This window comes from Lissotriton helveticus, chromosome 1_1 (assembly GCF_964261635.1).
Source record: "Lissotriton helveticus chromosome 1_1, aLisHel1.1, whole genome shotgun sequence".
In the NCBI taxonomy this organism is placed as follows: Eukaryota; Metazoa; Chordata; class Amphibia; order Caudata; family Salamandridae; genus Lissotriton; species Lissotriton helveticus.
This window is the reverse complement of record NC_136057.1, coordinates 1,795,816,470-1,795,938,365: the sequence shown is the minus strand read 5'-3', so window position 1 is coordinate 1,795,938,365 and position 121,896 is coordinate 1,795,816,470. Positions and strand designations below refer to the sequence as shown.

General features: G+C 45.2%; 1 protein-coding gene and 1 long non-coding RNA gene across 5 annotated transcripts; one reads left to right on the top strand and one right to left on the bottom strand.

Annotated features, from left to right (window-relative positions):
* Positions 1 to 3,546: 3,546 nt before the first annotated feature.
* On the bottom strand, positions 3,547 to 83,797 carry LOC144765468 (lethal(3)malignant brain tumor-like protein 2). The gene is made up of 4 exons (XM_078650326.1): positions 83,764 to 83,797; positions 68,556 to 68,814; positions 5,092 to 5,225; positions 3,547 to 3,705 (listed from the first exon to the last, which is right to left on the bottom strand). The coding sequence occupies exons 2-4, from the start codon at positions 68,794 to 68,796 to the stop codon at positions 3,547 to 3,549; spliced, it is 534 nt and encodes a 177-aa protein (XP_078506452.1). The 5' UTR covers positions 68,797 to 68,814; positions 83,764 to 83,797.
* A 67-nt stretch (positions 83,798 to 83,864) lies between these two features.
* LOC144752884 (uncharacterized) lies at positions 83,865 to 93,585 on the top strand. Of its 4 annotated transcripts, none has more exons than XR_013594138.1 (4): positions 83,865 to 84,016; positions 87,950 to 88,128; positions 88,736 to 90,085; positions 90,143 to 93,585. It is a non-coding gene; the product is annotated as an uncharacterized LOC144752884 (long non-coding RNA). The 4 variants fall into 4 exon arrangements; XR_013594136.1 differs by having other exon boundaries at positions 83,886 to 84,016; positions 87,947 to 88,128; XR_013594137.1 differs by having other exon boundaries at positions 83,895 to 84,016; positions 88,736 to 93,579.
* The last annotated feature ends 28,311 nt before the right edge of the window (positions 93,586 to 121,896 follow it).

Sequence of the window (121,896 nt, the reverse complement as noted above, 5' to 3'; positions counted from 1 at the left end):
AAAGTTAAACAGAGCCACAACATCACAAAATGGATGCTGCTGCCACAGACACGAGTCTGACTTCCGGCTGCTGGACGAAACTCTGGGAGGGGAGGCCTGGACAATAGGTTTCCTGCCCAGGGAGGTGTAACCACCTGCCCAGACAGGTTTTAGTGTATTGGGGCAGGGTGGATGCATTCAGAGCATGCTTTTCAGACAGTGCCTGGGGCACACAAGGTGTCCCTGTGCATACCCCAGTTCAAACCGGTTGCTTGGGCACTCAGCCCCAGCTCTGGCACGAAACTGGACAAAGGTGTAAGGGTGTAACCACCCACTCCCCAGGACCTCCCATAGGTGGGACCTTAGAGTTAGTCCATCCCCTAAACTTAGAATAAGTATAGGACCCCAGCCCCTAGGACTTTAGATTACCCTGGACGAAACTCTGCAACATATATCTTAGACCTTCGACATTCTAGATCGACTAGAAGAAATCTCCCTTGGCGTCAAGGAGTGACTCCCCTTTTCAAACAGGCACCAAAGAAGCATCTTGCCGGTGTGCATTTTCGAGGCTCCCTGCCGGATCCCGAAAAATCTGTGACACAAGACCTCTCTGAGGCCGACACGAGATCTCAGCAGAGCAGAGACCTGTAGCCATCAAGAGAGACGTGGGACCGGATCTCATAGACATCCAGCAAATTTGGTAGTGCAGCAATTTCCTGAGCTTTCCCGAAGTTGTACATTGGGCTACTTGTAGTCCAAGCCCTGAGCACCTTTTGCACTGATTTGTGGGCCTACACTCCACGAGTGTTCCATGGGCCCGTTTCCTGCATTTCTGCTCGAGGCCCCTTCGCGATCCCTGGTCCATCGACTGGTAGGTCCCCACAAAGGAATCTCTTGTGGGCTTCCCTGGTTGCTCCAGACGTGCCCCGACTCCCCCCCAAAGGGTGAGTCCCTCAGTCCTTGCTGGTCTGCTCCGAAGCCAATCTTTGCATCTTGCGTGGGTTGCTGTTGCCAAGGCTTGTTGGGTCCAATCCGGATACCGACGCTGCAGCACTCGACATCTGACGTGGTAAAGCTCAAATCCAGCTCCTGGTTGTTGTCGACGCTTCCTGTCCCTCGGAGCTGAAGAGTCAAGCTTCACCTACATCACCTGAAATCACCCGACATCTGCTGGCATCTTCTTGTCGCCTTCCTGGTCACTGGCTAGTGACCCAGACTCTGTCCCCTCTGCTTTCAGGTTCTTCAGATCTCCGATCCACCCTTGGATCCATCCGGACACTTTTCATCTGGTCGCCTGCAGCACTTCTTTGCAGCTCTCCACAGGAAACGACGACGAAACCAGGCACGAAAAGACACATATGCACCCAGCTTCCCTGGGTGAGGTAACATGAGTCAAGTAAAAAAAAAATTTTTTACTTGACAGTATATTGGTGCTCTATTTCCCCTTGGGTAATAAGGAGCCCCTCTCTTTGGTTTAAGATGAGGTAACATGAGTACTTCGGTGATCCCGTAGGTCTTGACTCTCAAACTGTTCAGTACTGAAGGGGGGTTGTCCTAGTCCACTCCTAAGTGTCCTTATTCTTTAAAAATCTAATCGTGACTTTCTACATAGAAGTCAATGGTGATTAGCGGCTGTGTTTAGACACTGCACGCGTCCCCCGTGGGTCTCCTGCGTCCCTACCTTCGGTGGTTCCTAGTTGCCCCAGCGGTTCTACAGACCCTAGGTCTTATCTCTATATTCACAGCTGTACTTATACCACTTTCTTAGTATATGGTTTGTGAGGCCCCTAGGGCAAAACGTATACTGTGCTAATTTACTGTGTGCTACTTAAGTTTTCTGTAAGTACTTTTGCCTCTAGCCTCAAAAAGAGACTAGAGGGATGTGCTTAGAATAAATACATATATTTTATATATATACACCTGGTGTGGTTCTCTTTTCATTAGGTCATTCATGAGATTATAGACTTTTAAAACAAGCTGCTTTACATTCCTTCAAGACTTAGCCTGAAGGCTGCTCTCCACAGCTACCACTAGGATAACTTTCTATAAAGATGGTCTTAAACATACCATCAATAGGTGTCGTTTGGACAGGAGCAAGGTGCCCACTAGAATAGTGGACAGCATATGCCAGGCCAACTTCTCACAATTAGTATATACCAACTTTCTTTTTCCATTCTGCAGCTTGCATAAACAATCCTTTGTACTGGCGGGGCCTTTCCTGCCAGACCTGTAACAGAATCATATAAACAAACGTTACTTTCTTTACGGACTACTTGGTGCATAACAAGGAGAGGGCAGTCAATCCTTCCCAATCATCTTTTGGAGACCTTGCTCCTCTGAAACGTCAAGGGTTGTGCCCTTTTCCAAAAGGAAATGCATCAAGAACCTGCCAGGACAAGCTGGGGATGTTATTATTTGAGGGCTGTGGAAACAGCTCATAAATTTCAACACACTTTCATCAATCATCATACAAGGAGAAAATGCCAGCAGATTAAGGAGCCATTTCTACCATCCATCCAAGAAGTAAATGAGGGTGTTGTCTTCAGTGATGAAGATTTTGAACAAAGCTAGATCATAGTTATTGATCTTCCACAAGGGGACGCTAGAGACCAATGAAAATTGGACATTCTGCACAGTCCATCAGCTTCCGCGTTCTAGACTCCTAAAAGAGCTTGGAGTCCATACAGCACTCCCAAATGTAAAATGTAGATGAACATCTTTCAGAAACAGCATCATTATTATGTGGTCTGTGTAGAAGTAGTTTAGAGGTGAGCCATCTTCTGTTGGACAATTCTGAATATTACATTCATGGCTCTGAAAAACATTAAGGCTTCAATGCCTAATGTGTAACTTACTAGATTTCTCAGAGACATGCGGAAAGCACCTCCCAAACAACAAGAAAGATATCCTTGCGGTGATTGATACTCCCAGGTCAACAAGAGGTCTCTCTTCAACAAAGGTATCTAAAATTACAGTTTGTAAATAACCCTCACTGGACAGGGCTCCCTATGACCTGGGCCTGAATATTTTCTCTCTCTGAACTATCTTTCACAGATACTAAAAACCTGTATTAAACCTCATACGTCCCGGATTGCAAGGCATTTACACACTGCACCTTTCAAAGGTCCTTTTTCAGGGCTTAGGATTAAATTTACGCCGCAACAAAAGGAATTATTTGCCATCACCAGTTTTAAACAAGCCGTACTAGCATAGCAATATAGGCTAGTGTGATGATCTCAAGTAAATACAAGGACGTGAAATTATAGTTTCTCTTTGGGAGAGCAACCAACTTCTCCAAAGAGAAACCAAGTCTGATTTTCCTACGTGCCACTATGGAACCACCCTGTTGAAAGAAAGGTGATTTGCGTGTTTGGTGTCTATAACGTAGGTAGAAGACTGCAGTGTGACTGGCTTCCACGATTAACAAATGAATCATTGTGGTGAGCCCTCTGCCCTCCCACTGCAAATGCTAGGGTGGGCTCTTGCTGAAAAGAAACAAATATGCCTCCATTTGCAGCCCCACCATGTATCCATACTCAACCGCTACAGCGCTCCTCCAACACAGATCTACTCACCTCCCAGGATCCTGCTCTCACTATCTTGACTTGGCGGGGGAGGCGTGTCACATGTCTGCTGTCCGGGGCTCGAGGTGTTCAGGTAGGCACCAATCTTTGATGACCAGGAAGCCTTCTGTAGCACTGTTGCTTTTTTCGTAGGGGGGATGCCCTGAAACCAAAGAAAACTGGTCATGAAATCGGTCAGACAAACTCCTGTCCAGGAATGGGGAATCTTCCATCCAACTTCACCATCATGTTCCTCTAGGGATTTACACAACGGTCCTTCAATCGGATGGCTCCCCCCACTGCCATTCACGGACATATTTGTGAAGACAGCATTCTCATACGGATGAAAACAAAAGAACACTCAATTCACAAGCCACTGGGGACCAACTACCTGCCTGCCAGACATACTTAAAGTCAAGGGAATAAATGAACTCAACAAGAAAGGGGAATGACAAAAGGGGACAGGGGTAAAGCCTGAGAATATGCATTCAATGTGCATAGTGAACGAGACAAACTGGCATGTCCTCAGTTGCTCATCGGCTGTCACTGAGCAGGTTTCTATAGAACTAGAGAAACCCAATAGAATATTCTCTTCAGATAGTATCTAAATTATGCTTCAGGCTGACATACATCGTATTTGAAATACTGCGGCAGTTAGTTACATGTGTGTCACTAACATCACCAAACATCACCACGTCCGCCCCCTGCTTAAAGACCTCCATTGGCTCCCTGTATCGGAGCGCTGCAAGTTCAAACTAGGCTGCCTGACCCATAAATCTCTGGCCGGCATCGGCCCTTCCTTTATCTCCTCTCTTTAATATCCTTATGTCCCCTCCAGGCACCTCCGATCCTCTAACCATGCGCTTCTTCAGATTCCTAGGTTTAAGCGCAAAAAACATGGAGGTCTCAGATTTTCCTTCCTGGCTTCCTCATTTTGGAACTCACTCCCATTCGAACTCAGACTCTCTCCCTCTTACCCTCACTTTAGGTCTCTTCTCAAAACCCACCTCTTCCGTTGTATTTACACATAGGCATTTTGTCCTTTCCTGTTGTGCCTCTCCCCCCAGCGCCAAGAAACCGTCCGGTGTTAGTTGCGCTCTACAAGAATTTTTTACATTTTACATTACATTAAATGGTCTTCAATAAAATGTAATTGCTTCAACCACAAGTAACATAATACTAAACTCCAAAGATTAGCTTGCCCAAACGATTTGTGCTGGTTTCAGATTTCCTGAGTCATAATTGCATAGCAGTGAGCACTCTCCTCCCTGTAATGGAGTGGACAGGTATATTAATGGGAGTAGTGTGGAATTTACAAACGCAGTGGGCAACCTGCACAAAAGGTAATAACAAGGAGACAAAGGGCCAGTTTAGGAAGGCTGCAGTGCCGACCCAGAGGAATACATGGTCATTGAGTTGGGGGTGTTCATAGACCTCAAGGATGACATGATCAAGAAGGTGAGTTTGGACATCAGCCTTGAGGCAGATATTCATACTGACCAGAAGGGGCTGCACAATAAGGCCCAGGGGGGGCAGTGTAGATACTGACCTTGAGGCGGGCGAGGATACTGGCCTTCTTGGAGTTTGAAGAATAGCTTCTGGAACAGGATACACTGCAGAAACGCTTAGTTTTGGAGAAGAAGGTATCTCTGGTTCCCACAATGCCACACATCTCGCAGATCGCTGTGGAGGGAAAGTGAGGGGGCAAAGTGGAAAGGTCAGCGATGCAGGATTAAGTGTAAAGGAGGCGTAATAGGAACACGATGCCGTGAGAGTGAGGTGGAAGGAGAGAGCATAGTTAAATGGACATGGGTATGAGAGGAAAAAAAAGATGGCTGTAGAAGGTAAAGAATGAAGAAAGCAATGAAGAGAAATCAAGCGTCAATGTAGCAAAAATAGAAATGTGACGAGGGAGAAAGAGGGAGTAAAGGTATTCAAAGAGAAAGAAGGAATAACAAAACACAGCGGAGATGTAAAAAAGCTTTTATTTTTAACTTTAAGGATATTTAAAACATTACATATTTATTGCAAACCTTAACTTTACCATTATTTCGAAGCTGTGGCTAAAAGGAAAAATTCCAGGGTTCACAGAAACACAAACTTGCCCACCCTGAATGATGTTTGCTGCAATACAAGGTGGTGCATCCAGTTTTAGGTACAAAAATTCGCTCCATGAGGATAATTTGGATTACTCATGTCTCCTACGCCAACATGGTTGAGCCAAGGACTACTATTCACTTTTACCATCAACCATCTTGTGTTAATTAAAAGTAGCCCATTTATCAGCTTTGTACCTCACTCGTCATATTTGATATTTAACATGAATCAAACATACCACCCCCATCAACCACCCCATTTCTCAGCCTAAGCCAGAGATCATTACCCATGTTGATTCCTGCCATAATGGGACTACGTCACTCTTTAGCACAGAAGAGAAATGCAACCACAGCTTGCTGGGATGAAACAGATCCCTGCCCAATCACACCATTTATAAATGGCAAACTATAAGAACAGGTATAGGGCAGAGAGGTCGTAAAAAGAACCCTCCAAAGCATTTTAATGCATCTCTGAAGAGCTTGAAGCATTTCTCACTCTGAAGCAGCGCTGGTATAATACAGGGTTTGCCGCCTATGCATTTCTATTGGTGTAACAAACAAAATGAGCACTGGCAAAGCCAATAAGTCGCACCTTTGCGAGAGCTATTGACTTTGCCAATGTCTTTCAGCCATATTGTACAACAGCGTGGTTGCTGTTCAGCATAGCTAAAAATGTGTGGCGTGGCATAGAGTGGCATGGCATAGAGTGGCATGGCATAGAGAGGCATGGCATTGAGTAGAACGGAGTGGGGTGGAATACAGTTGCACGGAGTGGCGCAGAGCAGAATGACAGAGCAGAGAGGCACAGTAGTACAGTTGTGGGTTTAAGTAACTTAAACAAGGAATCAAACTTAAAATCAGTGCATAGGTATGTGGCACGAATGGCTGTAAGGTAACAAAAATAAGCATGTGGCAGCAAGCATTATGAAGGTGTAAATGTGTTCTTGGTGACATCTATACATTATAACAGCGTAATCTATTCCAAGTAAAAAATTATTTTATTTTTAGATGTACAAGTAAGCCAAAAACTGCAGGTGCAGATTAACAATGTCTAAAAACAGAACGAATTAAGAAAGCAGCACGAGAACTGGAAACAGAGGTAGTGCCCTGATATGCGTACCACCTAAGTCACAGCACAATCAATGGAGGCACACTAATTAAGTTGAATCAATCGGTGCTTGGTTCATGTTCTACAGAAAGAAAAGGAAGGGACACAAGGCCCGCGCTGGCCAAATAGGAGGCAGCCAATAAGAGTGACAAAGAAGCCAACGAATGGTAAGCGGGTTCCAAGCTCTTTATTGTAAACAATACCCCTCGTAAGCGAGAGCTCATGCGCTCACCAGCGAGACATAAAAATGTACACAAAAAAGTCAGCTAAATAAATATATTACTTTTTGAAAAACACATACATCAGTCCATTCATAGCATTTTAGCCCTAACGCCACCAGTTGATTATATGCAGTATAAACAAGCTAGAATAGTCATTGTTTTCAAATTGTAGCACATCATGCTTCAGTATAAAATTTTGCAAGGATAGCCGCAAGCAGAGGAGACACTAAGTGACCACAGAGAGACCATGCAAAAGGAAACAGAAGAAGAAAAAAACCAAGTGTAAAACATGCCATGCACTTTCTGAATAAGACTCACATTTTAAATTCCAAAACAAAAAAGGTGGTGCATAATCAATATGTAAACTAAGAGCAGCACCAAGCTGTATTGCATTTTACTGTATGGTAGCCTTTTTATTTCACTTTCCTACCTCTTACCAATGACAAGTCATTTTACATTTGGTCGAGTAGGTGGCTGAGGTGTAAGAATAGGAGATCAGTGTAGGTTGCAGTTTCATCTTCTACTGATTGAGGTTAGGGGCCGTGCGTAGGGCCCAGAGCCTGTGCTCAAGAACTGAGGCAATGGCATTAAACTTTATAAATAAATAAATAAATAAATAAATCTTACATATGGAGTTGCAAGCAAAGTTAACAGCGGATATAGTTGTGCATTCTGCTTACAGAAACCTGTCATTTATAGCTGTGGTGTCACCTAGATCCAGTATGGAAAAAGCTATGTGGATTTGCTTTCAAATTATAGGTGTGCGTATTCTCCTCAGGAACGTATAGTACAACTTGCACGATTGTCCTGAGAAGGAACTTTCACCTATGCAGATTTTATGAAAGTAAGGAATGAAGCCCATCTGAGGTTTCTCTTTTAGCTGTACAATATGAGTTTATATTGCAGGAAAGTTGGTCCCATCTCATGGTGATCAAGGCAAAGGGCTTTGAAAGATATCCTTCTTGAAAATAGTAGCCAATGCAGAGCCTTGAGTGCAGGGGTAATGTGGTCCTATCTACACATGTTTAGTTGTTGTCCTTCTACAATGTTATGGATTTGTTGAAGCTTGCCGACTGGTTTCCTGCAAAAGTCCAAAGTAAAGGCCAGTTGCATAATTAAGATGTCACATCACTAATGCTATTGACGGTAGGCAGATGCCCAAGAACAGAAAGATACGTAAAACTAGAATGCGGTGTAGAAGGAGTCTGTTGTCACTCTGTTAACTTAGAGTTGGAGTGAGGTGCTGGAATACATTATTGCAACTCTGTAGTTCAGGGCGGTGTTGGTCCCATCTTGAGATGATGCAGAGTCAAGGAATTGCGGGAATCTACCAGTATTTTATAAAATTGGATGTGTTAAGTTTATTAAGTTTAAGATTACTCTTTAGCATCCAAGACTTAACTACAGTAGGCAATCACCTACTCCTTTAGTCTTGACTACCGATGGTCTTTCCTGTTTTAGGAAGATCTAAGTGTTGTCATTCTATATGTGACCAGTAAGTTTGAAAGAGTTTACCAGGTTAGGAAGAGGTGGTAGGTCCACAATGAAAAGGAGGGGCTGAATTGTTATGTGTTGTTAGAAGAACCACCTCACAGGAGAAAGGTAAAAAGCTGAACAAAGGTAATGTGACAATCTGGAATCTATCCTTAAGAGCGGCTGTACCCAATTCTGGCCTGTAACAAGGATCCCTATGTCATATAGTCTTCAGTGTGCTACAGTGTCCAACTTTGATGAGAAGTGGCTCCAATAGCATCAAACGATGTCTATGTATCATCCCAGATGGAGTTTAGTGCAGATTCAGTGCTTCTTCCAGGTCCAAATTAAATATATTGTAGTATAGTTACCTGGAGATCTAGAAGAAACTGCTTTTTCCATGAGTTAACCTAAGGGCCTATTTGTTACCTGTCGGTAGGTTGCTGGGTCAGCCTGGTCCAGTCATCGTCTCAAAATAACTGGTTTGACATGGATGTTTTCAGGTTAACTGAGAGCTCCCCAGTTGCTAGGGAGGAATTGATGCTTGCTTTCACAGGTATGGCAGCAGAAGATCCTAGGAAGGCTTTAAAAAGGTTTGGGGGTCAGGGATCTGCTAGAGACCTTGCAATGTTCATACCTTTGATTAAATCACAGTGCTCTTTTATCTTATAGGTTAAAGGAGCAGTTTAAGCGGATCGGCGGTGAAGCCCATTTTGGTATGGCTGGCAATGGAAGCCTTTATTTTGGTAATTTTTGAGAGGAAGTGAGATTTAAGTTTAATGGCTTTTATGATGAAGTGCTTTTTTAAGGCATCACCCAGCACCTAAGATTGATTTACAAATGTTGAGTTACTGGTTGGTTTGAGGAATTTAGCAACTATTTCGAATAGCCTTCTGGTTGGGCATGTAGCATCTGAGATGTGTTCGGATTACTAAGATCTTGGTTTCCTGATGGAAGCTTTTTATATACTATGCGGTCTTCAAAGCAGATTTTTATTATTGACATTTTTACTCAAAAGGTCTTTTGAGACACCAGGCTTCCGTTTTACAAACGCTTTATGTCCTTACAAACCATCTTGCCTTTGTCTGTGCAACTGAAGGAGTGCTTTTTAGAGGGGTAGTACCAGCAGTCAGTGTCATCCATAGATCTGACCATTTAATAAACACTTATGAGCCCAAGAGGAGGGTGTTCATGAGTTTAAGACTAGACTCTTTGAGATCTAGTAGATATGTTTGTGAGGATGTACGCTGATAGCTGACCTGATCTGGCGAGGCATAGGTTGAAACAAATAATATGGTCATTATTTCATGTATTGAGCAGCTTTTCAGCGAAAGACCTATAATGAAGATAGCATTTAGGATGTTGCTAACCAAATGGGTGGAACAAGTGACCATCAGATGGAAATTGAGCACTTCACTTTTAGTGAGTAGGTGCGAGGGTAAGACGTAGTGTTGGTTTCCAACCAGATGTTGAGATCTAAGAATATAGAGATTCAGATGGTCCACTATAATGCCCGAGAGGGAGTCCAGAGTGTGGAATGTAAAAAAAATATCTACTTGCACATGGGACAAGTTGCTTCATAAATCCACTTGTTGTGTAAAAAAATCCACTTGTCCATTTGGTGCACGTAGTGCAGCGATAAGTTATGGCAGCAACCTTGCTCTGTTTATATCAGGGCTCATACTATAGTAGGGTTTGAATTATAGCAAATCTTGCATTTTGACACCTTTCTACAAACCTACATACTGGAGCTGGAGGTAGCGTGAAGTAATAGAGCCAATGCTAGAATGTGCTTTGAAGTCTGTGCAAACCTACTAGCTTGAATGTTTTAGGGGTTTTCACCAGCTTTTCTCCAATCTTTTCCCATACTGAGAAAGGTTGGAAATTTACTCCAAACAAGGGCAGAAATAAATCTTCTTCCACAGATGGGAAAAAAGTTGTTGGAAGAAAAGTGAGCTTGTAAACGCGCAACATATTTTCGCATGAACACATCAAGATGGATATCCGCTTGCGCTAAAAATGCAGTTCACAAACATTTTTCACGAGTACGATTTGCTGGCCTACTTCTGAAAATTATTGTGAATTCAATAAAGCTGTAAATCTGCACTACTACAATGGCATATGTCATGGGTGCACTTTTGTGACTTTATTTAAGAATTTAGGGGCATATATATAAAGCCTTTTTCTCGTTCACAAACGGGCCGATTCTCAGGAATCAGCCCGTTTCAGAATCAGCCCGTTTGCGAATGGGAAAATGCCTTTTGGGTGTATCATCCCAAAAGGCCCTCGCACAATAGGGAATCACAAAATGTGCGATTCCCTATTCTGCAAATGCATTTAAGGAATCGCAAATTGCGATTCCTTAGATGCAATTCTGAAAGCACCCAAGTTGTGTGATTTTGCCTTTAGAAATCTCAAATTACCACCAACTTCATGTTGGTGTAATTTGCTATTTTTGGGAAAAATTCACTTTTTTACATTTTTCAAAGCGCCATGTGGCGCACATAAATGCCCTTAGGGCATGTACGTGCATCACATGTGGAAACTTAGTTCAGGGGTGCAACAGGGTGTCATTTTGACCCCCTGCACCCTTGAAATTGCATTTGCAATTGGCAAGTACCTAATGGATACTCGCAAATTGCGAATATTCTCCCATTCAATCCTATGGGCCTGTAGGCCTATAGGAATGAATGAGAAGGTATTCCTTAATTGCGAAACACAATTTACGAATTGCAAATAAGGAATACGTAGGAATTGCAATTAATATTGCAAATCCTACATACATTGCCTTTTGCGAGTCCTTAATAGCGAATCACTAAAATTCGATATTAAGGACTCGCGAAACGCTTTCTTGATACATATGTCCTCTGGCCCCTAATTCGGTCTGGAGTTACCGGAGACTTTTAGTTTTTATTAATATTCTGTCTCTCTACCTATCTATAGACTGGCTTCACTGTGAGTGACCGCATTCTACTCTTTCACAAGGAGCATATCTGCACACAAAGTTGTTTTCTTCAGTGACAGAGACAACTGTTGCATTGTGTGGATTTTGAGACCAAAACAATATTATTGCATTTTGCCAATGTTTGCTATAATGGTGAGGGCCTGGCAGCTCCCTACTTTGATCGAAAGTAGGTGGAGAAGATGGATCACGCTAAGCAGCAGACAAGCAATGATTTTCACACTGTGGCTGAGTAGTCTTAACGGTCGATGTGTGTAGGGCATATTGGTGTGACCTCGCTAGCCCGCCATTGTTATGGTTCAACTGATTTCTGTAGATCAGCTATCCATCCGAGATTGCCTTATGAAGTATTGAAAAGAATCATCAATTAGCTGGGTTTCAGAAATGAAGAGAATAACCATGATGAGATCAACAGGCAGGAAATGGATGTGTTTTTTGGCTTTATACAGTCATTTGGCCTTTATTAGCATGTTAGATGGTGTCCGTAGTGTCCCCCATCAAGGGCTGTAATCTTGTTTGATCAGTGGTATTAATGATTGCTATCGGCACATAGGAAGTATACAGCCATTAGGACACGCCGCAGTCAACTGCCAATCTATAGACACTGGCGACTGCTCTGTGGTTTCCAACATTTGAAATGGAGGACAAGATAGAATTATTAGTTTTTCTCTTATGATACTTTGTGGCCACTTACATCTGTCATTATCAACAAGTATGACTTTTGCTGGTTCTTCTAGTTCATATTGCTGCTGGGCTCAAATCTTCTGATCCTCTTCTCCGATTGGAAAATCATAATGAGAATGTGCTTTAGATGATGTCCGATGAATTCATATTTGTATTTGTGTCCCAGGTCAGCTGATTTAGTTTGTCTGGGGGTCAGCTGATCCTTGTGTTGGTTGATGAAATGATTTTTCCAAGACATTTGGCAGCCAGGGTGATGCTAAACGAAGGTCCAGCTTTGCAGACTACACATCAAAAGGTAGTGAATGAGTGGACGTACAGGTTTCCTATGCATCGTATGGCAAAGCTCTACTTTTTTTTTCCTGATGAATGATCATGCAATTATTTTAGTTATTGCGCTGGCTAGTGCAGCAACAGAGCTATTGAAACCGCTTTGTCAAGTTAATCCAGATGGTAAAATAGCGACATCACTGGTTGTTACTCAGGTCAGTATAGGACACAGGTGTGATGAGCAAAGTCTTGGTGGAGGTTTATAGAGTTGGTCCAGAAGGCAATAAAGTGACTTCACTTGGTTTGGTGAGATGGGAGAGGCAAGTGCAGTACGAGCACTCAGGATTGGTAGAATAGTTGGTAGGTGATAAGGTAGGATAGCAGGGTTGATAGGTATATGTTGAAGGAGAATGACGTGGTGTGAGAAAGAAAGGAGTGAAGAAAATGGACAAGGCAGTGATCCTGCAGAGGTGAGGGAATATAGTACGTTCTTATGGTATGCCTGTTTACCCACATCTTTTATGACGGACACTACCGTCAGGGAAGTTTGAGAAGGGAAATCACAGGTACATCTGAAGAGGGAAACCAGAACTGAATAACAAAGTGTGAGGGGGCCTGCTGCCACAAAAACCCAGCGTCCTACATATATTCTTTTTAACATGCAGCACTTGATTCACCAAGAGATTTCATGTCCTGTGAATTCATAATGCTGAGCCACCTGGTTATAGGTTCCCATATCTTTAGACCTACCTAGACCACCCAAATGAGGTATGCGTTCTGCAAGGGATGCACTCTAAAATAAAGGTCCTCGGATATTCGCAGCACAGTGCACATTCTGCCCCTTCTGCTTGGCCGCAACTTTTGTGCCTCTGGCGCGTCCACTTACATAAACCGCTTTAAACAAAATGGCGACCATCCACTCTGAAGCACAATTTTAAGATGTTTTTGTCCTCCAGCCGCCCCTGGAACAAACAAGGAGTTAAAAGGAATCAACCTCCCCCACCCCCCACCCCGTCTCCTGCAAGAACAGAGGGGCTTGTGCAAATTGTGTCAGTCCACACTCAACAGCGTCGTTATGTTGTGAATCTATCTAGGACCCTAATTAGATATCCCCGATTCATGCCCTTATGCGGTTATAACAAAACATACCCTTATAAAGGCATAAGAATCATGTCCATATTCAGGCATAGCCCATGCAGTCGCAATACGGCAAGGCTACTCCCATAGACTCCTAGAAAGCACAACGTGTTCTTTAAACAAACCAAGCCTCCAGCAGCCCGGGAATTCCCCCTGCTTTTGTTTTGATTTGCACAAGAACTCCTGGAGTCCAGAAAGAACTGTTAGTTCTTAGTGACGTCTTATGTCCAGCCTTACGTCAAACACGGCACCTTTCAGGTATAAATATACCAACGTTGCCTTAAGCAAACACACAGTGTTTTGGAGCAGAGCGGCTATCTACTTGCCCGACGCCCAGCTGATGCGAGAGCCGAAGGAAGCCGACCCTCCCTTGACGCACTGAGAGTGACGCTGTCTTTTCTCTTGCCGAGAAATCCAGCTCCGGTGTTTCCAGTCACCCTTGCGGGTTGCTGGGAGATCGAGTCCTGAGAGAGAGATACAAGACCTCCTACATTCTAGAACCAAGGTACGGAGCTGACTAAACCCTTAAAGAGAATTCTTGATTCAGATACTTGGCAAAAAAACAACTTAACTTAAACTGCAACTTACTTACTCCATCCCACGTATTAGGCTTAGGTCAGGTACACCGGGGTAGGCGTATCTTAGAAGCACCAGTTGAGTACGTGAGTCAATGTTTTTATGTATGTATATATTTTATCCATTTTAAAGTATCATATGGCTAAGAAACCATATCAATGCTTTTACAGTATTATTTCATAATACTCCTTTTACTGTATGCACTTTACTTCATGATAGGTATTGCAACTGTGGCAATTCATTTCTCTTGCATGAGAAAGAAGACTGCTCAATAAATAACACCTTTTATTGAAAACGCCCGTCTCTCTATTTTCTCTGCACTCTGGTGAAACTAAGTATGCACGATTGACTGAGTGAAATAGTTGTCTATTGTTTTCACACGACTCTAGAGATATACTCTTTATTCTGAGGGAGCAAAGTTGTCACGTTTATGCGGTTGTCAGAAGCTAATCCCTTCTTGTCTATTCAGGGATGTTAACACCTCCTTGTTCATTCGAGAAAGTTTCTAGTGACCTCTGAGATAGCTGGCAAACCTAATTAAGTCTAACATAGTCAGTAGAGACCTAGATGACCTCAGTCCTACGTCTAAACTGCTGTTTATGTTATTCCAATGCGAAGAGCCATTTGGGAATATAGGAACTACACTACATGGCGCCCAACGTTTGGTAAGGTGATAATCTAACGCTAGATACTAGAGTAACTCAGTCGTGCTTTTTCACACAGACCGTTTTTCCCGTAAATACTCCAAAAGACGTCTGGAGTGGGTAAAAGGTTAATATCTGCCGGAACTTAATAGGAAGAGATTCCTATGTATTAGTTTTTGGTTTAGTCAACGTTGAAGGATACAGTGTTCCAAAATATTGTGCACCCAATCTTTGTTTCCCTTGAAACTTTATCTGCAACAAAAACTTTGTCAGTAAAATGGGGGAAAGTGAGGACGAAAGAGAGAGAGCTACAATAGCAGCTCAACTCCTAGCGGATGACACAAGTCTCCAAAATAATGACCCGAATGTTATAATCATTCCGGTAAACGTAAGAAGAACTGTAACTCTTAAACTTACAGAAAATTTACTATCACCAAGAGGTGGTACAGTCATATTTGTGGTAGAGGCCCATGAATATCGGCAGACAGAGGTATTCTATTCATGGATACATTTTCCAGCAGCACACGCTGTGACACAAGACTTCCACTATTACAAAATAGAGGAACCTCCGGATGAGTACGCTCCTTTCGAGGACGTTGAAATCCCACTAACATACCAAGAGCACCTGCTCTGGTTTAATGGCGCCCTAAAACATCAAAATCACATCACCAGGCTCGGTCCACTAGGTAGACCAGGAGCCACGTGGCCGGTTCTAGCCAGCTACACACCACATCCTGACATTGAAAAGATGTCAGACCGAGAGCTCTTAGCTCAACTAAAACTGTTCATTAAAATACACAGACAATTGGTCCAATATGTCATGCGGACTTCAACAGTCCAACCGGCAATAAAAATTCCAGAGACCACCCCTCACCAGGGGAACACAAATAAAATCACACCACAGAATATACAATCAGCCATTGGCAAAATTCCCACAAAACGGGAACAGATTCCATTCTGGTTAGCTCAAAAAATCACTCAGATAGAGGCAGTATTTCCTGATACTACTCCGAATGAGAAACACAGAATTCTGACTATCTGCCTTCCAATGGGGATCGCACCACATGTGGAGGACTGTGACACTTGGGGCACAGTCTTTGCTTCAATTTACACAAAAACACATGGTGTTCCGTCTATGGCGGTTATACCAGACGTACTAAGACAGATTCAAAATGAATACGGTCCAGAACCTGCTTTAACTCTAGGTATGAAATTACTAAAAGACTTTAAGCAGGTCTCAGCTATATTATTAGCCAACATAAAAGGAGAAGCAGCATCTGTGACGATCCGCCAGAAATTGAAGGAAACAGATATAGCAGAACAACCTTTTGAACTTGCCAGAATCATAGAAAAATCCTATGAAGAACTAGGTAGAGATAGTTTGGGTGGGAAACCAGTAAAACCCCAACTACTTGAAAATCCTGAAAAAACATTTATCAAAAATAATCTCAATACTCCAAAAAAGAGATGGGAGGGTAATAAATAATCCACTCCCATGTAAAAACGATTCCAGTCCAGAGGAAGGTCTCCTCAACGGAGAAATAGATCTCCAGAACAAGGAGGCAAGTCTCCCCAGAGGGAGCCCTCTGAGAAAAGATACAACCTTAGAGATGGGGATAAATTGAGGAAACCTGACAGATATCAAGATATTGATACACGTCCCTCTCGATCTTTTCAGACTTCCTCACAGAAATCAGAAAGAAGAGGACGGTCAGAACACAAAGAAGAGCAGGTCAAGTCCAAAGACAAGGAACCTGCTCATCAAAGTAAAAAAATATAATTTCCAAAGAAGAAGGTAGCTAGTATTAAAATAAAACATGCCGAGGATTCTGAGGACACAACTGAAAAACGGAGAGTGGGCCCAGACAATGCTAGACAGCGCAGCAGAAGTAACCATAGCTCGCAAGATCCTGATGAATCCTCTGGAGACAGTGGACACGAATGAATACATTCAAGTGGAAACTGCAGACACCAGAGTTAGTAAACCCCATAAATTATATGAAATAACATTACGTATAGAGGGGGACAAGACTAGGAAAGTAAGGGGTATCTTTTGGGATAACCTTTCGAAAGGCTATGACATCCTGTTAGCTGAGAAAGACTGGCCACCATGAAATGATTATGCCTGCCTTCTCAAATCATATTCCAATTCATAAAAAATACACATTTGCTAGAAAATGGGCAGTGGCCCAAGCTCCTGCATTATATAAAAATCATGTAGGATGGGATGAGGATTCTCCTCACCATAAAATCCAGTTAAAAAAATCAACCCACTGCACAAAGGCAGTACCCAGTTAAGCAAGAAGCTAAAAAGCAAGTCAGGGAGATCTTAGATCAACTTGAATATATGGGGGTGATTGAAACATGCACCTCACAAATGAACAATCCTTTGTTTCCTGTCTCCAAGCCAGACAATTCATATTGTCTAGTTTTGGACTACAGACCCCTAAATTCCTGCTGCAAAACATTTGCAGTACAAAACTCGCACAGTGCAGCACTAATGAATAACATCGTGCGCAAAACATATAAAACAGCATTAGATATCTCAAATGGTTTCTTTTGTCAAAATATTGCACCTGAAAGTAGGTATTTGACCGCTTTCTCAATAATGAGGTCTCAAAAACAATTCTGTCGACTCCCACAGGGATTCAAGAATAGCCCAGGATTATTCTCAGCAAGGGTAACAGAGTTACTACAAATGTATGATGATGATGAGGCATTATCTTATGTCGATGACAACTATCTTACAGACGACGACCTGGAGACACACTTGAAAAGAGTGAACACCATAATACTTGGGTTCGCATCTGAAGGGTATAAATTCAACTTTAAGAAGTCACGAATTGCCCATCTAACTGTCCTGTGTTTAGGATATGAATTATCAAGTGAAGGTAAAAGCCTAGCAGACAATTTCTTAGAGAAATGTGCAGTACTCCAAGCTCCAAAAACGCTGAAGAACTTACAATCAATACTAGGTTTCCTGAATTTCGGAAGAACATACATTCTAAATTATGCAGAGAGGGTTAAGCCTCTCTATGAATTAATAGAACCTGATTTCAAACCAATTAATTGGACTCAGAAACACACAGAAATTTTAAGATTACAAACAGACATGTTAACCAAAACAAAATTGCAAACACGCGCAAATGAACGCAACCTTGTAATCCGAGTCATCCCAGGAAGATGCGCATTCACATACCTGACCTCTAATGAGGGAGAAACGGTACCAATAGCTTACAAATCACACTTGTACACACAAGCTGAAATGAAATTCAGTTCTACTGAAAAAATTCTAACTGCGGTTCAAACTGCTGTAGCAAAAGAAAGAGCCCTAGTCCAAGGGAGAAACATATCTGTTTTAACAGCAGAATCATCCCTTGAGGCATTAACAAGCCCACGCAACCTAAATGCTGTGGCATTAGATCCAAAATGGATACAATGGGAAACTTCTCTTGCTGCAGAAGACGTGAAACACTATTTTGATCCGAAAATGAAAAAACTAGAAAATCTAGAATACGAACATGAATATCCTCTGCCAATCGAGATTCTGCCTCTAGAACAATACACCTGCGTGATTTACACAGACAGATTTGCACAACACTACGTTGTGGGAAAACAAACTTACAATGCAGCGTGCGCGATTGTTAAAGGTCGCTGGCGCTTAGGTAAATTCAGACCGTTAATCACCAAAACTGAATCACTCAGAAACTGTACAGCTCAGCGAGCTGAAATAAGATCTTTAAAGATGGCGCTCGAAAATGCCGATTGCGAATTCCCCACACTAATAGTGTGCAATTTGCATTACTGCGTCAAATCTTACAATAATGATATGCAGACTTGGGTCAAAAATGGTTACAAAGATGGGACAGGTGCCACAATAAAGCATAAAAAGCTTTGGGAACAAGTAGTTCTTTTGCAGAAAGAACTACAAAAGACTCACGTGATACATACACTGAGTCATCAACGTGACGGCGTTCACGTTGCAGGGAATTCATTGGCTCTCAGAGCCACAGCGGCAGCGGTTCAACCGGCTTCCGTAGCCACAAAAAAGCATTCTAAAAAACACAGACGGAGAAACCATGCTGCCAGTAAAAGCCTCATTAAAGGGCGACTATGCAGCATTACCTCTCGGCTATCCACTCAATAATACATACATAATTGATGCAAACTCCGTTCCTTTTGCTCAAATCCCTGGAGTGGGGGAAAGAGTAATTCCAAACACGAACCGGAGGGCTTACTTGATTCAAGAAGCACACATGGGACAGGGTCTAAGGCACCAAGAGATCGTGAGATCTCTAAAAGAATTACAATCAGAATACTGGTGGCCGGGGATGAGCCTGCAAAATTACAAATTTGCAATAAATTGTCCAGACTGCAACAGAGATTGCAGTTGTGAACCGGACCAGACTACTGCCAGGACACCTTTATTAGAAAGCATCAGGCTATCTATACGCAGAAATCCAGCCGGAGAAATGCGTTCCCATAATTATTAAGACTAGATTCACTTAAAATACAGGCCCCAGCGCTCGGCTGACGCCAGAACTGTTATAAAAGATTTGCGAGTCTTTATCGGCACATACGCAATTGGCATGCTACATTCTGACCAGGGTCCTGCGTTTAGGTCTCGAGCTTACAAAGAGGCCATGACCAGCATGGGCATTGCATTGCGGTACTCTTCTCCCTTCCATCCTGAGGGAGATGCGGTAGTGGAAAGAAAAAACTGTGACATAAAGCAATCTATAATGGCGAGGGTATTATGTTCGGGTGATGGGTGGGTCAAACATTTAACAAGTGTCCAACGTAGTCTTAACAATCTGCCTAGAAGTTCTCTAAAAGGTATCACTCCTTACGAACTATTGTTCGGTACTAGAATGCACATCCAGGACTTAGATTGTCAGACTTCAGTGGTAGAAGAAAAAGCCTTTGATATCAAAGATCGTTTGGCTGTTTTACAGGACTTAAATGAAACAAGAAGAAGTCTGAGTAATACAAAGTTAAAGCCAACAGCCACTGAAGAGAAACCACCCGTTCCAGCAAGACCTGTCTGGATTCCACAAATTGGGGATCTAGTCAGAGAAAAGATCGCGGTGAAGAAGGAATTTGGGCCTTCTTACAGAAAAGCAGTACCTGTCTTAGCTGTCAGCGGAACGAGATCAGTAGTACTACCGCCCCTTGCTGGTAAAAAGGAGAACAGAGTTGTATCCATCGACCTGGTAAAACCACAATCATGTGGCCAATAATAAGTAGTAGGCCCAGTGGACTCCCAAGAAATAGCAGAAGACCAAATCTTGCTACAATCCAAGAGGTTCAAACTGAGAGACTAATCACATTTGATAAACCTGCAGTGAATAAAAAAGGACTATGCAACAAAGCCATGGAACTTGTGCCTCTTGAAACCCAAATTGCAACAGTTCGTCAAGAAACACCTGTCTACAACGATGTAGCCTCAGACTATGCAAATGAAACAAAGAAAGATGCAAAGACTAATGAGAACCCGGAAGCAATTCCAACAATTGACAGAACTGCATCTGGCTACTTCATCAATTTCGATGACTTTTCTGATGATCCAAGCGAGCATGAAGAAACGCCAGCAACAAAAACTTTCAAAGACAAAGTAACTGAACTCTTTCATCAACTAAAAGAAACTTATCTGATTTCACCATGGATTGAATTTTGGATTGTGTTAGGTGTACTTTTCCTCCTACTTTGGCTCATCTTGGTTCTATGTTTGGGACAATTCATTGAAGGAAAATATAGTACAATGGACACAGCAAGTCAGAACATCAACTTGGTCCTAAAGCCTCACAGATCCTCGCACATCGAAAAAAGAGAACTGTCATCAGTGAACATCACAGCCAATCCAATACCCGGTGGGGTAGCATGGGACAAAACGGATTATGAAATCTATGGCCCGATTGAGCTCTTGAAATATCCACATCAATTTAAGGTTTCCTTAAGTGACTTTGTGACACCAAGTACTTTCTCTGATGATTGGGACTTTGAAAATATTAATAATATGATGTCAGATTTAGTAATGTCAGCAAAATTTACAGAACATGATTATTTACAGGGTTCATCGAACTATGAAGAAATGTACTGTTTTAACCACTATGGTCATCATTATTTGCATAAATCTGCCCAACCTAGAAATGTTTTAAATTATAATCAATGGGAACATTGTCCAACACTGCCAAAAGGCAGTTCGAAAACATTTTATGAGAAATTGACATACTTCTCAGGGTTTAGCACAAGTGATGCAGAAACGTTTTATTTTAAAATGTTAAATAAGACAGGAATGAAAACAATGTTCACAAATACTAAATTGATTTATTCTGAAAATTTTTATGATAAAATGTCTACATTTGGTTTTGAATTTTGGAAAAACAACATTGAAAAGAAAACCATCTGGGGTTCAAAAGACTGGCAGGTACAAGGTCTAGAAGCATTATTTAGAGCCTGCATGATCCCAGAACAGATAATATTCCTGAATTACACCGTTCAACAGACAACCTGTCTTGGTTTAGCCAAGATAAAAGATTTAAACAAACCGTCTATTCCAAAGCCCATACTTGATAGTAATAGCACTACAGATGCTGAGATAGACGTATCCCATATTTTACACCAAAACAGAACAAATCCTGATTGGAAAAAATGGTTGATCTGGCCCACAGACACAAATAACTGTCAAGATAGATTCCGGAACAAAACACAGGGGTTTAAACAGACCAGGCCAGACCCAAGATATTCCCAGAGACAACATCCAGGGATAGTTACAACATACAGTGTAGGGAAACTATGCCTCGAATGGCTAAAGAAATCCACACTGGCTGAAATTAAGCAACACTTGACTTTACTTAAAGACGGTGCTGACTTGCGTGATTTCATACTGGGACCACGCAAACAGCATAAAAAATGTTTCATATACGCTGGTATATACGCTGCTTACAACGAAGCTTGGAAAGTAACACAAATTGAAACAGCAGAAAAAATACGAGAAATTGATCGTATAAATTTGGAAAAATCACTTTCTGTAGTGGACAATGGGTTAACGACTCTGTCCTCCAGAATATATTCACTGGACAGTATTGTATCATCTCCTATTGATATAATAGAGCAGGACTTACTAATGTTACAACATGGTCAGTCCCAATTACGTTCTATTGTACAGCTAGGCTGGACATTACAAAACCTGCATTCAGGCTAAGTGCCATGGCGTCTAATCAACATAACGTCATTACTTTCTATCTTCAAGCTTACTGATAAACAAATCAGTTTGGCACAAAAAGGAGCAGACTATACGATTCTGAGCATTGAAAAACTTGAGAGATTACCATTGACAATGTCAGAGAGACCTGTCATTGAATGGATAATACATGGAACGATTACAATCCCAATAACAACTTTCCAGTTTAAGTATTGCCAAAAATATATACCAGCAGGTTGTATGAAAGGTTGGGTAAAGGATACATCAAGTCAACATGGAAATTACCTTATACACACAAATGTTATAGTGAAGGGAAAAAAGAGGTATTTCTTAGTGGTAACAATTGTAAAAAAATCACTAAGCGGTACACTCCTGTGTCAAGGCATTAACTTGCATGGAGCCTGCAAAGGGTCGTCAAATAACCTTTCATGTCACCTGCTCGGCACTCCTGCAACACAGATAGAGCCATTTTTCAGACAACTTTCCAACGGCAGTTATGTTCTAATAAGTGACCACAGCTGTTGTGGCATGGTACCAGGAAAAGCCTATCTCGTGAGCGTTATTTCCATGGTCACTTGCTGTACGCAAGTATTGTATCCAAACAGCAATCCAGACATGGAGGCGGCAATATGGCCTTCTTTGAATATCTCTTCTATTCGAATTGATACTTTAAGCAGAATAAAGTCCATTCTTCTACAGACAACTGTGCCTTTAACCTCGTCCAAAGAGACGTATGATCTGCAAGTTGCAAGGACAGCGGCAGAGATACATTCCTATTATCAACAAATTGCCCCGTGCATTTCGTAGAAATGTTAGGTCAAATCTTAAACATGTCTGATACCAGTGGCATCGCACATGTATTTAAGACAATTTTTTCGGGACTGTTAGCACCCTTTGAAACAGTTCTGGGCATTTTCCCGAATTTTGTCCATTCCTTTTTCGGCGGCCTGCCTCTTCTTTTGGGACTCGTAGCAGGAATTTTATTTTTGATCCTTCTGCTCCGATATGGCAAGCCAAGCCACAGACCGAACTCCAGCTACAATGGAAGAAACGATCCTAGCAATACGCTACCGAGACCGCATCACTAAAGTGCTCGGATTGGCCCGGCTAAGATCTTAGTGCAACCTGGTTTCTTTCATTCAGACTAATCTGGCAAGATTGCATCTTACCTGTGCTTCGATGTCTGCTATGCGGAGAAGAAGGCGTGTTAGACATCTGTCTTACACTACCATCAGCAGTACCAATTGATATCGATACTTTGCTAGGTCCAGTAACGACTCATGCAACGTGTTGTCCCCAGCGGCTACCTATTCTGATGACGGCATTCGTTGAGACTTCACCATTACAATTAGGTGACGGTGGAGTACGAGAGGAAAGCAGCACCAAACAGGTACAACCTTCTGTGAGCATTGCTGATCCAGACATCGATGATGACAATGATTCTCACATATGCACAATTTCAGCATTTTCGAACTTGGTCGAACTTTCACGTGATGTTGTAGACCAATTTTTCGCAAGCCTGTCTGATATGATGTTCTCCCCTGAACAAAAAGAATAACTTTTAAAACAACGAGCACACAGCGTTCCCTGAACTCTGAATTCGGCCTTCAGTTTAGATAAACAGAACTACTGAAAAACATTTGGAACTATTTTTTCCCCTGAGAGCGAAACCCCATGGGGGTTCCGCAAGGGTCCTCGCTGAGTCCCACGTTGTTCAATCTCTACGTGAGACCGCTGGCTGATGTCGCTAGGCAGTGGGGCCTAACTTTGGTCTCATATGCCGACGACACACAGCTGGCGGTTACTCTCAGCGGGGACGCGGAAACTGCGGCCCCCAGGTTTCAGTCTGGACTGAAGGCGGTGGCTAGCTGGCTGACAGGCAACTGCCTTCAGCTTAATGCCACAAAGACGGAGGTGATGGTCGTCGGTAAGGGAGTGGAGCTGTGGGGCGACCAATGGTGGCCTTCAGAGCTGGGACCTACTCCGACTCCGGTGTCGGAGGTGAAAAATCTCGGGGTATGGTTGGATGCCGGCCTCTCCTTTGTAGGGCACACACAAAAGACTGCGGCCTGTTGTTTTGGACTTCTAAGGGGCTTGAGACCAGTACTCAAGTTCTTTGATGCCCCAACCAGGCAACTGGTGATCCAGGCTACTGTCATCTCTCGCCTGGATTATGCCAGTTCTCTCCTGGCTGGGGCTAACCAGGCCGAACTAACCCGTTTGCAACGGGTTCAGAATGCCGCGGCGAGAGCGATTGTTGGCCTGCCCAGATTCAGTTCTGTGGCAGGTGTCCTTCGCTCTTTACATTGGCTTCCGGTTAGGAAGCGCATTCTCTTTAAGATCTTGTGTCTTGCTTTTAAGATTCTGAGAGGTATCGGCCCGGAAATTTTGTCGAGCTGCCTTTCCTTTTATGTCCCCACCCGCAGTCTCCGTTCCCAGGGTTTGGCCCTTGCAGTGGTCCCCAGATTCAGGCTCAGCCGTATGGGAGGCCGTTCTTTCAGGGTCATGGCTGCATCAGCCTGGAACTCCCTCCCTGTTGAAATTCGTCTGATGGAGGACCTTTTGACTTTTCGGAGGGCGATAAAAACTTTCCTGTTTTAGTTGTTCTGTTTTTATTTTCTGTTGTGTTATGTTCTGCCTTGTCCTTGCGCCGGGACGCTCCTTGGCTGGAGTATCTGTGCGCACAATAAATCACCCTAACATAACATAACATAACAATTCCAAAATATTTACTTTTTTTTGGCACACGGTAATCTGCTTAAAGTAGAACTATTCTTAGAGAACAGAGCTTCTATTTTTAGAGATACTAGAGACAATATTGTACCTCAGCCTCTAGCACATGTACAGTATTGTATAAATATGTGATGAAATGGTCTCGACCTTCTTTTCTGTATTTAGAGCCATTTCATGTGTAATTTTCGCAATTCATTCAGCCAATATTTATATATGCATTATCTGAATGATACAACTGCTTGAAATACGTACAGTATAATACTCATTTTCGTGTATACGCCATACACCATTTCAAATGCAATTTATGTATTTTGGGGTGGGTTGGAAAACACATGCATCGTTATATGTTTACTATTGCTTTGTATTTAGTAATGATTGACATAATACGTGGAGTGGGTGTTTTGAATCTATCTAGGACCCTAATTAGATATCCCCGATTCATGCGGTTATAACAAAACATACCCTTATAAAGGCATAAGAATCATGTCCATATTCAGGCATAGCCCATGCAGTCCAAATACGGCAAGGCTACTCCCATAGACTCCTAGAAAGCACAACGTGTTCTTTAAACAAACCAAGCCTCCAGCAGCCCGGGAATTCCCCCTGCTTTTGTTTTGATTTGCACAAGAACTCCTGGAGTCCAGAAAGAACTGTTAGTTCTTAGTGACGTCTTATGTCCAACCTTACGTCAAACACGGCACCTTTCAGGTATAAATATACCAACGTTGCCTTAAGCAAACACACGGTGGTTTGGAGCAGAGCGGCTATCTACTTGCCCGACGCCCAGCTGATGCGAGAGCCGAAGGAAGCCGACCCTCCCTTGACGCACAGAGAGACGCTGTCTTTTCTCTTGCCGAGAAATACAGCTCCGGTGTTTCCAGTCACCCTTGTGGGTTGCTGGGAGATCGAGTCCTGAGAGAGAGATACAAGACCTCCTACATTCTAGAACCAAGGTACGGAGCTGACTAAACCCTTAAAGAGAATTCTTGATTCAGATTCTTGGCAAAAAACCAACTTAACTTAAACTGCAACTTACTTACTCCTTCCTATGTATTAGGCTTAGGTCAGGTACACCGGGGTAGGCGTATCTTAGAAGCACCAGTTGAGTACGTTAGTCAATGTTTTTATGTATGTATATATTTTATCCATTTTAAAGTATCATATGGCTAAGAAACCATATCAATGCTTTTACAGTATTATTTCATAATACTCCTTTTACTGTACGCACTTTACTTCATGATAAGTATTGCAACTGTGGCAATTCATTTCTCTTGCATGAGAAAGAAGACTGCTCAATAAATAACACCTTTTATTGAAAACTCCCGTCGCTCTATTTTCTCTGCACTCTGGTGCAACTAAGTACACACGATTGACTGAGTGAAATAGTTGCCTATTGTTTTCACACGGCTCTAGAGATATACTCTTTATTCTGAGGGAGCAAAGTTGTCATGTTTATGCGGTTGCCAGAAACTAATCCCTTCTTGTCTATTCAGGGAAGTTAAAACCTCCTTGTTCATTCGAGAAAGTTTCTAGTGACCTCTGAGCTAGCTGGCAAACCTAATTAAGTCTAACATAGTCAGTAGAGACCTCGATGACCTCAGTCCTACATCTAAACTGCTGTTTATGTTATTCCAATGCGCAGAGCCTATTGGGAATATAGGAACTACACTACAGTTATATGTTTTGAAAATTTAATAACAGTAATTTTCTCTTTGGGCTATTAAGTCATCTCAGCCAGGTCTCCGATACCGATGGTACACTTATCTCGATGTAAAAGAGAGACTTCTGTGCGCGCATTGGCTTTATTTATTGTGCAAGTAAGAACAAATATATATATATATATATATATATATATATATATATACACACACATACATACATATATATATATATATATATATATATATATATATATATATATATATATATATATATACACACACACACACACACACACACACACACACGTTAATGGTCTCTTAATTCGCAAAGATGAAATAAATAAAAACGACCGCAAACAGTAGGGTAAATACATTTCTTGAGCGACTCGTTCCCCTGAATATATATATATATATATATATATATATATATATATTTTCGTACAAAATGTTGATTTAATATAACCAGACGATCACGTAATACTTGGAAGTTCCACACATTCCATAAGTTTTCTATCACTGTTTATTTGTTTATAATTCTTTGCTAATAAACCCAGTTTAAAAAGTGCGTCTGAATTTAAGATTGAAAGAAATCCCTCTGGGACGCAGATACCCTGTTGCATTTTGTCGTGCATTGCACCTCTTTTTTTGTGTCATTTCACTAAACTGCGCAGTTAAAAAACAGTAAGAAAACACATTTTCATCCCAATCATAAAAAAGAAAGTGTTGCAATAGTTAAACGTATATTTTTAGAATACAGTTTTTACATGTAAACAACAATGCACCGCTAAGTTCACGCCTCGTAACGATGTTTATGTGTATTTTGAATATAGCGCCTTTTGCTTTTTCACCTTTTCTTCGGTTGTCCACGCTCTAAGCGAAAAAGTGCTCGTGACACTTTGGCACTCGAGCTGGCTCCCAAGCCGGAATCACACAGTGTCAAATATTACATAATTTTTATTGCTCAGTCCTACACACACACCCACACACAACCACACACACAACCACACCCAACCACACACACACACACACACACACACAACCACAGGCACACACACAACCACAACCTCACGCACAACCACACACACAAAACCACACACACAAAACCACACACACACAACCACACGCACAAGCACACGCACAAGCACACGCACAACCACACATACAACCACACACACATACAACCACACACACATACAACCACACACACATACAACCACACACACACACAACCACACACACACACAACCACACACACACACAACCGCACACACAACCACACCGTCAGTGCACCTTTCACCGGGCACACACCACCAGCCGTCAGTGCACGCTTCCACCAGGCACACACCACCAGACGTCAGTGCACGCTTTCACCAGCCACACACACACCACCAGCTGTCAGTGCACGCTTTCACCAGGCACACACACCACCAGCCGTCAGTGCACGCTTTCACCAGGCACACACACCACCAGCCATCAGTACACGCTTCCACAAGGCACACACACCACCAGCCGGCAGTGCACACTTCCACCAGGCACACACACCACCAGCGATCAGTGAACACATCAATTGTTAACGCATCCACAATTAACTATTGTAGCAATCGCAGTATGGCACACTTTACTTTTAAACATATTAATCTAAAGCGCAGCATGCCACCATTGCTACAAAAATAAATACACATTTTTTGGCCTCCAATTTATAGACTTTTGTTGCAATTGGTGTTGCAAGATTTAGCAATGCCAATAGCTCAAACTTAATTAATGCGAGACCTATTGCATTGCAAATGCTTGTTTAGCACAGATAGCACTCTCCAATTTACAAGTGGCCAACAACCAGGCCCGCCATTTGGCAAATGAGGGAGGACTCGGATCTTTCCAGTGCGAGGCAAAACAAATCCTGAGGATAGTCATTGCAACAAACATTAAAGCTCCCCCAGTCTTCCTATTATTCGTTTCGTAAAACCCCAGCAGGATATTAGTTGTGGTGAGTTGGATGTCTAATAATAAAACTCGACCCAGGAACTGCTGCACTTTGTCCAATAAAGGTTCTAATTTTGGGCATGTAGCGTACATGTGCAACGAGTCTGCAGAAAACTTAGAGCATCTAGGACACATTATTCCACTACCAGTTCCCCATGTAGCGATTTTACTGGGAGTTATATGCAGGAAGAATCCGGTCTTATAAAATTGCGCTTGTAGTTTGGCTGACAGCAGATGGCTTTGTGTAAAGCTTAATGTAAGACAGAAGGCGTTAGGGGGGCACTTGGCTTTTTTAATCAGTAATACCTATTAAAAATCGAGCCATTAATATCTAGCTGAAGTTATGTGAATTGTCTAGCGCCGAGACGCCTACGGGTATTCGTTCGCGCTTTATAAATGGCAAAATTAAATTAAATTAAATTCAGTTTCTGCTGTCACTTTTTGTCTATCTTTCCTAGAACATCGGGCATTTGGTTGTTTAATATTGTGTAGATGTATCCGATCCGGGGTGGTCTTAACCCCTGCAGTTTATCTATAAGATCTATCTTTGAAAAACCTGCTAGTCTTCCCGATTTATGTGTCAGAAAGTCTTTAATGGCATGATACAAGAAGGTCTGATTATTATTCAAATTGTAGCAGGCTTTGAGGTCACTAAAAGGCCGAACACATCTGGAGTCACCAGATCCCCCAATTTTGAGATACCAGCTCTATACCACTTTCGGAGGTATGTTTTAAAAAAAATAAGTGGTAGATTAGTATTGTTATTGGGGTATAGTGGTTTAGTCTGCCCAGTCCAAATAATCTGCGTATATTGGAGAAAACCCTGTATGCGTTCTTCAGAGTCTTAAATCTGACCCACTTGTAGTAGCCAAATTCCAGCTGCCTCCAGAGACAGCCCCTAGCACTCTCCCCTAGTAGTGATATATAAAAATGGAAATTACCACTTCCGCAAAAAGATCTTTAATTTGCTGGGAGAAGATTTTATAGAACTGTACTGGAATGCAATCAATGCCAGGGGCTTTGTCATCCAGCAGGCTTGCAAGTGCAGTTGCGATTTCTTCCCAAGTTGGAGGGAGTTCCATTTGGTCACGACTCTTGGTGTTAGGTTCAACCAGCGGTATTGTCTCAAAGTATTCAGCAATTTCTATTCCTCTAATCTCTGGGGTCCTAGTATACTCTTCTGTATAAAGTTTCATAAAATTCCCGAAAAGCCTCCTGTATTTTATCTGGGTCATTGGTAACCCCTTCTGAGATTATTTGGATTGAAGAAATTGCATTAGTAGTTGCCTGTTGTCTAGTAGAGATGGCAAGTTGATGGCCGATAAGCTCACTGCACTCCTATAGCTTTTCTCGAGCGGAGGCCCATTTCGCCTCTACTCTGTCCGCGAATATAGTCCTGATCTCAGCTTAGGCAGCGGCTACCGCCGTTTGTGCGGCTTCAATTTCTACTCCTGACTGAACGGCCTGTATTAGTTTCTTTTCTGCTTTTATCATTGTGTCTTGCAAACAGATAACCTGAACCTGCGCTTCCTCTCTTTTGTCCTCCTAATGGAGAACTGCAGCGTCTCCCCCCTTATTCCTGCCTTTAATGTATCCCACATAACCATTGTCGGGGCTGACCCGATGTTTATCTTTAAGAACACTCGAATCCAACCATGCATGTGCTCCCGGTAGTTGCGGTGATATAAGAGCGCTTTTTCAAAACTCCAATCCAAGCTTGGTCCTCTATACCCCCATCCCTTTTTAAAATAAGTGGGTTGTGATCTGACAAGCATCGGGGTGCCGTATCAATGAAGCAGACTTGGGACAGAGAAGAAGAAACCAAGAAGTAATCAAGCCTTGCCAGAGAAAGATGAGGAGCTGAGAAACAGGTAAAACCATCTTGTTCGTGTTTTAAATTGGCCCATACATCCTTTAACCCATGGGTATTTATTAAATTGAGCACAGCCTGGAAGACCTTTGGTTTCCTGCCTTTATACTTCCAAAATGCATCGGATTTCCAGGTGCTAGGCAGGTTTAGATTTAAAACGCCACAAAGTATTATAGGGAGTGGCCAATGTACTAATTCCTCATTTAACCAATTGATTATCCCCGGGTCGTCTAGGTTGCTTCAGTAAATAGAGCATGTAGTAAAAGCAAAGTTTGGGGGAAGAGAGCATCCTGCAATCACCCATCTCCCAAGAGAATCAGATTTTACTCTATTGACTTTTAAAGGTAGTTTCTTCGAAGCTATAATCCCAGCTCCCTTGACCGTAGCCCCTTGTGAGGTTGCCCCAACAACTTTGTACCCCAGTGAATTCAACAAATATTTCTGTGCTCCTTCGATATGTGTCTCCTGGAGGCAGACAATGTCGGCACCCAGTGACCTGTGCTACTTTTTGTCGTTTTATGGAGTCATTTAGACTACAGATGTTCACTGATACAATTCTGAGTTTGTTCAACATACTCATTTTCTAGCCTGGATAACTTGACCCTGTGTAATAACCCAAGCTTTTTCGGCAGTAAACTTACAGATTGTAGAGATCGTGCTTCTAGAATCAACTAAGCAATTAATGTTTTCTCTTTTCTTTTCCCCCTCCTTCCCTCTCCCCTCCCCACCCCGCCCCCTCTCTCTCCCTCTGCACCCACTCGTACATTCCTGGTTTTCACCTTACTCCCTGTTATTTTTACATCATTTGTACTAGATTTCCTGTGTCCCATTCCAGAAGGAAAGCCCTCCAAAAATTCGAAAGAAAACATCACCTTTTCCCCAACTGCAATCCTTTTGCGCACCCTTCCCTCCCTGCCCCCCCCCCCCCACAAAAGAGCAGTCAGAGAATCCCTGAATGATGGTAAGCATGTGTGAGTTCCAGTCACCAGGCCACTAGAACCTTAGATGTAAGTCGGCATATTTCTAGAAGTCTAACCCGCCTGTATACAATAATATAGGAAAAGAAAAAAAAGTCTTGTTTTCATGGTTTTGCGAGAAAAAGTAGAGTAACAACACGGAAAAACAAGCATTGGAAATGCAATAGGTCTCGCAGCATTACAGTTTGTGCTTTTAGAATTGTTTATGGGTTTTTTTTTTAAATCTTTAGCATTTTTGTTTCCTGTAGGCAATGCCACATAAATACAAAATGTGTCATTTACAATACCAATAGGTCAAACTTTCCTAATGCGAGACCTATTGCATTCACCCTCAACCCCTCACCCTCACACAGTGCAATAGGTCTCGGAGCATTTGAGTTAGAGCTTTTAGATTTGTTTATGGCTTTTTTTTCTTTGTAATTCTTTAGCATTGCCTACAGGAAACAAAAATGCTAAAGATTTTAAAAAAAAACCCATAAACAATTCTAAAAGCACAAACTCTAATGCTGCGAGACCTATTGCATTTCCCTGAGTGATGCTGTGGTGGTGCGATAGATAGAGTGAGGGCAATAGATAGATAGATAAATAGATAGAGTGAGGGTGATAGATAGATAGATAGAAATATATAGATAGATATAGAGAGAGAGATAGATAACTAGAGTGAGGGCGATAGAGTGAGGCAAATAGATCGATATATTGATAAATAGATACAGAGTGAGGGCGATAGAGTGTGGGCAATAGATAGAGTGAGTGCGATCGATAGAGTGAGTGCGACATATAGATAGATAGAGTGAGGGCGACAGATTGATGTGTGTGGTGTGTGGTGTGTGTGTGTGTGTGTGTGTGGTTGTGTGCGGTTGTGTGTGTGCGGTGTGCGGTTGTGTGTGTGGTTGGTTTTTTGTGTGGTTGTTTTTTTTGTGTGGTTGTGTGCGTGGTGTGGTTGTGTGTGTTTGTGTGGTTATGTGTGTGTGTGCGTGGTTGTATGTGTGTGTGTGCGTGGTTGTATGTATGTGTGTGTGCGGTAGGAGAAGGATACATGTGGAAGAGAGCAGCAGATCTGCACAGAAGAAAAGAACAGGGAGTTGGAGAAGGGGGCGGGGTGGAAGAGAGCAGCAGATCAGCCCCGGGAGAAAAGAACAGGGAGTTAAAGATGGATGCAGGGTGGAAGAGAGCAGCAGATCAGCACAGGACAAGAGAACAGGGAGTTAAATAAGGATGCGGGTGGAAGAGAACAGCAGATCGGCCCAGGAGAAGAGAACTGGGAGTTAAAGAAGGAGGCAGGTGGAAGAGAGCAGCAGATCAGCACAGGAGAAGAGAAAAGGGAGTTAAAGAAGGCGGTGGGGTGGAAGAGAGCAGCAGATCAGCACAGGAGAATAGAACAGGGAGTTAAAGAAGGAGGCGGGTGGAAGATAACAGCAGATCACCACAGGAGAAGAGAACAGGGATTTGAAAAAGGGGCGGGGTAAAAGAGCAGCAGATCAGCAGATCAGCACGGGAGAAAAGAACAGGGAGTTAAAGAAGGATGCAGGGTGAAAGAGAGCAGCAGATCAGCACAGGAGAAGAGAACAGGGAGTTAAAGAGGAGGTGGGATGGAAGAGAGCAGCAGATCAGCACTGAGTGGTATTTGGAGTGTATGTTGCATTGAGTGCAGTGTAATTATGTTGTAAATAATGATGTGGCACTGAGTGGTATTGTGTGGAGTGTATGTTGCATTGAGGAGAGTGTAATTATATGGTGTAGTTATGTGGCACTCAGTGGTATTATATGAATGTCTCTGGTTGGATACATATAAAAACTTATTGTTGATAAAACGTTCTGCAATGACGAACAGCACAGTTTCCCTGTGTTTTATTTGGGGCATGGGAAGGAGACCGGAAATTGTGAGAAGTTTGCAAACCGTGTATGGACGCTTTTTTAACAAAATATAATATAGGAAAGTGAAAGGGCGATGTTTATTTTGACTCAGACCGCGGGCGAGGCTTCTCCAGTCACTGATGCAGTTAAAACTCGCAGAGCGGAGTGGTTGAACACGAGAAAGCTCCTCATTCTTTGGCGTCCCACCTCACACGCTGCAACCCAATCCCCGGGAAGAAAAACAACAAAAGTCTGGTTACTCGAGCCTTGGGTTCCCAAGTAGTGCAAAGCAGGCCTTCTAGCGCTTCAAAGTCTAGTCAACACTAGCCATACAATTATAAAAATAATAGCAAAATTAATAGCTTTGTCATTCACAATGCCAATAGCAAATGTGACACCTATAGTATTTGTAATGCAATATGTGTTGTATTTATGTGAGACTTGGATATATTGATATTACAAATAACAATGGCTTTTTTTAAAATAATAATAATAATACTTAAATAAAAGTTGTGTAGAGAGAGAGAGTGCGAGAGAGGTGTGTAGAGAGAGAGAGAGAGAGATAGTAAGAGTACGCGAGGTGTGTAGAGAGAGAAAGATATGCATATAGAGAGAGAGAGATGCATATAGAGAGAGAGAGAGGTGTGTAGAGAAAGAGAGAGAGAGAGGTGTGTGGAGAGAGAGTTAGAGAGAGCGATGTGTAGAGAGAGAGCTTGTGCTCTCCTGGCTCCTCGGGTCGGTTTAGTGTTAACACGTAATTGACAAACCCATCGTCAAGCAGGATGCCTCTGTCTATGTTGTTGCCCACTGGCGCCTGTTGTCTGTTTCAAGCAGAAGAGCTGGAGAAGGCGGATGCACATGCTGCTAAGGGAGAAGGGAGGGGGTACCCCCATAAGAATGGCTCTGTCTGCCTTGTCCCCAGTGGCGCCAGTTGTCGGTTCCAAAGTAACACTTGCTAATTAATAATTGTAGCAGAGAAAATGAAAAAAAACGACACAGATGTGTACCAACAGAGTGTAGAACCGGTATTTCTGTAACAAAATGCACAACCACGCAAATGTTTTTCCCTTCAGTAAATACTTAATGTAATAAAAGCGCTTGTTTTTTGAAAATTACCTTGCACCTCGCAAACAGAATTCCTTAATGCACGCGCTCTATATATTGTGGAACAAGCATACTAGGCCCTGTTGAGTTTTCAAACCACATGTAATATAATTGGGCATGTATGAAAATGAACTGTGCTTCCCTTGTGTACTTGTACACAAATGTAAAGGAGTAGTGCGAAATAATTCCAGGCTGTATCCTGAAAAGCGATCTTTACAGGTTATAGGTTGAATCCCTTCAATCTTGTACGTTTGTTTCGGTACGTTTGTTTCGCTACCAAGTGAAATGTTGGTGGTTTGCATGTAAGAAGGGATAGATGTTATATTTGTCTCAAAATACGTAGCAAAATAATTAGATGTATTAATTTAGTGTAAACTTTTAAAGCTTGTAGAGATTTCCCTGCATTGGGTTCTTCATTATGCGCCGTTAGTTATTGTCACACCTCTCGGTTTTAGTAAAAAAAAAAAAAATTTCATCCACCCCAGAGACTTAATTGCAATTAAATAAAACTTCTAAATTCACCGATGCACAGAGACATACAAACGCGCAAGCACAGATGAAAAAAAAACGTGCAAACACAGACCAGGCACACCTTTGGAAACCCATCCACTTGCAGCCGTATACACTGATGTATGCAACTACACATGCATGCAGCGACCAGCACATACAAACTTACACACGCACATAAATATACACACAAAAAAAGCATGCACAAACATATAGGGCATTAGCAATTTACACACACATAAACAAGCACACATATGCAGGCACTCCTACATACCTACACATATTCACACTCAAACACACATGCATGGAGGCATGCTCCCGCACATATACACGCACACGCTCTTGTCTGTGAAGCGACTTTAATGAAACATTTATTTTAATCCTTCAAAAAATGCAACATTTTAAAGTGCTAATACGGTGGCAGCATGTGGGAATGCCCTCTGTGTGGGAGTACACATACTAAACGTGGTTAGTGGGCATGTGAAGCGTACGTTGTGTGGGAGGCGGGTTCAAATAAAGGCATGGACACATGCTCCCGCACATATATACAAACACTCTCTTGTCTGTCATGCGACTTTAATTAAAAATTTATTTTAGCCCTTTAATAAATGCAAACTTTTACATTGCTAAGACGGTGGCAGTGGGTGGGCATGTCCTCTGTGGGGGAGTACACAAAGTAAACGGGGCAGTGGGCGGGTGGAAGCGTCAGATGTGTGGGAGGTGGGTGCAACTAAAGGCACTGAGGCATGCTCACGCACATATACACTCACACGCTCTCGTCTAAAATGCGTCTTTAAATAAATGTTTATTTTAAGACTTTAAAATATTTAAACTTTGACAGTGCTAAAACGGTGGCAGCGGGTGTAAATGGCCTCTGTCTGGATGGACGCAGGGGCAGTGGGCGGGTGGAAGCGTCCGCTGTGTGGGAGGCGGGTGCAAGTAAAGACAGGGCAGCTGGTGGAAATAAAACTGCTAAAATGAAATGGAAGAAGGGAGTAGGTGCATGCGAGATGGTAGCGTCCGCTGTGTGGGAGGCGGGTGCAAGTAAAGACAGGGGAGCTGGTGGAAATAAAACTGCTAAAAGGAAATGGAAGAAGGGAGTAGGTGCACGCGAGATGGAAGCGTCCGCGGTGTGGGAGGCGGGTGCGAGTAAAGACGAGAGCTGCTAAAAGGGAAACTGCTGAGAGGGATTGGGATAAAGGAGGGGGTACATGCGAAACAAGACGGAGGGAAGAGAGGGGAGGGGGGAGGAGAAATGCGAGGGGCCAGAGCGGGTAAAATAAACAAGACGGAGGGAAGAGAGGGGAGGGGGGAGGAGAAATGCGACACGGCGGGAAGGGGCAGGCAGGATGACTCAGGGGAGGGGGCGGAGCGGGGCAGAGCGGCATGTGGGTGTGAAGAAGCCGGGCCTTTGAAGTGAAGCTAAGCTTCACTTCAAAGGTGTCGGAGGAATGCGGGCGGCTGTGCACGCGCTTTTAAGCTCAATGCACATGCGCATTGAGCTTAAAAGTCACGGGCACTGCAAGGAATCGCCACGATTCCTTGCAAGTTAGATAAAGAGTCGATGAGCCCCTATAGTCTCGCTTGCTCGATGCGCATGCGCATCGACAGGCGAGACCTAAAAAAAAGGAGAGAAGAAATAACACAGCTCCTGCAAGACTTAATCTATTGGCCAAGGATAGAAGTCTCAGGTTAGTTCAGTCTTTTTCTCCCCGTGATATCTTTTAAATGCTCTCCAGCCTCGATTTCCGACAAGAAGACCCGGGGCGAGCCGTCAAATAGGACTTTCAGTCTAGCTGGATTCATTAGGTACACTTGGGCGCCTTGCTGTTGGAGAGGAGACATCAGTTGGCGAATTCTCCACCTGCGTTCTACAGTTGCGTGGCAAAAATCAGACTTGACAAAGAATTTAAAAACAGACTTGACAAAGAATTTAAATTCATCGGCTTCTTTTTGGGAGTTCTGCCTGGCCTGATCATACACCAATTGCCTCAAAAGAAAGTTCCCAAAAAAAAAAAAAAACTTTAAAAAGCCTGGGTTTCTCGCTGCTAAGGCTACTGCCATCTCGCCTCTGCTTTATATTAAAGGGAAAGGGATGTGCCCTTTAAACCTCTTTGTCCCAGTTCCAATTGGTCTGCGCGGGGAAGGCCAACTATGAACCCTCTGGGGTCGTCCCCTTCGACGCCTTCAGTAATCCCCAATAGCCTTAGGTTATTCCTCCGTTGCCTGTTTTCTTGCTCTTCCATTTTAGCCATTAGATCTGTTAGGCAAGCCGCATGAGAGGCTCCCTGGTCTTTCACATTAGCTACTTCTGACTCCAAGATCTCAGTCCGTGCTTCAACCATTGAGACCCAGTCGCCGATGTCCGAACAGATCTTGTTTAGCTTCCTGATGCCACCTTGGAGTTTTTTGGCGGCCCTCTTGGCGGCGAGGTTGTCTGATCGAGCTTCCTCTTGGAACTGTTTTATAGAGTTCAGTATAGAGGCCAAAGAGGGTTCGGACAGATGTTCGGTAGTGAATTGCGTGCTCTCCTCATGCCGAAGAATGGAGGATCCCTCAATGGAATCGGAGTAGTCCCACTTAAGCTGGTTGCGCCTTTTGCGTCGTGTTTTTATTTCTGCTGGATAGTTCTTGTAGTGGCCGTGGGGTCAGATTCATGATCGTTGGACATGCTGCTTTCACTTGAGCTGATAATATCATTTTTCGTGCTGGATATAGACCCATCGGATACAGAAAAAAAGTTTGCACCGGCAGGATCCGGAGTCTGGGGAGATATGGGACCAGGGTTCTCTACAAGATCACTGTTAGCCTCCTTATCTCTACTGCCCTGGAGATCTTTTCCTATTCCATCAGTAATGGCAGCTAAATCCGAGTGACCGAGTGGGAGACTCTGGGCCCAGCGCTGGAGGCGTTATGCCATCAGTCCCAGTATTGCACAAAGCTGTCTGTAATACAATCACTCTGGTGTGCAACGCCCTGCTCTGGGGCCCCCTGACGCGGTACACACAGGTCATTAAAATCACCCCCTGTGGTGTGTTTGATTCCGTGGTTATGAAGGGCCCCTGGACTACTGAGAAATGTTTACAGATAGAGGGTGATAAACCGCCGCCTCCCACTGCACCTTCTTTCAGTGTGGGAACTCCTCCAGGTTTCCCCATGTGTTTTTCCATGACTCTTTTAATCAAAGCCGCTTTAGTTTTTAGGTTCTTCTGCCCCGGGTGGTCATGCTCCACTCGCTTCGTCTCTGCTTCCATGGCGGCAATCCTGAGACTTTCCCCGATTCTGTTATCAGTCTGAATCCCGCTTGGACCCAATCTGTCAGTGATGTGCGACCCCCGGCCGCAGCTGAAATGCCCACTATGCAGCAGCAGGTCAATCGGACCGTAGTGGAGACTGAGACACGTATTTTTTCTATCCGCTGCATGGAACCAGTTCTGAGGCTCCGGGTGTTTCGCCCACTGACATCTACGCTGGAGGTCAGCGTTGTAGGTCAGCTAATCGACCGCCGACTGTCGATGCTCCAACATGCGACGTACGGCGTGGCGATTGGAAAGGGCGGTGCTCACACTAGCGCCATCTCTGCTCCACCCAAAAAGCTAGATCATGTTTTCCATGGTAGGTTTGTTCATGTGGATTGGATTCATGACGTTTTTTTTCTTTTCATCAACCGCCATTACCTCCCAGAACCTTCCGCTACAGGGCTAGTGGACGGGGAGTTGGCCCCACATTCTTACTCGCATAAAATAAAAAGAAACCAGTCACTTGTTAACATTTCAGTGATCCCAGTCACTGGTGGAATTGTATTGGATAAAGTACCATTCGATATATTCAGTCCTACGGAGACCCTGCAGATACCATATGTGTTCGGGGTTTCCATGGGTGATGGAATAGTGCCTGGGTTGCAATCGGATAATTGGGATGTTGAAACTGTAAATTCAATGATTTCTGAACTGCAATATCACACTGTCTTTGGATCTGAGGATTTATATTTAAATTCTGCTAAGTATGCCGAGTTGTTCTGTTATCAACATTATGGACATCCTTTTCTGCATAGAACAAATAAACAGGGTCCCCAATACAATTCCACTCAATGGGAGCATTGCCCAACTCCGCCTCGGGCAACTCCAACACACAAAAGATGAAGACACATATTTCACAGGTTAAAATGCTTCAGACCCGAAATCATACTATTTTAATATAGGTTCCCACTACCTTGACAAGATATAAGCTTACTCAAACTAAGCTAATATATACAGCCTCCTTTATTGATAACCAAGCCCTGAAAGGATACGATTATTAGAAGGATAACACTGACGATTTGGGGCACTAAAACCTGGCAAGTCTGAGGTACAGAATCTCTATTCCGTGCATGTCTGATACCTACGCAAATTATTTTTCTTAACGGCATGATCCAATAGACTATTCTACTTTCGAGAAGGACAACGACCATCCCATATACAATTCGGCGCCCATAGGATCCAAGTGGCACTGACCACATTTAAATACCTGGGCCTTAACATATATAGGAGTCAGGAGCATCAGATTGAGGGCAATGTACGAAGGGCAATTAACGGTCTCCGGGGTAGTGTGAATTTTTGGATATCCTTACCTCTTTCTGTCATGGGCAGGGTGGCGATCTCGGAGATGGTCCTACTGCCCCGGATGTTGTACTATTTCGTGAATCTACCAGTTCTTCTTCCACAACACGTATTTGCCACACTGAATACGCTGCTGATCACTCTAATATGGGGTACGGGGAGACGTCGAATAAACCTAAAAAAACTACAGCTGAGCACCAGACGGGGTGGCCTGGGTGTACCGGACCTGCGAGGTTATTACTACGCAAGTCAACTACAGTGGCTAACTAGATGGGTGGCGGGTAGGGACCTACACGAAATAGCGTTTACACAGGACCGATTGGCACGCGGGGAACTACATTCCCTTTTGCTACCTCCTGCCAATATTCCCCGGGACTGTCATCCCCTGCTGCGCACTGCTTTGCGATGCTGGCGAAAGGCACTGACGTACACGGTCGGGATCGCCCCTTATGCGGATAACATTCCCCTGTTAGGGCTCCCTACACCACAAGGTACTCTGACGCAGCGTAGGTTACGGCCCTGGACGGACGCAGGGGTGGATAGAGTGGGAGACCTGTTCGGGGACGACACGGTGATGGATCATGCCTCCTTTGCACAGGCCACAGGCGCCCCATTATGTTTATACCTGCTGCACGCCTCAGTAAGCCAGTATGTCAGACGTACATGGGCCCCGCAACGCAATAAACCGACACAACATGCACTGGTACACCTACTCCATTATATGGGGACGTTAGGACACTTGGTGCACTGGCTCTATGGGGGTATCAGGGAACATGCTGCGTTACCCCTTACCACACTCAGGGACACTTGGGTTGAGGATACAGGAGAAGCCATGACAGATGGGGAATGGAAGATTGTCCTAGAGCACCACAGGAGAGTATCCAGAAACGTAAAATTTAAATTCATACAGGCTATGATACTGCACAGAGCGTATCTCACTCCCCATAGGCTCCATAAAATGTACCCTACTTCTCCCCACAACTGTCCCAGATGTCAGCAGGATGAAGCGGATATCCTTCATATGCTATGGACATGCCCGAGACCACACCTTTACTGGGAGAGGGTCAGGCACACACTGCACGATATCACAGGCCAGCAGATCTCGGAGGGGGCATTGCCCTGTCTGATAGGAAAAAGGAGGAGACCCAAGACCCACAGGGCGCAACTGAAATTCTTGGACCTGGCACTCCTGTTGACACTCAGAGGTATTACTATGAGATGGAAATCGGCCAGACCGCCGAGTGTTGACGTATGGCGATCTGAATTGTTAAAATGGGGCAAAGCAGAAGGCGTGACCCTGCGAAGGGAGGAGGTGAATGGGGCCCGCAAACACCCTATAGCGCAAGATTGGGAGCGGATGCTGACAGAATTAGAGAATGTGGACACAGGGTCCTCACAGGGAAATGCCCCATGACCATAACACAAAAGGGGCGGAGCGCAAGAACTGGTGAATGAGACTGTGAACGCCATAAGTACGGGATAGCCAGCTACGGATTGACATTTCCTCTAAATCAGCCTGATCAGGGGACCTTGATAAACAGTGTGTATATGATAGATACGCTAGGAGACGGGAGGGTGGGATAGACTTGGTTGGGACATCGGGTTACAAAAAGTTGTTACTGTAATGTGAATGACAGGTGTAAGATTCTTGAAAAGAGGATATTGCAATGAGACCGCAAACACTTCCCAATGTATTATGTTTGGCGCCCTGAAACGCCTACGGAAAGAGGATTGGACATACCTGTTACATCACAGACAGTATTGGTTACGAAAATAAGAAAAGACTGAAAACTGCTGTAATATGTGCTTGAATATGTATTCTTGGTGCAGTCATGAATAAAAATGTTAAAAAAAAAAAAATGATCCAATAGACTACTTGTCTGGGATTGGCTAAATTTACAGAATTGAATACTCCAATTATTACATCCCTTGCCCCTTTTAATGATTGGCAATCTTATACAAATTATACCGAAGACCAACTAAACAGTATGATACAAAACGGTACATTTAATTCTTCAGTCAAGGCTCCGGATGGGTGGTTCTCATGACCAGTAGACACAAATATTGTCATGCACGTTATTTAAACTCCACATCTGGGTTCAAATCAAATAGAAATGATCCTGATATTCACAATCCAAGCACCCAAACACTGTTACTACTTATTCCGTGGGTAAATTATGCCAACAATGGTTAGAACATTCCACATTGTCTGCAGTGAAACAACATCTTGGTCTCCTATTCGAAGACATGAATTTATCGGACTTCCTTTTGGGTCCAAAATCCCCACGTTTTAAACAATTTGTTTATGCTTCTTATAATGAAATTTGGAAATTGTCACAAGTGGAAGCTGCAGTACGTTTAAGCCAAATTAATCAAGATAATTTGGATAAAGGGATTGCTGTGGTGGACAACAGTATTAATTCATTGCCATCTCATATTTATAGCTTAAACAATATTGTATAATCCGTCATTGATATTGTTCAAAGCGATGTGTCTACATTAGATCATGGTTAAAATCAACTTAGATCAATCACGCAATTTTGTTGGACACTCCAAACACTTAAGAATAGGCGCATTCCTTAGCATTACCTCAACAGCACCGCTTTGTTCTTACCTTTAAATTTGACACAAACAGCAATCAATGGCTATGAAAGACGCTAGTTACACCATGTTACACATACAGTAACTTTAGCAACTTCCCTGCACTATAGCGGAAACACCTTCAGCCGACTGGTTAATACACTGGGTTATCTCGTTGCCCATCTCGACTTCAGTTCACTGCCTGCATGAAACACTTCCCAGTAGGTACATAAGAACCCCTTAGGAGCAGCTACATACATCAATTATGGTCCCTGCCATTTACGTATTGTTGTCAACGGGCTAAAAGAGGTTTTTCTTACAGGAGAGGAGCGTGACTCCACTGCAGGTCAATCCCTCATATGTCAACATGTAAAGATTAATGACGCCTGTAAGGAGCCTGCCACTGATTTGGCTTGTTTTTTTAAAAGGAACTCCTGTTCCCACAATTATTTCCATGCTCACATTGCTTTCGAATGGAAGTTATCTTGTCCTTAATAATCAAGACTGTTGCAGTCTGCGGACGGGAATCCCATATGTGGTGTCCATTTCCCAGTTAGTCACTTGCTGCAACAATGTCCTGTTACACCCTCCACACAGAGGCGTGAGACCTTGACCTTGGTCACAGGCCCGCACTCTCCCCGACAGCTCCTGCGTTCCGTTGCTGCCTCTGGTCCCCTGCCTCGGGTGTTCGAGGCTGCTGTGAGCTACTACTAATTCTTTGTTCTGATCATTGTATTATTACTGGTTTGTGCCTGGTAATTCTTAAATACACGCCTGCCTGCTTTTGTCGCTTTCCTGCTATTCTTTGACCCCATTGTTTTGTGCCCGCTAATTCTTAAATACACGCCTATCTGTTTTGTCTCTTCCTGCTATTCTTTGACCTCAATGTCCCCTGGTCTATGGCCCCTCTCGCCGTCCACACCCCTCGCTTACCACCTCTTCTCACCTGGCCCCTCCCCTCTCCTTGCACCCGCTCTCCTGCCCGTTTTCCCGCCACCCAGCAAAGCGTCGCGCCCCTCCATTACAAATGCAGACCGCTGTGGGGGAGCACTCGTGAGACCTGGACCTCGGTCACAGGTCCGCACTCTCCCCGACAGCTCCTGCGTTCCGTTGCTGCCTCTGGTCTCCTGCCTTGTGTGTTTGAGGCTGCTGTGAGCTACTACTAATTCTTTGTTCTAATCATTGTATTATTACTGTTTTGTGCCCGGTAATTCTTAAAAGCATGCCCGCCTGCTTTGGTTTCTTCCTGCTATTTTTTGACCCCACTGTCCCCTAGTCTCTGGCCCCTCTCGCCGTCCACACCCCTCGCTTCCTGCTTCTGCTCACCCAGCCACTCCCCCCTCCTTGCGCCCGCTCTCTCACCACCCGTTTTCCTGCCTCCCAGCTGAGCGTCCCTCCCTTCCCCTACACATGCAGACCGCTGCGGGGGAGCGCTTGTGAGACCTTGACCGCGGTCACAGGCCTGCAATCTCCCTGACAGCTCCTGCATTCGTTGCTGCCTCTGGTCCCCTGCCTCGGGTGTTCGAGGCTGCTGTGAGCTACTACTAATCCTTTGTTCTGATAATTGTATTATTACTGTTTTGTGCCCGGTAATTCTTAAATACAAGCCTGCCTGCTTTTGTCGCTTTCCGGTTATTTTTTCACCCCATTGTTTTGTGCCCGGTAATTCTTAAATACACGCCTGCCTGCTTTGTCTCTTTCCGGCTATTCTTTGACCCCATTGTTTTGCGCCCGGTAATTCTTAAATACACGCTCGCCTGCTTTGGTCTCTTCCTGCTATTTTTTGACCCCACTGTCCCCTGGTCTCTGGCCCCTCTTGCCGTCCACATCCCTCGCCTCTGCTCACCCGGCCCCTCCCCTCTCCTTGCACCCGCTCTCCTGCACGTTTACGCCCGCCTCCCAGCTGAGCATCCCTCCCCTCCCCTACAAATGCAGACTGGTGCACGGTCGCGCCGCTGGCACGCCAAAGGCAAGCCCGTCTGCGCCTGTCCGCGCCTGGACTGCGCCCAGCGCCAGGACCCCTGGACTCTGCAAAGACCACGACCACGACGCCCGCCTCTGCTATGACTCCAGCACTCTCCACGCACTCAACACCGGACGATCATGCACCTGCTACCCCATGAACCCTTCGCCTGCCGGAATTGCAGCTTCACCAGCACCCGGCCCGCCAAACCGCCTAAACCAACGAACCCAACCACCTCAGATGCATCCTACTCAACACCCGCTCCACCTGTAAACACGCCGTCGAACTCTGAGACCGTCTCGACTCTACCTCCCCAGACGTCGCCTTCCTGACGGAGACCTGGCTGAACCTGACCTCAGCTCCCGACATCGCCATAGCCATCCCGGAAGGCTACAAGATCACACGCAGGGACCGTACCAACGGAGTAGGAGGAGGAATCACCATTGTCCACAGGAACACCCTCAGTCTCAACCAACACCGTTGACACCCTCAGCACCGCCGAACACATGCACTTCCAGATCCACACCGACCCCAACACCACCCTCAGAGGAACCCTCGTCTACAGACCCCCCCCAGCCCCCGACCACAGTGCAGCGACTCCATCGCCGACTTCATCAGCACACATGCCCTCGCCTCCACGGACTACATCCTCCTCGGGGACCTGAACTTCCACCTCGAGAACAACAACAACACCAACTCCACCACCCTGATCGCCAACCTCGGACTCAGACAGCTCGTGACCACACCCACCCACGCAGTCGGCCACACGCTTGACCCCATCTTCACCGCAAGCCCCCACGTCACCTTCAACCACACCACCGAAACCCACTGGACCAACCACCACTGCATCCACTTCACCTTCAGGAAGCCCACCACGCACCACCGCACCCAAAAGATGCCTCGACGCTGCTGGAGCAAAGTTACCGCAGACCAACTAAACACCACCCTCGCCCAGAGCCTACCTGCCGACTCCACCGACCCAGACACCGCCGCCATCAACCTCAGAAACTGGATCGACAACTGCGCCAATACCCTCGCCCCACTCAGGACACCCTCCAAAAGCAACACCAGCAAGAAAGCCACCTGGTTCACCGAAGACCTCCAGGCCTCCAAACGAACATGCCGAAAACTAGAGAAGAACTGGCTCCGCGAACGAACACAGCACAGCCACGCAGCCCATAAGAACGCCACCCGCAGACACCATTAACTCATCAGAGTCGTCAAGAGGGCCTCGTTCAAAGACTGCCTAGATAACAACGCACACAACAGCAAAGAGCTCTTCAACATCGTGAAGGAACTCTCCAACCCCAGCTCCAACACCAATGACATCCCGCCTTCGCAAGACCTGTGCGACTCGCTGGCTACCTTGTTCCACCGTAAGATCGCCGACATCCACGACAGCTTCAACGCCACGACCACCCGGACAGCCACCACCCCCACGACCACCAACCGCCTGCTCTCCTGGACCAGCGTCAACGACGAGGAGACCAGCGAGATAATGAACACCATCCACTCCGGATCACCGTTGAACCCATGCCCTCACCAAATTTTCAACAAAGCCTGCACAGCCATCGCACCTCATCTCCGGAAAGTAATCAACACCTCCTTCGTGACAGCAACCTTCCCGGAGAGCTGGAAGCACGCAGAGATCAACGCCTTACTCAAGAAACCCAAGGCGGACCCCAAGGACCTCAAGAACTTCCGACCCATCTCCCTGCTCCCGTTCCCGGCGAAGGTCACCGAGAAAATCGTCAGCAAACAACTGACCCGCTACCTCGAGGAGAACCGCATCCTGGCCCAGTTCCAGGCCGGGTTCCGCAGCAACCACAGCAACGAAACAGCCCTCATTGCCGCCACCGACAACATCAGAACCCTGCTCGACAACGGAGAAACAGCGGCCCACATCCTCCTGAACCGGTCAGCCGCCTTCGACACGGTCTGTCACTGCACACTGTGAACACGTCTACACGACGCAGGAATACAAAAGAAGGCACTGGACTGGACCACATCCTTCCTCTCCGGCAGAACCCAGAGTGTCCGCCTCCCACTTCCGCTCCAACACCACCGAGATCATCTGCACTGTACCCCAGGGCTCTTCCCTCAGCTCGTCACTGTTTAACATCTACATAGCACCCCTCGCCCACGTCGCCCGACAGCACGACCTCAACATCATTTCATACGCGACGACACTCAGCTGATCCTCTCCCTCACCAAAGACCCTCACACCGCCAAAGCCAACCTCCACGACGGAATGAAGGCTGTCGTCAAATGGATGAGGAACAGCCGACTGAAACTGAACTCGGACAAGGTGGAGGTCCTCATCCTCGGCTCCACTCCTTCAGCCTGGGATGACTCCTGGTGGCCGACAACACTAGGAACAGCCCCTACACCCACCGACCACGCACACAACCTAGGGGTCGTCCTTGACTCCACCCTCTCCATGACTAAGCAGGGCAACACCGCCTCCTCATCCTGCTTCAACACCCTCCGAATGCTCCGCAGGATCTTCAAGTGGATCTCACCGAAACGAGAAAAGCAGTCACCCAGGCCCTCGTCACCAGCAGGCTGGATTAAGGAAACGCCCTCTACGCAGGAATATCGGCCAAACTCCTAAGACGACTGCAACGGATCGAGAACGCCTCGGCACGTCTGATTCTCGACATCCCCCGCGGCTGCAACATCACACCCCACCTCGTAGACCTGCACTGGCTCCCCATCAACAAGAGGGTTACCTTCAAGCTCCTCATCCACGCACACAAAGCTCTCCACAACACCGGCCAAGCATACCTCAACAGACGACTCAGCTGCTACACCCCCACCCGCCAGCAACGCTCCGCCAGCCTCGCCCTCGCCACAGTCCCCCACATCCGAAGAACGACTCCCGGCAGCAGATCCTTCTCCCACCTCGCCGCCAGGACCTGGAACACCCTCCCCACCAACCTACGGCAGACCCAAGACTTACTGGCCTTAAGAGGACTCCTCAAGGCCTGGCTCTTCGATCAGTAGTAGCACCAGGCCCGCCCCCTCCCCCCCCCAGCGCCTTGAGACCCTCACGGGTATGCAGTGTGCGTGCCTTGATTGATTGATTGATTGATTAATTTTGGCCTTCCATTGCAACTTTGAAAACCGATTTTAATAAGCTAAGCAGACAAAGCATATTTGAACAACAAGTGGCGGCTCTCACTTCAACTCACGATACCTTCGAATTGCAGGTGGCGAGAACTTCCAGTGAAATACAGTCATTGTTAAACACAAATCTCACCCTACATTTCGGTAAACTGATACATCAAATATTTATTGCGTCTGATACCACGGGTCTGGCAAACTTTTTTAAACTTGTGGACTCTGGCTTCATGACAACTTTTCAAACTATTGACATCTGGGACCCTTTAACATCTTACCTCCTGCGGCAGCGGGTGAGTGAGGGAGAGGAGGGAGACGAGGTGGGGGGCGAGGGCAGTGGTAACCCTCAACTTGCTGCCTAACAGCGCAACTATAGGATGGAAAATACGCTGCCCTCATCTGAAATGCTTGAATTCCGCGCTCTATATTGAGGATGCCGCTTCCACCGACATGTACAGGTGGAGTTGGACAGAGATTGTGGCCCCGAGGAGAAATGCGAAGGTGATCCATTGCATGGGGGCAGACCATTACACATGTTACATTGAACTGATCTGGATGTTGCACAAGACTTTATCACATGGACTACTATTGTTGATAATTTAAGATCTAGTACCTATTTCGGCGCTTTATGGGAGAAGCACAGTGGGTGGGTGGGGAGGGAGTTAATGTTTCTTTCCCTTTTTTAACTTTCGCTTTATCTGTTCTAATGGATAAAATGTACACTATAAGACACGGGAAGGTGCTAAAGAACTGCAAGAATATTTGTTAGAATGTTGCTCGAAGTTATTGCACTGATGTACCGTACTATATACGAAATTTTTGAAACTTAAAAAAAAACTTTTCAAACTATTTTTGGAGTAGTCCCAGCTTTTATACATTCTATTTGTTCCAGCGTGTTCGGTGGGTTCCTGCTGCTGCTCATCTTAATTTGCGGTATTATATTGCTGTACCGGCTATTCCGCAATGGATGATTCCTATGTGGTCCTCCGAAGGCAGGCATCACTGCAGCTGTACTTTGAGCACAAGCTAAAGCTCTTTGTATTGGTGCCCCTAGACGCTCTGGATGCAGAGTTTTGTTTAACCTTCCGCTATGCTTACTTCACCTATGTGCAACCTGCGTCTCATTTCATTCGGTGACCCTGCCAATGGGCCCTGGATGTCTGCCTGGCTACCTCACCACAAGCTACTCTGGATTTTGAACTGTTGATGAGTCCCTTAGTGGCCAATTACCAGGTCTGTTCCTTGGGCAAGTTAACAAATGCAAAGGTGCACCACAAATTTCTTCAAATAACAATTCTGTTACTGAATTTATACAAAGATGATGTCTTTTCTTGTCTTTTCAAAATTCTTTATTATTCAATGTTAACACCATACAGCCGATGCGTTTCGTCCCAGTGGGACTTCTTCAGGGCTTTTAAATTGAAGGTAATACTTCCAATCTGAATCCTCACGGTTGGAAATCTGTTTGGCGCCTTTCCCATTCATATATCTTCATAAGAATGAATAAGCAGGGCTTGTGCTGTATCTTTTTCTATGTTAAGAATTGGAGTAAGGTGATATAGATGATGCGGGCTTCATATGTTGTCTTATTCTTCTCCACCTTGTAGTAAAGAAGATTTTTCAGTCCATAAAAACAATCTGTGTCGGTTTCAATATTTGTCCGGGAGTTCAATAGGTGAATCACTAGGGCTTATGTGTGGGCACTGGCGTGCCAGCAAGTCGATCGTAGTAAATCGACCTGTCCTCTTCCACAGCGCCTGTCACCTTCTCCGAAAATACGAGGTTCCCGCAGCCCAGAAATTTGGGGTGCACCTTTGCATTTGTTAACTTGAAATCAGTTCCTTAGGGAACAGGCACAGTAATGGTGGGTGCCATACAGTGTGCACACAAACCTCGATTGTACTTTGAGGGTAAAACATATTGAATTAGGGGGGATAGGACAGCAGGTGCGGATAGTAAAATAAGGGCCCATCGTTGTGATCTAGCTCTGTTCCTTGGGCATGCGACTTGCCCATAAAGTGTTATGGGCAGTAGCTGGAGATGATCCCTGTGCAACAGCACAGCGTCTTCTGGATCTTAGTTTCATTGAAATCAACACAGGTTGTCCCTTGATGGTCTTGTCAACAACCGGCACTGAAGAGCATGTACGTTTCTTTGACATGCTCAATTGGACGGCTGATATTTTTACCTCGGAAGGCTCAGATTTCTTACTGGAATCATTTGCTTTTCACTTGGCATCCCCATTGTCTGAGACAATGTCTGAACACATTTTTTAAACGCTTCCAGATTTCTTTCATCACTTTGGTGCTACCATCCTGACCAAGAGGAGGGTGTCATATGTCCCATGCAGGCACATGGTGGTTTTCCCTATGTTAGCCTGAGCACGTTGCAGGCTGCACCCTGCTTTGCACATGTTCATACACAAACGTATTTCGGTTAGTGCCATGCGCAATGGGCGCAGGGTCAAGACTGATTTGCATATGGCTGGGTCCAAACTGTAATGGCACTGTGAGCAAAAAAAAAACGATGGATTTAGGCCCAGATCTCTGGTCTGGGGTGAATGTATGACATTGTTCTGATTTCTGTCCATCAATTGTTCTTTTTGCATTTGTCACCCCGAGTGGGACAGGTATGCCCAGACGTGGGTCCTGTGCTCTCCATGCCTCTGGAGTCAAGCTATCCTGGCTGATGAGGGCTGAAAGCCTGAAACCGGTCCTAGGATGCTTGTTTCCAGTCCAGGGAGGACCTGGCCTGGCAGTTCAGGCTGGACTGTTCCCAATGGGCGCAGGATCAAGACTGATTTGCATATGGCTGGGTCCAAACTGGAATGCATGGTGAGCAAAAAAACTATGGATTTAGTCCCAGATCTCTGTACTGGGGTGAATTTATGACATTGTTCTGCATTCTGTCCATCAATTGTTCTTTTTGCTGTACTTTCACACAGAGCCTGCCGTTGGTTTTGCTTTATGTTCTTTCCTGGGATTTAGTCTGAACACCGTAGATAGGTCGAACAACAATGTCCCTTGATATTCTGTTCTGGTCAGGCCCTAGCACCTAGACAAAACAAACGAATGCAGCTGTTGCTAGGGAACACGTGCGCTTTGTCATATAGGTATGCACAGACATGCAAACACACACTTGGAGAGAGATTTTCAGAGAGGAGATCGCAACTACACCAGATATGTAGAACTTTCATTTGTGCATGCTAAGGTACGGGTACGATGCAAACACCCAAAGATCTTCTGATAAATAATCACTTTGCTTCTGTAGAAGAGAAGGGGGGGTTAGTCTACCCCGTCTAATATCATGACAGCTCTTTTTATGATGAATGGATTACATGCTATGCTGACCGTATTGGTGTTAGGCATTTTCTTACTTATTGAGGCACATGTACTGCATACTAGAGCATGATAGTTAAAATCAAAAATCAATATTTTAAACTTTTCTCTGTCTCTGTCAGACGATATGGAGTGCGTGTGCGAAATGGTGTGTCCCGTCACCGCGACTTCTGAGAGGGTAGGAGTGTTATGTTCTGGAATTTCTAATCACGTTTTCCTCTGTGAGTGAGTTGGAGGGCAAGTGAGACACAATAGCTAGTCAGTCCCAGGCTCTGGGTACTAAGGTGGTAGGATGACTCTGAATCTCCTTTACGGTACTAGCTTCAAAAGATGCCATCCTCACACTTAGTAGAAGGTTCCAGCGTACCGCATGTGGCTACAACAGGCATGGCACTTACCACGGAGAAGCTGGCTTACAAACTGGCAGACAAAATAAATCAGTTTCAGAAATTCAGGAGGGGGGAGTGGCAGTGCTTTGGTTCCTGGCTAGAGAATGCACTAGCATAACATGTCCCAGGAAACTAAAGGTCGTTCAATTTATTGATACTGAAGCGTTCATGACCGACTAGGGGTGTTCGGTATCTTCATCCTACTCTGCGAATGTAGCAAAGCAATTACAATGAGAAATAGATAGACTTTCGGGTTGTGTGGGAGGCGGTGGAGGGGCACAACGGGGAAGGTTTTATACTCTCATAGCAGCAGTGAATTTTTCCTGCACTTTTGCATTTATATATCAAAAAAACATATTCAAATTAAAACTAGTGTTGAGCCACTGGTAACTATACCTCCCCAATTCTTAATTAGCATCACTAGATTATGGTAAGAGAAAGGGGTGTTTCGTAGAGTGGTTCCAATCTATCAGAACCTCTCTGTTCTCAAAGACGATAAGGGGAATCACACCAAAGTCAGACTGAGTCAAATGGAAATCATTAAAAGGAGATTAAGCTTGAAGATCTCTGGATTAACTTGTCTTTTGAGGCGAGCCATTATCATACAGTACATTTGACCGTGAGGCCAACAGACTATAGATGAGCTCATGTGATATGGTCATTTAAAGTTCCACCAATAAGGACATTACTCTCCTGTCTATCACATCAAGGGTCGGTCCAAAGAGGCCACCAATCTTACTTTTAAGGTGCAAGCAAACTAGGACAGTAATCCTTGCCTCTGAAGCACCGGAAAGCTTTCCCATCTTCCCTAGACGCGTGTAACATTTTCCCATTCTAAGATTGCTCTCCTTTTCTATTCAAAGCAGTGGAATTATTCTCCATCCCCACTCTCCTACCTTTGTGAAAAAACAACGCAAGAACATTGTATAATTGCTCTTGGAATTGGAGAGACAAACACAACTCCCTCTGCCCACATTTTGCAGATATCCCTGCTTGCACAAACAAACTCGCCCTGTTTCACTTTTGCTTTGCTGCCATTTTGTGATTGTGCCTCCCAGCCCGTATCTCCACCCCGCTCCCGCCTCCCAGCTGACCCTCCCTCCCACTGATAGTACAGGAAGGACCCGCCTGCCCCAACGCTGTGACCGTCCTGTCTCTGGCAGTAGCGGTCGCTCCCCACGCTCCCTTGGCCAGCTGGTATCGTAGCGCTTTGCTGCCAATTACCTTGATTTGATCTGCTCTCTGCCAATTACCTTGAATTGATTTGCTCTCAGTGCCTGAATATCAGCGTAGCGCTTATTGCATATTGTGCGCGCATTGTAATTTGTGCCTGATTAATATTTGTGCTTGCTTGTGCTTGCGTAATACTGTAGCGCTTTTCTGATAGTCCGCATTGACTGTTAAGATCTTTGCCTGATTGTGCCGGTGCCTCTGCCCACATTTTGCCGATATCCCTGCTTGCACAAACAAACTCGCCCTGTTTCACTTTTGCTTTGCTGCCATTTTGTGATTGTGCCTCCCAGCCCGTATCTCCACCCCGCTCCCGCCTCCCAGCTGACCCTCCCTCGCTCCGCCCCCCTCCACTATCCACATATGACAGACGCATTTGCGCGCAGCGTTCACGCGCACCCTTCTGGACAACCTGGCCAACCTCGGACTTGAACAACTTGTCAATACCCCCACCCACTATGCCGGACACACACTCGACCCAATCTTCACCTCCAGCAAGCACATCTCCTTCAATCATACCACAGCTCTCCACTGAACGGACCACAGCTGCGTTCACTTCAACTACAAAAAGACCACGACCCACAACCTATTCCCCGAAGAAACTGGAACAAAATTACTACCGACCAGCTCTTCACATCGCTTCACCAAAACCCTCCTGCCAAATCATCGGACCCAAATCAAGCAGCCACCAACCTCACACAATGGATCCCCCACAGCGCTGACGAACAAGCACCCTTCAAAAACCATCAAATCAAACAAGGTAGCAAAAAAGCCCCCTGGTTCAACGATGACCTTAAGAAATCCAAGAAGCTCTGTCGTACCCTCGAGAAAGCCTGGAGAAAAAACCCAACCACTGACAACCTGGCCACCTTCAAGAACGCCACCCGCAAACACCACCAACTGATCCGATCCACCAAGAAATCAGCATTCAAGGATCGCCTTGACAACAACGCCCAAAACAGCAAGGAACTATTCAACATCGTCAAAGAATTTACCAACCCCACCGCCGGCACCAACAACATCACTCCCTCCCAAGACCTCTGCGACTCCCTAGCCTCATTCTTCCACAACAAAATCGCCGACATAAATAACAGCTTTGGAAACCAGTCCGAAGACCAGTCCACTCTACCCACCTCCGAACCAAAACCGCCCTCTAACAACCTTTGCGCCTGGAAACCAATCACCACTGAAGACACCATCCGCCTGATGAACTCCATCCACTCGGGATCGCCAACCGACCCATGTCCCCACCACATTTTCAACAAAGCAGACTCCATTATCGCACCCCATCTCCGTGACGTCATCAACTGCTCCTTCAACTCCGCTACCTTCCCGGAAAGCTGGAAACATGCCGAACTCAGCGCCCTTCTGAAGAAACCCACAGCAGACCCCACTGAACTTAAGAACTACCGCCCCATCTTGCTCCTCCCTTTCCCTGCCAAAGTCATTGAGAAAGCCGTCAACAGTCAGCTCGCTGCCTTCCTCGAATCCAACAAATCCCTCGACCCCTCACAGTCCGGCTTCCAAGCCAAACACAGCACCGAAACCGCCCTCATCGCAGCAACAGACGACATCCGAACTCTACTGGACAACGGAGAAACAGCTGCCCTCATCCTACTTGACCTCTCCGCAGCCTTCGACACAGTCTGTCATAGCACCCTCATACAACGCCTCAGCAACGTCGGAATACAAGGAAAAGCATTGGACTGGATCATCTCCTTCCTCGCCAGAAGAACCCAGAGAGTCTGCCTCCCCCCTTTTAGATCAGAGGCCACCGAAGTCATCTGCGGCGTACCACAAGGATCATCACTCAGTCCCACCCTCTTCAACATATACATGAGTCCCCTCGCATCCATCGCACGCCAACACAACCTCAACATCATCTCCTACGCAGACGACACCCAGCTGATCCTCTCCCTCACCAAAGACCCAAACACTGCCAAAACCAACTTACATGAAGGAATGAAAGAAGTAGCCGAGTGGATGAAGAACAGCCATTTAAAACTGAACTCGGACAAAACGGAAGTCCTCATCTTAGGTTCATCCCCCGCTGCCTGGGACGACTCATGGTGGCCACCGGCCCTGGGAACCGCACCCATACCTACGGACCACGCACGTAACCTGGGCTTCATCCTGGACTCCTCCCTCTCGATGACCAGACAAGTCAACGCCGTCTCATCATCATGCTTCAACATCCTGCGCATGCTCAAAAAAATCTTCCTGTGGATCCCCATCGAAACAAGAAAGACGGTCACCCACGCACTGGTCACAAGCCGACTGGACTACGGAAACACCCTTTATGCCGGAACCACAGCCAAACTACAGAAAAAACTCCAATGCATCCAAAACGCCTCAGCCAGACTCATACTAGACATCCCCCGTCAAGCTCATATTTCCGGTCACCTGAAAGACCTCCACTGGCTCCCCGTCAACAAGAGAATAACGTTCCGTCTCCTCACCCACGCACACAAAGCCCTCTACGACCTAGGACCCGAATGCCTCAACACGCGACTGTCCTTCTACACCCCCACCCGCCAACTACGATCGTCCAATCAAGCCCTCGCCGCAATTCCGCGCATCCATAGATCCACCATGGGGGGAAGATCCTTCTCCTACTTAGCGGCCAGGACCTGGAATTCTCTCCCCACCCACCTCCGCCTTACATAGAACCACCTCTCCTTCAGAAAACAACTAAAAACTTGGTTATTCGATAAGTAAAGTACCCCCCCTCCCCCAAGCACCTTGAGACCCTCTGGGTGAGTAGTGCGCTATACAAATTTTTGAACTTGAACTTATATCTATCAGTCTGGTATTAGATGTTAGAGAAAAAAAAACATCCATGACTACAAGGCAAAGCTTCACCCAACCGGGTTATATTTCCTGTGCATGCCCATGGTTGTTTTCCCTATGTTAGCCTGAGCACTGTGCAGGCTGCACTCTGCTTTGCACACGTTCCTACACAAACTTAATTTGCTTTGTGCCATGCTGTACTTTCACAAAGAACCTGCCGTTGTTTTCATGTTCTGTTCTTTCCTGGGTTTAAGTCTGAACACTGTAGACAAGGTCAAACAACAATGTCCATAGTTATGCTGTTCTGGTCAGGCACTAGCACCTAGGCAAAACAAACAAATGTAGCAGTTTGGTAACATGTGCGCTTTGTCATAAGGGTATGCACAGACATGCAAACACACATTTGGAGAGAGAGATTTTCAGAGAGGAGATCACGACTACGCCGGAGATTAAATGAAATGAAACTTTTATAGAGCGCAAACTGTCGCTCCCAAGGGAGCCTCCTGGCACTACCAGATAAAGTGCTACAGCAGATATTAATTCGGTACTAAATAAGTGCAAGACATGATTCATCAGCTGTTCCATACAACCATGTTTTTAGTGCCTCTCTGAACTGTTCTTCTAATTCTACTGATTTTAACATACAAGGCATGAGATTCCAGGCCTTTGCCCCGAACACAGTCGCCGACTTCCCTTCCCTTGTTTTAAGTTTGATGTCAGGTATTTTAAGGGAGGTTAGAGGAGGTAGATCTAAGTGTCCTCCTTGTCATGCAAGGCCTAAATCTTGCAGAAAGGTAAACTGGGCCTAATCGGCGCACAGCTCTGAAGACTGTAAGGAGAAGTTTGAGTAAGAATCTTTTGTGAAGCGGGAGCCAATGAAGACTTTTCAGAGCAGCAGATGCTGACGCCCTCCGAGGGAGTTTCAATACCAGTCTGGCTGCTGCATGTTGAACCACCAACAGTTTATTCAGGGTAGATTTATTGACCCCTACTAGGAGGCTATTGCAGTAGTCTAAACGAGAAAGTATAAAAGGCCACTGCCACCATTTTCCTGGCGTCAAGCGGCAGAAAGGCAAAGAATTTTCTCAAGGGCCTGATTAGGCCGAAACAAGTACCCGCCACCTTTAATGAGTGGGGTTTGAACGAGAGAGAGAGAGGCGCCAAACCATACCGCCAGGTTTTTTGCCACTTCCACGGAAGGTGGAGGGGATGCTGCTTCTGTGGGCCACCAATTTGTAGGTTGGAAGGGGTTATTTTTCCCAATTAATAGAATTTCTGTTTTATCCGTATTACCACGGAGATGGTCGTTTATCATCCATTTGATGACCGCAGTGAGACAGGATTTGAAATTTTACTCCGCCTCCGTAGAGTATTTTTCAAGAGACAGGATCAGCTGAGTGTCGTCAGCATAAGAGGTTGGTTCGATCCCATACGATGAAATAAGATCAATAAGCGGCGTCATATAAATATTGAAGAGAAGGGGGCTAAGTGATGCACCCTGAGGAATACCTGCTGTGATGGTCCGCTCCGAGGAGAGAAAAGTGCCCAGGGAGATAACGTGTCTACGATTGGACACGAGCGATGCAATCCATGCTAAAGCCATATTGGATATGCCGCAAGATTTGAGTCTGGTTAGCAAGATGTTATGTGAGATCGTATCAAACGCGGCAGATAGATCCAGAAGGATCAGTACTGCCTTCTTGCCACTGTCTATGATAAAATTCAAGGTGTCCAATGTTTCCAACAGTGCAGATTCAGTTGAATGCTTTGAGCGGAAGCCAGATTGACGGGGATGCAAAATCTGTGCTGTTTCAGCAAAACTGGAAAGTTCCTTGTGAACCATTCGCTCGGTAATCTTCCCTAGGACTGGCAAAAGGGATATGGGTCTATAATTGGAAAGATTAGTGGAGTCGATATTTTGTTTTTTCTTCAAAGGCTTTACAATGGCAAATTTCCATTCATCCGGCACTATCCCAGAGGATAGGGAGGAGTTCACAATGTCATTAACCATAGGGTTCACTACATTAATGATCTGGTGTAATATAGTTGGAGGGCAAGCATCCAGTGAAGAGCCTAACTGGCAGGCCAGGATGGCATCATGTGTCTGAGCTAGGGTGACAGTTTGAAAGATTTGAAAGACCGGCTTATCCTGTCTGTGATGTTGCTCATGTTCACTGGTAAGTTCAGGAACATTTGAAAGTTCAAAATCCATTTGTATGTTTTTGATTTTTTCTTCAAAAAGGTTGCAATGTCGTCGCAGAGCATCTGCGAGGGCGGGATTTCTGTATGTAGTGCTTTAGTATCAAAAAACAATTTTACAATTTCAAAAATCTCTTTTTGATTTTGTTTAGCATGGCTATTCTGCTTCCGAAGTACTCTTTTTAGCTGTTTTAATAGCCAGATGATATAGTTTCCTATATGTTTTGAAGATTTGTAAATTTGCCGTCTCATAACCCCTTCTCCATTTCCGTTCTAGTTGTTTGCAGAACAGATGTTGCTGCGCTAGCTCATTCGTAAACCAAGGGTCATTATGTACTTTCCTATGGCCCTTTCTGTTGGGAGGCTTTAAGGGACTTAATTCCTCACTTACGGTCGTCATCCAGTTATGGAAGCGGTGAGAGTCTTCTAATGGATCACCTGTTAGAATAGGTGTCTTATTTTGTGCAATTGTTGATAAACTGGGATTGTCGGAAATGTGGTTCTGAAAATCTGGATTCATATAATAGTTCGGGACTCGAGAAATAAAACTTCGTCGAAATATGACGAATTTGGTATCAAAAGACCGAGAATGACGAGTACATCATGTACATGTATTTTCGGCGTGTTCGAGTGACGATTTCACCTCGAAATCGTCACTTACATTCTGAACCCTTGCTCCCATTTATATGTTGCCCTTTACATAGGCCTTAATCCAGTTGAATTTGATTCCACAAGGACACGTACTCCTTAATCGACTTTTCCCTGACCTCAGTACAAGTTAGAACCATTGCCCCAGGCCGGACTCATTAGGTCAGTTCCCTCCCAGTGGCCGAGCAAGATAGCATCTAGGCTCAACCAGCCATAAAACCATTTCAGCGCGCACACCTGCCCTATCTCGCTCACATCTTTCTCCACTCCTTTGCTTCACTTACTTTATGGTGGGGAGGTGCCCGTTTTTATTAGGGGTCCAGTGTTATCTGATGAAATGTTGGGCCTTGCCAAATGATTTGTTGTCGGCAGCACGAAGTGAAATATGGACATGCCATCATGACTCTGCTTTTTCTTTGAACCAAAATATGTTAACTATTTACTTTACAACCAAGAATGTTTTGCCCAAGGCCCAAAACTGTGTATAAGAAGAGAAGCCTGATTTCATGAAAGTGTGCAGTCTCCTGAGAACATACCCGTATTGTACTTCTAGGACACCTGTTACCTTGGTTGCAGCCAATAAACTAAATCTTTGACTTCACCTAGAAGACTCCGAGTTTCTGTAGGTCTGGATCAGGAGAACCAGAGGTCTCTGGGTGTTGATTCCCTGGCACCGCTGGGTTGCCGGTTCTGTGCCGGTTCTTAAAAACCCAGTACCTCAGTTGGGGCCCAACGTTTGGGGCGATTCCAGTGGTACCAGTCAGCCTGAAGATCGTGAGGAGCTTCGTGTGGAAATTCCGGAGGACGGCCAACCACCTCATCGACCCCAGCATGTCGACGTGGTCCGAAGGTCTTTGCTGCGAGGTTCCCCGCTTCCCGACGGCTACAAGGACTGCTGCCCTGGCTATCGCCCTGATTTGGACCCTTGAAGTTTTTGGTAGAGCGAAACACTGAGACGAGTCTTCTGGTGACGTCATCGATATTTCAGTTAAGTATAAGTGGAGCGTCTCCCAGTCCTTAGTTGGACTTACTTTGTGGTATCTTTGGGATACAAAAGGTTTTGTATTGGTACTTGCAAGCACCATAACCGAAGGACTCGTGTATTCACGAGAAATATCGTAATCGATAATCCTTTGAAGTTTGGAACTAGACTAGAGAGCGAGGATGCCTAGTCTTAGACTTGGGAATTTGTTTTGTCTTGGTAATAATAGGGACTCCCGATTGGAGGACTCATGTCCGGTTCCTCCAGTTGGAACTCCGACTTACGAACTGTATGTAAAACATGGGGTAGGCCCCATCACCTACAACGAAGTATGGTTTAAATACTCCAGGAAAGATGGTGTTTTAAAATGGCCCCAATATGGTAGCTTTGATTCTGAAATCTTAGACAACCTTGAAGTTAAACTCTTCAAAAAGAAAGCCCGGCCGGCGATGTTTGACTCTTTCCGCTTATGGCGCAAAGAAGCCAAACAAAAAGAAATTAAATTAGCTAAGAAAAATAAGAGAGAAGGGGGACTTTCAGTAATGCAAGCTGCTGTGCAGTTTAAAGATAATGAAGAAGAGCAGATGAATGAGCAGTTGCACAGGCAACGTAAAATGGCAATAGATAAGTGTTATCCAGTTTTGCCGTCTCTTCAGCAAGAGGCAGCAAAAGAGCGTGAAAAAGACCCATTAATGTCACATTTGCTAAATTCACCACCCCCCTATGCGCAGAATGCCACAGCACCCCCGCAACCTTTAGTTGCACAAGCTGCGCCTCCTGCTCCTCAACAGCACCCACCAGCTGTTCTTCAGCTGGCTACTACTTCTTTGGTGCAGCCTCCTCTAGGCCCACCGACCACTTCTGTTTCACCTGTGTTTTCTACGGTTTTGCCTACTGTACTTTTTACGTCTCCTAGTGCTCCCTCTACGATTTTGCCTAGTGCCCCCTCTATTTTCCCTGATACCTTTTCTGCTATCTCTACCCCTGCCTTATCTCACCCCGTTTTTCCATCTGTTTGTCCATCAGTTTCACCTTCCATTCGGCAGAAAATGGCCAGCACTGTTACTAATCTTCTTTTACCTCTTTTCGGGTCGCCTGCTACGACCCCTAACATAGGAAGAAGACAGATGCGAAGTCAACTGCCTGATTATCAAGAGAGAGATTCCCTGAATAGTTTAGCTCGGAAATGGGTCATGGACACTGCAAAATATGATGTACAGTCTGTCATGGAAGTCTTCCATCAATGGGAAGCAGCGACACAGAGATATGTTTTCGAACAGATGTGTGTTTTTCTTGGTGAGGATTTAGAAGATAATGATCAAGAATGCATCCCACAAGAGATGTGTCGTGTACGGTTTAAGTTCGGAGAGGGTATGATTGTCGGTCCCGATGTGGGAAAAGCAGTTGAAATGTTGTTATCATATCGGAGTAAGGGAAACAGTTCTGGGTCACCATCTGAATCTAATACATCCAGTAGGAAAAAGGCACGACAATACCCTATGAGAGAAGTTCCCCCACAGTGGAGAGAGGGTGACACGAACGCTAACCCACCTATTCAAACACATTTCCAGCGTGTATGGGTACATGTCCCATGGAAGCGAGCTGAAGTTTTAGCACTCAAACAAACATTACCAGATCCGCGTAAAAATCCTGCAGGGTACTATAAAGAATGGTCACAAACTGCTGGGTCATGTATAATGAATTTAGCCGATATCGACATGTTATTTGGGAATGTTGTTCCACAGCCTTTATGGGGTAAAATTTGTCATGTAGATCATGACCAGGAATTAGGTGATACATGGGCTAATATTACTGCTACAGATGCCCGACAAGTTGGTGGTGCCAAGCCTGAGCCTTTGATAGCAGAACTCCCTGGTAAAATAGTAGATTACATGAAAACGATAATGCCTGCAATACGCATAAATTGGGATAAGTTGTCTGCATGCAAGCAGAAGAAAGAAGAAACTGTTTCAGATTTCTTCACCAGATTTGAAGAAACATTTGTTGACCACAGCGGTCAAGATATGACCACAGAAGGTGGTCAGAGATTGTTTGTCGACAAATTCGTGCACAATCTGCTTCCAGAATGGTGTAGAAAATTAAAAGATTCAGAAAGTTCTTGGGCAGTCTCATCTTCAGCCCAGATATTAGCTACTGCGCAATATTACGAGAATATAGACAAAGATGAGAAAGGTAAAGTAGAAAAGAAAACTAGAGAACTCAAAACGAAGGTTTTGCTACAGCAAGCCTATCCGCCACGTGGTGGTGGTAATCAAAATAATAATGGTCAGAATCACTACCAGAATACTTTTCAGCAGCCTCAACAGTATCAGAGAAACTCGCAAAGATTTGATTACGCTCAACCCCGTGTAGGCCCCAACCAGTGTTTATATTGCAAACAAGAGGGTCATTACAAGTATAATTGTCCTGCCCTATCACAACGTGCAAATGGAGTTTCTGGTGTTAGAGGTCGTGGCAGTCAGCAAGCATCTAGAGGTAGAGGGCGCGGAAACGCCCCACAGGACACACGTCCCCTTCCACCACAAAACTCTATGAACAGGTTTGATCAGCAAAATAACGTATCCGACAGGACAGCTCAATACTATGTTGATGAATATTACACAGAAAATGAGCAGTGGGAGAATGATGATTGCTAGGACAGCCATAGACAAAGAGAGGGAGTTGTTTCAGTTCCAGTAGATCAGAGTGGACCTTACATTGAGGTGATTACATCAGGTGTGTCAGAACCTTTTCTGTTGGATACTGGTGCTACAAAGAATTCTATTATGCACTCCAAACTCCCTGGCGCACCTTTGTCTGGCGAAATGAACGTTTCTGTAGGTTTTTCTGGCGCCCCAGTTAGAAATCCGATTTCTGACCCGTTATCTCTTTCTGTTGGTCCTTGTGAATTCGAAGCACCCCTTATTCTGACAACAGGTTGTGGTGAAAATTTGCTAGGATTAGATTTGCTAAAAAGATTGTATGCGACTTTGTATTGTTCTCCTTCAGGAGTGCAACTCACTTTAGGTAAGAAAGTGGTTTCTCCCATGTATTTGTAGAGAGATGCACTTCCAGCAGAATTAGCACTCCTCCCAGATATTCTTTGGGCTACTGGTCCTAATGATGCAGGTCTTTTAGAAATTCCAACATATGTTGTAACATTGAAGTCGAATGTCAAAATGCCACGAATTCCCCAATACAGAATATCTAATGAGAGTGAAAAAGCTTTGCTAGCGATTGTTTACGAATTGATTGAAAAGGATGTGATTGAGGAAACACGAGGCAATGTTTGCAATAGTCCTGTTCTGCCTGTTTTAAAACGAACTGACCCTTCTCAGCCACCTGTGTACAGATTCGTGATTGATCTTCGAGAAGTAAATAAGATAGTTGTGCCACAATTCCCAGTTGTCCCCGACATTACCACATTATTGACTATGATTCCAGCTTCTGCTTCATGGTTTTCAGTGATTGACCTAAAGAATGCTTTCTTCAGCATTCCAATTGCTGAGGAGAGCAGGGACATTTTTTCCTTTAGTTTAGGAGGTCGAAGCTTCCGCTTTAAGCGCGCTCCTCAAGGCTACTGTGAAAGCCCCTCAATATACAGTCAAGCTCTGAAAACTCAGCTTGACACGATCGTTTTGCCAAAAGGTGCCACTCTTGTACAGTATGTGGACGATTTGCTCATTGCTGCAGACACTGAGAAAATTTGTAAAAAGGCCACATTGACATTATTGCGTCATCTGTGTGATCTGCATCACAAAGTGTCACTTTCCAAACTCAGTATTGCCGACAAGAAGTAACCTACTTAGGTCACCTCTTATCGAAGGAGGGAAGGAAACTGACCCCAGAAAGAATTCAGGCAATAGCGAAATTGAATGTGCCAAGAACACAGAGAGAAGTGTGTGCTTTCTTGGGCATTACATCGTACTGTAGACAGTGGATTCCAAATTTTTCGCTATTGGCCAAACCCTTGGTGGCATTAACGTGTAAAAATACACCCAATCCCATTCCTTGGTCTGAGGATTGTCAGAAAAGTTCTCTCGAATTACGCACAGCATTATGTTCGGCTCCTGTGTTAGGTACCCCAACTACAGTAAGCCTTTCACATTGTATGTCCACGAGAAGGAGGGCTGTGCATTGTCTGTGCTGACTCAGTTATTCGGAGATAGACAGCGGCCATGCGCCTATTTTTCGTCAATTTTGGACCCGGTAGCACGAGCATTACCAAGTTGTTTAAGGGCCACAGCAGCAGCAGCTGTTTCTATTCGACAGTCTGCAGGTCTAGTAATGAATAATACACTAATCGTGATGGTCCCGCATGCAGTAGACACATTGTTAAATAGGACCAAGACACAGCACTTAACTAGTGCTCGACTGTCCAGTTATGAATTAACGCTGCTAGCGAGCCATGTGCATATAAAAAGGTGCAGTACTTTGAATTTAGCCACGTTGTTACCAATTGCAGAAGAGTCGGATGCTTTAGAAAAGCACGACTGTTTCCTCACAACAGAGGAAGAGACAAAAGGGAGAGTGGATTTATTTGACACTCCTCTTGCTGAATGTGATGGTACATTATGGGTAGATGGTTCATGCTTTAAGCTCCCAAATGGGAATGTGACTGCAGCATATGCTGTCACAACTTTACACACAGTCGTTGAAACTGCGCGAATACCACATGGTTCAGCTCAAGCCGCAGAACTAGTCGCACTTACGAGAGCATGTGTGTTGTCTAAAGGAATGAGAGTGACTGTCTACACTGATAGTCAGTATGCGTTTGGAGTGGCTCACAGTTTTGGACGATTGTGGAGAGAACGTGGGTTCCTGACTTCGCATGGAACTAAGATTCAGCATGGTCAGTTGGTGAATGAGCTTCTTGAATCACTGACCTTGCCCCTGCAAATGGCGATTGTGAAATGTAGTGCTCACAAGAAGGTGACTGATGATGTTGGTCGTGGAAATGCATTCGCTGATGAGACCGCTAAAGAAACGGCAAAGAATGTGATGAGCCGAATGTATGTTGCAAGCCCTGAAAGATGGACTGGTGAGGTTGGAGTATGTGAGGACACGATAGAAAGTGTGAAGTCCATCCAAGCTGAGGCCACAGAGAAGGAGTTAAGCACGTGGAGAGAGAGTACAGGAAGAATGGATGCAAATGGTTGTTGGGTTGAATTGACAGAACATCAGAGATGGTTGTTACCCGATGCATATGTGCTTGCAGTGGTTACAATGGCTCATGGAATGGCTCATATCGGCGTGAAAGGGATTTGCGAGTTGTTGGCCCCAGTGTGGAAGAATTCAGGGATTCCCAAGTGTGCAGAGAATGTTGTCAAGAATTGCATGGTATGTCTGAAGCACAATCCTGGTAGGGGAACCCCAACTCCAGCTGGTCATTTTGCACCTCCTACGTACCCGTTCGAGGTTTTGCAGCTAGATTTTATACACATGGAGAGGTGCAACAACTTAAAATACGTGCTCGTTGTTGTTTGTGCCTTCTCAAGATGGGTAGAAGCCTATCCCTTAAAAGACAATACTGCCTTGTCCACAGCAAAAGCCCTTGTAAAAGAGTACTTCCCCAGGTTCGGAATGCCTAGAATGGTCTGGTCTGACAACGGAAGTGAATTTGAGGGTCGTGTGATGAAAAGAGTGTGTGAAGGGCTAGGCATTAGGCAGAAGTTCGACGCTGCAAATCACCCCCAATCAGCTGGATTAGTAGAATGTTACAATGGCACGCTAAAACTTAAATTGGCCAAAATCCAAGCGAGCACAGGTCTTAAATGGCCTGACGCTCTACCCTTAGCACTCCTATCCACCAGAATAACTGTGCATTCGCGAGTGAAACTCAGCCCCTACGAAATCGTCTTTGGCCGGCCAGCCAACATATGGGGAGTGCCTAGGCCCACGAAGTTCAGCGAGCTGCAACACCCTATTTTGCTTGATTACTTGTATGAATTGACGGCTAAATTGCGTGTTTTACATCAACAGGTCCACAACACCCTGCCTCCGGTCTCTGAGACTCCGGGTCACGCCATTGACCCCGGTTTGTGGGTCCTCGTCCGCAACTTTCAAAGAACAAGAAACGACCAGCCCAGGTGGACGGGGCCTCACCTCGTCCTTCTGTCCACGAGGTCAGCCGTCCGGGTGGAGGGGAAGGCCAACTGGGTCCACGGGATCCATTGTAAAAAAGTACCCTTCCCTCTGCCCTATGACCAATGGGTCCAGAAAGGTGGCACTAACTCAGAGCTCTCAACTGATGACCTTGTAAAAGAAACTAACCCCGATTATGAAAGCGAGAACATTTTTCAAGAAACTGTACCTCCACCAGAACAATTGAACTTTTTGGAGCCTGAATTGCTGTTTCAGGACCAGACAGTACCAGGAAAAAGACGCTACAATCGAAGACCGAGAAAAACAGACTAATAAAGTGATTCCTTTTATGATTTGAGACCAAGACCTATGGACAAGCGAAAGTATTTTTTTCCTCCCAAGTACTATTTTTGAAAGTGCAGATCTCCCATCTAGGTAACTTGCTTATTTTTGTTTTTCGAACCGCCATCCGGGTTCCGCTGCTAGGGCCGCGATTGGTTCAAGTCTTCTGAAAGTGCAGCCAACGACGTTAGGTCGGTGGTTCTGGTTGGTCCAAGGGAGTTGCCCTAGACTGACAGAAGCACTCCTTAGCAGAAACAACCTCCTCATCGCGGGCAGCACTTTAGAGAGGATGGAGTTTCCTGATGTGGAGAGACCTGCCAAACAAATGAACTTTAAGCAGAGACTATGTAACACGATGACAAAGAAAAGTTTTATAATATTGTGTATTTTTATGCTATCAAGCGTAATGATCTTTTTGATAAATTATGTTTTATTTTCTTTCCATGTAACATTTGCGCCTACTGCATCCCCCATACCTCCTCCTACTGTTCCCTCTCATTCTTTCCACCCTCTGCCTGACCACGAATCCAATAGAAGGTTAGAATTCATTAATAACTCCTTCGTTCAGTTATTACACCAACACCAACTTGTGATGAACACGACTAACTGTTGGGTGTGTGGTCTCATGCCTCACACAACGGATAAAGGTATCCCCTATTTGGTCCTGCCATTTAGTTACAATGGTTCAGTATGGGCATATAGGACAATGTTCATATATGCACGAGAAATCCAACCCCTACGTTCTGTAAAAGACAACCTCAAGACTAGCGCCCTAGTCAAAGGTATAGTTGACATGATCAAGGAAGTAACTTCTTATGAAGATACTCCGGATGATGAGATACTTGCATATGTAGGTTGGAACGTGACCGGATATGGCACTACATTAAGTGAGAAACAGCAAGCCAAAAGATCGTCCCCTATCTGGATCGTACCCCATCAAGGTCACCTGTGTCTGCAAGGTATTGGCAAGAATCCCAGAGCTCAGCTAGGGAAGAGTATCTGTACAGAAACGTATGTTTTTGGATCTCAGACTTCCCCTGCGTTTTTAGCTGCTAAGGGTACTTATTTCATCTGCCATGATAGAGCCTATACATGGTTGCCCCCGACTTCTCGGGCTCATGTTTTGTTTCATTCCTGTTACCTCCCACCTACACAGCAACGGCGGATTACCACCGGACAAGGGTAGTTAGAGGAGTTTTGAGTAAAGAAGACACTGCAGGTCAAGAATTTGGGGACTTTGCAAAGGGTTTTCTGCCGTTCTGGGGATCCATGGCTAACAGCAGAAACATAAGACAATTAACAAGGGTAGTTGAATCCACCGTGATTGAAACTGCTGGTGCCCTTAGTAACCGGACTGCTGAGCTCCAGTCGGATCGACTTATGACCCTTCAGAACCGGGTCGCTTTGGATGTAATACTTGCGGACAGAGGTGGAGTATGCAAATTGATCCAGTCTAGTTGTTGCATTTTCATCCCAGATAATGCTCCAACAGTGTACAGGGCCATCTCCAAACTGCATAAGATTTCCGAATCTATTCTTGTGGAAAAAGGAGATTGGTCGTTAATGGGATGGTTCTGGGAACTGATATCTGCCTGGGGATGGAAAATTCTGATAGTCATTGGGATGGTCTTAGCCATTCTTTTTCTGTTCTGTCTATGCATACAGTGTGCTCCTGCAATATGTGGCCTCTGTGTTACATCATGTGTAAGGAAGCCTGTGTCAAGAGATGAACTAAGTACTAGAATGATGTTACAGCAACATCTCAATGACTTTAGGAATATAGATCTGGACTCAGACTAACATGAGGATAGATTAATTACCTATGTAAGGGCAAAAGGAGGGTTTGTGGTTCTGAAAATCTGGATTCATATAATAGTTCGGGACTCGAGAAATAAAACTTCGTCGAAATATGACGAATTTGGTATCAAAAGACCGAGAATGACGAGTACATCATGTACATGTATTTTCGGCGTGTTCGAGTGACGATTTCACATCGAAATCGTCACTTACATTCTGAACCCTTGCTCCCATTTATATGTTGCCCTTTACATAGGCCTTAATCCAGTTGAATTTGATTCCACAAGGACACGTACTCCTTAATCGACTTTTCCCTGACCTCAGTACAAGTTAGAACCATTGCCCCAGGCCGGACTCGTTAGGTCAGTTCCCTCCCAGTGGCCGAGCAAGATAGCATCTAGGCTCAACCAGCCATAAAACCATTTCAGCGCGCACACCTGCCCTATCTCGCTCACATCTTTCTCCACTCCTTTGCTTCACTTACTTTATGGTGGGGAGGTGCCCGTTTTTATTAGGGGTCCAGTGTTATCTGATGAAATGTTGGGCCTTGCCAAATGATTTGTTGTCGGCAGCACGAAGTGAAATATGGACATGCCATCATGACTCTGCTTTTTCTTTGAACCAAAATATGTTAACTATTTACTTTACAACCAAGAACGTTTTGCCCAAGGCCCAAAACTGTGTATAAGAAGAGAAGCCTGATTTCATGAAAGTGTGCAGTCTCCTGAGAACATACCCGTATTGTACTTCTAGGACACCTGTTACCTTGGTTGCAGCCAATAAACTAAATCTTTGACTTCACCTAGAAGACTCCGAGTTTCTGTAGGTCTGGATCAGGAGAACCCGAGGTCTCTGGGTGTTGATTCCCTGGCACCGCTGGGTTGCCGGTTCTGTGCCGGTTCTTAAAAACCCAGTACCTCAGAAAGCAGATGCCATTTACGTCCTGGTGGCTCGGTGGTCTTACTTCTGGCTACCCGTTCTGACTTAGGCGTTGGGATGGTCAGTTGGATATAATAATGATCTGACCAGGCCTGCGGGATGGGGTCCTCTACCTGAATCGAGGTAAGATTGGAACACACTACATCTATCGTGTGCCCTGCTCTATGTGTCGGCCCTTGAATTAATTGCTTCATGCCCAATGAAGTAGTTGATTCCAGGAAGGTAATTGCACCTGGGTAATTATTACATTCAATAGATATGCTAATTGTACCTTGTTAGGAGATATTAACCTATCTAAGGAGGGCTTGACTAAGAGAGCCCCCTAGTGTGTCCAGAAAGGTGTTGCTATTGCCTGGGGGGACGGTACACTAGTATTCCCGAGAATGAGGAACTTTCATCTGTGCATGCTAAGGTACTGAGTCTGCTGCAAACACCCAGAAATCTTCTGATATAAGAAATCACTTTGCTTTTGTAGCAGGTTGGGGGGGATGGGGAGGGGGGAGGGTGGGAGGGGTTAGTCTACCCTAATCTCATGACAGCTTCTTTTATGATTTATGGATTTCGTACTATGCTAACCGTATTTGTGTTAGGCTTTTTCTTACTTTCTGTGGCAGGTATACTGCATACTAGATCCTGATAGTTAAAATGAATATTTTAAACTTTTCTTGTGTCTCCATCAGATCTTATTGTGGACAAGTAAGAGTGTGAGAGCGAAACGGTGGGTCCTGTCACACGTTGGTTTACTTATTCTCAATTCAGTGCAAAGAGGCCTTAAAGGTGAACAAGCACTCCTTACAAGAATAAATAAATAAAAATAACGAAATATCGTTTGACTATTTTTATGCAATAGATGACTTGGATTCATAGTAACACGTTAAGAGGTCTAATGAGGTGCATCAGGGAGTGACAGACAGACAGTGAGGAATTCTCCCATGCAGACCATTTACACTAACCTGGATCTGAACCGCAGGCCCGAGATTTCCGGGAAGTTGTGGTAGAGGAGGTTTTTGAAAGAGGGTTTAAGACATTATCCCCAGCTTCCTGCCCTGGCATCAAGTCCTCATCACTGGATTCCATCAAGTAGGAGCTGCTGTCACTGACCAGACTACTACCATAATCACGGAAGCTGTCGTAACCTCCCAAGAGATCCATGTCATCCTCGTCCACCTCCATCTGATCAGACATGCTGTCCATAATGGGAGAGGGTGAGAACTGTCAAGAGGAAGATAAGAGTGACAATCAAGGCATATTCTTCAGCACTTTGGAAGCAAAACTGCCAACCAAGAAAGTAAAACTTTAAGAACAAGAACCAAGGTACATCCATAATGAAATACCAAGAGAGGACAGTCAGAATCCCATCTTGTATTTGGGCAAATGGAGCTCAAAAACTGCCAAACGATAACACTGAAAATTAGAAAAAACACCATTCCTAGAGCAACCTGGGGGAAAAAGAACCACCAGTGTGAAAACACAGGCTCACAGATCCCTTCTATTCCTCACTCTCCTGATTCCATCTCCGTGCCAGTTCATAACTTAAAAAACACGTACATGCCCATCACCGCCTGGGCAACCCTCACAACACAGTGGCCAGTGTCATATCTTGCTTGGCTCAAGCTCCCTCCATACCATAGGTGCCCCTAGTAATCTGCACACGCCAATGACTCCATGGCATTTCCCCCAAGAGGGCCAACTGTCTGGTGCTTAAGGTTAGATCTACTGTCTAATGCAAATCAGTACAACTGAAATGTCATTGACCTCTTACATAACTCCCCCTTTTTATCAGAGCTGCGCCTCAAAATGTTGACCTATATAATGCAGTCTGCTAACATGTCCCTTTCAATAGATTCCACCTTTTCCCGCCACCCCAACCCTGTGGCTTCCATCTTAGTCATATCACCTAATAGATGTCACTTTTTTCTCCATCGCAAATGCCTCGTCTAATCCCAAATCACCCATGGCTGCCACCTCACAACATGCACCTACTTACCCCTGCTCTCTTAAGTTTCCATTGTTGTCACCTAAAAGCGTCCACCAGGCACCTTGCATTCAAAATTGCATTCTCCAATGTAGCTTTAAGCAGTGCTCTCACCTCATGCATTAATGTCTCAATGGCTTTTCTTGTGCCCCATATGGCTTTCACTGCTTCCCCTTCGCCTTATGGTTAGTAAGAGTGCCCTTCTTGACTCAAGGTTGCCAATTTCACTCCTGCTTACCCCATGTTTGCCACCCGAGCCCCACAACAACCATGACTACTACTTCTGGAGATTACATCTAACACCCTATTAGCCCAAGGCTGCCACCTCTACCCCATCACCTCATGGTGGCCATCTTCACCCTCCCTTGACCTTGGATGAAACCTATAAGCAACAGCTGTCACATGGTCCCCTTCACCCGCCCCCGCTATCCTCCTCATTTCGTAGCAGCCACCTCCAACTACTTATTTCACAGCAGTCACTTCTAAACCTTCTATCCATGCTAGCCACCTCTAATATACACATTCCATTGCTGCCATCGCTAGTCCCCTCATACCTGGGTTGCCCCTTCTAACCCATATTCCATGGCTCTCATCTCTACCACTCTCATCCCATGGCTGCCACTTATACATGCCTCATCCCATGGCTCCCACATGTACTCACTCATACCATGGCTACCATCACCACATTGCTGTCGCCTCTATCTTCATTCCATGACTTCCACCTCATTCCATGGTTAACACCTCAACCACTACTGCCCTCTACTCCCCTCAACCACAGTTGCCACCTCTACCCACTCATACCACAGCCGACACCTCTACCCACTCATACCACAGCTGCCACCTTTATCGCCTTCATCCAGTGGCGGACTACTTCCTGCTACCCAACCCAAGGATGCCACCTCTAACTCAATCACCTGGTGTCTGCCACCTCTACCACCTCATTCCTAAGCAACCACCACTACCTGCCTCATCCCATGTCTTCAATACATGGCTTGCACATCCACCACATCATTCTACAGCTGCCACAACCACCCCATCCCAACGCTGCCATCTCTACCACCCTGAGTCCAAGGCTGCCACTTCATTCCATGGTTAACACCCCTACCGTCTTATCCAATGTCTGCCACAACCACCCTCTCATCCACAACAGGGACCTCTACCCCTATATAGATCCATAAGTACATGGAAGGTGTATAGATGCATAAAGGAAGGTAGTATATGTAGATTAAAGATGCATTAAATAAACTCTGGCTTTCAAGTGTTGTTGTAATTTAAATTAATTTTATTTATTATATATATATATGTTTGTAATTCAATAATGAAGCAATTGCAGATAAAGTTATGATAAAAGATTTACTTATTTATGCAGTCACTTATATACATGTTAAAAATATAGAATGAGGGGTGTGGCCAATCGGTCCAACATGGCGGACGCACATTAGCCCGGCTCCTGTAGACCCATATTATCCTTCATCATCCTGCCGATAAGTGGCACTTTTACACCCTAGCTGATCAAGACTGGGCTGCCCGGACTCCCAGGTACCTGTGTCTGTGGCAGTCGTGGTCTGGGGACAGCAGAAATGTCGGATCGGAGATCCGGCAGCGGAGGGGCCTGGGCAGTGCGGGCGGCCTCTGGAGGCTTTGCCCGGAGCAGGCATGAGCCACGGATTTGCATCGCCGGGGACTCGGTGCAACCGTGCCTGGCGGCCCTCTGGTCAGGTGAGGCTTTGTTGCCCACTGTCTTGCAATGACTGAGAGGCGATCATCCGCACCGGTTCCTGGATCCGATCGCAGACAGCCTGAAACACCCAAAAGGATTCCTGAGGGGGTGTGCTCCGGGTCGCGGCCCGGTCTGTATCGCGGCATCTGGTGCCTGGGGAAGAAACAGCGAGATCCACAGACCCCCTCCAGGTACTGCCTAAGACACATCAGGGGCAGGTGGTTTGGGAATCAACAAGTAATATGGACTTGGGGTGGAGTAGGGAGCCTACGAACACCGACGCCGACCCCAGCTGGACGATTGACCAGTGCAGCAGCAGTAATCAACGTGCAATGGCCTATCTGACTCCCCTGGGGACTGTAAGACTCGAGGCAGCCCTGGAAAGATACACTGAATAGGTGCCATTGCGTACAACTCAGAGAGCCCTGTACAACCTGCCTGCAGGCCCAATTTACACACAGGGTGTGGAAAGCTGCGGATGTCTTGCCAGTAAAGAACAACTATGCTGCTGGATAAACTTGCAGCAGACACCTGCTAACCCCCCCAGAGGAGGTGCACAGCAAACCATAAGAGACTAAGGGGTGCTCTCATTAGCAGCTCGGGTGGGGGGGGAGGGGGGCGGGGTCACCACGTCTGCGTAGGCGGCCGGGCCTGGTACCGGTGCAGCTTGTGGATGTGGATGACCCCCCTATTGCGCTGGACCCCCCCTCACCCAAGCGCCAGTGTTGAGATATCTACCTACCTCTGGAGGCATAGAGTTCACGTGCTTTATCACATATACAGTTACCCTACCAGGCCCTCAGATTACAAGTTCATCACCATCATCATGTCTAAGGGCCACTCAGCCGGCTCCACTGCGAAACAGAGCACCATGGACAAATATACAAGTGGAGGCACCAGCTCCATTACCTCCGACGATGCTGCCACAACGGCAAACGACAATGCCACGATCCTGGCTGCGATAACACAATCGTGTGACATGCTCGATGCTAAAATAGGCGCAGATGGCATATTGTTGCGCCAGGACCTTCACAGCGCCGTGGAACGTATCAAACAGACAGAAACCATAATTTCAGGGGTTGGAAGATGGTATCATCATTGTAGGAGATTAGGGTCTGCTTCTTATAGTTAACCCCACTTTTTGCTGATGTTTCACTATTTTCGACTTAGACTGACTGAGATCCTGCTATTCAGGACCCCATCAAGCTGCTTTCCCTTCTAAATTGATTGCATGTACTTTAGGTACATTCCGGATGGGATTCTGGGATACCCTTATAAGTCCCTAGTATATTGTATATGGTATACTATGTACCCAGGGCATAGGTACCCCAGAGGCCTCCCAGGTGCTGCAGCATGTATTGTGCCACCCGAGAGACCACTCAAACTAACACCACAGGTCTGCTACTGCAACCTGTGTAAGGTGGTGCATGCACCCCTTACTTATATATAGGTTCACTATATCGACCTTATATCACTGCACATATAAACCTATCAGTCAGCCATATGGCAGGCCTTAAAAATCCTGAAAGCAGGGTGCTGGGTTTTATGCAAGAGGGTGCCCATGCATGAGTAGAGCCCCTCTACAGCTATTGGAACGTATTCTCCAGGGTTGTTCTGTGATAGCCAACCATATATTCTTAAGTGCATTATAACCTCACGGTAAATGCGAACTAAAACGGCTACTTAGAAACATGTTGTGGTTGGTGTCAAACACCTTGGAATCATACCTCCCCGCCGGAGGTATGATTCCATCCTCCTAAAGGGACATATACGACACACCCGGAACCAGCTTTCTCGACTCGGTCATCACAAAATGGATGCTGCCAGCCACAGACACGAGTCTGCCCTCCTGCTGCTGAGCCAAGCTCGAGCAGGGGAAGGCTTGACAATAGGCTTCCTGTCACAGGGAGGTGTAACCAACTCCCAGACAGGCTGTAGTGTATTGGGCTGGGTGGGTGCACTCTCAGAGTACTTTGATGTCTGCACTGGGGGCACATTTGGCGTCCCTGTGCATAGTCCAGCTCAAACCGCTTGCAGGAGCCATTTGCTCCTGCTCTGGTGCGAAACTGGACAAAGGACATGGGCGTAGCCACCGCTCTGTCTTGACCCTCCCATAGGTGGGTCCCCAGAATTTGTCCCACCCTTTCCTTGGGTATAAAGAAGGAACCCCTGACTACAGGACTTTAGATTTTACCTGGACTAAACTCTGCTAAAGAAATCAAGTACTTCAACGATCTGCACGACGCTGGACGACTGAAGAATCTCCCTTGGAGTAAAGGAGTTACTCCCCTGGTAAGCAGGCACCAAAACACATCTGACCGGTTTGCATCTCCTAAGCTCCTGAGGACTCCGAAGATTTCTGCAACACAGGAGGTGGGTTCCCAAGGTCTCTGAGGTTGATCTGCACTTTCAGCAATTCTGAGGACAGTATCCCTCGTGGAGACCGTGCAACCCAAACCCCTGTGCACTGTATACTTTTGCAGCAGCATATGCTTTTCATCGATCCCTGAGGCTGTGTTTTGGGCAACTTGTAGTCCTAACCCCAAGCAGTGTTTCCACCGAAGATTTCCGGCCTACACTCCATGAGTGTTCCGTTGGCTGGTATTTCGTGATTCATCTCGAGGTCCCTTCTCAATGCCTGGCCCGTTGGCCTGTGGGTCACCATGAAAGTAACTAACTTTCCGTGAGCTTTCCTGGTTGCTCCAGACGTGCCCTGACTCTCCATTGCTTGGAGAGTCCCCAGGACCTTGCTGGTTCTCACTGAAGCAGATTTCCTCTGACTGCGTGGGTTGCAGTTGCCAAGGCTTGTTGGTGTTCCATTCGAACACTGCCCCCCTCCCTCCCCCCCAGCACTCAACATCCTTCGTGAGCCAGCTCACCTCCAGACTTTGGTCGACGTCTCCTGGTCCCCATGGCTGCAGAGTCAAGCATTGTGTCAACTCACCTGACATCTGTGGGCATTAGTCTACCGAGCCTCTGGTAACCCTGAAGTAACCCAGACTCTGTCCCCTCTGCTTTCAGGTTCTTCTCACCTTGAATCCAGGCTTGGATTCCACCGGACACTGTTCCTCTTCACGGCAGCTGCAGTTTTCCGCATCACGCCATTGAAAACAATGAAGATTTCCGACATCACTTATGGCCCCGGCTCCCTTGAGTTAGGTAACAAGAGTACTCCGGTGCTCACAAGGGTGCTGGCTTAGTACCTTTTATGTTTGAAAGGGTTTGCTCAAAGCCCTCTCTGAAGTGTCCTTAGTCTTTAAAATTCCAATAGCGACTTTCCCATAGAGTTGTACAGAGCTCGCGCCTGTGTTCTCACTCTGCACCCGTCCTCCGTGGGTCCCCTGTGTCACTAACTTGGGTGGTTTCTTGGGGTCCCAACGATTCTACGTGCTCTAGGCACTGTGTTTTGTCAAGTCGTGGTTGTTATACCACTTTCTTAGTATATGGTTTGGTCTCCCCTGAAGCCCACTGTGTATTGTGCTATTTACTGTTGTTCTAGTGATTTAATATGGTGTGCTTTGTTCTCTAATCTCAAAAAGAGGTTAGTAGAGAGTGTTTAGCAGTAAATACATATATTTTATATATTCCTTGTGTGGTTCTCCTTTCATTTGGTCATTCAGGAGGTTCTGATCTGGTAAAACAAGCTGCTTTACATTCCTTCGAGACTTAGCCTAAAGGCTTCTCTCCATAGCTACCACTTTAACCTAATCATCAATAAGGGTTGTTTGGACTGGTACAAGGTGCCCACTATAATTAGTGGTCGGCATATACCAGGCCAACTTCTCACAACCATCTTAAAAGTAAAGGTTGCTGCCCTCGAGACGCTCACTAAGGGTCTTGTCACGCGGGTAGAGGATGTCGAGGGGAGGGCCCTATGCAACAACTTACGCTTTATAGGACTTCCAGAGGATGCAAGGGCTCTGAATGTGCGCTTTCCTAGAGTAGTGGTTCAAAACCTGGATCTCCGAAGGCAGGCTGTCTCCCTGCTTTATGTTGGAGCACACCCATCGTGCCTTCGCCATGAGGCCTCCTCCGGACGTCCAGCCCGAGCCGTAATCGGAAGGATCCTAAACTACCACGACCGGGGACACCAGCCTAAAACAAGCATGAGTGCAAAAATCCCTTACTTATGCATGCCAACCAATAATGATTTTTCCCGACTACACAATACTGATACAGCAGCAAAGACAATCCTTCATAGTTGCGAAGTCACGTCTTCAGGAACTACAGATTCCATATATGTTGCTCTTTCCAGCCCACCATCGTGTCAGGTATAAAAGCAGTACCCTGTTCTTCAATACTCCCGAGGAAGTCTTGCAATGGGTGGAAAAACGTTGCCCGGTCAAGCTGTATACTCCACCACCTCTCGACTCAGATTCCTCATCTGGAGACCCACGCCATCACAGAGACAATAACCCTCCAGATAAATGACACCAATCGAGGTCCTCCTGGTGCTCCGGATCGCGGGGCGACAAGCAAGCTGGAAAACAAGATAAGTAATACATTAACCCTAAATGGGTCGCCTATCTAAACTATATGGCCTACACAGGAAGGGCAGGGGAAATGATCCTGTAACAAGATACCACTTACCGGCCCTGGACAGGGCTACTCTACTGAACTGCTCATCTCAAATGCCAGAGACATTCATTAGGGATGGCATCTATGGGAAATCATTGGACTGTTTCAGCCTTTACCCTCTGTTAGGGTGAAGACTATATACACTCTGGGACAGATACTTTATCGTTCTTTGAAGTATTGGAGAGGGGAGAGGGTTCAAGTTATCAATGCTGGGGAATGTATATGCCCCACTGCTGCTCAGCTACACATTCACTGAACGCATAATCAACACCTGGGGTTCCTTACCGGACGGCCTGGCACTGATTGGAATGATGTCATACACCTCATTTAAGATAGGTGCCGCCCTACAGCTACACAACGTAAGCAAAAAGAGTCCTGCTTGGGGCCGTTGGTAGAGGCGTTGGGATGGTCAGACACCTGGAGGAGGCTTCACCCACTGGAGGTTGGCTTTACGTAGTTTTCAACAGTGCATGGGTCATTTTCTAGACTTGATCACATATTTATTACCAGGGAGCACAGGCGACGCCTGATCAAGGCGGATATATTACCCAGAGGCCTATCAGACCAATCCCCCATCCAACTGCGGTTAGAGCTAGGTCCCAGACGGACATCGTTTCACTGGCGGATGTTGCAATGGCTTCTGCACAGCCTGAGCTATCGAACTCACTTACATAGAGCCCTGAAAGAACACTTCCCGTTGAACGAGAAGACGGTGGACTCTGCCACCACATTGTGGGAAGCCATGAAACCCACCATTTGAGGCTTTGACATTAGTCACTGTACCGCTGCCAAGCGTCTGAAGAGGCAGGCCCTGATACAGCTAGAAGCACAGATTATACAAACGGAATTGCTATCACTTGACAAAAACTGAAATAGTGCTCGCCGACAATTAGGCATACTGCAAAAGAGATATCAAAGCATTCAGCTAGATGAAGCCAAACACATCTGGTGGGCCATACAAAGCAGGATCTATCAGTGGGGGGGACAAATCAGGAAACTCTTACAAAGGCTATGCCAATACTCCCTTAAACCGTTACAACTCCTGATCATTAAGTCTCATACAGGTGAAATGATCACCAATCACAGGCACGTGGCACGATCGTGTGCAGGCTACCACCAAGCATTATATAATAAACACAAAATCCCGTCAGAAGAACAGATCGAAGTTTTTTGGGGAGATCTGCCTACTAGGACATTTAGCGCCACAGCACGAGACTCCCTGGAGGCTCCCGTCTCACTGGAGGGGTTGACCTCATCGGCCTCAGAATAGCATCAGGCAAATCACTAGGCCCCAAAGGGTTCCCGAGTGAATTCTTCAAATTGAATAGGACGCTACTGGGACCGCAGTACCTCGCAACCCTTAATGAAGCCCTTGAGAACAAATGCCTGCCTCCAGGTTGGAGGCATGCAGAGATAGTGGTCTTTCCCAAGCCGGGACGCCCACTCGAACTCTGCGCATCGTATCAGCCAATATCTCTTCCCAACATTGAAGCTAAGATACTCACCAAGATACTGGCAAATAGATTGCTCCCTCATCTTTAGGCCCTGATCCACCAAGATCAGGCAGGTTTTATGCCCCATCCCTGAGGTTCCGTGACAATTCGAAACCCGTGTTTTCGACGTTGTCGTAAACCTATAATTTCGGTACCAGTGAACCGTAAATGATCCATATAGTATACCCTGGTGTTTTCGCCATGCTATGAGAAAGAACACTCATGTTACAAGCACATTTCCGATACATCACGGCATCCATTTTAGAATACAGCATCCATCTTGTATTCTTGCCCTCACATAGTCAATGAGCGAACAGTGACCTCCGATCAATTCATTTCGCTAAAGGACACGTAGGCTTTAGCCGGCGATTCACCTTGTGAATGACACGTGCACCCTAGTTCAGAAACGCTGTGGCCGCATGACTCGGCAGAAGCTGCCCCCTCTGCCTGAGGCCAGTCCTGCTATACTGGTTCTCGTGCTCGTTGGACTGATCATGATTAGGCGGCCGAAAACGGCAGCCGTGCCCATTTACGACCCACAAACATCTCTTATCCTGTTTTTCTATCTTCTACACCTGGCTCTGCTCCTTTCCTTCTGGGCCTTTATTAGGGGGAGGTAACGAAATTTACGATGAGGCGGTCCGGCTCCTGAATGAGAAGATGACATGAGATTTTGATCGAACAGTGGGAACCCCTCATTCGTAATGTTTGACATCTGAAATTCGTGGACGGTTCCTGTTTAACGCCAAATATTTATTGTTTAGGATACAAAGTTTAAGATATGTACGAGTATGTGAAGAATGTTGCCTACAGCTAGAAATTGTGTATTTAAGGAACAACCCACCTCGTACAAATCGAACAGGCTCCTAGAATCTGCCCGTGTGTAGTTTCTGTGACTTCTGTATCCCTGCAGTAATAAACCTTTGGTCTTTGACGCCACCATCGAGAAGCCCGTGTTTCTGTTTTATTTGTGCACCAAGACAGGTAGAACTCAGGGGTCTTCGGGTGTTATCCCTGACACCTCTGGACCGTAATTTAGTCCAGAACTCCATCCCGCGACCCGACAATATACGAAGAGCGCATAATGCGATAGCGGCCATAGATAAACTAGAAAGGCCAACTGCAATAATACTTGTAGATATGGACAAAGCATTTGATTAGGTCAGCATGACCTATATGTTCATATTACTGCAACACATGAATATTGGTCCCCGAAATAGAGCATTGATTAGACTAAAGTACACTGCCCTAACGGCCTCAATCCAGGTGCCAGGAGCCACATCAACTAATTTTCTGATACAGCAGGCAAATCGACAGGGATGCCCCCTCCGCTTTTCGCCCTTGTCACAGAGCCTCTCACGGCTTGGGTACGCATATACGCACTATACTGTGGTTTTGAGTGGGCCACGGAAATCTCTGATAGTATCGCGCTTTATGTGGATGACGTATTATTCTTTCTAACTAATCCTCACCGATCCGACCCCAGAATAATGCAGATCATGAGCATCTTTGGCAAGACCTCGGATCTCTACATGAATACCTCTAAATCGCTGATATGGCCGTTACGAGGGTCATTGGGGAGTGGCCAATGAGCGGAGGACCTTACAATAGGGTCACAGGGAATCACATATCTGGGAGGCTACATAATTGGACACTCAAAGTGTTTCCTGGAAACGTATCTTAGAAGAAACAACAGAAAGGGTCATAGCAGAGGTTAAAAATTGGTTGGCACTTCCCTTGTCCCTATATGGACGATCAGCCATTTTCAAGATGGTCTCCCTGCCCAAACTATTATACTATTTACAATCCCACCCATATCATATCCCCTTGTCATGGTTCTGTCAAATAAATGCCACACAGGGACACTCCGGGGGGGTGGGTGGTGGGGGGCGGCACCGACAGAGTGGCCCTACGCTCATCTATACAATCTACCTACTGCAGGGGCATTGCTGCCACAGACAAACAAGCATACCACGCCGCTGCAGAACTGCAAGTTCTGAATGAATAGTGGTATGGACCTAGAGATGGCCGCTCCTATCAACTTGAACAGTGCATAATGGGGGAGCCCACCGTTCACTTGTTCTTATATAGCAGGGCCGACCTCAAGGATCTTCCTCCTGCAACACATGTGGTGATCCTGGCATGGTGACAGAGCCTCCGTAGAATTTGCTGGTGAGGACACCTACCGCAGGGAACCCCATTGTGGCGGAATAGTCTGCTCCCGCAATTAGCTGATCAGCACGGCTTCAGTAACAGGGACCGTATAGGAATCTCAACACTGGGAGATGTCATGAAAGGAACAGTCCTCAAATCCTTTGGTGACCTTCAAAAAGACTTTCTCATGCCTCATACTCAATTCTATCAATTCCTGCAACTGCAACATAATCTTCTCTCATATATTTCAAATTTGACCAATCTCCCCGAATTCAGCCCCTTGGAGGACAAGATACTCATGGGGGATCTCGAGGAACACAAGAGATCCAAGATCTACCAAACCTTAGTTACTAATAGCCCAACAACCTTGGATACTCTAAGAGCTGCATCGGACGCAGATGTAGGACCAATCGACGGGGACGACTGGGCTGAAGCTCTGCAATCATGACGTAAGGCCACAATTATCTCTTAACTCCGCCTAATTCTATTTAAATACTTACACAGAGCGTACTACACCTGACACAGATTATGGACAGAGGAATTGATTGCATTCCCACTCTGCCTCCGATGCCAATCAGAAGAAGGCACCTTCATACACACAACCTGTACACAAACACACAACATATACACACAACCTATCTAGGGTCTTGACCGACCCTAGATAGGTTTTGGCACGAGGTACTCACCTGTCTGACAGAAGTATTGGCATGGGAGATCTTCAAAGTTAACACTACTACGTAGTACAAAGGGCATAGGGGGTAACAGGTACAAAAGGCACCTGTTATTCCTAGGTCTCACAGTAACAAAGCGGGATATTGCCAGGCAGTGGAAGGCTGAGGGACCTCCCAGGGTTTCACAATGTAAGATAGGCTTAGACTTCATTATGGAGTTGGAGCTCACAATCTTTATCGCCTGAGGATGTCCACAGAAACGCACCAAAATATGGGCTAGGTGGGCCTATAGAAACGAGTGAATACGCAACTTTACCCATAAACACACTTAGCGATGTGTGTGACTCATTATTATTAGCAGAGGCACGACAATGTTAGAATAATCATAATGTTTTTCTATTGTAATGGGAGTTGTAACAGATTGTTTATGGAGGAATGTAGAGCAATGTCTGTACTACGACATGCTTTGCCTAAGATGTATTGCCTCATGCCGTCGGGCCTATTGTGAGTTTTAAAAATCAGTAAATGTCTGTACTACGACATGCTTTGCCTAAGATGTATTGCCTCATGCCGTCGGGCCTATTGTGAGTTTTAAAAATCAGTAAAATTTGTCATAAAAAAAAAACAGAATAATGTTAATCAGAACTAATGAATATCTATTTTTTTTTAAACATAATTATTCTACTAGTTTATACAAAGCAATACACATATAGGTACATAGCTCTAGTACAAATACATTTTCATATACAGAGAGATATGCTGTATATTTCTGTTTGGTTATGTGGGGCAGAGCCAATTCTTAAGTCGTTTTCTGAAGTTACGGTGGTTATCTGTGGATCTTATGTTGGGGGGTAAAGAGTTCCATAGTTTGGCTGCTTGAAAAGAGAAGGATGTGCCACCCATGGTTTTTTCTTGTACGTTGGGATTTTGAGGCAAGGTGCCACTCTAGAGTGGAGATTCCCTTATTGAATGGGTTTGGTGATTTTATTCCTGATGAAGGGCGGTCCTGTTTCATGTATTGCTTTGTGGGTGATACAAAGCAGCTTGAACATGGATCTTCTAGCAACTGGTTACCAATGCAGGGCTTTCAAGGCAGCAGAGATGTAGTCTTGCAGTTTTATATGCAAGAGTAATCTGGCAGAAGAGTTCGGAATCTGATGTATAGTCTTTTCATGGTCTGTAAAGGTAATCTGTGGTAGAGGCTATTGGCATAATCGAGTTTGGACAGAACAAGGGAGATGGTAGCCTTGACCTTGAGTGGAAATCCCAAATGGGGTTGCAAAGTTTTAATAGTAACAAAGCTTGATCTTGCTGTTTGTTCACTTGGGCATTCATCGATAGGTTGGCGTCCATGGTCATTCCAAGGTTTCTTACTTCCTTCAATACTTTAGGCGGTGTTCCCAGATCAAGCAGCCACGCGTGAGCCGGTCATAGCGTTTCCAATCGTCACACAAAAGTATTTCTGTTTTGGAAGCATTCAATTTGAGATGGCTCCACATCATCCATTGTATGTGTTTATGCTCCTCCAGCGACCCAGGATGCCCTTCTTGGAACCACTCTGGGGTGCTATTGGCCCTCCTGATTTGCATTGTGACTCTTGTAGTCCTAACTGTATAATGGAATCCCAGGTCAAACAGGATTACTTTAGAAGCCATCCCAGAGTCATTGGATGATCATCCAACTACCTTAGAAGTCATTTACACGTCATCATACATCATCAAGCTCTTGAAGTCATCAGCAAGCTGCAGAAGCTCAGCCTGAGGATTTGAGGATGACTTGAAAATGAGTATCTGATGACTCTAGTAGGTGCCATTATTGGTGATGATTAAAGGATGACTTGAAAAGGAGTACCTGATGACTATAGTAGGTGTCATTATTCATGATGATTTAAGGAGGACTTGAAAATTAGTATCTGCTGACTTCAGAAGGTGTCATTATTCCTGATGATCTGAGGATGACTTGTAAATGACTCTCCGATAACTTTACAAGAGGACATTGTTCCTGATGACTTTGGGGTGATTTGAAAATAAGCATCTGAATACTTCAAAGGTACTATTGTGTTTTCAATAAGATGTTTTTGCGTCTGGTGATTTTAACAAGAATTGTTTGTCTACTTAAAGAGCACGTCCACCACTTTGGTTTCAGTTTTCCAGAAAAATGCAAACTGTTGGATGATTGCACAATGAATTGCAGATAAACGTCTGACCTCCTGCAGCTGGGAGCCCCAAAACCCAAACACACCCTGAACCCCCAAATTAACCCTTGCACCCCAAAACTCAAACACACCCTGAACCCCAATATTAACCCTTGCACCCCAAACCCCAAACACACCCTGAACCCCAATATTAACCCTGGCACCCCAAAACCCAAACACACCCTGAACCCCCAAATTAACCCGTGCACCCCAAAACCCAAACACACCCTAAACCCTAAAATTAACCCTGGCACCCCAAAACCCAAACACACCCCAAAACCCAAACACACCCTGAACCCCCAAATTAACCCTTGCACCCCAAACCCAAACACACCCTAAACCCTAAAATTAACCCTGGCACCCCAAAACCCAAACACACCCTGAACCCCCAAATTAACCCTTGCACCCCAAAACCCAAACACACCCTGAACCCCAATATTAACCCTTGCACCCCAAAACCCAAACACACCCTAAACCCTCAAATTGACCCTGGCACCCCAAAACCCAAACACACCCTGAACCCCCAAATTAACCCTTGCACCACAAACCCAAACACACCCTAAACCCTAAAATTAACCCCGGCACCCCAAAACCCAAACACACCCTGAACCCCCAAATTAATCCTTGCACCCCAAACCCAAACACACCCTAAAGCCTAAAATTAACCCTGGCACCCCAAAACCCAAACACACCCTGAACCCCCAAATTAACCCTTGCACACCAAACCCAAAAACACCCTAAACCCTAATATTAACCCTTGTACTCTAAAACCCAAACACACCCTAAACCCTAACACTAACCCTGGCATCCCAAAACCCAAACACAACCTGAACCCCCAAATTAACCCTTGCACCCCAAAACCCAAACACACCCTGAACCCCCAAATTAACCCTTGCACACCAAACACAAACACACCCTAAACCCTAATATTAACCCTTGTACCCTAAAACCCAAACACACCCTAAATTCTAAAATTAACCCTCGCATCCCAAACATGCTCTAAACCCTTAAATTACACCTGGCCCCCCAAAACACAAACCCACCCTCAACCGTAAAATGACCATGTACGCCCTAAAATCCAAAAGCCCTACAAACCCCAATGAATGCGGAATGCCGGGAGGCGCTGCTGTGATATGATACTTTCTGTACCCCCAGACTGCACTTCCTTCATAGAGTATTTCCATAAACACATAGTTTAGTGGAATCCGATTGTTAGATTCTTTAAACAACTGCGGACAGACCTGCTCATGGCCCGAGGAATAGGTCTTGCAAAGGAAAACAAGCGTTGTCGTCATGGTGACTGCCGAATTCACTCCATCACAATACTAAAATACATTTTTAAAAAGCAGCTGCCTCGAACACAATGCCAAAATCACCTACTGTAAACCACCAGTCTGCCGGCTGGCTGGGACTCGAACCGCAGATCCTCAATGCAGAGCAACTCTCTCACCTTTTCTTCCTCTAGCAAAAGCCTACGCACATCCGGGAGCGCCGGAAGTGACGTCATTGTTCTGCGGCAAGAACGAACATAGCCGTGAGTGCAATGGCCATTAAAGGGAGAGGTGGATTGGCATCGGTCTCTTTATTTTTCCAACTCCACTTCCTTCGTCGATTCCAGCGTATACTCAGGTAAGTGCTGCAGCTGTTATAAAAGAGCAGCATCGATCATCCGCTCTCGGTCCCAGCTGCTCAATTTCCGTCCCAGACCAGCTTCCTCATTTTTCGGAAAGCACGAGTTTTCATTAAGGGGGCAAATTCAGACGCAGCTCCCTGCATGTGTGTGCTTCGTACGTGTTATAATGAATACCTGCGTTGCAATGTGTGTGTATTATGTGTGTTTGATGTTTGTCTGTATCAGCCTGCCTGCTTGTTTAATATGCACCTTTTGTGTTTGAGCATGTGTATTTTTGTGTATGTGTGACGTAGTGCGTGCCTGTGTAAGTTGTGGAAAATTGCAAAAAGCCTAAAAAATGTGTTTTACAGCAAGTTCTTCGCCGTAAGGAAAGATAAATTACTGCCCGGATATTGTAGGTCCCATGTTGGTTCCAAGTGCACCTGCGTGTATTCGATTCTCGACCAAATGGAACAGTTTTCGATCTACTGAAAAGTTGTCAATCAAAGAAGGCTAAACACATTTATTTATGTGAATATTGTTGATCATTACTTGTGTCCTTGCAACTTGTAGTGAGCCTTCATTACTAAATGAATGTGTGCTCTATTGTTGAATCCTGGTCACGTTCCCCAAGCTGTGTAGTGTGCAGAGCAGCACATCTTCTAAAACACCGGCAGTTTTCATGGATGCGTTTCAAAGCATAAGGATACATGCTTCAAATAACTTAGCTGTTGTAATGCTGGTTCTTTATTTTGTTTGCTATATGTGTAATTGAAAGGCCTGGTTGCCTGTGGCGATTGAGGTTTACGCCCTATTTAGGAAACGTAGTCCGACGCATTCCAGCATCTTGCAATATCTACTTTCGCAAAAAAGGCTATCATTCTGGTTTCGTTCCATGTGCATGCAATGTTTTTAACTCGTTTGTATATATTATTGAGACAGGGCCAATTACGTATTCCCTGTTTGCGCTTATTTACTTTGACCGCTAAGATCTCTGTAAAAATGAAGCCGGTCTTGTTACATCTGCCACTATCGATCCCAGCCATATATTATCCAGTTACAACCTGACCTACTGCTAAAGTACTGAGGGATCGAGCCCTGAGATAAATCACATTAATATTTCCTATTTTCTCTCTTTCTCTCTCTCTCTCGCCTTCTCTTTGTCTCTCTCTCGCCTTCTCTCTCTCTCTCGCCTTCTCTCTTTCTCTCGCCTTCTCTCTTTCTCTCGCCTTCTCTCTTTCTCTCGCCTTCTCTCTCTCTCTCGCCTTCTCTCTCTCTCTCGCCTTCTCTCTCTCTCTCGCCTTCTCTCTCTCTCTCGCCTTCTCTCTCTCTCTCCTCTTTTGCTTTCTCTCTCTCTCGCCTTCTCTTTCTCTCTCCTCTCTCTTTTGCTTTCTCTCTCTCTCGCCTTCTCTCTCCTTCTCTCTCTCTTTTGCTTTCTCTCTCTCTCGCCTTCTCTCGCCTTCTCTCGCCTTCTCTCGCCTTCTCTCTCTCTTTTGCTTTCTCTCTATCTCGCCTTCTCTCTCTTTTGCTTTCTCTCTCTCTCGCCTTCTCTCTCTCTTTTGCCTTCTCTTGCCTTTTCTCTCTCTCTTTTGCCTTCTCTCTCCTTCTCTCTCTCTTTTGCCTTCTCTCTCTCTTTTGCCTTCTCTTGCCTTTTCTCTCTCTTTTGCCTTCTCTCTCCTTCTCTCTCTCTTTTGCCTTCTCTCTCTCTTTTGCCTTCTCTCGCCTTCTCTCTCTTTTGCCTTCTCTCGCCTTCTCTCTCTTTTGCCTTCTCTCTCTTTTGCCTTCTCTCTCCTTCTCTCTCTCTCCTTCTCTCTCTCTTTTGCCTTCTCTCTCCTTCTCTCTCTCTTTTGCCTTCTCTCTCCTTCTCTCTCTCTTTTGCCTTCTCTCTCCTTCTCTCTCTCTTTTGCCTTCTCTCTCCTTCTCTCTCTCTTTTGCCTTCTCTCTCCTTCTCTCTCTCTTTTGCCTTCTCTCTCCTTCTCTCTCTCTTTTGCCTTCTCTCTCCTTCTCTCTCTCTTTTGCCTTCTCTCTCTTTTGCCTTCTCTCTCTCTTTCGCCTTCTCTCTCTTTTGCCTTCTCTCTCTCTTTTGCCTTCTCTTGCCTTTTCTCTCTCTCTTTTGCCTTCTCTCTCTCTTTTGCCTTCTCTTGCCTTTTCTCTCTCTCTTTTGCCTTCTCTCTCCTTCTCTCTCTCTTTTGCCTTCTCTCTCTCTTTTGCCTTCTTTTGCCTTCTCTCTCTCTTTTGCCTTCTCTCGCCTTCTCTCTCTTTTGCCTTCTCTCGCCTTCTCTCTCTTTTGCCTTCTCTTTTGCCTTCTCTCTCTTTTGCCTTCTCTCTCTTTTGCCTTCTCTCTCCTTCTCTCTCTCTCTCCTTCTCTCTCTCTTTTGCCTTCTCTCTCCTTCTCTCTCTCTTTTGCCTTCTCTCTCCTTCTCTCTCTCTTTTGCCTTCTCTCTCCTTCTCTCTCTCTTTTGCCTTCTCTCTCTCTTTTGCCTTCTCTCTCTCCTTCTCTCTCTCTTTTGCCTTCTCTCTCCTTCTCTCTCTCTTTTGCCTTCTCTCTCCTTCTCTCTCTCTTTTGCCTTCTCTCTCCTTCTCTCTCTCTTTTGCCTTCTCTCTCCTTCTCTCTCTCTTTCGCCTTCTCTCTCTCTTTTGCCTTCTCTCTCCTTCTCTCTCTCTTTTGCCTTCTCTCTCTTGCCTTCTCTCTCCTTCTCTCTCTCTTTTGCCTTCTCTCTCCTTCTCTCTCTCTTTTGCCTTCTCTCTCCTTCTCTCTCTCTCTTTCGCCTTCTCTCTCTCTTTTGCCTTCTCTCTCTTTCTCTCTCTCGCTCCTTCTTTCTCTCTCGCCTTCTTCTCGTTTGTACTGCATGTGTCAACGAGGTATGGGATCCCTTTATGTTAAATTGCATCTCTTACCAAACACCTCTGGCAAAACACTTATAAGGTCCCAGAGGGGAGACCTATTGGCTATGCCAATGTTTTTGCTTTATGTATTTGCCATTGTAATGCCTTTTGTTTCATTTATAAAGCCATTACATATTGCACAATTAACATACAATACTACTAGCAAAGCTAATATCTTTAGCTTAATAAAAGGTGAAACCTATTGCATTTTTAACGCTTGTCCTTTCATGTTGGGGGTGCCGGTGGGCAGAGGGTAGCAGGCATCTGAATCTTTATGCATCTGCGGGGATAGGTAACTTGATTTCCGTCACAAACCCCAGTGTGAAAGTTCACTTATTGATAGTTCTTCAATCAATCAATCAATCAGGTCATTTGTAGAGCGCACTACTCACCCGTAGGGTCTCAAGGCGCTGGGAGGGGGGGGGGGTGCCGCTACTGCTCGAACAGCCAGGTCTTGAGCTTCTTCCTGAAGGAGAGGTGGTCTTGGGTCAGGCGCAGATTGGTCGGAAGTGAGTTCCAGGTCTTGGCGGCCAGGTAGGAGAAGGATCTTCCTCCTGTTGTCGCTCTTCGGATGCGGGGGACGGCGGCGAGGGCGTGGTTGGTTGATCTGAGGAGGCGCTTGGGAGTGTAGAAGTTGATCCGGTTGTTGAGGTAGCTTGGGCCTTGGTCGTGTAGGGCTTTGTGCGCGTGGGTGAGGAGCCGGAAGGTGATTCTCTTGTTGACCGGGAGCCAGTGCAGATCTCTCAGGTGTTCTTCTATTTCTCTCATAATGCCTCTACTTTGCTATTACTATTTGTCCTGAGCAGCAAGACCTAAGCATACACTCTGGCTCTCCAAAAAGAAAGTTGATATTAGGTAATTTCCTCAATGGCTTTCAGTGCATGCCCAAACACTTCTTTGTAGTCCACAATCTAGGCATATTAGATAGAAATTACACCAGGTCAGTGTACTTTTTGGGGTGCTTTTCTCCAATTTAAATCTGTTAATCAGTTTGATATGCTTTGTATTTTACCTCTGAAACTTAAACCACACACAAACTAATTCCTGATTTTTATATCTAGCAGGACATAATCATGGCTTCATTCAACGTCCTGTTTTTCACTTGCGATCATTCTGTGTGTGTTCGAAAAGATGGTGACTTCCTGCTTTTGGACAATCCCGGGGAAGTTCTTTGTAGATGAAGCTGGTTGGCCAATCACCGAAGAGAGAGATTTTAAAGCTATGATTCTGTTCCAATCATCTGGTAAGCACAATAAGTAAACCTTTATAATAAGTTTGCAACTGCAGGATAACGGTACAAATTACCAACCTGTTTCAGTAAAACCTACATTTGTGATTAATTAATCCAATAATGGACAGTAAAAATGTACATGCATGTCCCCACATATGCCTTGGATTGCTCTCCAGAGACAAATGTAACACTTATGAAAACGACTGAAACGTTTAGCTTGTGGCACTACTATAAGGCAGCTATTTTTGGATAAACTATTTTCAGGAGGTTCAAGTTCAGGCTTACAATGTGTACTGTCTATTAACCGCATGCGCGCTAGCGGAATTCTGCTCGGGTGCTGAGATTTTTAAAAACGCATGTTTCATGACGAGCTGGGCTCGTCATGAGCGTGCGAGGAGGCTACCTCATGACGAGCCCAGCTCGTCATGAGCGTCGAAGGGGTTAAGGAAAACTTACTTGCTTGGTTATGGATAGATTGTACATTTGTCCTTTATTATCAATACCTCTTTATTTATATATTATGGCTAGAGCGTGAAGATATATTGCAAGTGGTCAATGTGTTCTTTTCTGTTTTGAAGTTTATATGTAAATATATTTTTTTTCTCTTGCTTTTTTTTAGTGAAGAAACAATGTCTAATGATTCAGGATATTTTTCAAGAGATAATTGCAAGCTATTCTGGCACAACAGAGGGTCTAAAACAGGTGTTACTTCAAAGGGCACTGGAGAAAAAGCAGATGTTAATGGACTGTGGCAATAAGCGCTGGTAGACTTAAGAGGGTGTTACGCGAACTACAAGAGGAAGAAATTGCAGAGAAAAGAGGCAAGGACAAAAAAGCCAAGCAGAGTGGACTGGATTATCTAAGAGTTGGTAACAAAGCTCATGCTGAAAGCACAACTTCTCAGCCTGGTGATGCAAGTTCGCGGATGAATTTTCAGAAACTTGAAAACCTGGCCCTTTTAGCAGGGATGGCTAGTGTCCTTCATCAAAAATCCACAACTAAAAATGACGCATCAGACCGTGAAAATGAACTTGTCTTGGAGTCCCCGCTTAAATCCAAATATCAATGACAAAAACATGCCTCCCTTTCACCACGTCATCCTAGAGTAATCCACACTCATTCTGAAAATATAATGGGGCCATTCTGATGTAATCAATAGCCATCTTGAAGCTGTCATAGGATCATCCAGGAATAATCCACACTCAAACAGAAATTGTCATGGGATCATTCCAGAGTAATCCACTTCCATCCTGGAGCGGTTATAGGATCATCCTGGAATAATTGACAGTCATCTTAAATTAGCTAGAACCCATCCTGGAGTAATTCTCCCTTATCCTGAAGTTGTCAATTAGTATTCGTGGAGTTGTAAAAGGTAATCACTCCCTGCCAGTAGAAATCATCAGAACACCATCCTACTGTAGTTTTTGTGATGAGTCTAGGTTCGTCATCACATTTACATTTTTTGTCCTACAGGCATACTTCAGGATGGCTTGAGATGACTTCCCCAGATAATTGCGGGAATAGCCTGACTGTAAGTCCAGAATGACTCCAGGATGATCTTCCTTTTTGACATGGGATACAAAGGACTAAAAGTCCCATAATGCAAAAAATTAAAAAATCTGGAATGGATTGACTACTCAGGCATAGACCTGGGATACTTGAGAGCTCTGCACTTCATGGCTTTCATTCTTCCACCCCTGCCCATATCGTTCAACTGTGCCTAATTGCAATGCGGTAACGTCCTCTCAAACCGATCCCTGCCTATAACCTAGCTGCCTTCATTCTAACTCAAGTACTTCCCTCTCACTCGAGAACTGTCCCTCAGCACCCTATAACCACCCCAACCAAACAAATGACAGCTCGAGCACCACACTTTAACATTCCATCGTTAATCCCCTGCCCCTCACCAATTCGGTAGTCCCCTCCATAGTCTCGAGATCTGCAGGCTCCGCACTAGGCTCTCCAGACAGCTCCATCGCGACTGTACATACATAGGAATCCTCTGGGTGACGTCTCGGTCGCGCAGGCGCCACCGCCACCTTGAAAGAGAGCCTGGACTGGCAGCGGGAGTGGAGAACCGAGCACCGAACAAAGCACTGTATACAAATCTTCCGTTGTTGAGAGCAGTCGATATATCAACGACATTTTAGTATGTTTCCAAAAAAAACGCAACCGTTTCAGTACTTTACAAAAACATCTTTAGGTTACAATGTAATACAAACCTGCAAATTCTTAATTTAAAAGTGGGTTTTAACATTTTCTACAAGGTTTTTCAATGTACCTTATAATTGATTTTGCTCTAAGAGGCGACTTGCTCTGGCCACGGCTCCTTCCCAAGATGGCTGCTCGTATGCAGAGATCGTATCCGGCTCGCTGGCGGGGACGAGGCTGCAGAGTTTATCTTCTCTTTCCTTTTCTTTTGGCATGACTGCTTTGCTAATGTTGACCAGCTTTTGGCGGGAGACGGACGCACCTGCGCGCTTTGGCTTTAACGCTGCATGCTGGTGATCTTCCTGCCATTTTGGATCGGTCTGCATCGTTAAATAGAGAAGTAAAGTCTGGACAGAGTTTTTTAAAAAAGGAGTGTAAACTTTCCTAGCTATGGAAAAGGAAAGTGTCAACGCTAGTAATAAGAACAGGAATGTGATGATGATGCATGTCTTTGTTCACTTTATTTTATATAGCAGTCATTTGCCTTTATTTAAAAAAAACTATTAAAAAGGTACATTTACTGAGCGGAGCATATGGGTATTCTTGGAGACCGCTGTATTACAATGTATTTAGCTTTTCACGTGTATTGTAATGTCTGTGCCAGATTGTAATAAAAAATAAGTAAAAAAAATTGTTCATTTCCTCAAAATTAATAAGAAATCAACATTGCAACAAAATATCCATATAGTGCACATGTCTCAGTAATCAGTCTAGTATATTGACCTCTGTCTGTCTATGCCTTGTCAGAGGCGTAACAAAGATGCCATGGGCCCTTGCGCCAGCAAGGTAAATGGCCCCATTGACTGTTGATGTGTTAGTAAAAAACAACAATTGTTAGAGCTAAGTGGCCATGGTGTCACTTCACCTGCTGCACCAATGGTGCTTTGCCCCTGCTCCTTATCTTCCTCTTCCCTCTTGCACGGAGATTCAAACCTCTCATCTCACTAGTCATGCTTCTGATCTGATCCTAATAAGGCACTGCAAACCTGTTATTCACTTCTTTCAGTAAGCCTCTATTATTATGTAATAATTCACCCGAAGTCATAAATAACTTTACCTGCAGCATAATCACAAAGTATAATAGTAACATCTGATTTTAGAGATAACATTTTAATCAAGGATAATACAAGTCTAATCACTTTAACAGGAAGAACGTACTCTTAATACCATGATTCCTGGGAGGGAGAAACCTTTCTCTATAAAGATTTTTGGATGGCATAATCCTCGCCTTCGTGTCCTTAATAGAAATTAAACTCCTTCCAGATAGCTAGGAAAGTTTACATTCAATATCAGGACATGGGGAAAATATTACCCATGCTCAATGCCTACTTATTACCATGGACACTGCCTCGGAAATGAGCTTGAAACACAATTTCTCAATAGTCTACCAATCAGCAGCGTTCCTAATATCTTCCAGTCTCCCTCCCACTACGGCTGCTCTGGATGCCATAGCACCTCACGCTGAATATGCTCCAAAACATGAAACATCTACACGTGTCTCATGCCCTATCTAATCCATGTGGCACTGGATGGAGAAGAAACCACCTTGAAAGGTTTCTTCAGGGCAATCAGGAGTTGCCTCTCACCCTGCAGTCTTGTCTGTGCTGTCATATTCTCATCAGCCTTCAGACATTTAACCACACACAGCTTTGGTTTTTCTTTGAAAGGTGGATACAAAATGGATCTGGGATTTGTCGTAGCTCTCCTGGCAATAGTGAAAGAATCCCCATCCTGCATGAATATACTCTAAGTCGGTCATACTCTTGCTACTTGAAGCGGTATCATTCTGCGTCAAGAATTCATATCTCTCTGTGATCCCCCTCTCTTTCTATTATTGATATCTTGCATCATGCCAGTGGCCTAATGGAGCATTAGGTGGTTGAGCTTAGATATGCTATTCCCTTACCAATTAAGATGAATAGGTAGGTCATTGACAAAACTTTTTTGTTGGAGGAAGAAAATAGTGAGTTATTTCACCACTAATGAGATGGCAACCGAAATACCAGCGGTCTGTGATGCTTTTAAGTGTACCATCAGGGGAGTCTCATTAAGCATACAGGTATGTCAGGCTAGAAAAAAGAGGCAGGACAAGTTTTTTGTGATTATTTCACTAATTTGTATTTTAGATGAACAAGCAGAGAACCTACGGCTGGAGCTGCACATTGACAACTTTCTGAAAGATTCAGATTTACCTGCTTGAAGGATGAAGCTGCCTCCTTTATAACAAATTCAACATCTGGGAAGGAGAACCAGGAAACCTTAATATATCCCAAATTATAAAGACCTCGGTAAGGACGTGTTTGGCTCAGAATTATAAAACCTCTGCTCCCTCTCTAATCGGACAGCCGACTAATCTTTTTAATCATTAGTTACGGGGAGGATTGGTTCCGGACTCTCTTTGGAGAGGCGTCCTGATGAACTGTTTAAAGCCAAGGAAGTAGGCAATGGACCCGAAATCTTATAGTCCCAAAACACTTTTAAATTCTGAATAGAAGATCTATACCAACAGTTCACCTGATCGGATCAATAAGGTCACCCCTCTACTTATAGCAGGGGATCAGAATGGTCTTATTAGTGAGTGGAACCTATATTCCAACAGTTATTTTTTATGACTGAGTTTATTTTGTATTTGATTTGTATTTGGTATTTATTAGGCACGTGTGTCACCCGTAGGTCTCACAGCAATTTGGTGACAGCGGATTCCATCCTGGATGTAATTATTTTGTTAGATGCCGAGAAGGCTTTCAATCTTGTAATCTCGAGGTACTTATTTCAAATTCTAGGCAAGTTTCAGTTTCCACCCCAACTTACTAAATCGATCTAAGCATTGTACCATGGGGTCACAGCACAGTGAGTTATTAAAAACCCTCCAACAGGGCAGATTGTTCTGAATCATGGTACTCAACATGGCGGCCCTCTCTCACCATTATTATTTGCCCTATTTATTGAACCCAGAGCACATCATATTTCTCAGAATACAAGTATTAAATCACCTTTTTCATCCGTGTCCAGAATAAATTTGTACGCTGATGAAAACACTCTTTTTTACACAGTCCTCAACATTGAGAGGGCTTTGCCCTTGTGCTTGTGCTTGGTGACGGGGGGGGGGCTATAAAATGAATGAGACTTCGACATTGTGTTTAGTGCTTAATGCATCTCCTGTTTTGAAGGAAAATGATAGAGTAGGCTTCAAAAGATATCTGTTTATTTCTTCCCATCAACCCCTGTCAATTAGCGGCTTTCTTTCTAAAAAAAAAACTGGAGCAGGCTATTACATCTTTTGCCTAGATTCACAAACACCCACGAGTATAGCCAAAAGTCTTACAAATTACCAAGAGTGAAGGTGGCTTGGAACTTCCAGATTTTCAGAATTACTATATACCATATTTTATTTTACAGCTGTGTTGTTTTTCAACTCGGATGTCCAAAAATGGTCATTTTATTCTTCTACTCATGTTGAAGAATTTCGATGTACACTACCTCTAATGGTGTATTAAAATCCCTCAAACTCCCAATAAAGTAACATATAGGACTCTAAATTTCATTTGGATTATAAGACAAAAATGTCTTACTATATATAGAATTTCTGTGGTCAAGCTCACACACTGCAGTACTGCCGATATTTTTCAACAAGTGTGACTGATGACATGATTATTAAAAGGGCGTGTTAGAATTGGGGGTCTCTGGTTGGCACAGGTAGGTACTTGTGACAAGCAGGGTCCCTCTCTTCTAGTCAGGGCAAGGGAATTACTCTCCCAAAATAACACCTGCTCACCCTCTAGGTGGCGTGGCGCGAGCAGTCAAGGCTTATTTCAGAGGCGATGTAAGTTAAGCAGTTGTGACCACATACAGTAACCCAGTGAGTACACTATAATTTGGACACCACACAGGTTTTATATAAAAAATAAGTTATACTTTATATAGAGTTACCACAAGACCAATAAACGACAAAAAGAATCCACAGTACTATCAAATTTCAAGAGTTAAGGTTTAAAAAGCTTAGTTCAAGGTTCTGTGCGAGTCGGTAGCCTTGTCCGGCTACAGCGTTGCTGAAAAGAACACAGAGTCTAACAAATCCAGATGACCGCATTGGTACGGGCCCACTCAAATGGTCGACAGACTCGGTCACAGTACCTTTTACTTGGGGCGGCCGACACGATGTACAAGCCGGTTCCGGTGATCGTCGCGTTGTAGAAAAAGAAAGTGTTGCAGGTCACGGTGTCCTTCCAGTCGCAGTGCAGGCTACGACTCGTTGATGGAGTCGGTGAGCTCAGAGCTTGCGTTGTTCGAAGCGGACGTTGCTCGTTGCGGTGCTTCCAGCTTTACGGTGCGGCGACAGAGCCGGAGTTCGGGAGCTGGCGTCGATCAGTCCGGACAGCGGTGCGAGTCGGGCGGTGCGTCGCAAAGCTTGCGAGGCGGTGCCCAACTCTGGTGTGGTCACAGGACTCGAAATCAGCAGCAGTGACCTCGTCGGTCAGACCAGTTCGATTTGGTGAAGTGAGGCGTTGCACGTTGCGGTGTCCTTCCAGTAGCGGTGCGGGCTACGGCTCATTGACGGCGTCGAGACGGAGTCGGTGAGCGCAGAGCTTGCGTTGCTCGAGGCGGACGTTGCTCAATGCGGTGCCTACAGGACACCAGGCCGGTCGTGAGAGTCAGTCACAGCTCCCTGCCTCTGTAGCCACTGGAACAGCAGCAATTCATAAAGGCTGGTGAAGTCCACTGGTCCTGGGACTTCGGTCAGGGGTTAAGCTCTCTTCCAAGCCCTTGGAAATCTTTGCACAAGTTGAAAATTAAAGGTAAAGTCCTTTCTCCTCTCTTTAGCAGTCAGGCAACCACTGCAGGCCAATCCCCCAAGCAGCACTTCAGCTTGGGAATAGTCTCTCCTCAGTTTCTTCAGGTTCCTTCTCCTCAGCAGAGGTTTCGTCTTGTCAGTTCCAGGAGTGATCTAGTTTCATGGGCTCAGGGTCCCAATACATATACCCCAAAATACTTTGTTCTCTAAGGGGCCTGTGCCCAGTCCAACCCAGTTCCTGAGCACTCTGTTTACCATACTGCTCCTTTCCTTTCACCATGCAGGGCAGGAACATCAGACGCCCCACAGGAGGTGGAGCCAGCTTTGTGGAAGGCAAGTACAGTCCAGCAGCACTTTGTTGACAGTCTTCCTTCTCTTCTTTCAGTGTGCAGGGCAGAGACATCAGACACACCACAGGGGGTGGAGCCAGCATTGTATAGGAAAGGCCCAGCCCTATTCAGGTCCCAGGTGCAACTCCTCCCTCCCATCTAGATGCAGATCTCCCTATTCACCACCGGGCAGCCCCAGCCTGTCACCTGGAATTCCACAGTCCTGTCACACACAAACCCCGACAAGGAATACACAACCTAGCAGAGGCGGGCTCGAATGGTTAGGCAAGCAAATACCTACTTTCTAAAAGTGGTATTTGCAAACACAGAATATTAAAATAAACTTTACTAAAAGATGTATTTTATTATTATGAGTCCAGGCATACTAAACTCGAATTTCTACCATGTTCTCTGAGTCTGTTAGGATTATAGAATGTAACAATTCTAACAGCCCATTTTGGCCTATGGAGAACAGGTAGCCATGCAATAGTGAAAAACGAAAATGGCTGTAATTCACTATTGGGACATGCCACACACATCAGGGCTTGTCCTACCGTATACTTACAATACACCCTGCCCATGGGCCTACCATAGGGGTGACTAATATGAAGACAAGGGAAGGTTTAGGGACTGGCAATTGGGTGCACTTGCCCAGTCAGCATGACAGTACCAGATTGCACGCAGATTCTGCAATGGCAGACCTTAGACACAATTTACAAGGCTGCTTCTGTGGGTGGCACAACCAGTGCTGCAAGCCAACTAGCAGCATTTGGATCACATGCCCTGGGCACACTCAGTGCACTGTACTAGGGTCTGACAGTAAACCAAAACATCCAATCATGGAACCACTAATCGATACATCAATTTACAGTAGAGAGCACTTGCACTGTGGCACTGGACAGCAGAGGCACAGTGCCCAAAGCATCTATTACCAGAAAAACACATAAAGCAAGAGCGAAAAATGGAAGGGAGACTCACGCCAATGGTGCCAGGTCTAACAAGGCGGATTTATCAATCATAAAAGTAGGAGATTTTTATGAAGATCCTAGCTTTAAAACGCCCTAAAATCTCTTTTTTTTTGCAAAAGAACTTCATGTGAGTGCTCATTTTTTAAAGTAGGTCCAAATAAGCAGTATTTCGCAAAATCTTCTAGGAGTCTATTAGACAATTGTTTGGAGAAGAGAATGCTAATTTAACTCTGAGCTATTGGTATAAAGAGCTCTACCAGAGTTCAGAAGCAATTTTAGAGATGATTAGATCAAAATAGGAAAATATACAGGAATTCAGTAAAGAGAAGCACAATAGGAAAGCTACTTTGATCTCAGATATTCGACTTTTATAGGGGCCAATTTCCAACGCAAGGCAATTTTTAATGGATGGATGTTGTACCTCACTCAGAGAACTATGAATAAAATGTGTTCAATTTTGCTCAAAAAGAACCCCAAGTGTAACCTTGAAGGGGATTGGCTATATATGTTCTGGGCTTGTAACATTCTAGAGACATTCTGGAGGGGCGTATTTCAGAAAGTAGGGATCACAACAAGGAAGACAACTGACCCCCTCCCCAAAAGTGGCCCTCCTTGGTGTAGTAGATTCAGGGAGTCCAGAGCAGGAGGAACTAAGTACTTTGTAGTTATGGCCTTGCTATCAACCAGCTCCTTGATCACTACCTCCTGGAAATCTCCTGGTGCCTCCAGCGTGAAGGAGTGGGTTGCAAACATACAAAAGATCAGTCAATGGGAAGGCTGGCAGTACTATGCTGAACTCAATCGATCATCTTCATGTTTTGGAAAATGGAAAAATCGGGCTGTATGCACGCCAAATTTTATAAAAACTGAGCACTGGGACTGTTTTGAAGCAGTGCTCCCAAAAGGCGAGTTTAGGATTCCATAAGGCCTCCTACTGTATAAGCACTGTCAATTAAAGAGTATAAATTAACTGTTATTAGTGCTGCTCAGCCAGAAACCTGGTATTAAGCAACATTTAATCAATCTTTCTCAGAACTTAGAGAAGGGTAAAACGGGGCTTGTTAGCAGCAGGGTAGATTCTAAAACTGGCACTTTCTTTGAATGTTGAGCTCCCGAAATGGGAATCTTTGATCACATAACGAGTTGTACTATAAAGCACTGTCACTGTAAAGTCATACATGAATTGTTATTAGTGCTGTTAAGGTTTTTGAGTTTTTGGAATGTTACTGCTTTGTCACTTTAAGAGCCGGTATATTTAAAGAAGTTTGTGTACTAGACTGAGAATGTACTGTTGAGCATTGTCACTTTTGCGAAATAGATATGTACACTCCAATCCATTCAGGTATAGTTTGAAGATGAGATGACAATTTATTGGTTATGAAACAGGGAATGGGCGTATTGTATTGAATGTTCAGATTTCAGTAGAAAGAATACACCCAGAAGATGTTCTCAATTAGCTCGCATTGTATGATATATTTTGTGTCATGAATTTACTTTCCCTTGATTCATTTAAATCAATAAAAAGTCATAAAAATAAGACAAATCCCAGGAATTACACTATCTGGCTCAGATACATGTCCAGTTCCTCTTGGTTGATCACAAACCCCAGATCTTGTGTTAAAGCAATGTTCATGTTCGAGTTGGAAGACAGGTTTTGCTATTCTCAAGGTATATAATCAGTTAATTACCCTCGTTCTCAAGTATTCTGCCACTGGTTGCAGTAGTTTGGTAAAGCACCAGTAGACTGAGGACAGCCTGAATGGTAGTGCCTGAAACATCTACATGTGCCCCTCCACCAGAACTAAAGAAATCTCTTGTGTGGAGGAACAATGGGGTCCGACAGGTAAGCATCCTTCAGGTCGAGCCTGACCAGACAGTCATCCACAAGGCATACATCTCCCAAAAGACGGAGGTCCTCCATCTTGAAGTGGTGATAAACCAACAACTCGTTTAATTCCTTCAGACTATCACTGGTCAGAACGCTTTGTCCTTTTTCCTAACCAGGAAAATATTAGGAAATCTTGTGGGTGTAGTACTGACCTTTAACTTGCAACTTTGATCTCCATTTCAAAATACCTCCTTGTCTATAAGGTTTACCTTGTGCTCTGAAACTAAGTCTTCGAGTTTAAGGGCAAGAGTTCTGGACTGGGGTTCCATAAAACTCTACATGGAAATCCTGCACTGTTCTCAGAACCCATGGGTCCTTCTTTAATTTACCCCTCCACCCACTTATTCTTGAACCACCTCAAATGCCTCACTAGCTCTAGAGGGAAAAAAGAATAATCCTTACTGGAGAGCCCACCTGGGGCATTGGCTCCTCCCCTGAAAGCAACCCCTAGATTGTGGAATTCCCTCCCTCCTAGCATCAAAATTGCCCCCACTCTCATCTGTTTCCGTAGGGCCTTGAAGACCTGGCTCTTCAACCAATAAGTTTGTGCGCTGATCATCGTATCCTAGAGTATCTTCTGCGCCTAGACACCCTCGGGTATTAGCTGCGCATTAAAAATCATATAAATAAATAAATAAATAAAGATCCTCTGCCACCTCTGCATCTTGAGTATCCTCTTGAAGGGAAGGAGGTTCTCGGTAGATGAGTACCATACCATTCATTGTTTCTTTTGTTCTGCCCTCTGTGGGGGTTTTGGTTAAAGGAATGGCCAAAGAAGTGGTCCATGCCTCTTTTCGCCCAAAAGAAAACCTTCTCCGGTAAGATATGTTTTGTAGAGGCTTGAGCTTTGTCAAGATTTGAGAAGGGTGCAACAATCTTCCTGTAGGTTTCCAAATGGATTCTTTTGAAAGATGGATCCCCCTTAGACATGGCTAGAGCACCTGATTTGGGACCACATTTTGATGAGTGGGTATCTGGGTTCCTCCAAAAACAGTGCACAGTTGGCATTACCCAGCATAACACTGCCCTCTGAGCCCAACCAAACACTACCTTGGTGGGCATAGGAGTGCCCAAAAATGTGGCTTTTCCTGGCAACTCATCCAGGAGTTTAACATGAGAGGCCCTCCACAAATGATCAATCCCCTTTTTGAGGTCTTTCATATAGTTAGAGAAGAAGGTGCACTTAGTGGTATCAATCTTTGGCGCACGTGTCTCTTTGCCATCCAAAGGGGGTCTGGGAAACTCTGCCCTTAACCATACTCTAGCCTCGTTGTCCAAGGATGGTCTTACTTTTTTAAGGGCTTCACTGGCTGGATTCCATTCTGATGTTCTATGGTGGTAGATGTGCTTGATCTGCGTGAGGTTGAAAATGTCTGATATGTTAGCTTCACAATACCTCCCTCCTACAGGATGGTGCAGTCATCAGGGTCTGCTACCCCCACAGCAGGCTCACCAGCCAATGTAACCTTGTCATCATCTGTACCTTCCTCTACTTTTGTGGGGGACCCGGTGTCAGGTTCATTTTCTAGGGGGCGTTAACACCATTTTCCCTGAGTACTAAAGCCTCTCGTGGAGGGTATATGTTTCAAAGGGTATGTAGTCTTCTAGAAGGACTCTCATAGTCTGTTGAATACTGTTGGTGCCCCACCTCATGTTCCTTGCTGCCTTATAAGGCCACTGAATGTCACTACCACCAGGTTTCTCCTGGTACTGCCCTTGAGGATTACTGTTCTCCATCCCCAAGGGTTCCAGGAGTCTAGCCACCAGAAGGATGAGCTGGTTATTCTTAGGCTTCAGTGCCTCTAACTGCTTGGGAGAGTGTCTTCCTGAAATCAACCGGGAGGCCCAGCCCCAAATGGAGCCAATTCTCCTCTTCACCCCAATATTAGAGGTCTTGAAAGGATTGTATTTGTATCAGCCACCCCCCGCAACCCGCATACATAAAACAATAATAAAACAGGTTTTAAACTTGTTTTATTATCGTTTTATTTTAATCCCCTGGATGCGCCCTCAGGACTCTGACGACTCATAGGTAGGGTGTTCAGGGGCTGATGCTGCTGGTGAGGGTGTGGTGGGCACTCCCTTCACTGCATATGAGGTGCTTGGCCCGCCGCCTCAGGCCGGCCAAACCCCTCATGCGCAGTGAAGCTCTCTCCAGCCTCAGCTACGTGGCTGTGGCTGGAGAGAGCAGACTCAGGCTCCCAGTCTGCTTGCGAGATCAAATTGCCTACGCTCAGACCAATCCTGCAGCTGCTCTCATGCAGCAACAGCTTCAGGATTGGCCACAAGGCAGGCTGGGAGCCTGTGCCCAGCCCCAGAGTCAGAAACAGGAAGAGCTGATGCACTGGAGATGGCGGCGGCAGCAGCATTAAGGTAAGTTCACTCCTCCCCACCTCCATCCTCCTGCCCGGCCCGCCCCCTCATGTTGGTAGGGGACGGGCCATGAATGATTTGTATATCCTTATTGTACGTATTTTATGTTGTCTATTTACTTTATTTATTTGAAGGAGATTGCACATTCAAAATCTACACTTAAAACTCTATGGGCTGCCTTGCTCACTGGAACGATGTAGGATAATTTGATTAATATATCTAGGAAGTTACAGCCCAGTGTGGTAGCCCTTTAGCATATGCACTGTTCAGTGAATAGGGAGGGTATTTAGAGATGGACGGACGTAAGCCAGATAGTGATAATGAGAGACAGATCTCTCACCCTAGATGAGGCCTAGCAGGAGTGCTCCTCCTGGCCTGCTCCGCCCAAATGCCCTGTTGCCAGTCAGAGGCCTGCAACTAGGAACACAACACCCTATAGTAGTTCACCTTCAATGCTAGTGCTAAAACCGTTGTATTCAGGTGTCCCAATTTGGAATCCTCCCACGCTTCAATAGAGTGGTATCAAAACAAAATGTCAATAAATCACAGGCAATATAGAATAAAGAAGAGAGAAATGCTAACAGTTCCACTTAACTGTGTCTGAGTGTCGTGTAGTTCCTATGAATCTATATAGGATCTCTGCGTTTAGACAACATAAACTAAGGGACTGGTGTCCAGACTGATTCCAGACACCCCCAAAGGTAATATTAGCCTGTAGACCAGTTGGATCACAGTGCCACTATAAGCCCCCCACCCTTACCAAGGAGTGAATAGTTTCTGGCAACTATTGAACATGACAACCCTGACCCCGCGGTGTTCGTGGAAACAGTGCACTACTTTTTGCTCAGTCACTCACTCATGCTCACTTGGTCTCGGAGAGATACACAGAATAAACCATAGGGATGTTTTTAATAAGTATTTATTGAACCAGCGTCATTCTAGTATAAAATACGTGTGCAGCAACAACCATTAGACAGAAACAGATATATACGATTACAATCACCAATAGAATAAATAAAAGGTAGAATTCTACCATGGTGCTAAAACAGTGCATTTATGGAGGCATATAGATACATGGCAATAATTATGCGTACTCCTAAGATACTAACCCTAACTAAGTGTATCTAAGTGTACCTAGCATGTATGTAGGTGTGAAGTCAAGAATCTCCCTAGGGAAGAGCCAACCCCATTACCTGATGGGAGAGAATGAAGGACCCCGTCTTGGTCTCGAGTTGGACACCCCGCAAGGGATGTCAGACCACAGCATACTGAGTGTCTACGTGCAGGGACTTCAGCGTCTGGTGTCAGCATGGAAGCTTCTCCTCTGATTTGCTCAGTGAAGATGTGGTACTTATAGATCTAAAGGTACCCACAGGGGCTCTACCTAGATGTGTCATGGTACTGCAGGCTTGTTGTCCAAGGATTTTTTTTTTTAACAGATTTTATTGATCCGTTTTCAAAAACAGCATGGCAGTTCATCAATGCACAACATGGCATTCATTATGTGCTCATTCGACATATTAACTAATGATTACATATTAGAATGCTCCATAATCACAGCTAATGCTGGAACTATACCCCTCATTATTCCTCCTCCCCCTTGTCATCCAAGGATGACGATAGCGATGACTTTTGTACAGAGTTATTATACAGACAATGGTAATCCTACTGTGACACTAAGAATCCTCATGCATAATAAATGAGGCTAGTTTTTTAAGAAAACCACACAACATTTATTCGGCACCTAACTAGGCAAAAGGTCTGCGCCAAAGCACCTATGTAGAACAAGGCAGGACAAATGTAGGGAAAAGGTCCTAAGGTAACCTAGGCCTATATTGGGGTACATTGGGGATCATAACACCCACTCCGGATCCGAAGGCCGTTAGATAAACTAATTATAAGATATGCCTATCATTGAAGATATGCCTTCCATGACATGGTACATTCCATGGAGTGTGTTCCTCATGTGCACACGGAAGTTAAACTGCAGCTTCCTACACTGTTTAATGACCGGGGACGGGGCCAAGTTGGGACCGCGTCTTTACTTTAAGGAGGTATGAGCATATATTTTCTCTCCCTTTACTTGGTTTTGGCACCTAGATCACACCTCGGCTTTGTTGGATGTTGCTGTTGTGGTCTCTATGTGTTTTTGGTATATTCGGCATTTCAAGTGGAGGACACCGGCACGGTCCATTTCTGGGTTAAAACTAATGAAGCCGCGTATGTTTCCAGTGCACTATCTCTGGTTATTATAGCAACATATTTTGGCTGTGATTACTGTTTGAGCTTGATTGATGATATTTATGCCCCGCGTTCTTCATTGGCATAATAAGCACAGTTAGTTGAAGTTTGAGCCACACCTGCCTGTTTTAAACATGGCTGAGAGCTTATGTTTACTAATAAAAGAGAGACATACTTTACTTATTTTCTGCTCCTGATTTGAATAGTACAGCAGGCCTTTTATCTTCACTTTTTCCTGTGTGTTTGTCACATGCTAAATCAACTGTATACTCAGTGTGGGTTCTCTGGACTATAATTTATAGTCATATTCTATCACCAACTTTATATTTTCCTGTAGGTATTGGATGCCGCCTTGAGTCTGTTAAACCGAGGTTACAGGTATCTACGCATTCACCCGACAACTCGGGTAGGTGCCTTATATTATGCGAACACTAAATTAGATTATTACATGCACAGTAACTAGAATCATGCATACTAGGGGTTGTGTGTTTTGTTGTTGTTGAAACGCACTCATTTTGTTTCTCTTTCTAGGGAGTTTGCTGACCAGTACATTCTACGTCTGAGTGATATATCACTCCACTGTTTTAAAGTTATACAAGTGGGTATTGGCACCTCACTTTCTGCACTTCTTTTTGGTCCCGATGAAAGCCAATGCATCCCTACGGGAAGCACTAGGCTGAAACATGTCGACCTTTTCATCATTTTTGGCAGATTGAATTCCCCTCAGTCATAGTTACTTTTCTTTTAATCCTAGCCTATGAATGCACCATTACATTTTTTTAGCATATCGTAGAGCTTGTTTTAGTCACTTTCACTTTTTCACTACCCCCTCCCTATACCCTGCTCTTCTAAAAGTTTAGTGCACCTCACTATCTTAACTAAAACATCCCTTAGCTCCACCCTCTCAGAGAGGGGGTTGTAGCCTGCACTACAATTAGATTTGTAGTGCAAGGAGATCCCCTATGATGAAGCATGTCACACTCGGGTGGGTGAGGGGAATCGTCCTAAGAAAGGGATACCCCAATACTTTATTTCTGTACTAGACCCAGGGGCCGATCTTCTCTGCCTCCCACAGGACCCATTGAGGAAGCACTCCACACCTGTGAGTCTGTTGCAGTGCCAGTGTTCATTCCAAACAGGAGCTGAAGCATCCTGTGGTCGCTCTATGAATGCCGACATCAACATAGGAATACGCTGTGGACACTGTAATACGTGGGCCATTAAGGGGTCCAGTAGTATGTCCACGTCCGGCGGCGCAACCTCTTTTGGAGTCTGGGACATCTATTGCATAGCAAGAAATTAAAACCAGGATACCCACTACAAGGAGCAGGACCAGAGGAGGCCCTCCAAAAACGCTTCCAAATACGGAATGTATAAATGATGGAATAACTTTGAAGATTGTCTAAAAGGTGCTCAATAGTCCAGAACCTATGCTCTTAAATAGGTGCACTAACTCACTCGTATCAGACATGTTAACAATACGATGTACCATTTCTCCGCAAAGGAGCGGGAAGTTCGTTCAGACTAGTGCCTGTTCCTCAGCTGAAGACCTTGCAACCTGGAGATCAAAGGTCTCTCTGGCTGACGTTAAGGTCACATCTTTCTATAAAAGCATGGCTTTCAGTCTGCTCAGAGAATCAAACCGTATTAGGAAAACATTCAATGAAGGCCATATCGTCGCCTCCCTGACTGTGTGGGTCGGTGGAAACAATACTTGCATGCTACAAGTAACTCTGGAACTTTCTGTGACCAGATATGCAATGCCTGGCAGCATCCCACAACAACCTTGATCATTCAACATCAAATAACTCCCATTCGAGAGTAGTTTGACCACCGGATGAATCACGGCAGCTGGGGATCCTTTCAAGTGAAATGATAGGTTTGCAACCAAAGCATTACATGCTCAGTGAAGCACAATATCCTGACAAATTAGAGACCCACTTAAGGAACTACCACAGTGTGAACTGCTGAGAAAAATGTCAGTGTCCACATTCCTGCATCTAAATTTGTATGATAATTCTCAAGATTTATATATATATAGCCCTCTCCCATCGCTTCGTATCTGGCCACCTGGTGATACTGTAGACAGTATTGAAATTGGAACGTCGTGACTGGAAGTGTAATGTGGCCATGGATTAACCATTCTGTGGAAGGTGACTCAGCCACAGTAAAAGTTAATTGGTCCAAGTTTTCAATGTGCAGCATTGTATATTTTGCATCTCTGCGTGCCATAGTTGCCTGTCTGTCTGTCGGATTGCATGTAGAAAACAGAGGCGTACTGTTGATATAGCGCCAGAGCACGTGACCAGAGCGCAATGAGTGTAGCGTCCAGCCTAATAATATAATAGATCGCAATTGTGATTGCCCATGTTAAAGAACAGACTAATCCTGTTCCATTATATCTATTACAGAAGACACAATGTTGCCCAGTGAATAAATCCTGGATGTCAGTTTGGTCATGCCGTTGTCGACCACTGCCAAAGCCTTTTCTAGGTTAACCCTGTCCATTTCATGTAATCTCTCCACAGCCTCCTGTTGAGAGATTTCCCATACTTCATTATAAATAGCATCTAGGAAGCGCTTCTGATGATCTTTCAGAGACCTTAAAAAAAAAAAACTAAGATCCATGTCATCTGAGACTTAGGACAAGTATTGTTTCACCTGGGACAGTGTTGAGATTCTCAGCCACACTAGGCATACCTTACCAACACTGTAGGATATCACAAATGTTCTCGTTGTATGTAGCGTTGGTCAGGCCCATGGATACTAAACCCTTCAGTGGTACCCCTGATTTTTGACTGACACCTATTTGTGTTGATAGGCCAAACCAATCATCCCTTCCAATTGGGGTCCGACGAATTGTACAAACCATAATGTAAAATGTCATTCAGTGTATCCTCACTATGTTGTGTGTAATTTTGCCACCCTTCAAAGTGTGTAGGTGAGGGGATCGAAGGTGTGTTCCAGTCCTTGATCTTGGCTACCCCAAGACTGCAAGTCTGTAGCACAGTGTCGTTCATGAAGATAATTTGTTGTGGGATGAGGCATGCTCTAAATAAGGTCTCAGTGTCCTAAACTTGCCAATCTTTAGACCTCAAGACAGATAGTTTGTCTACAGCATCCCTCCAAAAGTCAAGACCCTGTAAAGACAGCTGTAAAAGAATGGAAGCAGAGTATATCTGTTTCGTGTTGGTGAGCATATTTTTCTTTTCAAGTGTTGGTGCAACCGTATAATAATAAGAGGTCAGGTCTGTAGTGTTAAACTCAGAAAAATAAGCAAACGTCTGTGCAAATGTTTGTGAACAACCTTTCGCTGGTGTTGGGCAATGTTCCCATTGATGATAAGTGAAAACATTTATTTATTTATTTATTTATAAAGTTTTATTACGTGGGATACTTGCTATTTGCAAAAAAAGATGTCCATAGTGTTGGTAACAGCACATGGTGTCAAAATCAGATGTATCATCATACAATTCATTACTGGAAAATGCAACAGATTGTGCTAAATCAGACACCATAGTATTTACAGTTTCAAAAAGACCTAATCATAAGAGAAAGTACTGGAGGCTGTGATATAATGTAAAGAAATTTTAAACAAGTGTGGTATTTTTAGAAGTTAAAGTGGGCCATATACATCATATGCAACCCTATCTCAAACTATTCCTTCAGGAACTGGAACTTCTGTAATGTTCACTAAGGACATGTCTCTTTGTTCACAATGAGATGATCTCTGTGGTTTCAGGACCAAGTTCACATGTTGTATTGAGGAGCGTTCTGGGAGATATTTTCCATTCAGGAGCAGGAAAAAGGCAGTTACTACAACTATCCAAAGGTCTAGGAAAGGTAGACCAATTTTAATCCAGAGCTGGAGCCAGGGGGGAGAATCAAAGTAAGTCTTTTTCAGCAAAAGGTAGAAATCGCAAAGTTGTTGTTTGTGGGAAACAAGAGCTGGCAGTGACTCGGGTTCGCTTGGATCCAGAGAAAAATTCATAATCAATTAAGTAGCCAGACACAATTTGATCTATCTTCGGTAGTTCAGCAGGTTTTGTAGAACTGGGAGATGACTCATTTCTAGACATATTCACATAGATGTCGGTATTAGGCCGAATTGAGATCTGTGTTTCATTTGTATTTTGTTGCTGTTCAATTTCAACTGGAATAAGTTCCATTCCAATGTTGCTAACTCCTTCACTTCGTAGAGTAGAATCTTCAAAGGTTATTAATCTTTCTGTCTGAACTTCTTGTATGGTAACGAGAGGAGATCAGCGGCCACCCAGGAGTCCATGCGGCCCGCTGTTCAGTATCGACCACATAGTGTGGTTTGATCAGTTCAATGGAGATGAATCACTTTTCTTTCTAGCCACCAAGAGGTGGAAGGAGTACTGTTGTTGTTCCTTCGACGGACAGGTACAAGCACTCTGTAATATGACTCAAATTCTTTTTTTGTCACAATCTTTTCTCTGGCCAGGTCCTCGATCTTTAGGACCGGGGCAGGTCTTGCCAGAACAGCTTTCACTTCCCCATTGGCGGTGCGTTTTACTTGGGTGTTGCTTTGTAATGACCACAATTCATTGAGTTCCTGTAAAACAGCCAAACGATCATTGATGTCAAATGCTTTTTCATCCGCCACTGTGCTGCCACAATCAAGGTTGGGTACCCACATCTAATCCCAAATAGGACTTCATATGGAGTGCGGCCTCCTAGGGAACTTTTTGGCATGTTATTAAATGCCCTCTGGACCCCATATAGGTTATTGACCCAACTGCCACCTGAGCCTAGTACCCTTGCTGTTAAGGACTGCTTTAAGTCCCGGTTTTTCCTCTTCACAATCGAATTTCCCTCTGGATGATACGGAGAGGAGTTCCACAAGACCACACCCAAACTTCCCATGGCTTCTTTGTAAGCCCGTGAGCTGAAAGCAGGGCCACGGTCGGAATGTAATGTGCCAATTGCATATGTCCTTATAAAGACTCGCAAATCCTTTATAACAGTTCGAGCATCAGTCGAGCTCTAGGCCAAACCCACCGGAATCTAGAGAATAAATCCACTGCCACCAAGATGTAGTTATAAGCCCCATCAGATTGTAAGGGGCAGCAGTGGTCCAAATATAAACTGTCGCAGTAATACCTGCGTATACTGATCCCAGACCCACGTGTGCAGCTAGAATTAAACCTAATCTGCGATCCATATTTGGTATTTCTCTATCCCCCACTCCTGGAATTTGAGCATACAGAATGTTTTGTGCATCTAACTTGTAGGAGTACTTGAGTGGAAAATGTTTTTCTCAAGGCTGAGCTGTTGTTGCGAGTATCGTTCACAGCTATCATTATCTGTCCGTCTATCCTTGTACTAGAACGAGTGATTGCAGCAACGGCAGCAGTTCTCACTGTTGCCTTGGCGTCTTCATCAGCCAGTGAATTCCGTCCAAGGTGCAGGCCAACATGCTGTGAGGACTCAATGGGTGAAGAACATGAGCCTGTGGCAGGGCTTTTTTCAGCTCTGCCACTTGTTCCCAAAGCAACTTTTGCTTTATTGTGCAACCTTTAGAATCTCTAAATCCATTCTTGCCCCAATAGTGAAGATATTCATTGTATGGCTGGACACAGTAAAATGAATCACACATAATAAGTGTGGGGAAATCCTGATCTGTATTTTTTTTAGCGCCAGTATCAGGGCTTTTACTTCTGCTAGCTGTGGTGTGCAATCTCCTAGAGACTGCGTCTGCGTATTGCTAGGACGGAACTTACTGTCCAGCATACGTCCCTTCTCAATCGCACATGCGGCACTGTATTGCTGTTTACTTCCTACGGCCGTCTGGGCAAATCCATCAGTGCAAATTATGGATTCATACTGATCTAGAGGCATTATTTAATTCAGGAGAGGATATTCTTATTCGTACAGCAGGAATGCATGTGTTTTTAATGTAGAATCAAATTTGTAGTCTACATCTGTTGCAGTGAGAGAAATAGCCCATTGTATCCATTGAGGATGTAATGCTTTTGCGTTTGGAACACTTCCTTCTGTAACAGCCTCTAAGGTTGGTACTGGAGTCACGACAATTATACTTTTACCCTGAGTTAGTGCTCCCTCTCTCACTACAGCAGTCTGTACTGCTGTCAGTATTTTTTCAGTTGATGTGAATCGCTTCTCTGCGTTTGTATACAAATGTGATTTGCATGTAATGGGTACTGTTTCACCTTCTTTGAAGGTTAGGTATGTATATTCTGATTGACCCGCTATTACACGGATCAACAAGTTCTTAGTATTTACACGTGCTTGTAAGTGTTTGGAACCTATCATGTCAGCTTGTATGGAATGTAGAATTTGTGTGTGTTTCTGTGTCAAATGTCAGACTGAAAAATCAGGTCTAATTAAGTTGTAAAAAGGTTTCCCTTTTTCTGTGTAATCCAAAATGTACGTTCTGCCAAAATTTAGGGATTCTGAAATGGATTGTAAGTTTTTCAGAGTTTTGGGAGTTTGGAGAAGCGCACATTTTTCTAAAAAAAATTAGCTGCTAGGCTTTTCCCTTCACTTGAGAGCTTATATCCTAAAAATAGGACATTGAGGTTGGCAATTTTCAATTTTTTTAAAGTTAAAATTGTTGCCCTCGGTGGCAAACCCCGGAATTATGTTGTTCACAGAACTGCTGACATTGCACATTTTCGGCAGTGGTGAATAGATTGACCTAAGGTGTTCCCCATTCATGGAAGAGACCTTGCGCCATTTTTGGTTGCAACTGCCAATCATGATTAACGAGGCATTAACAGCTGTGCTCTTCTGCCCTGATATTCAAGATATTGTGCCAGTTGCTTTACTAACAGGAACATTCCTTGATGGTCCAGTCATTTCTAGGGGTGCAGGGGCTTCTGGCATAGGGTCTGTGACCCCACCTTACCCTATTTGTTGCAAAACCACATGGCGTTGTTCTCCGTAAGTACCTGTACCAGCCTCCCCCTGATTCATGGAAGGGAGGATTTCGGTGCCAAGTGGATAGCCCTCAGCTCCAAAAGGTTGATATGGAGCTGACACACTGACAGAGATAAGATGCTTCCCCCCAACCCAGGAGGGATGCATCAGTCACCACTGTGAGCTCTGGGTGGGGTAGGGAGAGGGGTGTGCCTTTGATCCAGTCACAGTCCAGTTGTTACCACTGCAGATTGTTGCCAGTCTCCTCTGAAATCTGGATGTGGTTGAAGAGGTCCCCTTGATGTTGGGCCCACTGAGACGTCCTCTGGAGAGCCTGCATATGCCACCTGGCATGTTTGACCAGCAGCAGGCCGTCGACCACATCAGTAATGACCTCACTGAAATCCTGGACAGAGGCTGAAAGACTGGAATTATATAGCCTGAATGTCCCAGACTCTTCTTTTCAGGGGAGAGGTACAAAACTTATCTTTGTTCAAAATTTCTCAGATGCAGGAGTCAGGTGTGACTTTACCATGTTGATAGTGAACCCCTACGATGACAGAAGGATTGCCCTAGTGAGGAAGTGGTTGCTGACCCCCTGGGGTAAGCCAGCCTTTAACAGCCAGTCCTTGATGTAGGGGTATACTGGAAATCACCTCTGAAGGTGTGCTGCACCACCGCCATCACGTTTGTGAACACCTGAGGAGTGCTGGTGAGACCAAAGGGCAGCACCACAAACTGAAAATGTTCCACTATGAACTGCAGGTAGCGCTGATGGGCTTGCAGGACAAGGATATGGAAACAGGGCCCTGCACATCCACCGCCACCATCCAGTCTCCAGGGTCGAGGGCAGACAAAACTTGGGGGCGGTGAGCATTCAGAATATATCCTCCTGAAGGATAACGTAGAGAGGGCACAGGTCTAAAACAGGACAAAGGCCTCCATCTTCTTTGGCACCTGCCAGAAGCAAGAATAATAACCATGATCCACGTCTGGTACAAACATCCTGTTGATGGCCCCTTTGGCTTAAAGGTCTTGCTTTTCCTGCCGTAGGATGGACAAATGGTCCTCCAGTCAGTCAGTCCAGGGCTTGGTGGAAGGTTCAGCAGAGTGGCTGTGAAGGATAAATTGTATCGATCTGGACAATCTGTATAACCCACCTGTCTGAAGTTATGGCCAGCCAACTTGGCAGGTATTGCGGAATCCTGCATCCTACCGGGTTGCTGTACTCTACTAAGGTCAAGCTAAAATAATTTGGTAGGTGGAGACATAGGCTGATTGGCTTATTGACCTTGACCACATGGTCAGTGGCTGCATTTGCCTCGGCCACAAAACTGCTGGGCATCTTGCTACGGCTGAAGTGGCTGCCAGTTTGGGGTACCTCTACTGACACTGCAAAAGGAGCAGTTGGGCTGATATGACTGACAAGACATGCATATAAGCCTAGGGAACGTGCTGTGGTTTGGTACTCTTTGAACTGTTCTGAAGCAGAAACTGCACTGTACCCAAAGAGGCGAGTCCTGTCAATGTATATGTCCATATGTCCATAAGGGACGATTGGAAAGCACCTGAAAAACATGTCGACCGCAGTCAGCCGCGGCAATATATGGCAACACTGTTGCCAGTGGCTTGCTCAATGGAATCAGTGGTATCTAGGCCACAACAACGTGTGAATGTGGCTGCATCACACCTGTTCTGTCCAGCTTGGGTCAGGACAAGTCAGAAGTCTTCCGGGGCACCTGGGAGGACTTGAGCCACCGATTCTAAAAGAGCATGGCAATAGCGTCCCTCTTATCAAAGATCTCCCCTCTTCTCTTTGGGACTCCCTATATCTGCGAGAAGGTGGAAATGTATTAAAATGTGTCTAACTGTCAGATGCCTGCACCACTAAGGTCTCAGGAGAGGGGTTCTGGGACAAAAATGCGGGTCACCCGGGAAAGGTCGATGGCATCTTGCAATTTGACTTTTTACGGGGGGGGGGCAAGAGCACAGTTTGGCCCAAGCCCCTAGGTGAGTATCAGTGAGTACCTTGTAAAAATATAGTAGGTGCTCAGTTAATGTTTAAACCGGCTGGAGAACTTTGGTCAAGACATCCGTTTTGCCCTCTAAGGTGGGGAGCTGAAGGTTGAGAACTTCGGCCACCCTCGGCATGACCAACACAAATGAAGCCCTCTCTTCTGTGGCAGGATCAGGGGGTGTTTATTAAAGCCTGAATTAGGAGTGATGTCACGGCCACTGGCCTCTTAAATGTCCTCGTACCAATTCTCTTCAGGGTAGGATTAGCTAATTTCATTAGCTGCGTCATAATCATTGTCGGAATTTGTGTCAAACAAGGAATGCAATGTACAGGATGTTACTTGTGAGGGTGGGACATCAAGCAGTACAGGTTGTGGTTTCATGGAAAAAGAGTGTGGCTTTGGTCGAGGTCATAGAGGCTCTCACTCAGAGAGCACAATGGTTTCTATGGAGTGGGCATCTGTGTCGATGCACCAGGAACTGTCATGGATCGTAAAGCTGGAGTTAAGGTCAGTACATGAACCAGGGGAGGGTTTGGAGGGTCCAACAGGCACCTATGGCAAAGCAGTGTTGTTCCAGATGATGGAAATCTTGTCTCCTTGGGGCCTGCAGGCACGCCAAAGGGAGTCTGAAGAGATCCGAAGGGTCAGTGCATGGCCAAGAACTCTTGGCTCTGCCTCGGTGTTGCAGGGGGCCACGGAAACTCAGGTTGTGTCAGGAGTAGTTGCGGAATTGACTCTGAAGTCAAGCTGCTCCGGGAGCAAGATTGAGAATTATGGTGATGGCCTCACGCCATCTCAGGAGTACGAGAGTGGTGGGAAGGTGCCGAGTCGAGCTTGGATTTCTATATTTCTTCTTCAACTTACCTAAAGATTTGGAGCACAACAAGGATCAACCTCTGGATTGACTCCTGCGGCTTCTGGACAGCGAATGGGACTGAGACCAACCTTCAGACTTGGATCAATCTCAATGAGTAGTCTTATGGTGCTTGGTGATGTACAGTTCAGACTTGCGGTCAAGGATGACTTTCAGGCTCATCGACACGCAGTAACTGTTGACCTTAGAGTCGACCCCAGGCACCACAAGCTAAATATGACTCAGCCCTCGGCAACACAGTCCTTGCTGATGAGGACTTGTCACAGACATTTGGCTGCGACAGTGTTACCGGGTTTAAAACCTGTCTCTTTGAATGGTGACATTTCCTTTGCGCCATGTACATTTTGAGGTAAAAGAGATCTGGAAGAGACAAGAGATAGCTCCAGATCAGTGTCTGGTTGCATAGAAATAAAGGAACTGGTGTTACCTACACAGGCTCCCCATTCCGGAGCAGCATCGTTGCGTTTCAAGGTGATTCATCAAGTGTAGGCCAAGAAAAAATGGGGAGTTCCATAACGCGTTTTCCCATTCATTTTTCCATAGGAACTTTAGATACAGCTAAAATACAAAACGCTGAAGGGATTTATGGGAAATTTGGCAAAAAGCTAGATTTTGGTGCAGAAAGGGTGCTTTTAGGTCGAGCCTAGCGCAGCAAGGCTTCTTGTATCTACTCTCTGTGGGTCTGACTCCTCCCACGCATTGGATTGGATTTTGCGTGTGTCTTTTTAGAATCAAAGCCTGCAAATGGCTGAAGTTGGGTGCATGTCCCACCTCTTCTGAAAGGTTCACTCCCACTGTGTTTTGCAGCAGTGTGCAGGGCAGCAGCTGCAGTGCCTCCTTGTCTCCGTGTACCTGCCCCTCCACTCCTCTTTGTGTCCCTGTGCCATCTTTGCCCGCCTGCACGCACTGTTGACTTGCTTGGAATTGAGATTACACTGCTCCAAAGCTGACTTCATTGCAATCTTCGGTATAAAAAGCTATTGTGTTCTCAGAATTATTACTTCAGTAAGGGCCATATGTATCAAGGTACCAGTTAGCGATTCTGTAATAGCGATTTTTAAGAAATTGCTATTTCAGAATCACTAATTGGTATGTATGTAGGAAATCGCAGAAAAATTGTGATTCCTTTAAAATCTCTAAATGTAGTGTGATTCCCCCAATAGCGATTTTTTTAAGTTAAAAAATCGCTATTTTGCGACGATTCCTTAACGGAAAAAATCGCAAAATTGCGAATTTCGCGAATCTGCTAATCTGAAACCCAGGTGCAGCTTGATGACATCACAACCAGGAAGTGTGACTACCCATGCTGCACCTGAGTTTCTGATTCACAGAGTGAAGGAGTGTTTGTGAGGGAACACTGTAGTGGATTTGGAAGATGCAGGACACAGGAGACATGCCCAGCCAGGACACCCCCCTGCAGCAGCAGGCAGAACATCTGAGGAAGAGAAAACAAAAGTTTTCAGAAGCAGAGCTGGAAGTCCTCATACAGGAAATGGTTACAAGCCATGAGATTCTTTTTGGAAAAAAATCTCTGAGGGTGCCTGAGACAAGGAAGAGGCGTATATGGGCAGACATCCAAGAAAAGGTGAATGCTGTTGGGGTGACACATAGGAGTGTGGAGGACCTGCGCAAGCGCTGGTACGACATGCGCCAGCGCTCCAAAGAGAAGGTGGCTACCAGGTTGGAGCATGCAAGGAAGACTGGTGCAGGGACCTCCACTGCCACAGACTCAACACCTTTGGAGGAACTTGTGGAGGCAACACTACTTCCTGAGAGCGTCATGGGTGTGGCTGACCTGGACAGCTCTGACCCCCCAGGACCAGGACAAGGTAAGAGGCATGCCATCACACCCCTGACCTCTCCCCAACTACCCCTACGCACCCAACAGCGAGCCTGGGGCAAGATGAAAGTAGTAATCCAGTGCAGGTCCACTAACACACACTGCAATGCATTCTGGGAGATGTAGTCACATGCACATCACATTTGTACATTTACACCCAGCCAGTCCCCAAATGCATGTGCGCATCAGGAAAGTGAAAAACAAGATACATGTAATCCCAAAAAGTGAAATTTATTATTGTCAAGTGGTAGTCAGAACAGAAATTAAATGTGTGCTTTTACGTCCACAGCATCTACTGTAAATCAGGCAACAGGCAGTGGGAGACAGGGCAATTCCCCTACCAGAGCAGCAGCTGCGCAGGAGGATGAAAGTGAGGACGAGGCTAGTCCAGTGAACCCCCCCAAGCGCTGCAGGAGGATTGTTGTGAGACCACCACCCCCTTTGGAGGACGAGGGCCAGGACACTGATGACGCTGCCCCAACCGATAACACACTGCCACAACCACTACAGTGCCACCGTGCAGAGCCAATGCCAGATGTCCCAAACAAGCGCAGGTCCCGTGCTGCCACAAGTGGTGTAGATCCAGGGGATGGGTCCGTGTTTGCCGGGCTTGAATTGAACATGTTGCAGGTACAGCGCCTGCAAGCAAAAAATATTAAGTCACTACAAAGGGAAGTCAGGGCAGGCTACAGGAGCATGACATGTGCCATGGAGGCACTCTGTGGCAAACTCAAGGCTGACCGTGCAGCCAGGCGTAGGGAGATGCAGCGGCTGGACCTATACACACGTGCGGTGAACCGCCTGGCCTCTTCCAACAACATTCTTGCTAGACGCAGCATCTGCATGCAGCGCGAGGTGGCGCACAACAACCAGGACGTGGCAAGAGCCCTGCTCCAAATCTCTACGGCTGTAGATGAGCTGCGCACAATCCGCACTACAGAGCCAGGAGTCCTAACTCCAACTGATGAGGATGCCCTATCAGTACGGAGCAGCGCCACCCCCCCACCAATCATGGATAGGCGCCGTAGTGGACGTAACAGTAGGGCTACTGAAACAAGTGAAGGAGGCACTGTGAATCCCCAAACAGGAGCTTCTTCCTGCCAGCGCCGCTTGTAAGGACACATACATGGGATCACCGGATGGGTGCAGCTAACCACTGCACATGGACACTTGCCCATGAAGGGATACTTGCACTGTGCATTAACATGTGCTGGACATTATGAAGGACATTGTTTTTCACTCAGCCTGTGTGACGTTAACAATCCTGATGTTAAGGAATAAAAACACAGTCTGACAATTGTAATTTAGAATTGGGTCATTTTTTCTTACCTAAAAATAGTTGTGCGTAATCTTATCCCGCCTCTGGCACCCACCAGCTAAACCGGCAGGCATGCGTCCTGGAGCTGGGCCCTCCACATCTGATGTGTCAGATTCACTGACCTCCACCGGTGTGCCTTTCCTGGTGGCGATATTGTGCAAGATGGCACATGCGACCACTATTTTGCAACAGGTTTCTGGGCTGTATTGCAGTGCCCCTCCACTCTTGTGTATGCACCTAAATCTGCTTTTGAAAATCCCAAATGTCCTCTCAATGGTGCCTCTTGTTGCATTGTGTGCGCTGTTGTACCGCCGCTCTGCTGCATTGGCTGGATTGAGGTAGGGCATCCGTATAAAGTCACGAACTGCATACGCACTGTCACCTGAGGGGAGGAAGGTATATGGTTAGACACTGTACCGCACATGCGATCCTTAACAAGTGTGTCCACTGTTCAAATGCATTTACCTAGTAGATAGCCCTCGCCAAACTCCCCATTAGTGAGTCTACGGTGTATCCCACTGTGGCGGAAGATGTATGAGTCGTGCGTGCTGCCAGGGTATATCGCTACAATGTCCGTGATGATGTGTTGAGCATCACACACCACCTGTATGTTCAGGTAATGGTAAGATTTACGATTCCTAAACACGTACTCATTGTGGGATGGGGGGGATATTGCAACGTGCGTCCCATCAATGCATCCAATGATATGGGGAAATTGGGCAATTTGATAAAAGTCCTGTTTGGTCTGGTGCAGTGCCTGTGGGGTGCTTGGGAAGTAAATGTGGTGGGGCATCCTCTGTACCATGGCGTCAAGGAATGCATGGAACAAGCGCGAAAGAGCACTTTGTGAAACCCCTCCTGCTGAGGCTATCACCCCCTGGAAACTGCCTGATGCCAAGAGGTGCAGGGAGCACAGGACCTGGAAGTGGGTGGGGATGGATTGTGTCCTGCGTGTGGGGTGTTCAAGGAAGGGTTTGAGTTCCTCAATTAAGTCAAGGATACTCTCTTCATCCAGTCTGGAGTGTGTGTAGATGTCCTCCTCTGTGTGCTGGAAGATGGAAATGAGCGTACGGAATATCCTCTCCTGGCGTCTCCTCCTCGGTGCAGCAGCTCTCAGTCGCAGCCTCCTCGCTATCACGTAAAGCCCAGACATTGTGGATGAAGTCAGTTGCATTGTGGGCCTCCTTTTATACTTTGCACCTGGTTACCACCTGCTCCCACTTGGTGGTAATTGCGATTCTCTAAATTGCGATTTTCCAGAATTAGTTAATTGCGATTTTTTGATACATTTCATTGCTATTCCTTATTTTGCGATTACCCGATTTGCGATTTTCGCAAACTTAGCTAATCGCAATATAAAGAATCCCATGGAAAATCGCAGAATTCTGCCTCTCGCAACGTAAGGAATCGCTATTTTAGCGATTTCTTATTTTGCATTGAAAGTTGGCTACATACATTCCGAATAGCGAATTTTTTATCGCAAACGCAGTTTTTTGTGATTCGCAGCATTTGTGAGTAAAAATTAGCTTGATACATATGGCCCAAAGTCTTTTTAGGAAAGGCAGGGCTGGTCCTCTGGGTTCTGGGGGGCTGCTGGAAATGCCAGTGTTTCGTTGGAGCAGGTCGAGGTTGGGACAGTTAGGTAGGGCTGGGGCCAAGTGATTTGGTTTCCTCCTCGTCTTCTTTCAGCATGGCTCTTCCGTCCTTCTTGCTTGTTTGAGGAGGCAAGGTTTGGGCTGGTTTGCTGGGAGCAGCAAATGGCTGGGTCAGCTCAAAAAGGCGGCAAGCCTTTGAAGCTTCCCCTACGTGGACCCTGCCCATCCTGGGGGTAGAGGCTTGGCACCTCGACCCAGAAAGTGCTTTGTTTCAGGAACCCAAGAGCAGGAGGCTCTCGACCCTGGGGTCCAGAAGCATGTCTGGTAGTGGCAGCTGGCCAGCAGCCACTCCGCCAGGACACAGGAGTTAGGTCGTTTTTCAGGGGGCATCTTTAAGTTGCCTTCTGAGTGCATTTGGCATTAAATCCCACACTGCCATCAGTGTGCATTTAATGTGCTGAGAAGTTTAATACCAAACTTCTCAGAATTCAGTAAAGCCATTATGGTGCTGTGGAGTTCGTAATGACAAACTCCCAGACCATATAATCTTTATGGCTTTACTGCACTTACAATGCCTACGAATGGATTTAGGCACTGTAAGGGTACAGGGCTCGTGCACCTGTACCCTCACCAGTCGTATAGTGCACCCAGCTAGAGAGGTGGCTTACTTATGCAATTGGCAGTGGCTTGTAAGCATGACACACAGGGACGTGTGGCATGTCGACTCTTCACTTTCATCTGTACCATAACACACAGCCTGCAATGGCAGTGTGTAAGTGTTATGGTACAGGGCCTCTAAGGGTGGCACAATATGTGCTGCCGTCCTTAGAGGCCTTCCCTGGTCACAGTGCCCTTGGTACCTTTTACAAGGGACTTGCATGTGGCCAGAGAGTAGCCAATTGGGTTTGAAACATTACAGTTTTAGGGAACAAACAAAAGCCCTGGGCACCTGGATGGCAGGGTCCCAGGGCACACTTAGTCAAAGAGCATCAACATCTGGCAAAAAGTTGGGGGCAACCATGCAAAAAGGGGCACTTTCCTACACAACTTAATTAATACATTTGCCTACATGTAAAATTACACAATTAATAAACACAATTAGTACATGAATAATTGTCAGTCTCACAACACAATTTCTTCATGTTAATGTTTTCTGCTAGTTACATGTACTTACTATGTTAATTCTCCATATTACTTTTAAATGGCCGAAGCACTTCACATTTCAGGTTAATACATTTCAAGATTCTAACACTTCATATTAATATGACAAAGATATACAGGTGCGCTTTACATGTGTGATTATAATACACCCCTACAAATAAAATGCTATTTCCGCTACAACAGCACCGTACAACTTTGATTATCACTGCCCAAGTTCATGCATCAGCCACAGACCATTCGGGAGGCAATATATCACTTTTGGAGACTGCATTTGATCATTCTCTTGTTCCCCCGTTGAAAGCAGAGGCTGAGAATGTGGGAGATTCCAACAGGAGCAATATATCAAGTCTCATGGTTATTATGAACACTACAAATCTCCCCAAGGTACACCAGGAAATAAGTCTAATAATTCAAAGCCCATTTGACTAGCTTACGGATTGTAACAATACCACTGGAAATGTTGCCTGCCATCTGGCCCCCTCCACCCTATTAAGTCCAATTAAACTAAATCTACTCACTTATGCACTTTTAACCCCTAATCCAGTCAGAGGTATAACCAGCCATACCCCTCCAGACAAGAACCCCGGTACTTATGAAATCGGTTCTCTAGGCCATTTGGATTCCATGTCTTTATGGGAAGAATGCAACTCATTAAAAAAACCTTTCAGCTTTCGGACTGGAGAAAAGTATCTGCAAAATGTGAACACCAACATCTGGAGTGCCCTACATAACAACTTGGAAGCAGTCTCCGTATCTCTGTCGTACCATTCTGATAAACAGATATGCAGATGGACATTTTAAGTGCCTTGGCTGCTCATGTAGTGTGACCCAGCAATTACATACCACACATGTCAATTGCGCTAGTACGATTGACTCTTGTTAGGATACCCCAAAAGCTAGATGCTACGCTGGAATATATTTCAATGCAAGTACAGCAGCAACAGGACAAACTCGAGCTCAATCAGGACCCTTCTCTGCCTAAAAGTGCTTCTGATAATCCATTGCTTGTAGGGCCACCATGCTTACTCTAGATCTGATGTTGCTAAGGCCACAGAGGGATCAGTACTTGAGCAGTTCACACTCCCTGAATCTCCATCTACTAGCACAGGTAGCAAGAATGAGGGTGACCGGAAGGGGAAACTTACTAATATTACTCCACTATGGCATAGTGATGCACTTTCACAGGTAGAGGACCTGCGAGGTTTTAAGACATGGGACTTAATAGGCATTTCTGCAAAGGGGGACATTTGGGGGATGGTAATATGCTCACTTGGGAAGAGTTACAGACCCAGTATGAACTGACTGGCACCAAGGCTTTCCGATACCTCCAGCTTCGACATGTCCTTAGATCACATATCCCCAGGGAGACCCCCCAGCCAGAGTACTCCCCCCTTGAGGACAGAGTCCTTACTGAAGCATTACCTAAAAAGGCAGTCTCTCTGATATATAAAAAATTATGAAACAATTCTCCCAACCTCCTCGTTACGTTGAGATCGAAGTGGGAGGCCAATATCGGAGACTGTGAGGATGGGGAGTGGGAGGAGGCACAGGGGATCTTCCCGGAGATTTCTATACAGACAGGGTTCAGATAGATTTTTCTGCGCATATTGCATCGATCTTACTATGCACGCACAACTCTCAGATGCATGGGGCGTGCCGCCACGGACCTGTGTCTGAGAGGAAGCAGAATTGAGGGAACCTTTTTCCACACGTTGTGGACCTTCCCAAAGATTCAAACTTTCTGGATCGATCTGCAGAAAATAATAAGAGCAGTGACTAGAGAACCCCCCGACCATATTTGGGGAGAGGAGCAGCCACCAAAATATGCCAGGATCTGGCTTTCATTGGGCCTTATAGTGGCTAAACGAAACATAGCAAGATTGTGGGGAGGGGTTGAGGTTCCGCGGGTGGGCGACTGACAGCGGGATTTAGACTGGTGCATGATCAATGAGAAGCCAATATTTCAGGGAAGAGGCTGCCCACACAGGTGGGAGAAAGTATGGGCAGGTTGGCGATCCCATAGAGGTCTGGATCTGGGGCCCACCCTAGGAAGAGACGATGATGTACATGACACACTGTGCCTAGTCAAGATGAGATGGTTAAATGTGTAGAATGCCTTCATTCAGAATATTTTCCTTGTGCGATTCCTTGAGGTCTCCGACATTAACATGCTGAATCAACAAATGCTATATAAGGGTCTCTGTATGCTTCTTTTTGGTTTATATATTTGTGTATTGCATGAAAATCAATAAAAAGATGATATTAAAAAAAAGAATGAGGGTGACCTAGGGGCACTACCTTTCAAGCCACATGTCGGTAACACTCACAACCCAACATTGAACATTGTGGTATTTTTCCAATTAGCACCGCCTCTTGCTGCAAATGCAGTTCTAACACTAAGTCGGCCAATCTCACTACTCTTGAGCCACCCACTAAAAGGGAGCAAAAACAGTTCTGGAAAGCAAGACTTAAGTGTAGTGCCTGCAGCAATTTGTATTCTAGTGTAGTGCTTGTGCATCCATCACCCTGTCAATGAGGTCCCTGTGGGCAATGCAGACTTACCTTCTTCATCTGATAAACAGTGTACTATTGCATCAAAAACGTATTCGACCTTCCTATTAACACAGCATCAAAATCTGAACAAAACATTGACAGTGATAATGGTGGTAAACTTGAGCCACCGAATAATCAGCCTGTGTTAGTGATCTGCTATCACTATCTGCTACTGATTTATCAACCTCAAAGAGGCACCCTGTTACCGTACACTCTAAGAGCCCGATTATTGTCGCCTTGAGGTGGAACATGCCTACCACATCGATAGAAGATTGCATACCTCCCGCGCTCTATTGCCAATGGGGCCAGCAGAAAAGCCAGAATCTGGCCATCAGCTACATCAATCTATTGTTGACTCTGTGCGATTCGATCTGCACATTGATCATCAATGACCTAATCCGCTAACAGCTTATCCTCTTTCAGGTGGTATTGGGTTAGCCGCCAAGAAATCACAGAAATAACATTGGGGCAGTAGATGCGGTAGGACAGGAGCTTATATCTAGATTCAACTTTCCAAAGAAAAAGTTGGAGCTTATTCCATATTATATACTGAGAGGCAAGTACACTGTTTTAAATAGGAGCACAATTTTAAAATTTGTTGGAACAATGGAGAGCACTAGACACAGTAAAACTGCAAATCTTGAAGCAATAGAGTTCATGGCAAATCCAAATTTGAGAGGGAGAGTCGCCGTCTGGTCTTCCCTTGAGTTAGC

Coding starts and splice junctions, on each gene's coding strand:
- LOC144765468 (XM_078650326.1), bottom strand. CDS start 68,796: ATGGACAGCATGTCTGATCAGATGGAGGTGGACGAGGATGACATGGAT. Junction 5,226..68,555: donor GGCCTGCGGTTCAGATCCAG/GTTAGTGTAAAT, acceptor TTCCCTCCACAG/CGATCTGCGAGATGTGTGGC. Junction 3,706..5,091: donor GTATCCTCGCCCGCCTCAAG/GTCAGTATCTAC, acceptor CTTTGGTTTCAG/GGCATCCCCCCTACGAAAAA.